This window comes from Acomys russatus, chromosome 4 (assembly GCF_903995435.1).
Source record: "Acomys russatus chromosome 4, mAcoRus1.1, whole genome shotgun sequence".
Taxonomy (NCBI): Eukaryota; Metazoa; Chordata; class Mammalia; order Rodentia; family Muridae; genus Acomys; species Acomys russatus.
Window position 1 is genome coordinate 3,976,213 of NC_067140.1, and position 121,128 is coordinate 4,097,340.

Below are 121,128 nucleotides of genomic sequence, written 5' to 3' on the forward strand. Positions count from 1 at the left end.
GAGTTTAATGAGAAAGGATGTCTCTAGAGACCGGCCTGAAGTAGGGCACAGTAGTCCCCGAGGCGAGTGGAGGGTGGAGTAAACAGCCAGAGTGGAAACTTGTGGGCAAGGACCGGCGGCAGAAAGCAGCACAGGCTTGCAGTTCGCCAGGTCTCAGCCACCCATCTTCTTGGAGGTCGAGTTCTCTTCATGGAATGATAGAGCGCCTTTTACAGTCTACAGCCGTCCAGTCTCGGCTGTCCTCATCCTCCCTCATTACTCCCACCCACCCCGCCGCCCAAAATTGTGGGAAAGAATAATAAAAGAAGGTAGTTATCACGCCTTTAATCCCAGCACTCTGGAGGCAGAGGCAGGCGGATCGCTGTGAGTTCGAGGCCAGCCTGGTCTACAAAGCAAGTCCAGGACAGCCAGGGATTCTGTTAAATAGGGAAACTATCTAAACAACAACAACAACAACAAAACAAACAAACAAAACACAAAACAAAGGAATCTCAGCCCCATGTGGCAGTGCATGCCCATAATCCCAGAGGTTGGAAAGTGGAGACACGCAGGAAAATCGGCAGTTTGTTAGGCTCAGCTACATATGGCTTTGAGCCTAGCTTTTGGCACTATGAGGCTTTTAAAAAGCGATTAGGAATATATTTGTATATACATATACTTAAATGCATACAATAACAATTTTTTTAAAGGTGATGAATTTGAAGGAAAGTGGAGAGGTTATATGGGAGAATTTAGAGGGACGGAAAGTGAACGGAGGAATGTTGTAATCAAATTATCATCTCAAGAATATAAAAAATAAGCCGGGCGTGGTGGCGCACGCCTTTAATCCCAGCACTCGGGAGGCAGAGGCAGGCGGATCGCTGTGAGTTCGAGGCCAGCCTGGTCTACAAAGTGAGTCCAGGATGGCCAAGGCTACACAGAGAAACCCTGTCTCGAAAAACCAATAAATAAATAAATAAATAAATAAATAAATAAAATATCATTCCACAGAAAACAAAACAAACCCATAAAACAACAAGGACCCAAAAAAGAACACTACAGTGAAAACCCAGGCTGTTACGTTCGGTGAAGAAAATAGCAGGGTTGCTGTGAATCTGAGCGGTCAGGGTCACGGCGTTCCCTTTTGGAGGAGAGTGGGGTATTGCGCTGCTGAAATGTTTACTACAAGCATGCATTTGTGTATTAGATATGTGTAGCTTCACTGGCCTTGGAAGGTCCCCAGCACCAAAATAAATAACATTTCTGAGGGAGGGAAGAACAGCAGGTGCGTGTCGATCCAACCCGAAGGACCAGGTGGTGGAAGGCGCATTTGCGAACCCTGGGGAGAAAAAGATTTCTCGTGATTCCGCAGTTCGGCGTAGGGGAGCAGCTAGAGAAAAGACCTCCGCTGATTTGATGAAACTGCTGAACTTTATCTTGGGATCAGCGTGGTGCTAAGGAAAGGTTTTCATCGGGGAGCCACAGCAGCTGATGTATGTTTTATAAAGTTCACCCTGGCTCCTGGGGAATGGATTGGAGGGGGTGAGCCTGCAGCAGGGAGGGGAGAGAGGGGCTGGGCTAGGCAACTGCGGAGATAGGAGGGGTGGATTTCAGAAACCCTTGAGAGGCAGAATAGGTTAGATTTGCCAAAAGTCTAGAAATGGCAGGAAAGAAGCTGTGGGGCGAGGGAAGAGTCAGGGTGCACCAGGGGCCCCAGCTGGAAGGACAGTGTATCGTCCTGATGCCCTGAAGCAGAACCAGCCAATTGGCGATGAAGCTATAATTATATAGATGAGGGTTGTTGGAAGTGGCGTGGGACGGGGAGAGGGGGGAACGCGTGTTGGGGGGCGGGGCAGGAGAGAGGGCAGGGAGGTAGGACAAGGGCAAGGACAACAAAGGGGACAAAAGGGCAAAAGGGCCCTGGACCGGAAAATGTCTGGTTTTATAGTGAGTCTCTGGGAGAGAAGCCCCGCCCCTAGGTAGAGGGCAGGGCGTGCCAGCCACACCCTGCAGCAGGATCTTACAGTACTTTTGGGTGTTACAGGAAGAGAAAGGGATGGGTTTTAGTACATTTAATTTGGGACTGTATCTTTTATTTTTTACTTTATTTATATGTATGGGTATGTGTGTGTGCATACTTAGGTCGCAACATGCATGTGGAGGTCAGAGGACAACTTGCAGGAGCCAGAAGGTCCTAGAAACTAACTCAGCTTGCGAGATACCTCTACCCACTGAGCCATCCCACAGGACTAAATATTTTATCTTCAAAAATAAAAGTTTTTTAAAAAAATTTTCTCCTCAAGTTCTAAGAAACTATACAGAGTGTTGCGAAGAACCCAATTTCCCCCAGAGATAAGAGTGTGCTCTGAGCCAGGCGGTGGTGCCTTTAATCCCAGCACTTGGGAGGCAGAGACAGGAGTGTCTCTGAGTTTGAGGCCAGCCTGGTTTACAAAGTGAGTCCAAGACGGTCAAGGCTACACAGAGAAACCCTGTCTTAGAAAAACAAAAACAAACAAACAAAACAATTGAATCTCACTTCCTGTCAATTCAGAAGGCTTCCATCACACCAGCTGTGGCCCTTTTCAAGCCGCTCTCTGTACTCCTCCCTCCTCCCACCGTCCCCGACTCCTCACCTACGAAACATTGTTATGGCAATTACTCTGTAAGTAAGTGTTCTATCAGAGCATCTTGTCTTCGCATCTAGGGTGTGTGTGTGTGTGTGTGTGTGTGTGTGTGTGTGTGTGTTGGTATCTGCTCTTCTTGTACAGATTCACGGCATGGATGCTTCATTTGCTTAACCTTTCACCCCCTGAGGACTCTCTAAACTGCTCCTTCTCTCTCTCTCTCTCTCTCTCTCTCTCTCTCTCTCTCTCTCTCTCTCCTTTTCCCCCTCCTCCTCTTTTTTGAAACAGGGTCTCATGTATCCCAGGCTAGCCTCGAACTCACTATATGGTGAAGAATGACTGTTAACTTCAGAGCCTCCAGCCTCCACTTCCTGAGCAGTGAAGTAAAAGGCATGCACGCCTAAGACCCATGTGTGTGGCACAGCAGGTCAAACCCAGGCCTTTGTTTATGCTGGGCAAGCTCAAGTGACTTACAGCCCCAGCTTCCACTCAGCTAGTTCTAGTTTTACAGTTACGAGTAAAACTTCTGGGGCTAAGCTGGGCGTGGTGCTGCACACCTTTAGTTCCAGCACTCGGGAAACAGAGGCAGGCAGATCGATGTGAGTTCGAGGCCAGCCTGGTCTACAGAGTGAGTCCAGGACAGCCAAAAGCCAAGGCTATATATACAGAGAAATCGTTTCTAGAGAAAAAAAAAAAAAATCTGGGGCTAGAGTCATGGCTCAGAGGTTTAGAGTACTTCCGGAGAGCCCTGGTTCACAGGCTCATAGCATCCTCATGGTGGCTGACCATTTTTTTTTTTTTTTTATAACACCAGTTCCAGGAGATCCCACACCCTCTTCTACTTATTACACATGCATTTATGCAAGCAAAATACTCATATATATAAAATAAAAATAAGTGAATCCTTTAAAAGGAATTCTATGAGCACTTGCACCGAGGCACAAAAACATAGGTTTACATAAGATCACGGTAAAAATGTAGTGTTAGAATGTAGCCAGTGGGGCTAGGGAGAAGAGGTCAGTAGTTAAGAGTGTGTGTTCTTTTGTTTTGTTTGGTTTTTCCTCTGGAGACGGGGTTTCTTTGTGTAGCCTTGGCTGTCCTAGACTCGCTTTATAGACCAGGCTGGCCTCGAACTCACAGAGATCCACCTGCTGGGATTAAAGGCGTGCGCCACCACGCCCTAGTATGTGTATTGTTTTTGCAAAGGACCTAAGTTTGATTCTCAGCACCTATATCAGGCAGCAACTACCTGTTGATAGGTCACAAAGGAGGCCCCAAAATGAAAGTGTTGATGACAGCATCATAAGATGATAGTCAGGGTTTTGGGTAAACAGAAAGATTCTTTTTAAATTAATAATTTATTTATTCACGTTACATCCCAGTTGTACCCCCCTCTCCTTCTCCCAGTCCCACCCTCTCTCCCCTCACTCCTACTCCTCAGAAAAGGGGAGCCTCCCTTCCCACCCACCCCAGCTCATCAAGTCACATCAGGACTGAGCTCATCTTCTTCCCTTATGGCACTTCCTGCCAGGGGGAGGGTCCACACGAAGCCTGAGCTGCCCATTGGCTACATCTATGTAGAGGACCTAGGTCCCGTCCATGCATGGCCCTTGGTGGTGCTTCAGACTCCACAAGCCCCTCTGGGCCCTGCGTGGCTCTATTGGTCTGCTTGTAGAGCTCTTGTCACCTCTAGGTCCTTTTACCCTTCCCCCCACTTTTCCACTAGACTCCCTATGCTTCGCCCCTCCCCCCACCCCTTTTTTTTTTTGAGACAGGGTTTCTCTATGTAGCCCTGGCTGTCCTGGACTGCCTATGTCGACCAGGCTGGCCTCGAACTCACAGCGATCCGCCCGCCTCTGCCTCCTGAGTGCTGGGATTACAGGCGTGCGCCACCACACCCAGCTACTTCACCCAAAGTTTAGCTGTGAGTCTCAGCATGTGTTTCCAACCGCTGCTGGGTGGAGCCTATCAGAGGACAACTCTGCTAGGCCCCTGTCTGCAAGCATAGCACAGTATCCTTAATAGTACCGGGGGCTGGCTCTCTTCCATGGGCTGGGTCTTGGGTTGAGCCAGGCACTAGTTGGACATTCCCTCAGTCTCTGTTCTGTGTGTTCTATCTTTATCCCTGCATATCTCGTAGGCAGGGTAAGTTTTGGATCGAAGTTTTTTGTGGATGGGTTGGCGCTCTGCTCCCTCCACTAGGAGTCTTGTCTAGTTAGAAGGCAGCCCCTTCAGTCTCTATGTCTCCTGCTAATAGGAGTCTCAGCTAGAGTCGCCTCATATCCTCCCGGAGGCCTATCCTGACTTAGGTCTCCAGCTTGTCACAGAGATGCCCCAGCCCTCAGTTTCTCTTGTCTCTGTCCTCCCGCCTGGCTCTCTCTCCCCAGGTCTAATCTCCACCCTTATTTCTCTCTGTACTCCTACTTTGTTCCCTCTAAAAGGGAGATTCTTTTTTTTTTTTTTTGGTTTTTCTTTTTTTTTTTTTTTTTTTTTTGGTTTTTTCGAGACAGGGTTCTCTGTGTAGCCTTGGCCATCCTGGACTCACTTTGTAGACCAGGCTGGCCTCGAACTCACAGCGATCCGCCTGCCTCTGCCTCCCGAGTGCTGGGATTAAAGGCGTGCGCCACCACGCCCGGCTTTTTTTTTGGTTTTCAAGACAGGGTTTCTCTGTGTAGCCTTGGCCATCCTGGACTCACTTTGTAGACCAGGCTGGCCTCGAACTCACAGCCACCCGCCTGCCTCTGCCTCCCGAGTGCTGGGATTAAAGGCGTGCGCCACCACACCCAGCTAAAAGGGAGATTCTTATTGGGGAAACAGAAATATAAGCTCAGCATTCCTTAGGTTTCTGTCAGGAAAGCCACTACTTCCTGTCTCTGCCTCTGATGGTCAACTGATGGGGCAAAGTGCATCTAGTTCCCATTTAACCCAAACAGCCTCCATCAGCTCAAGGACCCTCACCCTGTGGACTGTTACCTAATCCACTTGCTTCCCCACCAGGCTGCTGCTCTCTACTTTCTGACACAGCCCAGCAGAGTCTGCCTCCCGCCCCAATAAACTGCCTTCTACCTATGAAGTGGTCTAGTTTGGTGCTTTTGGGGACCTAGAAATCCAGCTTCCAGGAACTGACACTGCTCTCACCTCCTCAAGTACACACACACACACACACACGTTAAAAAAAATTAGCCAATGCTTTAGAGCAGCTCTCCCCTCACAGATGCTGATAGGCACTGTACTGGGACATTGCAGACAGGACTTCTCCGTTGGGAAGTGAGGTAAAATCAAAGGGTATTGATGTTAAGGTTTTGGCACTAGGCACATCCTAGTCCCCATCCTCTTCCCTGACTCCTACTTGGGAAGCAAAGAGCCTGGCTTGGGCGCTTGCTGTAAATCTCCTCCCCGTATCCTCAAAAGGCATGAGAACATACCCACTTCTGATCCATGTGATGCCTGCATGGGCTCTGCTTCTCTTCAGAAAGGACACTTGCTGTCTGTGCCTGGAGTCTCCTCAGAGCCCCCACTATCTAGTTGTCCCTCTGTCTGTCCATGGCTTTAATAACTCTTCTAATTGCTGGGCGATGGTGGCGCACGCCTTTAATCCCAGCACCTGGGAGGCAGAGGCAGGTGGATCTCTGTGAGTTTGAGGCCAGCCTGGTCTACAAAGCAAGTCTAGGACAGCCAGGGCTGTTACACAGAGAAACCCTGTTTTGAAAAACCTAAGATAGGGGCTGGAGAGATGGCTCAGCGGTTAAGAGCACTGATTGCTCTTCCAGAGGTCCTGAGTTCAATTCCCAGCAACCACATGGTGGCTCATAACCATCCACAATGAGATCTGGTTCCCTCTTCTGGCCTGCAGGTGTACATGCAGGCAGAATACTATATACATAATAAATAAATAAATATATATAAAAAAGAAAAGCCTAATATAGTAGTAGTAGTAGTAATAATAATAATAATAATAATAATAATAATAATAATAATAATAATAATAATAATAATAATACAACTACTTAGCTTTCATCTCAGTGTCCTCCTGAACTACCTGACTCCATACAAAACCTAACAGAAGCAGTTCAGGAAAGCGTGGACCTCAGGTCTGTGCCTCCTGAGCTAGAGAACTAGATCAGGGGGAATAAGTCCACTGTGGACATTGTAGGGGGCGAAATCCAAATAGAAGGACTCCCTCCAAATCCAGACGGAGAGAACTCAAAGCAGCTGCGTTTGCGGGCGGGTAGGAGGAGACTGTAAAGAAGGACCCCTAGCAAAGTGGAAGAGAACCATAAAGGGTGGGGCTGGAGCCAGGGATGGGGAGGGGCATGGTGTGTCTGACACTGTTAGGCGGTCTAAGTTTGGAAGATAAGCAAGAAGATGGTGGGCAAGGGCAGATACTTTGAAGATTCAACAGCAGATATTTGATGTTGAAGGGACAGAGATGAAGGCAAAGAATGCAAGGAGACTTGAGGGGTGTGGGGTGTGGGTGAGAGGACAAGTAATGGGCTTTCCAAAGGCTATGTGATTTGGGGTCCAGCAATGGCTCCAAGAACTACAGAATTGTTTGTTTATTAAAGAAAGTACAGAGGGACTGGAGAGATGGCCCAAAGGTTAAGGGCACTGACTGCTCCTCCAGAGGTCCTGAGTTCAATTCCCAGAAACCACAAGGTTGCTCATAACCATTTATAATATGACCTGATGCCCTCTTCTGGCCTGCAGGTATATACATAATAATAAATAAATAAATCTTAAGAAAGAAAGTACAGAAGAGGGTGGTCTGGGCTGTGATTTGACTGTGTGCAAACTTCACACAGACTCAAAAGAATTCTCACTTTTTTTTTTTTCAGGATAGGGTAGTGTAGGCTTTGATTTTTTTCAAACCTACTTTATTGGGAGGTTCTTTAATTGTTATAGCTCCCTTCCAACCCACCTGGCCTAGATAGGAGAGAAAGGTTAATGGGAACAGGAGAAATAGACCTTTCTAGACTCAGTTCCTTGGAGCGATTACACTGGCGTAGCCGGCAGGATTCCAGCAGACCCGTTAAACAGCAAACCAGCAATTCAGCAAAGGTGACCGCAACTGCAGCAGCTGGAACGCAGAGCAGCAGCCGGAGCCTCCAAGTGTTTTCTGGAGTGGTTCTCTCTAGGAGTCTCTTGAAGTGGAGTGATGAACAGCCAACAAAAGGAAATTATGCCAAGACCAAAAAGCCAAAAAAGCCAAACCTCTTGTTTTGGGGCTCATGAATATCTATCCCCTCTCAGAGTACATCCTCGGATGTCTATCAGTTGCCAAAGACCAAGCCCCCGAAAAAGGCAGTTCCTCTTCTAGTGGACAAGCACCATGTGTTCTCTCAAAAGTCTTATTTCCAGCGGAGAAACACAGCACACCCTCACACAAATCTGTTTCACATCCCATACTTGGGATCAAAACACAAACATGTGTACGTCCACTACAGGGTAGGTAGGCGTTGTACCTTTGTCCATGCTAAACATGTGCCCTGCCAGCGGGACATGCTCTTAGCTCCCTATTCCAACTCTTTTGTCCTAATCCTTAGAGCTTATGTTCAGGACCAGGAAAGGTGTGTGGACTTCCGGGCCCGTGCTCTAGGAAGCAGAGTAAGGACAGGTTAAGAAGGGCACTGTGGGGCTGGAGAGATAGCTCAGTGGTTAAGAGCGCTGCCTGCTCTTCCAGAAGTCCTGAGTTCAATTCCCAGCAACCACATGGTGACTCACAAACATCTATAATGAGATCTGGTGCCCTCTTCTATAGATAAAGCACTCATATACAATAAATAAAATAAATAAATCTTAATTAAAAAAAAAAAAAGAAGGGCACTGTGCATAAGGCAGCTCTTAAGACATCTTGGGGGCTAGCAAGACGCTCCGCGGGTAAAGGTCCTTGCCACCCTTAGGGTCTGAGCTGGATCTCTGGATCCCACATGAAGGTAAAAAGAGAACTAACTTCATAAGAGTTGTTCTCTGATCTCCACAGGAACTGGGGTGCAAATAAATCTCTTGCTTGGAGGATACAGCTCAGTTGGTAGAATGCCTGCCTAGCACGCACCAATCACCTGGGCTCAGTCACAGACACCACATAAAACTGGTTGTGGAGATGCCACGCCTCTAATTCCAATACTTGGAAGCTGAGGCAGGAGGATCATGATGATGAACTCAAGACCAATTTATCTGATCATAATGAGTTCAAAGCCAGCTTGAGCTATTAGGGTGAGGTCCTATTTATAAAAAAAAAAAAAAAAAGAGCAGGCAGGTGATCTCTCTAGAAGCTTCTTCTTTTCTCTTTTTGGTTTGGTTCGGTTTTTTAGTTTTCGAGCAGGGTTTCTCTGTGTAGCCCTGGCTGTTTTGGAGTCACTCTGTAGACCAGGCTGGCCTTGAACTCACAGAGATCTGCCTGCTTCTTCCTCCTGATTGCTGGGATTAATGACATTTGCTACCACTGCCCAGCAAAAAGCTTTCATTTTAAGATTTAAAAAAAAAAAAAAAAAAAGATTTATAGATGGTTGTGAGCCACCATGTGGCTGTTGAGAATTGAACTCAGGACCTCTGGAAGAGCAGCCAGTGCTCTTAGCCTCTGAGCCATCTCTCCAGCCCAAAGCGTTCATTTAAAAGCTTTTTCTTTTTTTTAAGACAGAATCTTTCTACCCCTTTGTCGGTCAACTGATCCTTTCACAAGGGTTGCCTAAGCCTATTGGAAAACATATTATGATTCATAACAGCAACAAAATTACAGTTATGAAGTAGCATTGAAAATAATTTTATGGTTGGGGGGGTCACGACAACATTAGGAACTGTATTAAAGGGTCACAGCATTAGAAAGGTTGAGAAGCACTGATTTAGCCCCACCTAGCTGTTCTAGTGCTGTCTAAACAATATGTAGTAGTTGGACTATGTATGGCCGCCAGGGACTCATGTGTATGAATGCTTGGCCCATAGGGAGAGACACTATTAGGAGGTATGGCCTTGTTGAAGGAAGTGTGTCACTGTCGGGGTGGGCTTTGAGGTCCCCCTATGCTCAAGCCATGCCCAGTGTCTGCTGACTCTCAGCTCCTTCCCCAGCACCATGTCTGCCTGCGTGCTGCCATGCTTCCCGCCATGATGAGAATGAACTAACCCTCTGAAACTGTGAGCCAGCCCCAGTTAAATGTGGTCCTTTATAAGAGCTGCCTTCATCATGGCGTTCCTTCACAGGCTCACGTCTTGGAATCTGTTGCAGTGAAGTAGAGAGAACCCATCCTGGGTTGTTTGTGGCAGATCTGGCTTGTGAAAGTGAAATTAGAGTGGAAGCTGGGCCCACTTCCTCACCGCCTGCATTTCCTGTTTCAGGAATGGACAATCAGACTGTTCTGGCCGTCCAATCATTGCTGGATGGCCAAGGGCCAGTGCCTGATCCCACCGGACAAAGTGTCAGTGCACCACCTGCCATCCAGCCACTAGGTGAGTATCTGCCCTGTCACTAGAGGCCAACTGCCTCTTCCTGCAGAGCGTGTGAGGTTTGTGGGGCATGGGAGGCAGCTGCCTTTGTGGCCCCAGACTGTCCTCTGGTGTCTGTATCCTCTCCCTTTCTCCTGCCTGCACCTTCCGGGTCATGCCTTTCCCTGTCCTGCTTAGAGAATGTTGCTCTCTGGCACCATCGTTTAGAGTGTCCAGGAGCCCTGATGCTTGCGCCCTGTGCTCTGGAAGACATGCCTCAGCTTCCCTTTTATAAAGAGAGAACATAGTTCTTTCCAGTTTATGTGTCAGACACCTAAAGAGGCAGGACTTCTCCAGAAGTCCTCATGTAAGTCTTTATTCATTTATTTGTAACTTAAAAAAATTTTTTTTCGAGAACAAGTTTCATAAAACCTAGGCTGTCTTCAAACCCGCTATTTAAAGATGATACCCTTAGAGCTCGAGAGATGGCTTAGCGGTTAAGAGCACTGTCTGCTCTTCCAGAGGTCCTGAGTTCAATTCCCAGCAAGCACATGGTGGCTCACAACCATCTATAATGTGATCTGATGCCCCTCTTCTGAACCTCAGGTGTACGTGTAGGCAGAGCACTTTACATAATAATAAATAAATAAATATTTAAAAAAAAGATGATGGCCTTAAATTCCTGGTCCACATACTGCTGCTTACAAACATTTCTGAGTATCTAGGAATCAGTCTAGGCACATAGAAATTATACCTGGGTGCAAATAATAATAAAATATCATTACAATAAATGATGATGATGATAACGGCAACACAGGTTCTCACCAGGTACTTGTGTCTGGCCTTGGTATGTAGATGAGGCTAGCCTTGAACTTACCTCTTGGTAAGGTTTAAGTTCTTTTTTTTTTTTTTTTTTTTTTTTTTTTTTTTTGGTTTTTTCGAGACAGGGTCTCTCTGTGTAGCCTTGGCTGCCCTGGACTCGCTTTGTAGTCCAGGCTGGCCTCGAACTCACAGTGATCCGCCTGCCTCTGCCTCCCGAGTGCTGGGATTAAAGGCGTGCGCCACCACGCCAGGCTAAGGTTTAAGTTCTTATTCCCATAGTTCTTAGTTTATCCTAGGTAGGCAGCTTAGCCTCAGTTTCTTTTTCTTTTTCTTTTTCTTTTTTTTAGTTTTTCGAAACAGGGTCTGGCTCACTTTGTAGACCAGGCTGGCCTCGAACTCACAGCGATCCTTCTGCCTCTGCCTCCCGAGTGCTAGGATTAAAGGTGTGCTTAGCCTCAGTTTCAACATTTGTAGGATGGGGATAATTATCCTACCTACCTCATAAGAAACTTGTGAGACAGGAGGCAGAGGCAGGCGGATCGCTGTGAGTTCAAGGCCAGCCTGGTCTACAAAGTGAATCCAGGATGGCCAAGGCTACACAGAGAAACCCTGTCTCGAAAAACCAAAAAAAAAAAAAAAAAAAAAGAAACTTGTGAGAGTACTCAGGACTTGGCCTTAGTTATTGCCGTATATAGGAAATGGAAGATTCCGAGGTCAGTAAGATGGCTCAGTGTGCTGGGCATGGTGGCACTGGAGAGGCAGAGGCAGGCGGATCTTTGTGAGTTCGAGGCCAGCCTGGTCTACAAAGCCAAGGCTACACAGAGAAACCCTGTCAAAACTAAGACAAAACAAAACAAAACAAAAAACCCCAAAATACAAATAAGTAAAGACGACTTTGAGCCTTGCAGAATAAGTTACTCTGAGACGCACCCAGGTGGGGGAATAGTGGATGCAGAGGCCTGAGGAAGTGGCTGGAGACTGATGGGTCAATTCTGTCAGAATAGAGTCTGTATTTCTCCACTTGGAAGTGAAGTCACTGCACTGTTTCCATATTTCAAATTATGTGATACCTGGCTGCACATGGCTGGCTCTTCCTGAACATTCCTAGGAAGCACATCGTTTCTGCTTGACCCCATATAGCAAGTCATCAGTGTCTTCGGACTTGAGGCTCTGAGGCCTGTTGTGATCTCCAGTTCTTTGCTGTGATTTCCCCCTGACTCATTCGTGCTGTTTTCATTACTCCATGCATGGCCTCTTCAACTCCTGGCCTGACCCCAGATGACGAGGACATCTTTCTCTGCGGGAAGTGTAAAAAGCAGTTCAACTCACTGCCGGCCTTTATGACCCATAAACGTGAACAGTGCCAGGGAAATGCCCCCGCCCTGGCCACAGTCTCACTGGCTGCCAACAGCATCTACACGCCCTCTGCAGCACCTGCCGCCGTCCAGCAGGTCCCGCCTCCTGCCAACCGCCAGGTAGTCATTCATTGCTTTGCTCGGTGATTCCTTCAGCAGCTCTTTCCACACACTGCACTGAGTCTTGGAGGGCAGAACAGGTGAAGTATCTACGGGTATCGTGTTGGACACAGTGCATGAAGACAGACATGTTTTGCTGGGCATAGTGGTGTATACCTGTAATCCTAACACGGGGAGTCTGGGGCAGGAGGGTCAAGAGTCCAAGGCCACCCTGGGCTACATCTTTCCAGGTGGCAGTAATGTATTTTCCTAAGTCTGGCCACTTTTGTAAATCATTCAGATTTTTATTTCATTCAAACTCTTTTCTAAGTGTGCTTTCCCTAACACCTGAGGCCCCAACACTTTGGGGGTTCCTTATTCTTGCTTGCTTCCCCACTGGGCGGCTGCTTGTTTGCCCTGTGTCGGATCTCTGTGCTGACTTAAGTAGTGTGTTTCCTTTGTTTTCCTCTTCTTTCCTCCAAAGAGGAAATGTATTCAATGGCTGAAATTTACACTTTGCTTGCCCTGAGTGTTTTTCTTTTAAACACTATTAAATTGTCCTTGAGCTTCCAAAATTAAATTTTTAAATAAATCAGTTATGCCTTTCTCTGTCTATTAAATGCTGAAATGGGTGGGAGATTTTGCCATATTGTGTTATATATGCTATTTAGGGTAGAACTTTGAAGAAATGGCATTTAAGAAGTGAGAGAAGCCGAGCACGGTGGCACACGCCTTTAATCCCAGCACTTGGGAGGTAGAGGCAGGCGGATCTCTGTGAGTTCGAGACCAACCTGGTCTACAAAGTCCAAGCCAGCCAGGACTACAAGAGAAACCCTGTCTTGAAAAAACAAACAAAAACAAACAAAAGTGAGAGAATGTCTGCAGAGCGAGTCCAGGACAGCCAAGGCTACGCAGAGAAGCCGTGTTCTCGAAACCACCACCACCACCCTGAAAAGTGAGAGGATACGGTGTACGTATATAGAAAGTATTCCAGTGCCAGCAGGTGCAAAGGCCCTGAGGTAGAAGTGTACCCAGGTGTCCCAGGGGCTACCAGGATGGTAGCGTGACTGGGCTGAGTCAGGGGAGGATCAGGTCGTGTGGTCCCTGCGGGCTTTTACGTAGATGTAGGAGCCGCTGGAGAGTCTTGAGGAGCGAGACCTAGACTGACAACCCTTTATCCCTGCGGGACGCTCCGTGGAGGCTGGGAGTGCTCCCCACAACGGATGCCAGGAGTGTGATTGCCAGAACAAAAGTCCGTGCCTTTCTGAGAGAGGCGACCCCTCCTCATTGGCAGATGGCTAATTGGAGGCTCAGAGATGTGGAATGGTCACCAAGAGTCAAGTGACAGGGAGCGACAGAATGGAATGACTCCAGAACCTGGCGCGCGCGCGCGCGCGTGTGTGTGTGTGTGTGTGTGTGTGTGTGTGTGTGTGTGTGTGTGTGTGTGTGTGTTTTAGATTTATTCATTTTATATGTGAGTGTTTTGCCTGCATGTATGTATGCATGCTTGATGCCCTTGGAGATCAGGACAGGGCATCAGACCCCCTGGAGCTGGAGTCACAGATATTTGGGAACCATCATGTGGGTGCTGAGAACTGAACCTGGGTCCTTTGCAAAAGCAGCCAGTGCCCTTAACTGTTGAGCCATCTCTACAGCCCCTTGCTTTTGTTTTTGTTTTTGTTTTTTTTTTTAAAATATTTATGTGTTTATTTTCTATGGTGTATACAGTATTCTGCTTGCCAGAAGAGGGTGCAGGATCTCATTATAGATGGCTGTGAGCCACCATGTGGTTGCTGGGAATTGAACTCAGGACCTCTGGAGGAGCAGTCTGTGCTCTTAACCTCTGAGCCGTCTCTCCAGCCCCTTGCTTTTGTTTTTGATACAGAAACTTCCTCTGTAGCACAGGCAGGTCAAAAACCTACTGTGTAACAAGTTGGCCTCAAACTCCCAGAAATCCTCAGGCCTCCCAAGTGTTAGAATTTTGGGTGTAGACCCCTATGTGTGGTTTGAACTTAGGTCTTTTTATTTTTATTTTTTATTTTTCCTGAGACAGTGTTTCTCTGTGTAGCCTTGGCTATCCTGGAACTCACTCTGTAGACCAGGCTGGTCTTGAACCCAGAGTTTGACCTGCCACTGCCTCCCCAGTGCTGGGCTTAAAGACGTGCGCCACCAGCGCCAGGTGAATTTAGGTCTTTCCCATCACCTCTCAGCTTCCTCATAGAGCCTCAGACATGCCTTCCTTCTCTTGCTCAGATCTCCACATACATCACAGTGCCCCCATCCCCACTGATCCAGACCCTGGTGCAAGGGAACATCTTGGTGAGCGATGATGTGCTCATGTCTGCCATGTCAGCCTTTACATCCCTGGACCAACCAATGCCTCAAGGGCCCCCACCTGTGCAGGTAAGGAGCTAGGGGCTTCTCATGGGGTCCAAGTTTTTCTTCTTGCAATGCTGGAGACTGATGCCAGGGCCTTGTACATTTCTCAAGACTTTAACTCCACACCCCAAAACTAACTCCGGTGAAATCAGAATATTGTAGAGGAAAATGGCCTTAGCCCCAGCTCCCCTACATGGAAGAGATGATCTGCCTTCTCTGGCCAGCACTGCTGAGCAATGGAGCCTTGACAACCACCTTCCAGTTATTTTGAGTCCTGCTTTTTTTATTGTTGTTGCTTTTTAAAGATTTGTTTATTTATTTTGTATACAGTGTTCTGCCTGCATGAACACATGCCTGCTAGAAGAGGACACCAGATCTCACTATAGATGGCTGTGAGCCACCATGTGGTTGCTGGGAATTGAACTCAGGACCTCTGGAAGAACAACCAATACTCTTAATCTCTGAGCCTTCTCTCCAGCCCTTGAGTCCTGTTTTTATTCTTGGCCCATTCGGAAAAAAAAAAAAACAAACCAGAAAATACAGTGGCTCCCTGAGGTTTTCCAGTGCATATAGGTGGCCAGCCACCAAGAGCAGATTTCAGGCTCCCAGAAGGGAAGAAGCAGCTGCTGTGTGGTCAGTGTCCTGGGAGACAATGAAGAAGCCAGCCCTGCTTTAAGATCTTTTTGTGCCAGGCTAATCCCAGCACTGGGGAGGCAGAGGCAGGGGGATCGCTGTGAGTTCGAGGCCAGCCTGGTCTACAAAGTGAGTCCAGGACAGCCAAGGCTACACAGAGAAACCCTGTCTCAAGAAAACCAAACCAAACCAAAAACCAAAAAAACAAAAAAAACAAAAAAAGTCTTTTTGTTTTGTTTGTTGGTTTGCAGTGGCCCTGTTTGGCCTCTGCTGTTGGCATGTGTGTGCCCAAGGCAGGCTAGCTTGGCCAACCTTCATAGAGAAAGGGGATCGTAGCTCCAAGCTGATGTCCCTTGAAGTCGTCTCAGGTCTTTGTTTCTTTCCCTGTCTCAGTCCTGTCTTCTGAGCTTCCCAGTGAGTTACTGTCCTCTCCACATGGTAGCCAAAGCCTTTCAGGCTGACGAATGGGGCACTACTTCAGTGCTGCCATTTTTCTCTTCTGATTGCAGAACAGCTTGAACATGCATCCTGTGCCCAACTACCTCACCCAGCCTCCACCCCCTCCTCCACCCCCTCCACCCCTACCCCCACCTCCCCAGCCTCCTCCTCCCCCACCCCAGACCCTGGGTCCTTCTGGGCGCTCCAACCCTGTTGGGAATGGTGTGGTGGAGGTGTACAGCGCTGCCGCTCCCATGGCGGGAAGCGGAACTGTGGAGATCCAGGCGCTGGGGATGCAGCCCTACCCACCCCTGGAGGTAAGCAGAGCCAGAGGTGTGGTGGGTGATCCGGGGAACTGTGCTAAGGGGAACAAAGGCAGACCCAAACCCTCTTCTCGTGAGTGCCTGTGTCGGGGAGAGGAGGGCTGTAATCAAAACGTGCAGCCCATGGATGGAACGTGCACTCTGCATGAGGGCCACTTAAGGCCAAGTAGCAAAACCTGGCTTTAAACCTGACACACACACCCTCCCCATCTTACTTAGTAGACCAGGGGTTAGGGTATATGTGGAAGTCAGAAGACGGCTTGTGAGAGACCATTCTCTCCTACCCTGTGGGTTCTGGAAGTTGAACTCCGGTCATGACTCTTGGCAGCAAAGGCCTTTATCCACTGGGACATCTTTCTGGATCACTCCCTGACGTTCTAAGGGGTCTTGGGAGTAACTGGCCTGAGTGAGCCAGCTGTAAGCTTCGGTAATAATGGATGGCAGTGGTTGAAAGCGGCGAGGGCCACAGTGAGGGTTCATGGCAGCAGAAGCGATCCTGTCCCTTCTAAGGCTCTCCCCCATCACAGTGCTGTCCTTCTAGGTGCCAAACCAGTGTGTGGAGGCTCCAGTGTACCCCACACCCCCGGTGTACAGCCCTGGCAAGCAGGAATTCAAACCAAAAGGACCCAGCTCCACCGCCCCCATGACCAGTGCAACTGGGAGCACAGTGGCCACTTTTGACTCTCCACCAACGCTGAAGACCAGACGTGCTAAAGGTGCCAGTGGACTTGCAGAAGGTTGGCCACTCGCCCTCCCCGGGCATCTCTCCTTGGCACTGGCCTCCCTACAGGCTGCTTGGTTCTGGGTTTTGCTGTTAAAATGGGTGGGGTTGAATTTGGTGGCATGTACTGGACATGTTGAAATGGCAGTGACTTCAGAACGGTAAGGCTTTCTTTCCTTAGGCCAGGAGCAGGAAATCTGGGATGTCTGTGGCACCGTCACCAAGCAGCCATGCTACTTCTGTTGTTCTGTTTCTCTGCCCCTCAAGCATGGTTTCATTTATCAGGGTGCCTTGTCACCTAAGGTGGTTGCTGAAATGCCAATCATCAGTTTCATATTCCAGACAGTAAGAGAGAGGAGGAAGAGAAGGGTAGAGGGGTAACTCCCAGCTTTCGGAAGTTCTGTGTGACACTTTCTGCAAATGTAGTCATGTAGCCATGCGTGGCCGTGACACTTGTCTCAGCCAGGAGCCCTGCTGATCCTTTGACTCCGGGGATATTTGAAGACAGAGGCAAACGTGGTGGTTTTGAACACAGGTTGTGGTCTCCCCCCTTTGTTTTTGTTTTTGTTTTGAGACAGGGTTTCTCTGTGTAGCCTTGGCTGTCCTCGAACTCACAGTGATCCGCCTGCCTCTGCCTCCCAAGTGCTGGGATTACAGGTGTGGGTCTTCCCTCTCTTAAGGATGCAAAGTGCGGAGTCAGGGCAGTGTCAGAACCAGGGGGTAGGTGTAGTGGGGAACGGAACTGGGAAACTTTTTAAGATCTTCTCTTTCAACCTCCTCCTTTTTCCTTTCTTTCCACAAATACACGCTAACATCTGCACATCACCCACTGGAGATTTAGGTCTTGGTCCAGGATCTCTTCTGCGGTCAGTCAGTTGCAGTGATTACTCGGTACTATGTTTGGGACAGACTAGTAAAGGCACACCCACCTTTCTGGAGGGAAGGAAGTGGCCACGCAGGTATCTGAGGGGCAAGCTGTCCAGGCAAGGGAACCAGCAGGTACAAAGTCCTCAGATGGCCAGGCGTGGTGGTGCACTCGGGAGGCAGAAGCAGGTGGATCTCTGTGAGTTCGAGACCAGCCTGGTCTAGAAAGTGAGTCTAGGATAGCCAAGGCTATACAGAGAAACCCTGTCTGGAAAAACAAAAACAACAACAAAAACCAAAGTCCTGAGGTGAGACCATGCTTGAGGGCATCAGGTTTAGCAAGGAGTCCATCGCAGGATGGAAGGAGTGTGGAATTTGGCAGAGCAGAGGGCATGGAGCGCTGAGGGTCATGGCAGAGAGGGTACATTTCATCATGAGGCAGCAGGGGAAGGCTTTGAGAGAGCTCTGTCTGGCTTCCCCTCCAGAGCAAGGCTTGGCCTTTCCCTCTTACATTGCCTACACATAGACGGGGATGTCCCAGGGTGTGTGCCGTCTGGCACCAGGTACAGGGGAGAAGTGGACAGAGCTGGGCCCTGGTCCCTCAGCTGGGCCGCAGCCTAATCATCCTTTCCCCGTTTGCCTTTCAGCTGCAGGGAAGCCAAAGGCTCAGAAGCTCAAATGCTCCTACTGTGGCAAGTCATTCACCAAAAACTTTGATCTCCAGCAACACATCCGAAGGTAGCATAGTGGGCAGGTAGCCCTGGGGACAGGTGGCCCCAGCACAGCCACCTAGGGGCCACCTGCATGGAAGGGAGGCTCCCTTCTCAGACCCTGTGCCCGTCTGCCAGCCTGCAGTGCGGAGGAGGAGGAGGGCTCCCTGCATTCTTCTCAGACCCAGGGGCCCAAGCACACTCACTTAGACAGGAAGATTGATCTGTTTGTGTGGATGGGTACTCTGGAACAGAGAAAGGCTTTACACACACACACACACACATGTGCATACACATACACACACGTGTGCGCACACACACATACAGTGCTGCTGCCCATCTTGAACAGAAGGCTTTACACACACACACACACACACACACACACACACACAGTGCAGGCTGCTGGCTTTGCCAAGATAGCTCACTCCTGGAACACACCTTTAATCCCAGCACTCGGGAGGTGGAGGCAGGCAGCTCTCTGTGAGTTCGAGGCCAGCCTGGTCTACACAGCGAGTCCAGGTAATAGTCCAGGGGCTATTACACAATAGAAGGATGCAGAGCCCCTCTGTGAACTGGTGAGCAGGCTCAGCCTCCTCACAATGGGATACACTGATATGTACGGGGACCTGGGGTCAGATGTTGGAAATTCTGAAGGACGTCGTGAGATGATTCCCTTTTCGGTGTCAGTTCCTAAAGAGCCGATGGAGGAAGTCTCAGTTTGAGGCTAATCTTGTCTTTAACCTCTGCTGTGGACTTGCTCATTTCTGAGAGGGCGAACCAAGGGCCAGTCCAAGGTTCCAGCCACACAGAGCACTGCTTCTGTCTAGAGCAGGGCCTCACAGCCTTGGTGCTATTGGGACCCAGGCTTGGGGCGGAGGAATGCTGACTATGCTTTGTGGAATATTCAAAACTCTTCTTAGCTTTTGATAGTAGATACACCACTCCTCCGATAGCTGTGCAGTCAGAAATGTTTCCAAAAGCCAGTGTGGTGGCGCAGGCCTTTAATCCCAGCACTCAGGAGGCAGAGGCAGGCAGATCTCTATGAGTTTGAGGCCAGCCTGGTCTATAGAGAGAGTTCCAGGACAGCCTGGGCTACATAGAGAATTCCTGACTCAAACACACGCGCGCGTGCAAACTGGACATCATTGAGAACATTCAGCAATGTTGGAAATGTCCAATTTGTTGTATTAACCTTGCATGGCTGTTAGAACATGGCTAAGAAACAGAATTTTTTTTTAAAGATTTTTTTTATTTATTAAGTATATAGTGATCTGCCTGCATGTACACCTGCAGGCCAGAAGAAGCCATTAGATCACATTATAGATGGTTGTGAGCCACCATGTGGTTGCTGGGATTTGAACTCAGGACCTCTGGAAGAGTAGTTAGTGCTCTTAACCTCTGAGCCATCTCTCCAGCCCGAGAAACAGAACTTTTAAATTTCACTGTAACGAAGCTAAATGTTATTGATCCCAAACAGCTGGTATCTACTTTACTGCATGGTGCCACTTTGGATCTTAAATGTCGTTGTTTTTATAATCACTGCATTTTTTATTACTGCATTTTCAGTACATAGGCATTCATAAAAAGTGGTATTCTATACTCAATGATAAACAATAGGGAATTTCACTTCAAAAGTATTTTGAGGGGCTGGAGAGATGGCTCAGTGGTTAAGGGCCATCGGCTGCTCTTCCAAAAGACCCAGGTTCAATTCCCAGCACCCACATTCAATCATCTGTGACTCTGCATCCAGATGATCCAGTGCCCTCTTCCGACCTCTGTAGGTACCAGGCACTTTGTGGTACACAGACATGCATGTAGTCAAAACAGCCATACACATAAAATAAAGTAAAAATAAATTTAAAGAAAGGATATTTCCTCCCAAAGCTGGAGGATATGGCTTAGTGTACAGTAGTAGTGTGCAGGGGCCTGTGGCTCCAGTTCCTGTAAGGGCAAAACAAACAAACAAACAAACAAACAAACAAACAAACAGCCCCAAAAGGACAAATGCCAATTAATTAATAACTAAAAACCAAATCCAGCAGCCACTGAGTTGAGGCGGCACTTGGGCCAGGGGATGGCTAAGTAGGTAAAGGGATTTGCTGCTAAGGCCAACGACCTGGCTTCAGTCTCTGGGGATCTACATGGTAGAAAGAGAGAACTCTCCTCACTAGATGTTCTTTGACCTCCATATATGTGCTGTGGCACTGTGGCACATGCATGCCTAAGCTGTGACACGTTCACGTGCATTGTGAACAAACACACTGCACTGTGGCACATGCATGCCTAAGCTGTGACACGTTCACGTGCATTGTGAACAAACACACTGCACTGTGGCACATGCATGCCTAAGCTGTGACACGTTCACGTGCATTGTGAACAAACACACTGCACTGTGGCACATGCATGCCTAAGCTGTGACACGTTCACGTGCATTGTGAACAAACACACTGCACTGTGGCACATGCATGCCTAAGCTGTGACACGTTCACGTGCATTGTGAACAAACACACTGCACTGTGGCACATGCATGCCTAAGCTGTGACACGTTCACGTGCATTGTGAACAAACACACTGCACTGTGGCACATGCATGCCTAAGCTGTGACATGTTCACGTGCATTGTGAACAAACACACTGCACTGTGGCACATGCATGCCTAAGCTGTGACACGTTCACGTGCATTGTGAACAAACACACTGCACTGTGGCACATGCATGCCTAAGCTGTGACACGTTCACGTGCATTGTGAACAAACACACTGCACTGTGGCACATGCATGCCTAAGCTGTGACACGTTCACGTGCATTGTGAACAAACACACTGCACTGTGGCACATGCATGCCTAAGCTGTGACACGTTCACGTGCATTGTGAACAAACACACTGCACTGTGGCACATGCATGCCTAAGCTGTGACACGTTCACGTGCATTGTGAACAAACACACTGCACTGTGGCACATGCATGCCTAAGCTGTGACACGTTCACGTGCATTGTGAACAAACACACTGCACTGTGGCACATGCATGCCTAAGCTGTGACACGTTCACGTGCATTGTGAACAAACACACTGCACTGTGGCACATGCATGCCTAAGCTGTGACACGTTCACGTGCATTGTGAACAAACACACTGCACTGTGGCACATGCATGCCTAAGCTGTGACACGTTCACGTGCATTGTGAACAAACACACTGCACTGTGGCACATGCATGCCTAAGCTGTGACACGTTCACGTGCATTGTGAACAAACACACTGCACTGTGGCACATGCATGCCTAAGCTGTGACACGTTCACGTGCATTGTGAACAAACACACTGCACTGTGGCACATGCATGCCTAAGCTGTGACACGTTCACGTGCATTGTGAACAAACACACTGCACTGTGGCACATGCATGCCTAAGCTGTGACACGTTCACGTGCATTGTGAACAAACACACTGCACTGTGGCACATGCATGCCTAAGCTGTGACACGTTCACGTGCATTGTGAACAAACACACTGCACTGTGGCACATGCATGCCTAAGCTGTGACACGTTCACGTGCATTGTGAACAAACACACACACTCACACACACACACACACACACACATACACACACACACACACACGTTTCCTGCTCTAATGCTTTAACAGTTGGGAAATCTGTCACCTCAGATGTGAGGTGGCCAAGGAGACGGTCTGATGACCGAGCAGCTCAGGAGCCCAGGTCTTTCTGCTTGTGGTCTATGTGCCACCGTGGGAGAACAGGTACTCTTGGTGTCAGAATGAGAGCCAGCGGCATCTCTGGGCCCTCCTGGTGGCCGTGGGTGCCTGGGTGGAGGCCATGTCCCTGTTTCTGCGCAGGGATGCTGACTGGCCTTGTCCCTGCAGCCACACAGGGGAGAAGCCGTTCCAGTGCATTGCATGTGGCCGCGCCTTCGCCCAGAAGTCTAATGTCAAGAAGCATATGCAGACTCATAAGGTGTGGCCTCCCGGGCGCAGTGGTGGCACCGTGTCCCGAAACTCTCTCACAGTACAGGTCATGGCTTTGAACCCCAGCAGGCAAGAAGAGGAAGACACAGGTGAGTGGGTGTGGGGGGAGCCGCTCTCCTCACTCATCCTCTCTGAAGCCTCGGATTGCTGTGGTACTGGGGACCAACCCTGGGGTCTCGTGCGTGCCGGAGGAGAGCTCACTCGGCACTGTCCTCGGTCCCAGCCTCATAGGTTTTGTTCCTAGCTGGGTGGCATCCTACTTTATCTATGAAGTGGGCCCTGGAGAGCTGGGTGTGGTGTGCATGTATTGTCCCAGCTTTGGTGACGCTAAGGTGAGAGCATCAGGAGTTGCCACAGGCCAGGGGACCACTTTCATCCTACCCGTTGGGGCTCTGCCGGAACCAGCCCTCTTTTGAGCCTGGGTTCTTTTTTTTTTTTTTTTTTAAGTATAACTCCCATTTTATTTGTCCAACGTATTTTTTCTTCTGTCCTGTCTTTACATGGGCTTTGGTGGAGGTCGTGGTGCAGCACCAGCAGGTCTAAAACGAGGTGGGGGTGTTCGGTCCTTCCGGGCCTCACAGGATCGGTTCCTGACCACCTTGCTGTGAATGGCACAGCTCACGCAGTAATGCAGCTTGACGGAGAGCTTGGGCAGCACATAAGCGTCAAAGACGCTGGCTTCGGAGATGTCCCTGACAGCAGCGTCCTCTACAATGTTCTGGATGACGAACTTCTTAATGGCCTTGTCCTTGGGCACGCACTGGGCTGAGCCTGGGTTCTTGCTTTGTGAACTCCTACAGGCCCAGCGCCAGAGGCCACCCGTTCAGCACATGTTGTAGAGCCTACTGTGTGCCAAGCCATGGGCTGCACAGGTGAAGGAGCAGGCTGCTGATGTCAGGGAGAATGAGGGATGGTGTAGTTAGCAAAGAGCGATGACGCAACAGTGAGTGTTATCGTTAGAAAGGCCTGGGAGGGGCTGGAGAGATGGCTCAGAGGTTAAGAGCACTGACTGGTCTTCCAGAGGTCCTGAGTTCAATTCCCAGCAACCACATGGTGACTCACAACCATCTATAATGTGATCTAATGTCCTCTTCTGGCCTGCAGGTGTACATGCAGAGCATTGTATACATAATAAATAAATAAATAAATAAATAAATAAATAAATAAAATATATAAAGAAAGAAAGGCCTGGGAGGCAACCTGAGCATTGGGAGTGTTCAGTCTCTAATTACCATGGGAGGTCACAGTGTCTGAGAGAGAAGGTAGGGAGAGCAACAGAGGCCACTAGCCGTCTCTCAATTAGAGTGTATTTCAAGGGCTGCGGATGCAGCTCAGGAGAGAGTGTTTGCCTCTACGCAGGACGCCCTGTGTTCAGTCCCCAGCACTATGTAAACTGACCGTGGTGGTACCAACCTGTGCTCCCAGCACTTGGAAGCTAGAGGGGGAGGATCAGAAGTTCAAGGTCATCCTCAGCTACACAGCATATTTGAGGCTGTTTTAGACTATATGAGACCTTGTCTGAAAAAAAAGATATAAACAATGTGTGTTGGTATTTTAGCATCTTTTTGTTTGTTTGTTTGTTTTTTGCTTTTTGAGACAGAGTTTTCCTGTGTAACAGAGCCCTGTCCTAGACTCACTTTTTTTGGTTTTTATTTTTCTTTCTTTCTTTTTTTTTTTTGGTTTTCGAGACAGGGTTTCTCTGTGTAACAGCTCTAGCTGCCCTGGAACTCTCTCTGTAGACCAGGCTGGCCTCAAACTCACAGAGATCCTCCTGCTCTGCCTCCTGAGTGCTGGGATTAAAGGCATGCGCCACCATCACCTGGCAGCGTTTTAGCATCTTGTCTGGCTGTACTAGAGCAAACACCATGCTGAGTGTGAGTGAGCCCTGACCAGTGTCAGCACGTCTGTAGTAGGTGTCCCAGGTGGTGTGACTCTTGCCTTGCCTCACTCAAAACCCTCTTGGTGACCTCTTTTCTCTCTCTGCATAGGATTGGGCCAGAGCCTGTCCAGCACCACACAACCCCAGGCCTTGCCCTCGCCAGGTGAGGAGGCAAGTGACAAGCCAGACGCCAAGCAGGTGGTCCTCATCGACAGCTCCTACCTGTGTCAGTTCTGCCCCAGCAAGTTCAGCACCTACTTCCAGCTCAAGTCTCACATGACCCAGCACAAGAAGGAGCAGGTGGGTGGGGGTGAAGGCAGGGGGTGCAGCGTGATGACACTGGTGTCACCCCTGCTGCCAGGACAGGGGTGGGGATTAGCCCAGCCTTTTTCATGGCTCTTTGCTGTGAGACTAGCTTCCCTGTGGAAGGGAGGAATGACATACACTTAGGTTAGGTAATAGAAGCCTTTGAGTTACTGGCTTAAACGATTAGGAAGTTTGTCATCTGACTTAGCAGGAGGCTGAGCGTGGGCAAGCACTCAGCTCAGCATCAAAGGCTTTGTGGCTTGTCGTGCCAGCTCTGGTGGCTGTCATCATAAGATACTGCCTTGTCCTCCCATTGTGGCTCACCTTGCACTTGCTGTCTTCCCCAGCCTCCCATATCCCTCGCCGCCACCACTGCCTTTTTCTTTTTTTTTTTTAAGAGACAGGGTCTTACTATGTAGCCCAGGCTGACTGGAACTGGCTGTGTAGACCAGGCCAGCCTCAGATTTGCAAAGGTCCGCTGCTTCTGCCTCCTGAGTACTGGGATTAAAGAGCACCACCATGTCCTCCGCTGTATCTCTGACCTTTGAGGTGTGCGTGTGTGTGTGTGTGTGTGTGTGTGTGTGTGTGTGTTCCCAGCACACATGCCATGGAGTATGTGGAGGTCAGAGGGCAACTTGTAGGAGTTTGTTCCCTCGTTTCACCATAGTGGTCCCCAAAACTGAAGTCAGGCTTTCATGGCTCAGTGAGTGGCAAGTGCCTTTCCCTGCTGAGCCATCTCGATGCTCCTATCAAGGTTACTCTGTGTAGAAAGTCCAGTCATAGTTTTTTTTTTGTTTTTGTTTTTGTTTTGTTTTTTTTTTAGCAATGGAAACCTTTTCTAGAAGAATTCTCTATATCGCTTATGGATCAAAAATGGTTTCGTTTTGTCTTTGATTAAAGACAGGGGCTCTGGAAACAAAGCAGTGACTCAGTGGTTAAGAGCACTAAGTTCACTCCCCAGCACCCACATCAGGTGGCTCACAGCTGCCTGTAACTCCAGCTCCAAGGGATGACACCTTCCTCTAGCCTCTGAGAGCTCCTGTGCTGACATGTGCATGCATGTGCTGAGGCTGACTTTGAACTGATCCTCTGAGCACCGAGACAATAGGTGTGTGCACCCATCTGTGAGGTGTTAGAGGGTGTCATGCATGCTAGGCAAGCCTGCTACCAACTGGGCCAATGAGCTGTGTCCCCAGGCTCAGAGCCTTTGCTCTCATCACTTTGGAGACTATTAGTAGGCATACAGTAGTAGAAGACTGGCCAATAGAGTTTTATTTCTCTCCTCTCAAGATAGGCCTGCGATTAGCAGTATTGGACTTGCATAGCAGGCTATGCATGTCATCGTGGCCCAGGCTGCTCACTCTCTCCTCTAGTACCCTTTGCTTGTGGTACTTGCCCTCAGAGCTGCAGAGTGGTTGCTGTGTCTCCATCTGTCACATACAGTAAAGGAAAAAAAAAAAAGAAAAGAAAGAAAGAAAGGAAGAAAAAAAAAAGGGATCCCTGCCAGCAGGCTTCTGCCATTTTGTTTTGGGAAGGCTGATGTCCCCAAAGATATCATGCCACGAAAGGAGCTATGTGGCTGGCATTAGCTGCAAGGCTCTCAAGAGAATCAAAGGGTTTTACCCAGTCTTGCAATCCTGGGCAAACTGGAGTTGACTTAGTTAAGAATAAAGTGGTTTTGACATTGTATAGGCACCTGAGGAACCTTGATGACTACTAGAATTTTCAAAATATTGAGGGCATGTTTCTTTTCTTTTCTTTCTTTATTTTTTTCTTGTTTTGGTTTTTTGAGACAGGGTCTCTCTGTGTAGCCTGGGCTGTCCAGGACTCACTTTGTAGACCAGGCTGGTCTCGAACTCACAGTGATCCGCCTGCCTCTGCCTCCTGAGTGCTGGGATTAAAGGTATGCACCGCCACGCCTGGCCCTAAGGGCATATTTCTTATAGACTTGAGATCAGACATATGTCAGAATGTCACATAGATCATCTGGAAATGATAATATAGTTCAGAGGCATCTCCTGCATTTGACTGTCCCGTATCAGATTGCTGATGTAGACACACATTTTATTAATGTCTCATCCAGAGCCTTTGGAGTTCTCTTTTTCTATCTGACAAAAGAGTCTCTCCCATTAGTGCAAGGGGCATGTGTAAGACCCAGAGTTACATTCAGAGCACCGCACACATACACACGGAAATCATTTATATTGTATTATAAATTTTTTACAAATTAACATTAAACTTGAGGGTCTGGGTCCTAAGTCAGTAACAGTCAAGACTAGCCATGTCCCCAAGGAGCAAGAGGACTCTAGGGATGTTTGTGGATCTAAAAGTGGCCCCCAGACCACTGAGAATTCCTCACTAAGAGCAATGTGCTACAGCCATTAACACCTGCCAAATCAGAGACCCTGGTGGTGGTGCCTCTGAAGTTTTTCTTTTCTTTGCTTTCTTTTTTTTGATATGGGTCTCATGTAGCTCAGGCTAGCTGTAAACGCACCAGGTGGCTGAGAAATATCTTTTTTTTTCCAAGACAGGGATTCTTGGTGTAGCCTTGACTGTCCTGGAATTCTCTTTGTAGACCAGGCTGGCCTTGAACTCACAGAGATCTGCCTATCTCTGCCTCTCAAGTGCTGGGATTAAAGGCATATGCCACCATGCCCAGCTCTTTTTTTATTTATTTATTTTATTATTTTTTTTTTTTTAGTTTTTCGAGACAGGTTTCTCTGTGTAGCCTTGGCTGTCCTGGACTCACTTTGTAGACCAGGCTGGCCTCGAACTCACAGCGATCCACCTGCCTCTGCCTCCTGAGTGCTGGGATTAAAGGCCTGCGCCACCATCGCCCGGCTCGTTTTTTAATTTTTAAAGACTTATTTTCTCTAGCCTATGCGTATAAGTGCTTGTCCTGTGTGTATGTATGTGTACCATGTGTGTGCCTGGTGCCCCAGAGGTCAGAAAAAGGTGTAGGATCCCCTGCAATTGGAGTTATGGATGGCTATGGACTACCGTGTGGGTGCTGGGACGTGAACCTGGCTCCTCTGCAAGAGCAGCAAGAGCTTCTAACGATCCTAATGGCTGAGATATCTCTCCAGCCTCCGCCAGTCCTGGTCTTGGGCTCCTGACCCTAACCTTAACACTGCCTTTTCTTCCCAAGTGCTAGGATTATAGGTGTGCACCACTGCCCCCAGCTAATGATGTCCACCCACTTGAGAGTCCTGACATGACTCTCATGTGACATTAAAAGGGCAAAGTGTCATACCTTCACTGTTATTTCCAGGTCTTAGGTAATTGTTATGGATACATTCAGGCTTCACAAAGCTTAAGGGGGCGGGGCCGGTAACTAGCCAAGAACAGAGAACCCTGTAGAGATGGTGAAGCCAGAACTGAGCCTGGTACCCACAGCCTGTGATCCTGAGGAGGCTCCTGCAGGATTATCTCAATTCAAGATCTGACTGAGCTATGAAGTGAGTTCACAGCCAGCCTGGGAAAACTTAGTGATCATCTGTATCAAAATAAAAGTTCAAAAGAGAGCTAAGAGATAAAACTCAATGGCAGGCTGCTTACCCAGCATTTAGGAGGCCCTGGTTTCACCTGTGAGGACCAGGGAAATGCTGGAAGTGTTTATAGCCTCACGCCAGCTCACAAGGTAGGAGAGGCGGCTGCCACATCTCTCACTTCCCAGTGTCTCCCCCCCTAGGTGTACAAGTGCGTGGTCAAAAGCTGTGCCCAGATGTTTCCCAAGCTGGACACCTTTCTGGAGCACATCAGAAGCCACCAGGAGGAGCTGAGCTACCGCTGCCATCTCTGTAGCAAGGACTTCCCCTCACTGTATGACCTGGGCGTGCACCAGTATTCCCACAGTCTCCTGCCGCAGCACAGCCCCAAGAAGGACAGCACCGTCTACAAGTATGTGCCCATGCTTTCAGCCAGGCTGGACGATTGGGCAGGGAGCCCTGGGCTCAGACTGCTCAGGATCAGTGACACATCTTGAAGTGAAACTGAGGCTGAAAGCTGGGGCCCAGCCTGGAGTGTTTCAGTGCTGGCATTAAGTAGGAAAAAACATACTGACTTCTTAGATCACTCTTTGTTGGCCATTTATCATAGCAACACCACCTTGAAAGGGTAACTAGGGGCCAGAAAGATGGCTCAGTGAGTAAAGGTGCTTGCTGTTAAGCTTCATGGTTTGGCTTTGGTCCACGGCTGAGACCGAATATGATGGAGGGAAAGAACTCACTTCCATGAAGTTGCCATCTCACCTCCACTCGCAGGTACGCACACAAGATAGATAAATACAAAGGAGAAGAAAAAACATGTTTAGGGCTGGAAAGAGGGTTCAGTGGATAAGAGTGTTTGCAGAGGACCTGGGTTCAGTTGCCAGTCCCTACATGGTGGGTCCGAACTGTCTGTAACAAAAGAGGGACTTGGTGCCCTCTTCTGGCCTCTGTGGGTTTCTGCAGGCACAAGGTGCATATAAACTCATGCAGGCTCACACACATAAACAGAACACAGTTTTTAAAACTGTTGTTCTGAAGCCAGGTGTGGTGGCACGTGCCTTTGATCCCAGCATTCGGGAGGCAGAGGCAGAGTTCGAGGCCAGCCTGATCCACAAAGCTAGTCCAGGACAGCCAGGGCTACACAGAGAAACCCTGTCTCAAAAAACAAACAAAAACCTAACAACTGGTGTTCTGGGTTCTCCTGTCAGAAATGAGATTACCACATAGATCTTCAGCTCTTTGTCCCTCTTGTCACCACTCTTCTACAGAGTGTCTCCCTGTGTTTTCCGGGCCTCCTTTATAGAGAGTGTGTTCTTCAGACACTACCATGCTTTTGCCATTTGGGTTTTCTCCTGCCCATTTGCTAGCTACTGGTTGGGAGCAGGTGTTCCACAACAGTCCTGAATCCATGGGGACAGGTATCTGTCTGGGACCCGGTCCACTAAATGTTTTCATGTTGGGATGACTTTTTTAAAAAAGATTTATTTATTTACTTATTTATTATGTATATTGTATAGTATTGTGCCTGCATGTGCACCTGCAGGCCAGAAGAGGGCACCAGCTCTCATTATAGATGGTTGTGAGCCACCATGCAGTTGTTGGAAATTGAACTCAGGACCTCTGGAAGAGCAGACAGTGTTCTTAACCTTTGAGCCATCTCTCCAGCCCTTGGGATGACTTTTGCATCTCTATGCAAACTAACACCTACAGGGTTCTGGCTGGTGGCCTCTCTCACCTCAGAAACTTCTGGGGGAGGCCCTGGAATGAGGATAAGTATATCTCTGAGCGTAAAATCTGTTCCTTGCTGAAGACAGGTGTGGGAACAAATGCGTTTTGTACACTGTACTAAAATGCTACCAGTGTGGCCTCAAACCGCTCAGGAGGCAGCTGCTTCAGTGTGGCCTGAGGGTAATGGTAAAGACTGTGGAGCCACCTGCCCGGGCTCAGAGCCCAGGCTGGCTTGGGTTGATGCATGACCTCGGGGAAAGTGTTGAACTGCCTCAGTTTCCTCACCTGTGATAAGGACCCTGACAGTGCCTGCCCCCCCCCCCCACTCAGTATCTCCTGGAGACCTGGCCGATGTAGCCAAGGATGATCCTTCTGTCATTACCTGCTGAGTGCTGGGATAATATGTCCCACCACACCTCAATTATTCACTGTTGGGGACCAAACTAAGAGCCTTGTGAATGCTAAACAAGCATGCTACCAATTCAGTTATACCCTTCTATCTTCCTCCTCTGACCTCCCCCCTTTTTGTTTGTTTGTTTATTTATTTATTTATTTGGGTTTTTGGTTTTTTTTTCAAGACAGGGTTTCTCTGTGTAGCCTTGGCGGTCCTGGACTCTCTTTGTAGACCAGGCTGGCCTCGAACTCACAGAGATCTGCCTGCCTCTGCCTCCCGAGTGCTGCGATTAAAGGCGTGCGCCACCACCACCTGCCTTACTTATTATTTATACAGTATTCTGCCTGTACGTGTGCCTCCTCCCCAGAAGAAGGCACCAGATCTCATTATAGATAGTTGTAAGCCACCATGTGGTTGCTGGGAATTGAACTCAGGACCTTTGGAAGAACGGCCAGTGTTCTTAACCTCTGCGCCATCTCTTCGGCCTTCTCTTCCCTTTCTGTTTCCAGTCAGGATCTCCATATATAGCCCAGGCTGACCTTGAACTCACTGTGTAGCTGAAGTGGATTTGAAGTGACCCTCTTGCCTTAGCTTCCTGCGAGCTGGTATTATAGGCCAGCGCCACTGTGCCTAGCCTCTCTCCTGGACTCTTTGTAAGGGTAAAATAGAAGAAGAATCTATCGAGCTTGTAAACACAGGCCTTGGAACACAGTAGGCACTCAATAAGAGACCGCTACTGTCCTTTTTGCTGTATTCTTCAGCTGTATGCAGAAATCCAAAGTGACAATGACTTAAAGGAAAGACTTACCTCTCTCCATGTGTGGTGGTCACATCAGTCTTAAAGGTCTAGACATTGACAGTTGGCTGCTGTCTGTCCTCATAGTTGAATAGACTTGGCCTGTAGAATGTCCCCCTAACCACTGATGTGACTCATGCCTGCCATTTGCTGTATTTTTCTTTCTTTCTTTCTTTCTTTCCTTTTTTGTTTTTGTTTGTTTGAGTCAGGGTATTGCTACCTAGCTCTGGCTGGCCTGAGCTTGGTCTGTAGACCAGGCTAGCCTCCATTCACAACAATCCTCCTACATGTTTCCAAGGTGCTGGGTTACAGGTATGCACCATCACACCTAGCTCTCCCTGCCCGCCATTGCCTGGTATCCCAGCACATGTAATCCCAGCACTTGGGAGTTGGAGGCAGGGGTTCAAGGCGATCCTCATCCACATAGATGTTTGAAGCCAGCTTAAGCTCTATGAAACCCTGTCTTAAAAAATAAAAAAAGATTTTTAAAAAATCGATGCTATTTATTTCTAATTACAAAAGGCAATCTTTTTTAAAAAAAATGTATTATTATGTATACAGTGCTCCATCTGCAGGTACACCTGTAGGCCAGAAGAGGGCATCAGATCACATTATAGATGGTTGTGAGCCACCATGTGGTTGCTGGGAATTGAACTCAGGACCTCTGAAAGAAGAGTCAGTGCTCTTGACCTCTGAGCCATCTCTCTAGCTCCCACAAAAGGCTTTCTTGTTAAATATAGAGAAAAGGATTTTGTTGTTTAGTGTTTGAGGATGTAGTCACGAGTCACCTTAAACTCTTGATCTTCCTGTCTCCACTTCCATCCTTTGGGATAATAAATATGGCTCAGCTGGGCGTGGTGGCGCACGCCTTTAATCCCAGCACTCGGGAGGCAGAGGCAGGCGGATCACTGTGAGTTCGAGGCCAGCCTGGTCTACAAAGTGAGTCAAGGACAGCCAAGGCTACACAGAGAAGCCCTCTCTCAAACAAAACAGAACATAAGATGTCATCTGGCTTCCCTGGGAGATAAGGGACTTCAGGGGTCAGGATGAGGCAAAGAAGCCTACACAGGTGTCTTGGCAGCTCAGCCGAGGATGGAGAATGTCAGAGGGGAGTAGACACATTTGAGAACGCGTTACATGTGGGATTTTGCCTCCTGAAGTTGTTTTGGAAGAAGACTTCATACTTGCTAGAGCTCGTCCCTCTCTTATTTCCCACTTAGGTGTGTCAAGTGTGTCAACAAATACTCCACTCCTGAGGCCTTGGAGCACCACGTACAGACGGCCACTCATAGCTTCCCCTGCCCACACTGCCAGAAGGTAGGGAGTACAGCATCTTCCTCAGAGGAGGCCTGTGAGGGACAGCGAGCTGCCTTAAGACTTTGGAGGATCATTCAAAGGATTTGAGTTGTCTAGCATGGCACCAGGAAGTAAAGAAGGCTTCACGGAGGCACTGTCGTGGGACTTGGGTCTTGAGGGATGAATAGGAGTTCATGGCCAAGAAAGAAAGCCCTCTGCGTAAGAAGAGCGACCTGGGTGACTCAGAGGGTGTGCTTTGGCTGGGCTCATGAATGCTCAGAGAGCTGGGTCTGGAAGGCTGGATTTGACACTCTGGCCTCCAGCCCCGATGGACAGATAAGGTGATGTCTCCAAGGAGCTAGAAATCAGGGTCCCTGAGCTCAGAGGTGGAAGGTGGTGAGGGAAGGGGTCCTGCAAGCTAACCTGCCACGCTCTTCCTCCAGGTCTTCCCCTGTGAACGCTACCTGCGGCGTCACTTACCCACCCACGGCAGTGGTGGCCGGTTCAGGTGCCAGATCTGTAAGAAGTTCTTCCGGAAGGAGCACTACCTCAAGCTGCATGCCCACATCCACTCAGGTGGGTGCTGGCCCACCCCCTCACCCATGGCCACAGGGCTCCCACCCCCTCACCCGTGGGCACGGGGCTCCCACCACCTCACCCAGCCCCACCTCACTCGTGGGCACGGGGCTCCCACCCCCTTACCCGTGGGCACGGGGCTCCCACCCCCTCACCCGTGGGCACGGGGCTCTTACCCCCTCACCTGTGGACACAGGGTTCCTAACACCTTGAGAGCAGAGGTAAGCCTCAGAGGCAGGCTCCTCCTCACGGAACCCATGTGGTGTGTCCATGTCCTCACAGGTGAGAAGCCCTACAAATGCTCAGTGTGCGAATCTGCATTCAACCGCAAGGACAAACTGAAGAGACACATGCTGATCCACGAACCCTTCAAGAAGTACAAATGTCCCTTCTCGTAAGTAGAGACTGCCTTATCTATGGGGTAAGGGTTAGGTTACCCTGGACGGGCCGATCTGGAGGCCTGGACCGAGGGCCTCTCCCCATCTGTCCTGTTCGGGTCCTGCCTACCTCACTCCCCATATTGCTTGCTCCCTTGCCTAGCCCTTTGACAAAGGCCGGGGCAAGGACCAGTAAGAGGATTCAGGCTCCCGTGCTTCCCTAACTGGTGATGGCTTTGGGTTCCAGGATGCACACAGGCTGCAGTAAGGAGTTCAACCGGCAGGACAAACTGAAAGCTCATATCCTCTCCCACGCTGGTAAGAGGCTTGGGGGCTTGCCAGGGACTGGTGAAGATAAGTTCCCTGAGATAGAGCTGAGGAGGAAAAGCAGACACCTGTATGAGACACAGTGTCCTGTTCCCCATCCTGTCCGTCTGCTCTGTGTTCCCCCCCCCCCCCCCCCCCCCCCCCCCCCCCCACCCTACCCTGTCTAATCCAGCCAATAGGTTTCTGCCCATCCCCTCATGGGAGCTAGAAGCCAGGTCTGTGTTGGGGACCTTGGGGCAACAGAGGGGAATTGGTTGCAACCCCAGTCTCAGGGAGTAGATGTGAGGCAGCTGAACTGGACTGTGTGTAGTGACACAGAGGTGTGTGTCAGTGCCATCCAAATCGGGCCAAGAGGTTGCCTGGGAAGGCAAGACAGAGGTCTCCAAGCCACTTTTCCTAAATGAAACAAGAATGCTTATCAGCATCTCATCCTCTGTCCATGCCCGACCCACATTCACGGTCCGTGCCCACCCCACATCCACTATCCATACCCACCCCACAGCCACTGCCCATGCCCGCCACCCCACAGCCACTGTCCATGCCCACCCCACATCCACTATCCATGCCCACCCCACAGCCACTGCCCATGCCCACCCCACATCCACTGTCCATGCCCACCCCACATCCACTGCCCATGCCCACCCCACATCCACTGCCCATGCCCACCCCACATCCACTGTCCATGCCCACCCCACATCTACTGCCCATGTCCACTCCGCATCCACTGTCCATGACTGCCCCATAGCCATGATTAGTCAGTGTGGTATCTTTCCCATAGTGTAACAACCAAAAATGTCTCCAAAAGTTTCCTTGGAGATAAGTTGCTCCAGTTAAAAGCTTAAAAACGGAAGAGAGTAACCTGGGAATGTAACTCAGTTGGTGGAGCACTTGCCTAGCATCTGTGAAGCCTGTGGTTTGATTCCCAACAGCACATAAGCATGGTTGCAAACAACTGTAGTTCCAGCACTTGGGAGGTAGAAGCAAGAGGACCAGGAGTTCGAGTTCAGAGCCAGCCTGAGGCTGGGTGGTGCACACCCTTTATCCCAGCACTCAGGAGGCAGAGGCAGGTGCATCGCTGTGAGTTCGAGGCCAGCCTGGTCTACAAAGCAAGTCCAGGACAGCCGAGGCTACACAGAGAGACCCTGTCTCGAAAGTCTGAGCTCCTTCCTCTTTTTAAAATGAGAAATGGGGGAGGAAAGTGGATTAAGGACTTTGACATCTTTGCTTTGAGCCTTGATGCTACCAGCGCCCTGCTGGGAGGTTTCAGGCAAGTAGCTGCCCCTTTTTGAGCCTTCAACCCAAGGAGGCTGAAGGGTAAAGGCACTTACAGACGTAGCCTGGCCCAGCAGGCTGAGTATTGGAATCTGGAAAGGATTTTCCAGTCCTCGATGGAGAGAGAAAGGAGCCAGGAAATTGGTTTCCTGGGAGTGAGAACAGCACGTGCAGGTCCCTAGGATAAGGAAAGACCAGAGGGAGGAGGCGCCGGAGCACAGGGCACAGAGTGGAGGAAGGGCTGGGCACCCTGCACCCTGCACCCTGCTTTGTAGGAAACAGGCCCTCAGAGCAGGGTTTGAGCAGCAAGCCTTCTATTAGTTTGATTTGGTTTGGGTTTTTTTTGGGGGGGGGGGGTGTCCGAGACAGGGTTTCTCTAGTGGCCTTGGCTGTCCTGGATTTGCTTTGTAGACAGGCTGGCCTTGAACTCAGAGATCCTCCTGCCTCTGCCTCCCTGCTGGGATCAAAGGCCTGCACCACCATGCCCTGAAAGCCTTCAACTTTTTTATGCTCACGCCTTTAATCCCAGCACTAAGGAAGCAGAGGCGGGCGGATCTCTGAGTTTCAGGCCAGCCTGGTCTACAAAGAGAGTTCCAGGATAGCCAGGGCTACACAAAGAAACCCTGTCTCAAAAAAAAAAAAAAAAAGGAACAAACAAAAAACAAAAACAAAAGCATCTCATCTCTTCCACTGGCAATGGTCTGAGGACCACAGGTGCGGCAGGCAACCCAGAGGAGGTAGCTGCCTCTGGTCATCCAGTTGAGAGATTATGTGACCTACAGAGTTCACCAAGGCATAAGGACCGAGCAGATTACCTTGGTCACGGAAACTCCAAGTGCAAAGGCCCAGGGCAGGAAGCTCACAGTGTAGTGAAGTAAGCGGCAGGGAAGAAGTGAGAGAAAACAATGGAGCCGACTGAGGCCTGACCACACAGATGCTTATAGGACCGGAGACTGCAGTTATTTCCCGGGTGGGTGCAGCGTGAGGGGCTGTGCTTCTCTCTAATGGCTCCTCACTCCCCAGGCCTGAAGCTCCACAAGTGTGGGCTGTGTAGCAAGTCCTTCAGCCGCAGAGCCCACCTGGCCGAGCACCAACGCGCGCATACGGGCAACTACAAGTTCCGCTGCGCAGGCTGTGCCAAGGGCTTCTCGCGACACAAATACCTCAAGGATCACCGCTGCCGCTTGGGCCCCACAAAGGACAAGGACCTGCAAGCCCGGCGGCCTCCCCGGAGGAGGGCAGCCCCGCGTGCTGGTAGCAGCATTATCGGCGTGCACAAGGAGGACAGCCCCATGTCCGACCCATTGGGGCTGGAGGAACTGAAGGCCGCAGGACCCGCGCCCGAGGCGGCCCCTGGCAAGCCTCCCTTCGAGCAGGATGCCGTGCTGTCTATCGTGGTGGGTGGGGACCCAGAGCTGGTGGTGCCGGGACACACGGAGGGTCTGGGTTCCAACCTGGCACTGGCCGAGCTGCAGGCTGGGACTGAGGGAGCCTGTGCCATGCTTGCCGTTCCTGTCTACATCCAGGCCTCAGAGTGACCATACCGAACTTTCCAGAGGGGCCATTGGCGCAAACCCTTTTGGAAGTTGCTGTATCAACCTTGTCCCAGGGCTGTCTTCCTATGCCCCCGCGGTCATCTAGGGAGCCCTGCAGCACTCAGGATGTGAGGCGGGCACCATAGCTCCAGGGCATAGCAGTAGTAAGAGAGAGAGAGAGCCAGAGCATCATGAGGTGATGGAGGCCGGTACTTGGGCCTCCTCCAAGAGAAGGCAGGGTAGTCCCGCCCACCCAGGCTACCTGGGGTGGCCTCTGGTCTGGCTGCTCTTTAGGATGCTAGCTGGATGTGGTTGGAATCCTTGCGTGTTGAACCATCACCAGAACACTCCCTGAAGGCGAGCCCGTGAGATGAGCGTGTAAGAAGCACTTAGCCTGGGGTTTAGACTAGAGCTACTAGCCAGACCTGGCTTCGGATCCACCAGTATGACCTCGAGCAAGGCACTAAAACCTCTTTTTGCTCCGTGTTCCTCGCCTGTGCAACAGGACTTCGTGTAGTACTACGTCCTAGATTGTCTTGAGGACATAGAATGTTGAAACGTGCAAAGGGCTGGGCGTAGTACCCACGGCCTGGAAAGCGCTCAATAAATCTCAATAAATGTTTTTAACCAATGACATATGTCCAAACCACACTGGCCTGAGCCTGAGTGGTTCTTTCCACCGGCTGAAGTGGCAGCACTCTAAAAGCTCAGTCAGGGTGAGATGTCCTGTAGCCCTCACACTGACCAGGAATCACAGAGGAGAAGGCTTTCCCGGATCAGGGAGGGGGGGTAACGCCAGCAGTCCACAGCACTCAGGAAGCCAATGCAGGGGGATTTCGAGTTTCAGGTCAGCTGGGTGCAGCAGGTGACTTATGACTTGCCTCAAGCTCTAGCGGAAGCGTGATTTTTTTTTTGCCAGCTGCGGATAGTTTCTGTGAGTGTGTGCCAATTGGAATTCTGCAGACTTATCAGAGGGTAGATAAACACTAGAGCCTCAAGAGGTGGGTTGTTGGTTGCTGTTTGTTAAGTAGTCACGAGCAAAGAAGAAACAAGAAAAAGAAATGAGATATCCTGATGGCGAAGATCAAACTTGCCCCAAAGGAGCTCGAGGACCCTAATGAGCAGGAAGTCGGCTAATGATAGCATCACCCCCTCTCCTCTCTACCCTTTCTTCTCTCATGTCTAGTGTAGGGGTTTGAGATGGGTGGAAGAAAAGGAGCCCACAAAGTAGTACATATCTGGTTACAGTGTGTGGAAAGTGACAGGCGCTGGTCCTTTAAGCCTTCGTGAGATGGACTCTGCTGAGCTGGTCGTGTTACGTTGTCTCAGTCTGTCAGGTGAGGGCTATTAACATTCCTGTGTGTACAGTGGAGGACGCAGAGGCTCAGAGAGGCAGAGCTCTTTGCCCAAGCTTACGTACAGCCAGTACGTGGCGGAGCTGCGAGTCGAGCCGGCGTGGCCTGCCTCCCCTTGCGCCTGGCCACTCTGCTCTACTGACGTATGAGCTGGTGCGAGAGTGAGAGCGAGCCTTGGCTTTTAAGGAATTTGTCTTTTATTCTCTGTGGCGAGGAGTCCCCGGGAGGCACTGGTACGCATGCACCGTCAAGGCTGCGTTCCCACCTGATGTGCACTCTCGAGTGTGCGCATAGTTGCTGGGAATCATGGAAAGTCACGTTCTTGCCCTGGGGTTGGCGTTGTTCCAAGCATCCAAGTTAGGAACGGCTTTTGACCCAGGTTTGCAGCTGAGATAGGGTTATCAGGCCAAAGCCATGTAGCAGGCAAGTGGCAGAGAAGGTCGCAGAAGAAGGCAGATTTGGAGTAGCACCGTGTGGGGGAAGCTGGGCAGTGTTGGAGTCTGATTGGCATGTGCACTCCTAGTTTAGCAGACGGGACACTGACCCCCAGAGAAAGGGAAAGCCCTTCATCAGGGGCCACAGAGAATTGGTGGCAGAGCACCAATTCCAAAGCAGCTTGAAGAGCTCCAGGTTGCCGGGCAACATAGTGTTAAGAGGCTGGCCATCCAGGTCCCACCCTCATCCAGAAAGAGCATGGACTGGCATCGGCCAAGACTGTGTTTGGATCCTGCCTCTGCCCCTGCCGGACTGTGGAGAATGCTTTTGAATCTCAGCTTCCCCAGTTACTGAAAAGAACAATGCCCTACCTGATGAGGGAAATAAAGTAAGGAGACTGGAGGGCCCAGATTGGCATTTGCTGGGTTGAATCCAGTTACCAGACAGGCAGCCAGCATCTGAGAAAAAAGGACAAAGCCAACATTCTAAAACAGTGATGCTTAGGCTGGAAGTATAGCTCAGTGGTAGAGCATTTGTCTCACATGCATAGAGTCCCGGGTTCAGTCCTCATCACTGTCAAAGACCCGGTGCAGGGAGCTGAGGGGTGGCTGAGGCAGAAGGATCACAAGTCTGAGGTCAACCTTGGCTGCTGAGTAAGTACAACTCTAGCCTGAGCTGCAAAGCAAGATGGTATTTCAAACAAGCTCGACACGAATGCTTTTTGTTTTGTTGGGTTTTGCCTTTCCACGGGATTTTTCTGTGTAGCCTTGGCTGTCCTGGAACTGGCTCTGTAGACCAGGCTGTCCTGAAACTCAAGTGATCTGCCTGCCTCTGCCTCCCGAGTGCTGGAATTAAAAGAGTGTCACCACCACACAACACTAGTGAATGCTTTAATCCTAGCACTCAGGAGGCAGAGGCAGTCATATCTCTGAGTTCAAGGCCAGCTAGGGCGATATATCAAGGCCCCGTTTCAAAGAGTATTACTAAAAACCTGATACGGTAGCTTGTACCTTGTTTTTCAAGACAAGATCTCTCTGTGTAGCCTTGGTTGTCCTGGACTTGCTTTGTAGACCAGGCTGGCCTCGAACTCAGAGAGATCTGCCTGCACTGCCTCCCAAGTGCTGGGATTAAAGGCGTGTGCCACCACCACCACCTGGTGGTGGCTCACATCTTTAATTTTAGCACTTCAGAGGCAGAGGCAAATGAGCACTGACTGCTCTCCAAGAGGACCCAGGTTCAATTCCCAGCACCCACACCACAATTGTCTGTAGTCCAACACCCTCACACAGACATACATGCAACACACATGAAATAAAGATAAAATTTAAAAAACAGGGCGTGGTGGCACATACTTAATCCCAGCACTGGGAAGGCAGAGGCAGGTGGATTGCAGTAAATTCGAGGCCAGCCTGGTCTACAAAGTGAGTCCAGGACAGCCAAGGCTAACACAAAGAGACCCTGTCTCAAAAAACAAAACAAAATTTAAAAAACGATGCAACTTTCAGTTTTGGACATTTCACTTAAAATCCAGATTTCTACTGTACTGGAAACTGGATTATCTGACACAGCAGCAATAGCAGCAGGCGCAGCTGAGCAAACCAGTCTCTTGCATTGTACATGACAAGTGACCCTTGACCCTGCTATTCCCTGCTGGGTCCCTGGCAGGCCAACTGAATGTTAGCTGTGATTTACTATAGAGAAATACTTCTAAGTTTCTATGTCTCAAAGTGACAGAATAAAAACCAAAACAAAGGGACCAGAAAGCCACAGGATTTTCGCCCACTGAGGCGGGGTCTCAGGTCGCCTTAGTTGGCTTCAAGCTCACCAGGTCGCTAAAGATAACTTTGACCTTTTGCGTCTTCTGCCTCCACCTTGAGTGTTAGAGGATGAGAGGAGGCCTAAAAGATTTGTAAACATTGTCTAAACCGTGCCTGCTTCGCAGCACATAGACTAAAATTGGAACTTTAACAGAGAAGATTAGCATCCCCCTGCGCAAGGATGACACGCAAATTCATGAAGCGTCCCATATTTTTAACCTATCAGAATTACATCCGACTTCTCAGCAGAGACCATAAAAGCCAGAAGGGCCTGGACAGAGGTCCTGCAAACCCCAAGAGGCCACAGATGCCAGGCCAGACTACTATACCCAGTGAAACATTAGCTAAGCACCCATATAGGCCGACCCAGAGAGTAGCCAGGAGTGCATTCCCTCCTGGGCTAACACCAGCTCCCTCCTGAGCCACCACAAATGGCCTGGGAGCCTATCAGAGGGTCACAGAGTTCTTTGAAGAAACAGACTTAAAAGGGAGGCAAAGGAGATTGGAAAAAGTAAGGAGATTCGAGCTCACAGCTTCAAGAAAGAAGTACCACCAGAGTTAGTGGTACCTGATTGCAATTGACCCATCCCACTGGAGATGGGCTTATTAAGAAAACAGACACTTCCCTGAGCAAAGTGTTGAGCCAAGAGAAAAAGTTAAGCCATGGGTGGTCTTGGCGCCCTTTTCTGTAGCCTGTCACCTTTTGGACATTAGACGCCCCTTATGTACGCAACCAATAGCTGATTGCCAGACTAGGATACCCCCTGCTTAGCGGGCATCTGGAGGAAAAGGACTTAAAAGGTCCCCAGATCAAGGCCAGTGTAGCTTCCTGATACTTTTGATTTGGTATCGGTCTTGATCCAGCTCGCGCTGAAATATTAAAGATTCCTCTTGTATTTACAGCGGTTTTGAGTCTTTCTGGTTCTTTTTGGGGCTCTCAAAATCTGGGTGCAGCAAGTGCTAGGACTGCAGTGGGAGCCACCACACCCAGCTGCACATGGTTTTTGATGTTGGGTGTTATTGTTTTATGTTACTGTGTGGATTTATAGGCTTGAAGGACCCAAAGCTTGCTCCCATCCTTTTTTAGCCGCCCATCAGCCTCCGCCTCTAAATTGGCCTCAGTTACTTTCTTAAAACATAAATATAGCCGGGCGTGGTGGCGCCCGCCTTTAATCCCAGCACTCGGGAGGCAGAGGCAGGCGGATCGCTGTGAGTTCGAGGCCAGCCTGGTCTACAAAGCGAGTCCAGGACAGCCAAGACTACACAGAGAAACCCTGTCTCAAAAAACCAAAAAAAAAAAAACCAAAAAAAAACAAAACAAAAAAAACATAAATATATATTAGTCTCGACATTTGAGAAGCAATGTGGATACTTATCCCTGTGAGTCTGATGTCTACAAAATGAGGTCCAGGACAGCAGGGCTACATACTAAGACTGTCTCAAAATATTTATTTATCTATATAATGATGCGCATATATGTATGATGTGTACATGTGAGCACAGTGTGTGTGTGTGTGCGCGCGCGCGCGCGCGTGTGTGTGCGCGCGTGCGTGTGTGTGCGCGCGCGCGCGTGTGTATGTGTGTGCGCGCGCGTGTGTGTGTGCGCGCGCGTGTGTGTGTGCGCGCGCATGTGTGTGTGTATGTGTGTGTGCGCGCGTGTGTATGTGTGCGCGCGCGCGCGTGTGTATGTGTGCGCGCGCGCGTGTGTATGTGTGCGCGCGCGCGTGTGTGTGTGTGTGTGTGTGTGCGCGCGCACATGCACGTGCGTGTATGCCAGGGATAGAAATTAAGACATCAGACCTAGCAGTAAGCACTTTTGTTTTGTTTTGTTTTGTTTTGAGACAGGATTTCTCTGTGTAGCCTTGGCTGTCCTGGACTCTGTAGATCAGGCTGGCCTTGAAACTCACAGTGATTCACCTCCCTCTGCCTCCCAGGTGCTGGGGTCAAAGGTGTGCGCCACCACACCTGGCCAGTAAGCACTTTTATCCAATGAGCAATCTTGATTGCTCCTTTTTTAAAAAAAGATTTTATTTATTTATTATTATATATACAGTGTTCTGCCTGCATGTACACCTGTGGGCTAGAAGAAGGCATCAGATCTCATTATAGATGGCTGTGAGCCACCATGTGGTTTCTAGGAATTGAACTCAGGACCTTTGGAAGAGCAGTCAGTGCTCTTAACCTCTGAGCCATCTCTCCAGCCCCAATTGTTCCTATTTTCTATTTATTTATTTATTTATTTTTATGTTTCATTTAACTTCTTTCCTTTTCTCTTTTCAACCCTCTCCTTTTATTCTCCCCATCCCTCCTCCTGCCAGGAACACCTGGAACTCACAGAGATGTTCAGGTCCCCTTAAACTGTCAGCAATCCCGCTGACTTGGCTTCCCCAGGGGTAGGATTATAGACAGGTAAGAGCTCTGCTAGCCTTTGGCCTCTTTAGCAGCAAACTCAGAGGGTGGCTTGAGCATCCACTTAGAGCCAAGTTTTGTGCTTCGTAGTACCTTATTTACATGGCGTTGAGGTTTTTTATTTTGGGGGCTGGAGAGATAGCTTAGTGGTTAAGAGCACTTGCTGTTTGTGTTAGTCAGGGTTGCTGTTGCTGCAATGAAAACATCATGATAAAGAGCAAGTTGGGGAGGAAGGGTTTATTCTGTTTCTGCTTCCGCATCACAGTCAGGACAGTGGTTTTTGTTTGGTTGGTTTTGTTTTTAAAGATTTATTTCCTTATTATGTATACAGTGTTCTGCCTGGATGTACACCTACACACCCAAAGAGGACCCTAGATCTCATTATAAATGGTTGTGAGCTACCCTGTGGTTGCTGGGACTTTTAGGAGAACAGCCAGTGCTCTTAACCGATGAGCCATCTCTCCAGGCCCACAGTGCTGTTTTAATTGAAAATCCCTGATTGCTCTGTTTTACCAATAAAGACTCAGGAGCCAGATGCTAGCCACCTGCTAGCCCAGAGAGGCAGAGAAAGCACCCAGCTGAACTTCCTACTTAGCTCATGTCCCAACGGAGAAGGCCCAAAAAGGCTCACTAGCTCAACTGACAGCCCAGGAGGAAAAGGCTAAAAACAAACCAAACCAACCAACCAACCAAACAAACAAACAAAAAAGAAACCCACAAAAACCCAAGGCCAAAGGCTTGCTGGCTCAAAGTTCAAAAAGCAAAAGGCCAGGAAACAGGAGCTCAAATGCTAGAGAGCTAAGAGCCAACCTAAAACCCTAAGCTGAAGAAGCTAAAGGGCCAAAGACTCCTTCTACTTCTACATGCAGGGTGTTTTGTTTTGTTTGTTTTTTGTTGTTTTTTGTTTTTTGTTTTTTCGAGACAGGGTTTCTCTGTGTTTGCTGTGTAGTCTCGAGGCTGCGTGGCCTCGAACTCACAGCGATTCGCCGGCCTCTGCCTCCTGAGTGCTGGGATTAAAGGCGTGTGCCACCACCGCCCGGCTTTGTTTTTCTTTTTAAACAAGACAGGGTTTTTCTGTGTAACAGCCTTGGCTGTCCTGGACTCACTTTGTAGACCAGGCTGGCCTCGAACTCACAAAGCTCCTCCTGCCTCTGTGTTATATATAAAAATTAAAGGCGGATGATAGACTACAAGGTACCAGGCAGATATTATGTTATGCAGAGTTTATTAAATGAGCATGGGGGGAGAGGGAAAGGAGGGAAGGGGTACCCCCGGGAGAGAAAGTAAAGAGGGGGTAGAGGGAGAGAAAGAGTGGAGAGAGAGAGACAGCATGGAAGGTCTGTCTTTTATATGGCCCTGGGCAGGGCCACGCCCCCATGGCAGGTAAGCAGTGACATCACAGGTTAGGCAGACTGAAGCAGAATACTAACACTCTGCCTCTGAGGACTGGGATTAAAGGCGCACACCCACCATACCCGGCTACACACTCAGCATCTTATATGGGTGCCAGGCTCTGAACTCGGGTCTTTGTGTTTGCACGGCAAGCATTCAGTCACCTGAACCATCTTGCACACCTTCTGTTTATTTGAGAAAGGGTCTCCTAGATGTAGCCTAGGTTGGCTTTGAACTTGCTATGTAGACTCAGAAAAGTTGAACCTGATATTACTGCCCCCACTTTCCAAGTGCTGTGTCACCACACCAGATGTTTCTTTATGATTTGTTGTCCTTGTTAGAAACAAAAGTCCTTGCCGGGCGTGGTGGCGCACACCTTTAATCCCAGCACTTGGGAGGCAGAGGCAGGAGGATCCATGTGAGTTCGAGGCCAACCTGGTCTACAAAGTGAGTCCAGGACAGCCAAGGCTACACAGAGAAACCCTGTCTCGAAACTCACCCCCGCCCAAAAAAAATAGAAACAAAAGTCCTTAAAGACTAATGGGTTAATGGCCTCAAAGCTTCAGTTGGGCTGAGAAACTCTGGATAGGAAGGTTGACTTGGCTGCTGACAGTCAGTAATTCTCCCTGCCCCCAAAACTTCTGAACAACACGGCAACCTTGGTGTTTACCGCACTGAGAATGCAGAGGGGCCCACCAGCAGATAGACGCTTCCATTTCCGAAGTCCCCTTTTCCACCTAATAAAAACCCCAGACCCAACTACTGCAGAGACTGGCGTCTGTCAGTGGGTCTGACTAAGGATTCTGTATAAAGGTGGGCCTCTGATTTTTTTATTTCCATGTTGTCTCCGTCAATCCCAATCTAACAAAGGCATAGACATAGCTACAGTGCCTGGAGCTGCCTGGGAATCCTGTGCAATGAACAATCAATATCTGTGCAGTGAGCAACACAGCTCAAAAGAACAGGAGGCGAGTGGCCTGTCTGCTTCTCTCACCACAGGGCAGCTAAGAGCCAGTGTCCTGGGTAGATGCTGCAATCCCAGCTTAGGCAGACTGAAGAAGGATTTTTCAGTTGTTTGAGGGAGGAACAGATACTATCTAGGAAAATGACTTGCAGTGCTTGCAAGGCTTGGTTGGCAGAGCAGGTCTCCGTGGCCCAGGAGAACGGGTTGGACCAGTTTTGCCCCTTCCTGGGAAGGAGTGGAGGCCTCCAGTGCCGGTGCTTCCAGCCCCCACAACTTCAAGCCCATTGTCCTTGTATTCAGGGCCTGAAGAGTGAGGACTATAGATGTTGGCAGAGTCTGCACTCAGGGTTAAGGGCCTGACACTCTCTTGGGGTGTTTGGGGTACACTTAAGACCCCAAACCCTGAGACAGGTAACCAAAGTCCTTGTTCTTTGTACTCTCAGAGGGAGTGCACTGTGCCTGGGAGGGGAAGGCCCTCTTCCAAGGTCTCACTGGGGCAAGGCTCCCAGATCATCACTACCTCTCACCTTTCATTAATTCACTTAACAAATATTTTCCTAGCTTTGAAGATATGTCATAAACACACTGATCTGTACGATCCTTTGTGGAGGTTATAAAAAAAAAAAAAAAGGACACAGTAAATACACCAATTATGTGGGTTGTTATAAAGTAGAAAAGAATTAAAAAGGGGAGTGTGTGGAGTGAGGTGCCTGGAGGAAGAGGGCAGAGGACTCGCTGTGTGTGTGTGTGTGTGTGTGTGTGTGTGTGTGTGTGTGTGTGTGAGAGAGAGAGAGAGAGAGATCTAGTGCAACCTAGAAATATATCACATACCATATATGTACATTTTTTATTATTCATATGCATCTGTGTGCCTGTGGAGGACAGAAAAAGGCCTCATATCCCTAGGAACTAGAATTACAGGTGGTTTTGAACCTCTGGACATGGGTATTGGGAACTGAACTCTGGCCCTTTGCAAGAACAGCAAATGCTCTAACCTCTGAGCCAACTCTCCAGCACTTTGTTTGTTTGTTTGTTTTTTGTTGTTGTTTTCCAAAACAGGGTTTCTCTGTGTAACAGTCCTGGCTGTCCTGGAACTCACGCTGTAGACCAGGTTGGCCTCGAACTCACAGAGATCCGCTTGCCTCTGCCTCCCGAGTGCTGAGATTACAGGCGTGTGTCACCACGCCCGGCCTCTCCAACACTTTTTAGGATTTATTGCTCTACTGGGGATTCAATCCAGGACCTTGTGCATGTTAAGCCGTCATTCTTCCACTGAGCCTCAAAAGTGGTTTGGGTTTGAGATGGGGTCTCTCATAGCTCAGGATAGCCTCGAACTGGACGTATAGACAAGACTCAAGCCTGGGTCAGAACTGATCCTTCTGCCTCTACCTCCTGAGTGCTGGGGTTGGAGATGTAAACCACTCTGCTTAGTTTTGTTTTGTTTCTCTTTTTAAGGCTCCTCCGGTTACCATGTACAGAACGGAAGGGGTAAGGATGAAGAGGGGACAGCCCATGAGCAGGGGGGTGAGGCTCTTGTTGCTATGGTATCAAATGACGATAAACATAGTGGCTTACAGCAATATAAAATTTTGTATAGTTTTGGAGGTCAGATGTCTGACAATGCCTCTTGCTAAAGTCAAGGGCTATGTTTTTTTAAAAAAAATATATATATATATTTTTAAAATATTTTATTTAATTTTTTTTAATCTACGTGCATTGGTGTGAAAGTGTCAGGTCTTGGAGTTACAGACAGTTGTGAGCTGCCATGTGGGGTGCTGAGAATTGAACCCGGGTCCTTTGGAAGAGCAGGCAGTGCTCTTAACCACTAAGCCATCTCTCTAGCCCTAAAAATATATTTTATTAATGTATTCATATTACATCTTAATTGTTATCCCATCCCTTGTATCCTCCCATTCCTCCCTCCCTCCCATTTTCCCCTTACTTCCCTTCCCTATGACTGTTCCTGAGGGGGACCTCCTCCCCCTGTATATGCTCATAGGGTATCAAGTCTGTTCTTGGTAGAAGGGCTATGTTTATACCAGGGACTGTAGGAGAAGGCAAAACTATCCCCTGCCTTTTTTGTATTAAAAACAAAAAGTGTGCCGGGTGTGCTGGCACATGCCTTTAATCCCAGCACTCGGGATGGAGGCAGAGGCAGGAGGATTGTTGTGAGTTCGAGGCCAGCCTGGTCTACAAAGCAAGTCCAGGACAGCCAAGGCTGCACAGAGAAACCCTGTCTCAAAAAACAAAAACAAAAAAAATTACATTTTATTTATGTGTATGTGTAGGAGCTTAGGCAGCAAGTGCCTTTACCTACTAAGTCATCTCACCAATCCCTTTTCTGGATTTTTTTTTTCTATCTATCTATCTATCTATCTATCTATCTATCTATTTGAGACAGGGTTTCTCTGTGTAATAGCCCTGGCTGTCCTGGAAAACTCCCTTTGTAAACCAGGCTGGCCTCGAACTCACAGAGATCCACCTGCCTCTGGGATTAAAGGCATGGGCCACCCCGCCAGGACCAAGCAAGAGCCTTTTATGGATGCTTAAAGTCTGTATTTCTTGGCTTGGCCTTTCTTCACCTTTAAAGCCAGGAGGAACAGATGGGCGGTGGTGGCGCATGCCTTTAATCCCAGCACTTGGGAGGCAGAGGCAGGCGAATCACTGTGAGTTTGAGGCCAAGCCTGGTCTACAAAGCGAGTCCAGGATGGCCAAGGCTACATAGAGAAATCCTGTCTCAGAAAAACAAAACAAAACAAAAAAAAGTCAGGAGGAACATCTTTCATTCTGATCCTCCTTCTAGTAATTACACTGTGTCCAACTGGACAATCTACTCTTTTCCTCTCAAAGCCCCCCCTCCTTTTTATTTTATTTGTTTATTTATTTTCCTGTATAGCCTTGGCTGTCCTGGACTCACTCTGTAGACCAGGCTGGCCTCGAACTCACAACAATCCTCCTGCCTCTGCCTCCCGAGTGCTGGGATTAAAGGCGTGTGCCACCACACTCAGCCCCTCTCAAAGCCCTTTAAGGGACACTCTGGGCATAGCTACTGTGGGGCACACTTCAGGAGGCAACTGCAATAGGCCAAGCAAGAGATGATGACGGCCTCGAGCGGAGTGACAGCAGTGAGACTCTGGATTGCTTTGAGGGGTGAGCCTACAGAATGTTCTAAGGGTTTGATAAGGACCTTTCCTTCCATGGACCTGTCTTTGTGTAAAAGTCACCTGCTGGAGCCTGTGTGCCCCCTCCAAATGTGTTGTCATTTGGTTTACAGACTCAGCTGAACTCACCATTGTCTCAGAAGAGGCCCCCCTCCAACACACAACTCCCCGTCACCCGCCTCAGGTTCTGCAGGGTGGGGTCTGTCTTACCCCCATAGCTAAGTTTGTCCAGCTCTCCAGGGAGCTCATTTCCACACACAGCCCTTTGAGATAGGGTCTTACTGTGTAGCCCTGTGAGACCCAGAACTCTCATGTAGACCAGGCTGGCCTCAAACTCAGAGCTCCACCTGCCTCTGCCTCCTGAGTGCTGGGATTAAAGGTGTAAACCAGCACACCTGGCATAAATACTTTTATATTTAAGAGGAAAAGATTTGTAGGGTCTGTGGATTTAGCTGAGTGGGAGACTGCTTCCCAGGCACATGCAAGTCCCTGGTTCAGTCCTTAGCACTGAAAATACTGAAGGGGAAAAAAAAAAAAAAAAAGGCATCCAGCTGGACATGATGGTTCATGCCTACAACGGCAGCGCTTGAGAGGTGAAGGCAGAAAGAGTGCCGTGAGGTTTTGTGCCTGCTTCTTTCATCCAGGTCAACCCATATTGTACTCATTGTTTTCACATGGCTTTAAATTAAAAAACAAACAATTTTTTTTGTATGGGTGTTTTCCATGCATGTATGTGTTTGTACTCCCTGTGTCTCAGGAGGTCAGGAGAGGGCACTGGATCTCTTGGCACTGGCACTACAGTTGTAAGCCAGCACTTGGGTGTTGGTAACTGAGCCTGAGACCTCTGGCCCTTTTTTCACATAGCTTTTACCGAGGTGACAGTAATTGATTTAAAAAAAAAAAAAAAAAATTCAAAAGGACCTTCACTTGCCCCAGAGGTCAGAACAATGAAGCCCAGGCTCTCCAGAATTTGACCAGGGTACTCTGTGTCTTGCCATGGTGGTTAAATCCTCAGGCAGGTGGGAGCTACCCATGTGTCAGAACATGGGCAGACACGACTGATCTCAGCTCTCCTCCTCCTTCTCCTTGAGAGGGAGACAGGATTTTGCTATGACGGGTGAGGTCGCCTGGACCTCCCGGTCTTCTGCGTCAGACACCACACCTGGCTTCCAGCACCCTTTCCGTGTCCCAGTTCAAACTTCTTTCCCAGAGACTTATGCCAATTGCGTGGGAAGTTAAACTTGAGTTTCCTGCTATAATCCGCCCCGCTCCCAACACTCCCCCCCGCCCCCCCCCCCCCCCCCCCCCCCGCCGGTCCTCCAACATGACTTTCTGAACTCCCAGAGTGTCTTACTCGGGGTCACTATTGCTGTGATGAAACACCATGACCAAAAGCAACTTTGGGAGCATAGAGCACACTTCCACATCACCGTTCATCACGGAACCGGCTCACGTAGGAAAACTTACGAATTTACGCAGAAGCCATGGAGGGGCGCTGCTCAGCCCAGGGGTGGCCCCGCCCACAGTGGGCTGGGCCCTCCCACATCACTCACTGATTAAGAAAATGGTCTCCAGGCCTGCCTACCGCGGGGGTCTTATGGAAGCGTTTTGTCACTTGAGGTTCCCTCCTTCCCAATGACCCCAGTAGCGTCAAGATGACATAAACTTCTGCTAGGTTAGCTCAGCAGCAGTGTGAGGCTGGCAGCGAGGCCTGTAGAATGTGCCTGTTCATAGGTTTTGAGGGCCTAGGCTCAAAACTGGCGACTGCATTTGCTCTGAGTGCCAAGACAGCAACATGACTCAGGTACGTGGAGAAGGGGCGGGCTGCTTAGATCCGCACGGGTTGTGCCATCCGGAGGCCTGAACGTGGATAAAACATTGCAGATTCTCTATTAATAGAGAACAGACACAAATGTGGTGTATGTTTCACAGTTCACGCCCCCCCCCCCCCCCCCCCCCGCCAAAGTTTAGGTTTCGTGTACCACAGCTGAGCTTTGAACTTGCCAAGTGACGGAGTATGAACTTGGACTCCGGACCTCCTGCCTCTACTTCAAAGTTGTGAGACCACAGGCATGTGTGCCCCCACGCCCGGCCCTCTGCTAACTTTGGACGTGCTAGGGCCTCCTGGTTCAGTCACAGCTGACCATCAGAATGCCTGGATATGCAGAACAGGAGGCTCTACAGGCTGAGGCAGGAGGATCGCGTTTGAGGCCTGCCAAGGGCTACATAAGCAGACCCTGTCTCACAACAAAATCAAAATTGTCATAGGTCATCCAAAAAGTGTTTGTGAGTGATATATACATATACATTTGTTATTATTATCATGACTATTACTATTATTTATTCTAGTGCTTAAAGTCTGGCCCAAGCTGATCCGGTACTTACTCTGTAGCCCAAGTTCGACTTGAATTCATGGTGGTCTTCTTATCTCACCCTTCCAAGATGAATCGCCATGCCCTGTTTAAAACACACATTTATTTATTTATTTATTTATTTATTTATTTTTGTTTGACTGCCTGTGGCCTGCTGTGTGCCGGCCCTTTTTATTTCCTATGTCACTCACAAACACTTTTAGGAGGACCTGTGATGATGTCAAACGTACAGCTGTGGAAAATAAGAGGACGTTAACTGGGCAAAGTGAGTATTCAAGGCTGATTTTTGAAGCTTTGCCATTGAATTCCACTGGCAAGGTGGTTAGTTTCTCTTTCGTTTCAGAAAGCCTTTTAGGTGAGCGAATAAAGAGTAGAAAGACAGTTCATCCAAGTGGTGAGAACCACCTGGGATGGTAAATTAGACTAGTTAGGCAGTCAGTTTTCTGAGCTTGATTCACTTACCTCTAAAATAGGAACAGCACAGACCCCAGTACTAAAGAAGCAGAGACAGGATCAAGAGTTCAAGGCCAGCCTCTGCTACATAGGAAGTTCAGGCCACTTCTAGGATACATGAAAGCCTAGCTCCGAAGCAGAAACACAAAATAGACACCGTAGTATCTGTCATAAACTGCTTATGAGACTCAAGTGTGCTCATGTACGTAAAGCCCTGTGTTCCGGAGATGATAGAATATGAGCGATGTTATTACCATTGTTGCTTTGAGTGCTGTGAATTAGACTCAGGGCTCTATCACGGAGCGACACAACGAATCCCTCTCTTTCTAATAGTTATTTCTCTTCCTTTTCTTCCGCGTCTACAGTACACATTCCAAAGAGACTACGTTTTCCAGCATGCCATACCGCCCTTTGACCTCGGCGAGACCAAAAAGGTGCGCCGCCGTACGCCACGAGCCGGAAAACTCAGACTCCCGGCGTGCAGCGCGCGGTCCTCCCTTAGACTCGAAGGACTGCGGGCGCGTGGTGCTCTGGGAGCTGTAGTCAGCGGCGCGTTGCCCTGACGCCGGCCGGGCCCGGGCGTGGGGGCCTGTGGGAGGTGGTGCGGCCGGGCCCAGCTGCGGGGCGGAGGTGGAGGCGAGGCCTGCGGCTGCGGGGAGCGGCGGGGCCGGGGAGCAGGCGCCGTAGCCGAGCCGAGCCGAGCCGGAGCGCGCGCCGGAGGCGGCGCGGCGAGCAGCAACCATGTCGGTGTTCGGGAAGCTGTTCGGGGCTGGAGGGGGTAAGGCGGGCAAGGGCGGCCCGACCCCCCAGGAGGCCATCCAGCGGCTTCGGGACACAGAGGAGATGCTAAGCAAGAAGCAGGAGTTCCTGGAGAAGAAGATCGAACAGGAGCTGACGGCTGCCAAGAAGCACGGCACCAAAAACAAGCGCGGTGAGGCGGCCCGGGCCCCTTCAGACTCTTCCCTGGCTCTCCTAAGGCTTCCCAGGCCCGGACTCCACTTTGTCTAACTCGTTTCGGGGTCTCTTTGGAGCCTGGGCCACTCCGGGCAGACTTCTCTCGGTGCCTTATCCGTCTGACTCCCTTCTGTGTCTCCTTGAGCTGGCTCTCCGCTACCATCAGACTGCCCTCAAACTCCCTCCCCCGTCAGACCTCTTCTGACCCAGATCTCACAGCACTTTTTAACTCTGTGCTCGGTCTGTTCCACTGCATTCCACTGTATTCTTTCCCCTTTGGCCTCCCCCACCTTCCCAGCCACTGCCTCTACCCACACCTTGGTTCATTTCTTTGCCTCACCCTATTATTTATGTGCTTCCTGCCCCACCTCTGCCCTCTCCCGAGCCCTTGGTGGAGTCTGAGCTACCCGTCTGCCTCTGACTCAGGAGTCTTCTTGAAAAGCCTCCTTTATGGAGAGAAAAGAGGAGTGGGGCGTGGGGAGACCCTCTGGTACCCACTCTGTTCACTTGTTGAGTGAACTTGAGCAAGTTTGAGCCCTCGGTTTCCACATCCACCAGCTAGGCTCCGGCCTCTGTGAAACCTAACATGTAGGTAGCCCTGTGATTCCTCTGGTTTCCTCATAGCCAGACTTCTTAGAGCTTCCGTGTTGTAAGCCTTCCCCCTTGTGACTCACCACTTCCTGGTTATTCTAAACCAGAAACGATGTGGACTCTGTGCCTCCATTGGCCCAGTTCAGTCCCGTTGTTGATTGGTACTTGAAGGTATCTTCTTCCTGTTTTGAAGCTGTCTAGGAAGTGCCTTGTAGTTTTCTAATTGAATGAGGGTGAAAGTGCTTTAATGACTGGAAAGAATGTCAGAACGTGCAGTTTTGTTTTGTGGTTTTGTCACAGCAATGTGAGCATGAGTCATAGCAGGACAGCTCTTCTCTTGAGACTGGGCCAAAGGTGAGAGGGGTTTACCAGTCATACAAACAAGTATTCAACCCAGAAGGTTACCAGGGAAGTGCCTTCTGGGATTGTGAACTAGTGGATTTGCCCTTTGGAAGGATTTAGACTATCCAGCGAATAGTATGGTTGGGGCTTTACTACTATTGTAAACATTTGCTTGATACTGCCTCATAATGAGATAACCTATCTTGTGGATGCTCCTCCTCTGTTACAGCAAACAGCCTGGAAATTCTCAGCACCCCGTATATCCTGACCTACTCCTAGAGGGGAGCCAAGCAGCCTCCACTTTAAAGAGAAAATACTAGTTGTCCACATCCCTCTAGACCCATATGCTCAGCACCTGGGAGGCTGAGGGAGGAGGGTCAAGGTCATGCTTGTTTACAGAGCAATTTAAAGGCTGCCAACAGGAGAGACTTTGTCTCAAAAAGAGAGATGGTGGTCACAGGCAAGACACTAACTAACCATTTTGGAGATGTCAGTGATGAGCACTAACTAAGAAAAGTTGGTTCATAGTGAGTAGAGGGGGTGCTGTTTTGGTAGGGTGGTTAGGGGTAACCTCTTTGAAAAGTTAAAGTTTGAACTGAGGCCTTTCAAAGGAACCAGCTTTGGGGGGGGGGGGCTTTTCCTAGCTGGGAGAATAGCATAGGCATGGGTGGAAAGTTGTGAAGATCTAAGAAGTTTAAAAATGTAGTGACTGAGGGGACAGTGCAGTAAGTAGGGGGGATGGGCTGTGAATTGCCAGCAGAGCATGGATGCCAAGTGGTGGAAAGCCTTTGAAGGGTGTTACTCTGAAGCAAGTCCTAATCATTGGTAAGAGCTTTAAGCATCTGGCTGCTGGCTGGGGAGTGGGCGGGGCATTCAGGGAAGTTGCAGGCATCCATCTGTGGACTGGACACCGGTTGTAGCTCTGGAGATAGAGAACAGGCCTGTGTTCGGCTAATCAGCTCTCTTCTCTGACAGCTCTCCCTTAATCAGGATCCTCTTTGCAGCCATGGTAATTAGAGTCATGGTTTTTGCCAGTCTGCATGTTGGAAAGCTTGCCTCTTCACAGCGGAGTGGAGGAGGGTGTCACTGTTCATCCCCTCCCATCCCTCAGGGCTCCAAGGAGAGCATCTGCTGAACAGTAAGATACGCATAACTCCGGTCTCCGTCTAGGGCTAGCTTGGTTTCTGCAGTTGTAGAGGTGACTGAATTGGCTTTCCAGATGCCTGGAGAGAGAGCCGACACACTGGAGAACTGCCTCAGTTCTAATAACTTTGTTCAGAGTGGTCTGTCTTTTTGGGTTGGGCTGTGAGGACAGGAGCTGCTGCAGGCTTCCCTTCTTTTTATCGTCCTGAGGTCTAATAGTTGTGTTGCTCTTGTCCTGGGGCCTAACCCGCTTCTCCAGATGGTGCTGTGGGGTTTTACCACCACCATGTGGACACCATTCATTCCCTGACCCACTGCTATGCTGCGACTCTCAGCACCAGATACGAGAAAACACTGCCTGTCTTCCTGGGAGAAGTCAGGACTGGAAATATGGGAGTCAGGAGTAATTTTAGAAGTCAGTGATGAGGTGTGTTTAGATGGTTGAGGTTACAGGCGGGGAAGGTTCTTGTCTGGAGGGAAGGGAGGGAGGGAGGCTTTGCAGAGAAAGAAGAATGAGGTGGCCCATGGGGGTTCAGTGTACTTGGGAGCAGCTAGAGTGCCTCTCAGCTGAGCCTGGGACAGGACAGGCTCTAGGTTACCCTGGAGAGTGGCTGCTAGCCTTCGGGCCTCGCCCTGCATATGTTGAAGAGTCACTGGTGCTTCTTTTATAGTAGAAGGTCTTATCTATTTTGGTTTTTGAAAGAACATTCTAGCAGCAGTGTAAACAAAGGTGTGTAAACTGGTCAGGGAGGGGCTGGGGCAGGAATCCAGATACATGTAAGGGTAGAATTGTACAGACCGGGGTTTGGACCATCGCTTTCTTACTGACCAGCTCTGTGCCTGGGCAGGTTACTCTGTGCCTCTGCTTCTCTGTAAATCAGAGTCCTAGCTTCAGCGGTACAGGATGAGGTGTGCTGCGCACGCAGAGTTCTTAGCACAGAGCATGCCATATGCTAAAAGATCAGTAACTGCTTCATGTCATCATCACACGGGCACTAGCCGTTACTCAGGTGGCAATCAAGGGCCTAGCACAGACACATGGAAAACGGCCAAGGAAATACATGCCCGGAACTTCTAAAGGAGTCAGAAGAGACTTGGTGGTTTCTTGGGACTATTGGAGTGAGCAGAGTGGAGACATTGCCAGGCTGTGTCAGTTGGGGCAGCTGGGTGTGTGTGGCGATGCACCGACCACGTCTGGAAACAGTGGCATGCTGTACTGGTGAGGCTGAGACAGGCAGATCCCTTAGCTCAGGAGGCAGGCAGCTTCCCTGGATTACGGAGCTCCAGCTTCAGTGAGCGGTCCTGTCTCCAAAAATAAGGTGGAGAGTAACAGAAGGTGTTCAGCCTTCGCCTTCCAACCCTGTCGCTGGCCCTCATACACATGTGTGCACAAGTATTCACACAGCCGCACACAGGCACACACAGCAAGCACCTGCCAGGCGTGCTCCTTATTCCCAGGGTAGAGGAAGGAGAAGGAGGCTGAGGAAGTGACGTACCTCAAGAGGCTTGGCCGTCAACTGACCAGAGGCATCGGGTGCTCTGCTTGCTTCCCTGATTGCCAGGGGCACCACGGTTGGCACTGTCCCACTACCCAGTACACACCCCATTGTTTATGCAGGGTGTGGGGCTGAGAAGGGGAAACAGAGTCAGCACCATTCTGCCCATCGGAATATGTATCCAAATTCAGAAGCTATCTTGGTACTATACACATTACAAGATGGTTCGCTGCCCTTTGAAAGAAAGCGTGGAACCACCCAGATTGGCTTATTTGCAGTGTGTCCCAGGTAGTAACTCCAGTTAGATGTCACATGCTCTTTCCCAAGTCCCTTTACCTTTCCTTTAAGTCATATATTCATTCTCACATTCTCTGGTCCCAGTCCTGCTGCCGAGTGCTTCAGTGCTGGGGACACAGACCTTGCCGCCCAGGAGACTGCAGTGAATCCTCTCCTGTGAGATGATAGCTTTACCTGGCCGAGGGAAGGCTTACCAAAGACCTGTTTGTATGAAAGAACAAGACACATGCACTTGTCTGGTAAAGTTACCACTGGTCACATTTATAGTGGATTATTGTGAATGGGAACCAGCCTGCCGACGAGGACCGCCCACACTTATGAGCACCTGCATAGATAGTACTCTGGCAGTTCCTAAAGAAAGGGGATCATGTCTGACGTTCTCTTCTCCTGTTCCCTCCCTCTCTCCCAACCCTCGTAAAAAAAGAAAAAAAAAAGATTTATTTATTTTTATGTGTATGTGTGTGTGCCTCTGTGTGTTTATGTGTACCCCATGTGTGCATGTGTTCTGGATGCTGTGGGAGGGCACTGGATCACTTGGAAGTGGAGTTAGAGGCAGTTGTGAGCTGCCTAATGTGGGTGTTAGAAACCATACTCAGATCCTCTGTAAGAGCGGCAAGCACCCTTAACCACCTAGTTCACTCTCCAGCCTCTTCATTTACAAATTAAATTGTTGCCAGGCACAGTGGCACACGCTTGAAATCCTAGCACTCAAGGAGGCAGAGGCAGGTGGATCTCTGAGTTTGAGGCCAGCCTGGTCTGCAAAGTGAGACCAGGACAGCCAGGGCTGCACAGAGAAACCCTGTCTCGAAAAACCAGAAAAAAATTACATTGTTACTATTTATTATTATTATTGCTGTTATTATTGTGCAGGCACACGTGGCACAGCGTAGTGTGAGAGGTCAGAAGACAACTTTCAGCAGTTGGTTCTCTGCCTCTACTTTTTATTTGCACCATGATATTGGCATTTAAGCAGCTTTGCTTGGCGTTTGGGATGCTCAACTCTTTTTCTTTTAATATTTTATTTAATTTTAATTTGTGTGCATTGGTATGGGGGTATCAGACTGTTACAGACGGTTGTGAGCTGCCATGTGGGTCCTGGGAATTGAACCTGGGTCCTTTGGAAGAGCAAGTAGTGCTCTTAACCACTGAGCCATCTCTGCAGCCCCTCTGCCTCTACTTTTTTTTGTGGGCTTTGGGGCACGAACTCAGGTCCTCAGGCTTGTATAACAACCTTATGTGCTGAGCCATCTTGCCAGCTGCTTGTTTTATTTTTTTCAAGGGTGAATATGAGCAGTGAAGGGGCGGAACTTGCTATATATAGTCCAGGCTACCCTTGAACTTGTGATCTCTTGCCTCAGGCTCCTGAGTGCAGGGATTCTGTGTTACAGATGTACACCACCACATATTTATTAATTTGGTGTCTGTGGGTGTGTGCGTGTGCATGCACACAGATAAAGGACAGCCTAATAGACTTGGTTATCCCCTTCCACCATGGGAGGTGGGGGATGAAACTTAGGCAAATGCTCTTTTACCTGTTGAGCAGTCTTACTGTCCCAGTTTCTTAGCATGATAGCTAATCAAGGAAGCATTTACCTTAGGTAGCTCAGATTTTTTTTCTTTTTGTTTTTTCAAGACAGGGTTTCTCTTGTTTGTTTTTTAATTTTTTGTTTGTTGGGTTTTTGTTTGTTTGTTTGTTTGTTTTGGAGCTTTGTAGACCAGGCTGGCCTTGAGCTCACAGAGATCCACCTGCTTCTGCCTCCCAAGTGCTTCTTGTTTGCTTTTTCTCTTTTCTTTCTTTTTCTTTTCTTTTTCTCTTTCTTTCTTTCTTTCTTTTTCTTTTTTTTTTTTGAGACAAGGTTTCTCTGTGTAGTGTGGCTGTTCTAGACTCACTTTGTAGACCAGGCTGGCCTGGAAGTCACAGAGATCAGCCTACCTGTGCTTCCAGAGTGCTGGGATTAAAGGTGTGTGCCACTATGTCCAGCTACTTGTTTGCTTTTTCAAGACAGAGTTTCTCTATATGTAGCGCTGGCTGTTCTGGCTGTCCTTTGTAGACCAGGCTGGCCTGGAACTCACAGAGATCCGTCTGCCTTTGCTTCCCAAGTGCTGGGATTAAAGGTGTGCTCCACCACAGCCTGGGCTCTTTTTTATTTTAATAAAGAGGAAAGAGTTTGTGGGAAGGGCTTCATTTTAGTTACATACAATTGTGTTAGATCCAGCAATGGAGACTGGTGATTACATCCTGTATTTGTACATTTCTGTAGATTCATGGAAGCAAATCATTTGCTCTTAGGTTCTGCTGAGAATGTCTGATGAATGCAGAAGCCAGGGGCTAATGGGAAATTTATCTTTGTTAAATTCAGCCTGTTATAGCCAGGCCTAGGAGTACGCGTCTTTAATCCCAGCACTCTGGAGACAGAGGCAGGCGGATCACTGTGAGTTTGAGGCCAGCCTGGTCTGCAAAGCAAGTCCAGGACAGCCAAGGCTACACAGAGAGACCCTGTCTGGAAAAAAAAAAAAAAACCAAAATAAAACAATTCTGCTCATTGCTGAGACAAGGGAAGCATCCTCCTGTTTAGATTATTAGCATATGGAAAGGTGGCTTACTCGATTAAAGGAATAGTGAATGTGGCTTTTTGATCATTGATATCAAGATACCAGGTTGAAAACCACAGTATCTTAACAGTGTGTGTGCCAACTGGACTGTCTGTCCCAGAGGCTCTTGAGTGGAAAACTTGAACTGCACCCAGGGAACTGAGCAGTGGGAAATTGCTTTGGTGACACTTCGGCTTCTTGTTTGAAGACAGTTTTACCTATGTCTTAAGACAGATGGAGTGTCAGAGAGGCCCTGTGAGCTGACTGCACAAACGTATTGATGTCTTTGATTCAAATGACAAAAAGCTCTTTTTGGTATGAAGATTATGTGCATATGTGTGCATGTTTGTATATGTAGAGGTCAGAGGTCAGCCTTGAGAGTCATTCTCCTGAGACATTTGCTTTGTTTTATGAGACAGGGTCTTTCACTTGGACCTGGCCTTGGCTGGCCTGTAAGCCTCAAGGTTACTTTCCACCTCTCCAGCGATGGAATTACAAATAGGCTTCACCACTCCCAGCTTTGCCTGTGGTGGGTGCTGGGAATCTACCTCAGGTCCTCCTGTGATCTTTCAAGCCTGGGGGGAGGGTGGCAAACTCACTAGATACTCATCTACCTCTGCCTCCCAAGTTTGAGTTCTAAATGGGTATGCCACCACGTACTGTTTTAAGAGTGAAAGAGAGCGGAATATAATGGTCTCCACCTGTAATCCCCGCACTTGGAGGTGAAGGCAGAGTATCCAGCGAGACTCTACCTTAAAAAAAAAAAAAAAGAAAGAAAACAGAGAGAGAATATTAAAATTTTTTTTAGAGCTGAGTGTGTGTATGTGTATGTACTTTGATCCCAGCACTCAGGAAGCTGAAACAGGAGGATTTCCATGAGTTTGAAGCTAGTCTGGGCTATATAAGCCAATTCCAACCTGGACTACATAGTGAAGCCCTACCCTCAAAAACAAAAACCACCAGCTGCTTTAGGTTAGTCACTGGGGATGGTGGTTATATAGGTCAGTCACTGGGGATGGTGGTTATATAGGTTAGTCACTGGGGATGGTGGTTATATAGGTTAGTCATCACTGGAGGGGTGGTTATATAGGTTAGTCACTGGAGATGGGTGCTTATATTTGGAAGGGACGTCTGAGCATAGCAACAGGAAGCAGCAGTCTTAGCTAGATTCAGTACTGGCCAACTTCTAAGATAGTGAGTGGGCTCAAGTCAGCGGGCATTTGTTGCACTCCTAGGAGGAAGTCAGCATACTGGTATAGGTGGACAGTTCCTCCTTTGCATGCAGCTTTCCTCTTAACCAGCAGTGCCTTGATGCTTACTCACCTCGGGTCTCATTCTCCTTTGTAAAAGGGAATGCTGTGACTTCCTTCACAGGGTTCTTCAGTACAAGTCAGCGTGAATGCAGTTCCTAGCAGAAGGGCGAGCACGTGGAAGGGATGTGCTTCCTTCCTTGTTTTCCACTCTCAGTCTTCAGCTCAGTAAGGCTATAAAGACAAAGGGCTCTGCTTTCTCCCTCATAACCCAACAAGGACAGCACACCCAGATAAAAGTAACCATGACAAAAGGCAAAGCACAGTAAGTGTACCAATGAAGTGGTAGAGGAGAACGGCAGGAAGAGATGTCCATCCATCTGTCTGTCCATCCGTCCAGGGCCCAGATTCCCTTTGCAGTATTCCTGCCAGGTGGTTAACCTCCTGTTGACCCCCCTCCCTCTGCTGACAGGAGCTCTGGCTTGTAGTATGGATAACTGTCCTATCTAGTCTGTCTTGGATAACTGCCTGTGAGATTATGTTTCCAAAGTGGGCTGAGAGCTGCCTTCCTGCAGGGCCTGCACTGGGCCCTGTTGGGAAGCAGCCTGGCCTCAAGTTAGAGATCTGGGAGTCTGACACTAGACAGCTGTGCACTGGAGACCAGGCACAGGTTTGGCATCCTCGGGCCCCAGAGGACGGGTCTGATCTGTCTTTACCATGTCTGATGGAGAACATTGGAGTTTATGCTTCAAGTTTGCACTTTTCAAGGACAGACAGATATTTCTCTTCTTTCCTTGTTACCCTCTGTGGATGTGCACCTATGCATGTATGGTGAGTGCCACTGAATATTCAGAATATTCCAGTCGAGGTCTGGGCAGCAAAGCCCAGAGCTTGTAGGGTCACACCATTTGTTTAGAAATTTAGTGCAAACTCTTGGGCCAGATCACAAAATCAGATCTTCCTCCTCTCAATAAACAATTGTATTTATTTATCTGTGTTGGTGTGTTGTGCTCACGTGTGTGTGTACTTGTGCACTGGGACTAGAACCCAGGACCTTGTGTGCTGTATGTTGGGCTAAATCCCTAGACCTCTTTAAGGAGTCTAACTGAAGGATTGTATGATTGAAACTAACATGAACACTTGCCTGGCTTGAGTCTCCCTTAGCTGGTATTTCCAGCTCTACTTCCTCCCTCTTCCTTATAGGGCAAAGGAAAGCTGTACATCTCTTTGGTTGTGATGTTTCCATCTAAAGATTAGTGATATGGGTTAGTGGCAAAGGTGCTGGGTTTGTGATCAGAAAACCTGAGTTCACAGTCTGCCTCTGTCTCTTGGTAGTCTGGAATCTTGCCGAAGTTTTCTCATCTTCAACCTCCCCCCACCCCCACCTTCCTCCCTCCCTCTCTTTCTTTCTTTTGTTTGTTTTTTCTTTTTTGGGTTTTTCAAGCCGGATTTGTTGTTGTTGTTGTTGTTGTTGTTTGGTTGGTTTTGGTTTTTTGTGACAGGGTTTTTCTGTGTAGCCCTGGCTGTCCTGGACTCACTTTGTAGAGCAGGCTGGCCTCGAACTTACAGAGATCCGCCTGCCTCTGCCTTCCGAGTGCTGGGATTAAAGGTGTGCACCACCACTGCCCAGCTTTTTTTTTTTTTTTTTTTTTTTTTTTTTTTTGTCTGTCTGTTTCTCTGTCTGTAGCCTTGGCTGTCCTGGAACTCATTTCGTAGACCAGTCTGGCCTCAAACTCACAAAGATCCACCTGCCTCTGCCTCCTAAGTGCAGGGATTAAAGGCATGCACTACCATCGCCTGGCTAGAATACAGTATTTCTGTACACTCTTGGTATTCGATGTGGTCTATGGGAACATTGGGAGATTCTTAGAAATGCAGACACGGAGGCCATCTGTAGTTTGTATGCTCCTTGAGGTTTGTGGGGCATGTGTGCGCGCGAGTGTGTAAGCATGCTGTGTGTGGAGGTTAGAGGAGGACAGCTTTTGGGAGTCATTTCTCCCTCGCCACATTGAGTCTTACCTGTTTCTGTGCTGCACTTGTGCTGTGCTTGGATGCTGCAGGCTTGTGGGTCTCCGGCCACTGTGTTGTCTCCACCTGCTCTGAGATTACAGATGTTTACCACCACATCTGGCTTTTTATATGAGTCCTAGGGATTGGAACTGACGTTGCTGGAGTTTCATGGCAAGTGCTTTTACTCGTGAACTATCTTGCCTGCTTTGTGTGTTGTTTGTTGTTGTTGTGTTTTGAGACAGGGTCTCATTTTGTAGTGTAGGCTGACCTCAAATTGGTGAATCTTCTGCCTTAGCCTTCCAAGTGCTGGGATTGCTGATTTGTGCCACCATGTCTAGAAAGTTCGAGGGATTTCAAAAATAATTTGGATATCATGCTTCTTGGAGGGCTCTGATGTTGCCTTGTTTGAGGCTGCGCTCTTGTAGCTCAGCTGGCTTTGAGCTCCTCGCCTTTGTTTCTACCTCCCAGATGCTGAAATTACAGGCATGGACCACCATGGATGGCCCAGTGACATGTCAAATCTTTTTGGTTTGAAAATTTCGTAGACAGACATATGTGTTTAATCTCAAGGACTCTGTTTAAGTAATAACAACTGAACCTCATACCTGATGCATGTTAGCCATGTACCCCACCAATGAACTATACCCTTAGCCCTGTTTGTTCGAACTCCTGGTCCTTCTGCCTCTGCCTCAGGGTTGCTGAGATGGCATAGACCTGGCTTATGGGTGATGAGCATCAAACCCAGGGCCTTGTGCACTAGGAAAGCACTCCACCAACTTGAGTGCATGCCTAACTGGAAAGGTCTTTTTTCCTTTCTTTTCTTTTCCCCCTTTGGTGCTAGGTGTTAAGCTCAGTGTCTCACATGCTAGGCAGCTCTGTCTTATCGGCTCTGTGAGATAGGGTTTCACTAAATTGTCTAGGCTGACCTTGATGTTGTGATGATCCTTCTGCCTCAGGTTGCCAAAGGCCTGGGGTTACAAGTCTGCATCCCCAGGTTCTGCTCAGGTGTTGCCCCCTCAACCCCCAACAGGGTTTCTCTGTAGCTTTGGCTGTCCTGGACTCACTTTATAGCAATCCTCCTGCCTCTGCCTCCCAGGGCTGGGATTAAAGGAGTGTGCCACTGCACCTGGTGTGAGTATTCATTTAAAAAAGCAGGCAGCCTGGAACTGGCTCCATGTCTATACCTGATGAGTGAGTATGTTTTAGTCAAAGAGAGTGCCAGATACTGTCCTAGTTCTTAGGTAGATTGCAGGCAATAGTCAGGCCACTGCTTCTGAGGAGCTTGCAATCAACTTGAAGTGATAAACATAGTCTTGGTGCAGCATGCTCTGTTCTGGAAGCATCTTCAGAAGTACTTGGTGTACAGAGGCCGGAGCCTGAAGGGAGGGAGGAGCCTTCTAGTTTATGTTTTATTGAATAGTTACTATGGAGACTGATGATGGGATTTTAGGCAGAAATAAACATGTAAGTCTTTGAATTAACTTTGAATTAATAGAATTTTAGTATATATATGCACACTTTTTTTTAATTTAAAGGCTTATTCTTATTTTATACCGATGGATGTTTTGCCTGCATGTTTATCTGCGCATGTGTACAGTGCCCATGGAGGCTAGAAGAGGGTTTTAGATCCCATAGTACAGGAGTTTCACATGCTTGTGAGCCGTTATGTGAGCACTGGGAACTGAACCTAGGTCCTCTGCAACAAGTGAACTCAATTACTGGGCCATCTCCAGCCCCAGTAAACATTTTAGAAAGGAAAGCACGTGCATGCTGTGCTTTTACAAGCTGTGTCAAAATCAGAAGCTCCAGTGATGGATGATGTAACAAGGGATCAATGTTACTCTGTTTAGTAATAAAATAACATTGGGATCAATTTTAAGGCGTTTGTTCTAGTGATTAATTTGCTTCATTAATTCAGTTAGATCAATTAATAACAATTGTTTTGCTTCCTGTAAAAGGAAGCAAGAACTAAGAACCCTAGGAACAGGGTCTTTGCTGTCTGCATAAGCAAGACTGTGGGTTCCTGGTAATCTTAATAAGATCCAGTTGTTGTAAACACAAAAACAGGGCTTCTCGGCATGGCCTTCTGCTCTTCCTTTTCAAGCCCAGAGAGAAAGAGCTCTTTAGACAAGGCTGCCTGAGAGATGTTTGTTTAAGACTTCCCCACTAAAGTGAGAAATTTCATCATCTTGGAGTCTCAGAATTCGTAGGACTTGAAGATGATGACTGACAAAGCTGACATAAAATTTGTTTGTTTGTTTTGTTTTTCGAGACAGGGTGTCTCTGTGTAGCCTTGGCTGTCCTGGACTCATGTTGTAGACCAGGCTGGCCTCGAACTCACAGCAATCAACCTGCTCTGCCTCCCGAGTGCTGGGATTAAAGGAGTGCGCCACCATGCCCAGCTAAAAAATATATTTTTTTTTTAATTAAAATTGTTCTGTGTATGTGTGCATGCGCTCATCCCTGCCTGTTTGCCTCATGTATGGGGGTGCCTCTAGAGGCCAGAAGAGGGAGTCAGATACCCTGGATCAGGAATTACAGTAATTGTGATCTGCCTGCTGTGAGTACTGGGCACCGAACTTGGGTCCTCTGGTAGAGCAGAAAGTGCTTTTAACCACAGAGCATCTCTTTAGTCACAAGGCCGACATTATTGCTAAATTCTTTTCTTTTCTTTTCTCTCTGTCTCTCTCTCTCAGTGTTTCTTTACATAACCCTGGCTTTCCTGGAACTTATGTAAGTTCCCCTGCCTTTTTTTTTTTTCTCGAGACAAGGTCTCTCTGTGTAGCCTTGGCTGTCCTGGACTTGTTTTACAGACCAGGCTGGCCTTGAACTCACAGCAATCCGCCTGCCTCTGCCTCCTAAGTGCTGGGATTAAAGGCGTACACCGTCATGCCTGGCATGGATTCTTAATTCTTAAGTTCTTTTCAGGTGGACCCACCCATTGCTTTTAACTCTCTGGAACATTTTCTCCCATTAGAATTTGCATACAGATGCACATTTTCACTGGTCAGTTGACAAGTCTGGAGTTAGATGGGCTGCGTATTAGGTCCTAGGAGGGAGTTGGTGTCAGTATGCTTGTGTTCAGCCTGTTGCTCCTAGGGAAAACACCATACAATTTATGGGTTTGGTTACTTCTTGGCCTTTTCAACAACCACATGCACTGCATAGTGTCGCGCATTTTAGAGCTGAGGAGCTGAGGAGCTGAGGAGCTGAGGCTTGGATTACATCAGCTGCTGGGCTGACTCAGGCCTGCCTTGGGCGTTCTGAGGTGGACTGCATCACAGGGGCAACACTCATAAATAATCAGTATAATTGAGAATGAATCTTTTTATAATATTCCCTTCACGGTGTGAGCACCTACAAACAACTACAGAGTTTTATGGCATCTGATGCACTGTAATATATATAAGGTAAATAAAGCAGATCAAAACCAGGGTCTTGAGCCCAGGGCCTTGCACATGCTAAGCAAATGCTGTACTGATGACCATTAGGTTGTGATTTTTATTTTTTCTGTCTATATGTATTTATTTATTTATTTATTTATTTATTTTGTTTTTCGAGACAGGGTTTCTCTGTGTAGCCTTGGCCATCCTGGACTCACTTTGTAGACCAGGCTGGCCTCAAACTCACAGCGATCCGCCTGCCTCTGCCTCCCGAGCGCTGGGATTAAAGGTGTGCGCCACCACGCCCGGCTTTATATGTATTTATTGAGACAGGCTCTCACTGTATAATATCACTGGGGTGGCTTGAAATTACTATGTAGACCAGGCTAGCCTTGAACTTGCAGAGATCTGTTTGCCTCTGCTTTCTGAGTACTGGGATTAAAGGTACACACCTAGGCCCAATTTAGGTTGTGAATTTTAGATTGATTATGCAGAAGACGAAGAAACTGTCTCAAGCGGTGCTCATAATCACTGAGTCATCCCTCCAGCTCCAGCTGGGAACCTTTTTAAAAAATTTGATGACTTGTTTCTAAATTAAAATGATCAGGGACAGTCAAGGGATAATAATTGTACTTTTAGTACCAATAGATACTAAACAAATGCAGGTACAAAATTTCCCAGCCAGTATCTACTAAGCACCCATGGACTGTATCTGACGTGACAGTGGGGAATGGTCAGGCAGAAGAGGTTTGTGTTAAGGTTTGATTCAGTCATCAGTTAGTGTGTAGGCAGTGCTCGTGGCCAGAGCACTGGAGTGCCAACTGCACCAACCCTGTGGCTTCAGGGATGAGCTCTAACAGGAGCCTGGAGAGCACAGCGGACCTGAAACCGTGAACTGTGTCCACACTTGACATGGAAGGCCCTATACTCAGGAAGCACAAAGGCAACAGGCTGCCCAAGAGTCCTCAGTGCAGCTCTCAATTGCTATACACTAGGCTGTTTGTGATGAGAGAAGAGGCGTTTGGCTGGACACAGGCTTGACGTTTCTAGCATTAGTTGGTACATGGTGCAGGAGTCTAAAGGGAGTTTGGAGTAATGGCCTTGAGCTTGAGAATCTGCTCAGCTTCTCTGCTCAAAACACCCAGCTTCTCTGACCAGAACCGTAACTCTTAGTTCAGAGGGAAGAAGGAGAGAGACCAGGTCAGACCATGCGAGTCAGCCGGAAAAAGAGCCAGCCATTCCCCAAACTGGGAGCTGGGGCTCCTGATGGCATCCCAGGGTGGGCTGTTTGTTTTGTTAGCGGTGATGGCAAAGAAAAGAGGCTGGTAGTTTAAAGTTCCACCCAGTTCTGCAAACATTTTGAGCACACTGTGAAACTGTCTGCATGGGGCCATCTGGGACGCAGTTGTTACTCGCTAGAAGCGTCCAGCTATCTCTCCAGGAAGGCACACTGCCATTGGCATCCAGTCAGTATGGCAAGAGAAAGAAGACTTCAAATTGGCAGAGTCAGACAGTGCAGGGAGCATGCATTTGTGGGGTGTCTCTGAGCTGGGTCTTGGTAGCTGAGTGGGGTGTAGAAGAAACTAAAGAGAAGGACCACTCTGGGTAGAGATTGTGGAAGCCAGAGCGCAGAGGTTAGCATATGCCATGTGCTGTGTGGAAGATGTCCGGGAGGGTGACGAGGGTTAGGGCCTGGAAAGAGCCCATGGTCCGCCTCAGAGAGCCCAGCTGCTAAGTCAGAGAGCTTGAATTGTGTTGTACTCAGGCCCGTGCTGAGGAGAGTGTGTGGGGACCGGCATTCCTCTCTGCAGCACTCTGCAGGGCTTTGTATTCATCATTGCTGTGAGGACAGGGTGCGCAGAGGAGCTGCCTGCCTTCCTGTAAGGGAGCCCCAGCCATCAGCACTCTCTCTGGTTCCTGCCCCCCCCCCCCTTTCCTTGTGCCCAGACTTCTTGGGCAGCTGAACAGAGGCAGACTAGCATTTCCCCCACTCTGAGGCTCTTTCAGGCCACATGCCAATCCTTGCTGCTTAACTGCCTTGACCCTCCCTGATTTACCTAGCCGGCCCAGACCTTCCTGGTAGTTATTATGTGGCTCGCTTTCAGCTGCCTGGCGGATTGATCCGGTTAGCTGTGGTCCTCAGAATTACTTAATCCAGGGCTCGGGAGATCACTTAGTGCTTTTTGTTTGTTTGCTTGGCTGGCTGGTTTTTTGCTTTTGGGGGGATCTTTTGGTCTTTTTTTCCTCCCCAAGATGGTTTCTCTGTGTAGCCCTGGAACTCTGTAGACCAAGCTAGCCACCACATGTAAAAATAAGGTGTGCCTTTAATCTCAGTACTTAAGGAAACAGAGGCAGGCAGATTTCTGTGAGTTTGAGTTTACATAGCAAGTTCTAGGACAGCCAAGGTACATGGAGAAACTCTGTCTCAATGAATGATGAACGAACGAACGAACAAACCTGGCATGGTGCCCAGTGAATCTCTGAGTTTGAATTGGGGATAGCCTGGCCTATAGAGCGAGTCCAGGAGAGCCAGGGATATATGGAGAAACTCTGTCTCAAAGAAACAAAAAATTTAAGCATCTTACTTTGCATATGTGTTTTTGCCTACATGTATGTATACATGTAACTGTGCTACTGTGTTTGCTCCGTGTACTTATGGAGGCCAACAGAGGCTGCTGCATCCCCTGGAATTGGTGTTACAGGTGGGTGTGAGCTGCTGTGTGGGTGCTGGGAACTGAATCTCGGTCCTCTGCAGAAGCAGCAAGTGCTCTTAACCATTAAGCCATTCTTTGTTTTTTGTTTTGTTTTGTTTTTTCGAGACAGGGTTTCTCCGTGTAGCCTTGGCTGCCCTGGACTCACTCTGTAGACCAGGCTGGCCATGAACTTACAGCGATCTGCCTGCCACTGCCTCCCGAGTGCTGGGATTAAAGGCGTGCGCCACCACAGCCTGGCAATTAAGCCATCTTTTCAACCCTTTAAAAGGTATCTAATTTTTCTTATAAGTTTATTTTTGATCCATGACAGAGGTAGTTGTTTCTCTTGGATGACAATGACCTCTGTTTTTGAAACCATACATTTCCAATTCAGTCCAGACTTTTATCTTGTTTTGAAAAGGTCTGGGTTCCTAGCCTCCTAGGTTTCCTGCCCCTGAGGACTCCATGTGTTGCCCACAAGTGTTAGTCTTGGCGTCTCAAGACACTGTGGCTCAGGTTCTGGTTCTAATACTGTGTGCCTTTGGCAAGGGCCTTCTCTCCTTTGGGCCTCTGTTTTCTCAGTGGTAAAGGAAGGTAGACTCAAGGAGTGCTGAGACTCCTTTAGTGCTCTGAGTCCTCAGGCTGTTAGGGCGGCCTCACTGTACCCTGCAGAGAGAGGTGTGTCTCCAAGCAGTTTGGCTTCCTAAAAAGATGAAGTGGCTCCCCTTTATTTTGTTGGCTACAGCTGGGTCACAGCCCTCTCTGCCCACTGTAAGTGCAGGGCAGCCACAGGCTGTTTTGTAGCAGCAGGTGCTGAGGCGTCTCCATTTTGATTGCCTAGTTCAGAGGCTGCAGCTGGATGACAGCTTTCGGCTGCTCCCCTGAGCCTGGGTCAGGCAGCAGCACAGATTTCAGGACAGCATGTCTCCTGGCTCCCAAGCTGTCTTTGGATCCATAGCAGGCTAGCCATTTGGCAAATCAAACACTGACTTCTTTTTGGTCTGAGCAGCCTCAGGTTTTACTGAACAAGATCCAACAGTTAAGTGCTAGGGATGCATCCCTGACAGGCTTTCCCTTCCTCGCCGAGCCACCTAGTGGGTCATCAGTGTGAAGATGATGGAGAAAGGGACCTGTTGTCACGGGCTGCCCTGCCTTGAGTGTTCTTAATTAAATATACTCTTTTTTTTTTCCCCTTATTGAGACAGGGTCTCTCTGTGTAGCCTTGGCCATCCTAGACTCACTTTGTAGACCAGGCTGGCCTCGAACTCACAACGATCTGCCTGCCTCTGCCTCCCGAGTGCTGGGATTAAAGGCGTGCGCCACCACACCAGCTCTAAATATACTCTTAATATAAGCTGGCCATTGAGACAGCTTCTCTATTGGGGTACTGGGAGTGTCAGGAAGAGCCCCAGGCTTTTCTTAAGAGGCCTCAGTGTTCAGGGTAAGTCCTGGCCCCACCATGAGCAGCTAAGCCTCTTAAGATGGAAAACATTTACCCTCTGCTTCTAAATTAGGGCCTCTAAAACCTCGGGTCCCAAGGAGTGCCCGTTCTCGCAGCTCTCTCCTTTTTACTCACTTGCACAGCACATTCTTGTCTTCTAAGAAGCTTTGGAAAGTCAGAGAACTCCAAGGTCATTTTGTCATACAGAAGGCTATTCCATGGAGGCTCGGTGACTTGTTTTCTGTTGTTGTTTTTTCTCGGTGACTTGTTAACAGTGACAGAGCTCACAGCAGATAAAATAGGAATGGAACCCATGGTGTCTGTCTTCTTGTTCCAGTGAGTTCTGCCTTGATGCTTTCTGACAGACAGACTAACACTGTGGCACAGCATTCCTAATCCTGCCAGGATGGTTTTGAAAATAAAGTTGCTGTACAGAAAGCCAGCCGACAGAAGAGATGGAATGAACAGTTGCTATTTGAGGGTTTGTTTTCTTTCGAGTTCTAAGTGGCTGTAGGTGGTTTGTTGAGCTGGCACAGCCTGGGTGGAGGATGATCATAAACCTAGGGGCTGCTGCTCCATTTCTACACAGTGGCAATGTCCTAAGTCATAGCTCCCTCCCATGCAAAGGATCAGGCTAAGTCTCCCTTTTAGCCCACTTGGGATTTGGAAGGATTCAGAGACCTAAGAAAAAGTTGGCATAGCAGTATATTGTGGCTTTCTTTTTTCTTTTTGGTTTTTTTGAGACAAAGTTTCTCTGCATAACCTTGCCTGTCTGGGCTCACTTTGTAGACCAGGCTGGCTTCGAACTCACAGAGATCTGCCTGCTTCTGCCTCCCAAGTCTGGAATTAAAGGAGTGCGCTACCACGCCCAGCTTTTCTTTTTTAATTTTTTAAAAAAGAATTTACTTTTATTTCCTGTGCATTGGTGTTTTGCCTGCATGTATGTCTGTATGAAGGTCCCGAATCCCCAGGAACTGGAGTTACAGACAGTTGTTAGCTGCCATGTGGGTGCTGGGAATTGATCCCAGATCCTCTGGAGCAGCCTGTGCTGAGCCTCCAGCCTCCAGCCTCCACCCTCGTGTGTGTGTGTGTGTGTGTGTGTGTGTGTGTGTGTGTGTGTGTGTGTGATAATTGAAATGTAACTTACAGTAAAGCAGATGAGTCTGAAAAGTATAGCTCAGGGAAGTTTATCAATATATTCCTGTGTAAACTCCCTCCCCCCTTTAAGCTAAGACTCCACCTTTGGCAGTCTTGACCTCATCGTAGCCTCAGTACTTGGGAGGAGACAGTGTTTATATCAACAGATGTTTCTCAAACTCCTGCAGAGCAGGGTGCTAGGTAGTGTAGGGGCTCAGAGGTGATCAGTGGCTGGCTGTTGTCTTATACTTCTACCTGTGAGTTGTGGCTCTAGTCCAAGGGAGAAGTCCAGAAGGGCTGAGCGTTTGCTCTCGCTGGGGAGGAGTAAATATAGGACTCTATATAGACATGGGTGCTGCCCCCAGCCTCTCCCCATCCTTTCAGTATTTGTAGACACTTTCACACTTCAGCCTCTTCCAGACAGTTCCTTTTTCCCCCCCCTTAAATAAAAAAATATTAATTTTGTTTTACGTGTATAGGTCTTTTGCATGCATGCACGTCTGTGCCCCGACGCGTGTAGTGCCTGTGGAGGGCAGAAGAAGGCCTCACGTTCACAAGTCAGGCCTCCTAACCCCTGAGCCATTTCTTCAGCTTCCCGGCTGGTTCTTTGCACTCTGGGGCTCTGAGAGGTACAGGCTCCGCCTTTGAGCTGAGCAGTGCTGTTTCTCAGCCTTACCTCCCTGGCAAGCAGGCGGGGACAAGGACATGCAGCCCAGAAGCCTACTTCTCTCTGGGTCTCGAGACTCAGAGACTGCACATCTGAGACAATTTTGGCCTGGATGTCTCTGCTTTCTTTGGTTGGATAATTTAAAACACGAAGTTTTCTTTTTTTTTCTTAAGTGAAAACAGGCCTAAGAGCAACTTTTCTGATCCATCTTCCTGTAGTACAGTGGCAGTTCTAACTGTTGACAGGATATATGGCGCTGTGGCCAATGGGAGTAAAGAAGGCCATGCCCAAACTAGGTTCCTGGTGACCCGCTTCTTTAAATGTTCCTGAGGTGGAGCCCGTGTGGAGAGGCAACACCCTGCAGTGTCCGAACGCTGCAGCCCTATCTTGGTGCGTGTGTAGGTGGTAGATAGGGAAGAAGGGCCATGGCTCAGTCTGGTTGAGTGCTGCTCAGCTCCGCATGAGTCCCGACTCTTAGAAAGGGGGGGACAGAGCAGGGATTACCTCAGTGTATCCCCGCTCCCCTTTTACAGATAGGGGAACTAAGACTTGTAACCAGAGCCAGATGTGGAGTCATGGATGGAAGAGGGGGGATAGCATGGCCGGTGTACCCCCTCGGCTCCCAGAATTTGGAGCTAGGAATAGCCAAGTGCTAAGGAGGTAGGCCAGGCAAGGAAGACACCAAGACCATCAGTTACCTGAGGGGCAGGCCCAGGGAGCCATGGGCATACCGTACCATGTGACATTAAAGATTGTGGATGGCTGGAGGGTTTTCATGGCTCTCTGCCATGTTGGTTAGCTCTGCCTTAGCAAGCTACCGTGTGCCAGATAGCTTAGCAGAAAGTGTCGTTCTGGAGATTGGAAGTCCAAGATCAGACTGTTAGGTGTTGGCTTTCATCTAGCCATGCCCCCTCTCCGTCGTCACATGGCCTTTCCTTTACCATTGCCCACACTGGGTGTGTGTGTGTGTCTATGTGTGTGCGTGCATGTGTGTATTCATGTTTGCATATGTGGGCATGCGGATGTGGAGGCCTGCTGTTGACATTGGGTATCTTCCAGGATCACTTCTCACCTTATATTTTGAGGCAGGGTGTCTTTGCTAAAGTTGGAAACCACCATTTTGGCCAACCCTGGCTGCTCAGCTTACTTCAGGGAATTCCTTTTTCTGACTCTCTCTGGGATTACGAATGTGTTGTCACCTTCATCTGCTTTTTATTTTATTTTATTTTTTGATTTTTCAAGACAAGGTTTCTCTGTGTAGCCTTGGCTGTCCTAGACTCACTTTGTAGACCAGGCAGGCCTCGAACTCACAGCGATCCACCTGCCTCTGCCTCCTGAGTGCTGGGACTAAAGGCGTGCACCACCACGCCAGCCATCTGCTTTTTAAAATTGGTTCTGGGGGTCTAAACTCACATCTTCAGGCTGTGGCAAGTCCCGAGCCATCTCCCTAGTACCTCTCTCCCTTCTAAATATCTTTATTCTGTCCCCTAATCTTTTGACAGTTCTGTTTATTTTATGTATGTCTGTACGTAGCCATTTGCCATATTGCATGTGTGGAGATTAGAGGGCAACTGTGGGGTCAGTTCTGTCTTCTGTTGTATAGGTCCTGGGGATTGAACTCAGATCATTAACCTCTAGTCCTACCTCTTGTTTTTTGAGACAGTGCTCAAGTTTTGTAGTCCAGGAGCCAGAACCCAGCACTTCATGTGTGCTAAACGAGCACTCTAACTACTAGACTATATCCTCAGCACTCTTGTGTTTTGAGACAAGTCTTGCCTAGCTCAGGCTGGCCTAGAACCCATGGCCATCTTACTGTTTTTGCCTCCTAAGAGGTGACATTATAGCAGCAGTGCATTATGCTCAGTCAGGAAGCCTATTTTCTGATTACTTCCTACTCTGCATTCTTTTCTATACTCCTGGGGTATGATCTAGCACTGTTGTGATGTATTCACGGGAGCATAGATTATTTTCATCCAATATTTCCATTTCTGATAATTCAGTGCACTTTGGAGTTTTGTTATTCTCACATACTTGACGTGACGTGTCTTGTCTGCTGTGTTTCCAGGGACATCAGGTGGTGCTCATGACCAGTCTGCTATTGGGCTTAGTGATGGAGGTTGAACCCAGGGCTTTGCTCATGCCAATCAAGTGCTTTCCAGCCTCAGACTTGGAGCCCGGGCTTCTGGTCCTCCTGCCTCCGCTTCCCAAGGGCTGGATTATTAGCATGTGCTGCCATGTCTGAGCTTGTAGTGCTGGGGATGGAACCTAGAGCTTTGCAAATGCTAGACAGATACTTTGTCACAGCCTCCAGCTCTGTTTTAATTGTGGCAAAACCTTTTTGGTTTGTGTCTTTGTTTTGAGACAGGGTTTCTCTGTGTAACAGCTCTGGCTGTCCTGGAAGTCACTCTGTAGACCAGGCCATGCTGGCCTCAAACTCACTACGATTCCCTGCTTCTGCTGGGGTTAAAGGTGTGGGCCATCACCATGTAGCTACTCCTGTGCTTAATTAAAAGAAATTTTTTTGTGTGTTTTTGTTTTTCAAGACAGGATCTCTCTTGGCTGTCCTGGACTCACTTTGTAGACCAGGCTGGCCTCAAACTCACAGCGACCCACCTGTCTCTGCCTCCTGAGTGCTGGTATTAAAGGCATGTGCCACCATGCCCAGCTTTAAATTTTTAAAAATATATTCATTTATTATATATACAGTGTTCTGCCTGCATGTAATGGCTGCAGGCCAGAAGAGGGCACCAGATGTCATTGTAGATGGTTGTGAGCCACCATGTGGTTGCTGGAACTGAACTCAGGGCCTTTGAAGAACATCCAGTGCTCTTAACCGCCGAGCCATCCCTTCAGCCCCAGTGTTTGTGTTTACTCTTAATTAAAACTGTTCTTATGCTTGGTTCCTTTCTGCCATAAGATGAGCTGTTTCTCAAAACAAGATGCAATAGTGGAAGAGTTCTGGAGTCAGAGGAACTAAGCTGGAATTCAAGCTCCAGCTCTTCCCAGCTGCAGTTGATTTCCTTTGAGACAGGAACTCATTACTTCGGGCCAACTTGGCACTTCCTGAGGACCACCTTGAGTCAGGAGGTCTCCTGCCTCCAAGTCCTAAGAGCTGGAATTACAAGCAGACCCACTGCTACTCTTGTTAACAGGTGTTGGCATTAAGTTACTCTGCAGCAAGGGTTTATCAACTCACCTGACTGCGGGAAAGGGCAGGGTGGGGCTGGACTCTGCGCTGCCAGTCACTTCCATTCTCTCAACTCCCCTGTAAGCTCGTCATTGTCTAGCTGGCCACTTTGGTTTATTGTTTTGTTCCTGGAAATTCATCCTACCTCTTTTTGCCTCCCATGGCGGTTAGAAAGCTCAAAAGAAGATTCTGATTGGCTGCTGGGGTCATGTGTTCATGACTAGCCAATCACTACAAGCCAGAGACTGTCAAGTCTGTGGATGACAGGCCTACCCCACCCTTGTGATGGGGAAGCCATCTGTTTGCAAAGGCTTGGGCTTTAAGGGGTTGGTCCTTTGGAAAGATGTTCATTTTCTCTCTCCTGTTTCCTGACCTGGCACATTGCTCTGCTGAGGTGTACTCTGCTCGTTGTTCAGGCTGGAGACCTGAGTTCTGCTCCTACGCCCTTTCCTTCACTGGCTGCCTGTCAGGATCTGCTGAGCACCCTGCCCAGGGTTTGGACTTCCCTGTGCATGGACTTGTCTCTGAGCACTTGCTGTGTGCCAGGGACCCCGAGGGAGTGGGGCACAGCCTGCTCTTCAGGGCCCACAGACATGCATCAGGGCTCCAGGACGCTGAGGTTCTGTGCCTAGTTTTGTATGGACCAAGCACAGGCTGCCTTTTCCCAAAAGGAAGTCTTTTTTTTTTTTTTTTTTTTTTTGGTCCTGCTTTGCCTGCTGCCGTTTGGACAGGGCACTGATGTGTCTGTCTCTGCAGCCCTCTCTCTGTGACTGACTGAAAGGAAGGGAGCTTTGGTCTCTTGCTCCCCTCTTCTAACAGTCTTACACACCGGAAGCCTTTTCTGCTGACATTCCTCTCTCTCCATTTCCACACAGCCGTCCTTGGCCCCCAGCTCTCTGTTGTCACCTCAGTTGCCAGGGCACTCTGATGCTTGCTGAGGCAGAAGGGGGCTTTGTTAGCATGGATTCAGCTGGAAAAGAAACAGTGCATCCCAGCCTGGGAACGGAAACTGAGGGCAGGCGGCTCTCCTCTGTCCCAGAGCAGGCAGCTCACCCAGGCTAAGGGCGCCAGCCCAGGCCGGGCTTGTAAGGGGAAGCACGTCACGCTTGTTTTCTTGCTTCCGTTCTTCCAGTTTTTCGGTTTTGGTCTGCCCCACCTCCCACCCCCCACCCCCGAGACAGGAACTCTCCGTGTAGCCTTGGTTGTCCCAAAACTCCATCTGTAGAGCAGGCTGGCTTTGAATTCACAGAGATCCGTCGGCTTCTGCCCCCCAAGTCTTGGGATCAAAAGGAACGTGCTACCAGGCCCAGCCACCACACTTTCAGAAAACATTTTCTTAGGATATTATTTTATAACCTCTTACCTGTAACTTGGTTTCTGTGAGGAATCTGTATCATAATTATGTTTGCTTTTCTAGCTGCTTTAAAGATTTTCTTATCTCTATTTTGAGCACTTTTGTTGTACTCTGGGATAGGTGTGTGTGTGTGTATTTAGGGTTCATTTTGCTCACATCATTATTTTTTGAAACTTTTTCTACCTAGTATTATTTCTTTTTCTTTTTCTTATTTTTGTTTTTGTTTTTGTTTTTGAAGACAGGGTCTCTCTGTGTTAGCCTTAGACCAGGCTGGCTTCGAACTCACAGCGATCTACCTGCCTCTGCCTCCCAAGTGCTGGGATTAAAGGCATGTGCCACCACGCCTGGCTTCAGGTTTATTTATTTATTTTTTTTGGGGGGGGGTAGTTTTTGCTGTTGTGAATTCACATTTACCAGTCTCTTCCCTGCATTATAAATCCCCAGGTAGTCCTATCTTTAAGTCTTCTATAATTTAATTAATAATCTCCTATAATATAATTAAAAGTCTTATCCTTTAAATCTCTAGTAACTCAGTTTAGTTAAAAAATAGCTTCTGCTACTGAAATATTTTGAACATAGAGCATAGTTAAACCTGTCTTTGTTGTTATTGAGTCAGTCTTGCTGTGTAACCCTGGCTGCTAGCCTATTACTTATGATATAGCCCAGTCTACTTAAACTTGAAGCAATCCTCCTGTCTCAGCTGTCCAAGTGCTAGGATTACAGGTATGCCTGGTTTGTAGCAGTTATAACTACCTCAGCGTCCTGGCTGGGGCTATGGATATAGCTCAGTTGTCAAAGTGATTGCCTCGAGTGCAGGAAGGCGGGGTTATTTCCTCAGAATTATATAAACTGGTTATAGCAGTTCTGCTTATAATCCACCTGTAACCCCAGTACACAGGAGACAGATGCAGGAAGAGCGGAAATTCAAGGTCATCCTTGCCTACATGGTGACTTTAAGGCTAGCCTGGGCTATCTAAAACCCAGAGGCTGGAGAGATAGCTCAGCAATCAAGAACACTTTGGCATAGGACCCAGGTTCAATTCTCAGCACCCATATGGCAGCTCACATCTGTCTGTAACTCTGATTCTAGGGGATCTGATGCCCTTTTCCGACCTTTGCAGACTCCTGTATATGCATGGTGTGTGCGCGCCCCACACACTCCCCACAACCCCGCACAGAGACACATAGAGATGCATAAATATATAAAAAATAAAACAAATAAATATTTTAAAAATACTCAATCTCTTGGGAGGTTGAGGCAGGTAGATCTTTGTAAATTCAAGGCCAGCCTGGTCTATACAGCAAGTCCAGGACAGCCAAGGCTATGTAGAGGTCTCACAAAACCAAACCAAACCAAAACCCAATCTCAAAGCAAAACTCTCTTCTAATTCTGATGTCTGTGCTCATGCAGTGTTACTTTGTAGCTTTTTGAGTTTTTTCTTTACTTTAGGATCATTACTCCCTCCTTATTGTACATGATCAGAAACTTGTGGCTGAATCTCAAATGTGAGCTTTTGTTTCATAATATATTTCTGTACTCCTATAGATTTTTCCCCCTTGGAAACTGTTTTGTCTTTTTTTCTCTGTGCAGCCTTGGCTGTCCTGGACTCACTTTGTAGACCAGGCTGGCCTCGAACTCACAGTGATCCACCTGCCTCTGCCTCCCAAGTGCTGGGATTAAAGGCGTGCACCACCATGCCCAGCTTCTGTTTGTCCTTTTAAGATCTGTTATGTATGACTAACCATGATGGTACAGATGAGCAATGCCAGTACTCAGGAATCTGAGGCGAAGGGCTGTGAATTTGAGCCAGCCTGGACTCCGTGTTGAGGGCTTATCTTAAAACCCCCACAGTGGGGGAGGGGTGGGAGGTGGCCTTGGAGAGTTGGCTCAGAGGTTAAGAGCACTGCCTTTTCTTCCAAAGGTCCTGAGTTCAATTCTCAGCAACCACATGGTGCCTCACAACCATCTATAAGATCTGGTGCCCTCTTCTGGCCTGCTGGCTCACATGCAGGCAGAATACTGTATAATAAATAAATAAATCTTTAAAAAAACAACAACAACAGCTGAGAAGGTAGTCACCCACACCTTTAATCTCAGCACTTGAGAGGCAGAGGCAGGCAGATCTCTGGGAGTTCAAGTCCAGCCTGGTCTACAAAGTGAGTCCAGGACAACCAGGACTATTATACAGAGAAACCTGTACTGCACTCCCATGCCTTTCCTGGAGAGGCTGAGGCCATGAGACATGAGGGGGTCTTACTTGATACATAATTTGGAGTTAGACACCAGTGCAGGAGCCCAGGGTGTGTGGTGGAGGTGCTGTTGGGTCCCAAGTGTCCTTCAGAGAGCAGAGGGAGTGCTGTCGTTCAGAACGCCCCATCTAGGTTCTTGTCTGCTCCTTTAGTGCTGTGACCTCATGCCAGCTGTCCAGCGTCCTCCCAAGGGACGCTAAACGTCCAGAACCGTCGATGGGCGGTAGCAGGCTCTGTGGTGTACCGGAGGGTATGTGCCTCTTCTAAAGCTGGCCAAGGGTGGGCTGCATGGTGAAGCCCTGTCTCAAAACAACCAGAGACAGATGCATGGAAAGGCTGCTCTTAGCTCTACAGGTGTGTACCAGGCTACAGAGTGGGCTCAGTGTTGCCAGACAGCATTTGCAGAGGAAGACCCAAATGTGGGTTAGGGATAAAATACATAAATATAAATTTACCCATTGAGACCTTTTGTCTGTTTTTTATTTTATTTTATTTTATTTTGAGACAGGGTCTCATATAACCTAGGCTCATGTTAAGCCTACTGTGTAGCTAAGGATGGCCTTGAACTTCTGGTCATCCCGCCTCCACCTCCAAGTGCTGGAATTACAGATGAATGCTGCCATTTGAATTTGTTTTCCTTCCTTGAGACTGACTGGTTCTGACTTTTGAAGTCCATGCTGCCTCAGCCTCATGAGTGCTGACTGACAGCCTTGTGTCACCACGTCTGGCTAGGACACATTTTAATAAGACAAGTTTTAATGAAGACACAGAATAGCAAAGACCTATGTGTGGGCTATACAGATTCTCAGTTTGAGTTTCTGAGAGCTGTTTTAGTGGAATTCAGCATGGCTGGTAAACAGGAAAGGGCCTTGGCTTTGGTTAGATCTCAATAGCCAGGGCTAGGCCACTTTCTCTGCTAAGGTCTTACGTTCCCTGGCCTGCCCTGAGTTGTCACCAAGGCTACTTCCTGGTTGCCTGCCACGTCTGGGAAGTGAATCCCCTTAGGATCAGGGGTGGGCTGAGTGGAGAGCACTTGTCTAGCACACACATGGCCCTAAACACAGAAACAACAACAAAAGTCCCACTGCTTCCTTCCCAGCCAGGACCCTCATGTAGCAGAGCCATGGGAAGCCGTTAGCTACCGTCTTGGGAGTAGGAGGTGTCTGCCACATTGACCTCTGAACTCTTTGCTTTCGTGGGTGAATTACCTTCGCCTCTCTCTCCTTCCTTCCTTCCTTCCTTCCTTCCTTCCTTCCTTCCTTCCTTCCTTCCGGTTTTTCGAAACAGGGTTTCTCGGTGTAGCCTTGGCTTTCCTGGACTCATTTTGTAAGCCAGACTGGCTTTGAACTCATAGCAATCTACCTGCCTCTGCCTCTCTAGTGCTGGGATTAAGGCGTGCGCCACCACACCCAGCTCGCCTCTCCTTTCTTGTGTCTCAGGCCATTCCTTACGACAGTCTAAAACAGTCTCCTTTTACTAAGGTCTCTGCTGCCTCTCTCCAGGTATAGTCACAGATGCCTCACTGCCCCTTAATAATAAACCACGGAGCCCCGTGCTTTCAGAGTTGAAGGAATCCCAGCGGGAATTGGCACGGAGAGAAGAAAAGTGTGTGGGCAAGTGGCAGTTTGAGAAGCAAAGTTCTTTACAAGAGCTCTTGCCCTTCCAGAGCAAAGGTCATTTTAGCCCCTGAGAGGAGTCTGGAGGCCATTATGGGGTAAGAGGATGAGGGCACTAACAGCCGAGCGGGGGACCCACTGCCTCTGTGCTTTCACACATTCAGGGGTGTGTTGTGCCTGTGAGGACTCTAGGAGACGCAGACCCAGCACTAGGGAGGACACCTTTCTTTCCTTGGCAGCTCACAAAGCTGCCCCTTGTTAGCTTGGTTCAGGGTCACTAACCTATACAGAGAGATGCTAAGGTGGTGGGTTTTTAAACCAATTTAAAATCTATTGGGAAGTAATTTTTTATCCAGTCAGAGAATTTACTGCCTGCTATCTTGGATTGCTAGCTGGTAGTTTCTGGGCAGACTGAGCCTCCCCGATGCCTTGGTGCCAGACTACTAGCTAGAGTCTGAGGTGCAAAAAGCAAAGTGATGGCTCAAGCAGAAGCAGGCCAGCTGCCTGCTGTTCTCCACCGTGAAAGAGTGGGTCCTCTGCAGACAGGCAGCCTGATTTTGATCCTCTGCCTGCTGCCTTTCTTTCTTTCTTTCTTTCTTTCTTTCTTTCTTTCTTTCTTTCTTTCTTCCTCTCTCTCTCTCTCTTTCTCTGTCTTTCTTTTACACTGATTTGTGTGTGTATGTATGTGCGCTCTCACATGTCATAGTGTGCTGGTAGAGGTCAGAGGACAGCTTATAGGAATTCTCCTTTTACCATGATGGTCTCAGAGATTGAACTCCTATCATCAAGCTTGGCAGCAAGATGACCACTTGAGTCATCTTACCAGCCCCCCAACCCCCACTTTGAGACTAAGTGTCATCTGTTCCAAGAGGCCTCAAAACTAGCTCTGTAGCCAGGGATGGCTTTGAACTTCTGACCTTCCTGACTGTGCCTCAGTGCTGGGAATGTAGGTCTGCACCACCACACCTGGTTGCTGTGGTGGGCTCTGAGCTGTATCCCTGCCTCTGTGTGTGACTTGGACAGGTGACGAACTCTTTGTGCCTCAACATCCTTATCTGTTGAGTAAGACAATAATAATACCTACCTATGCGGTTGCTGGGAGGATGGTAGATGACCAATAACCCCCCCTCCAAAAGAAGGGCCAGTGAATGTGTAAAGTGCCGACTGTGACACCTGTCGTGCTGGAGAGTACGCTGGCCAAGGCAAGGAAAGAGGCAGAGGGGGAAGAAGCAGGCAGAATGGAGTGGGTGCCCCAGTCAGCAGCATCCTCTGACTATGAAGGTGTTAGTACCACTCTTACTGTGCATCCGACAAAACACAGTCAGAGAGGTCTAAGAACTTAACCTGTCTCTTGCTCAGCATAGGGCCAAAATTCTTCTGATAACAAAACCCCATGATCCTTTCCTTTATGCCCTAGTGCTAATTGGCTTCAGCCAACTCTTGGGAATGACTAGGCTGGCATTGGCTTGAGGATAAGATGCTTTTGTAGGGGCTGGAGAGACGGCTCAGTGGTTAAGAGCACTGACTGTTCTTCCAGAGGTCCCGAGTTCAATTCCCAGCACCCACATGGTGGCTCCCAACCATCTGTAGTACGATCTGGTGCCCTCTTGTGGTGTGCATGAAGACAGCATACTCATATACATAATAAATAAATAGGCCTTTTTAAAAAGCTGCTTTTGCATGTGATACATGTCTGGATGCGGATGTGTGCTGGTATGTGTGCACAGGTATGTGGAGGCAGAGATCAGTGTCAGGCATCTTCTTTAGTTATCATCTACATTGTTTTTGTGGCAGGGTCCTCACTGAGCCTAGCACTCACTGATTCTGCAGCCTGTCTGACCATGAGCTCCAAAGATCCTCCTGCCTTCAGCTCCCCAGCTCCGGGCACTGGTGCACCTACCTGGCTTTGTACATGCTTGCTGGTGTCAGAGCCCACATCCTTGTGCTTATGATGCAGAAAGTACTTGTTTTCCCCAAGCTGTGGGGTTTGTTTGCTTTTTGTTTTTCTTTTCTCCCCCCCCCCCAAGACAGGGTTTCTCTGTGTAGCCTTGGCCATCCTGGACTCACTTTGTAGACCAGGCTGGCCTCGAGCTCACAGCGATCCGCCTGCCTCTGCCTCCCAAGTGCTGGGATTAAAGGCGTGCGCCACCACGCCTGGCTTGCTTTTTGTTTTTCAAGACAGGCTTCTCTGTATGTCTGTTATTGCCCTGGAGCTTGCTGTGTAGACCAGGCTGGCCTCATTAAACACACAGAGCTCTGCCTGCCTCTGCCTCCTGTGTGCTGGGATTAAAGGAGTGCACCACTACTGCCCAGGCCCAAGCTGTGCTTTCCAAGTATTGACATGTATATGTCTGTGTGTGCACATGTACACTTTTTTTTATTTTTTGGGAGGTCTGTTGAGAAGTTCTACGTTTATATATACCAGTGACAGACTTTTCAGAGCATGTATTACGTATCAGGCTGTGTGCTCAGCGTGTCATATATACACACCTCTTTCTAACCAGCCCAGCAGCCTCATGAGATTGGTGCTGTCACAGTGAGGATTAGTGGGGCTAAGAAGTTGGCTCAGGCTGGGTGGTGGTGGCGGCGGCGCACATCTTTAATCCCAGCATTTGGGAGGCAGAGGCAGGAGGATCACTGTGAGTTCGATGCCAGCCTGGTCTACAAAGTGAGTCCAGGACAGCCAGGGCTACACAGAGAAACCCTGTCTCAAAAACAAAAACAAACAAACAAAATAAAAACCAAAAAGAAAAAAGAAAGAAAGAAAAAAGAAGAAGAAGAAAAAGAAAAGAAATTGGCCCAGGGCAATAATGGCAGCGCTGGACTTGGAAGCTGCCCCTGGACTCCTGAGCCACTGTTAGAACATGCTTTAACCAGCAGACCTGAAGTTTGCTAGGCCATGTGGTTGTCCACAGAACACATTATATGCTATTTCAGTACCTCTGGGTGGTTCAGCATTCTGTGAGATTGTTAATTGTGGGACTTGTTTCTTTCCTCTTTGTCTGTGCTAAACAGATAAGAAGCCTCTTTTTTTCTAGAATCTTCCTTTGCAGAGAGGACTGTACTCCCTGTGTGTTTGCTGATGAAGTCAGCAGGGTCTCAGGCTCCCATTTCCTGGTCATACACAAGTACTTATTTTACCATCTCTAAATGGAGTGCATTAGCTCCGGGCCACGGAGAGCAAATTAGGGGAGCAGGGAGATATATCACGAGAATGAGGCTGCTTGGAAAAATGTGTCTGTGCTTCGGGCCTGAACTCCCAGCTGTGTGGGAGTTAATGCACTGATGTCGGGACACCATCCCACGGCTGGTGCAGAATGCAGCTGGCTGGTCCACAGGTAAGTCTGAAACAAAGCAGCCCATCTGGGCTTTAAAGGTGCATTTTGGCTTCTTTTTGTTTATGTTTTTGTTGTTTTGTTTTTCTAGACAGGGTTTCTCTGTGTAGCCTTGGCTGTCCTAGACCCACTTTGTAGACCAGGCTGGCCTCAAACTCCAGTGTCTACCTTCCTCTGCCTCCCGCATTTTGACTTCTTAAACTTAAAAAAAAAATGTTGTTACGTTTATTTAAGAGGTGTGTCTGCCTGTCTGCCTGTCTCTGTCTCTCTCTCTCTCTCTCTCTCTCTCTCTCTCTCTCTCTTTCTCTCTCTCTCTCTCTCTCTCACTCAGATCATCAGGCTTGCTGGCAAGTGCCCTTGCCTACTGGTCCATCTCACTCTCAGTGGACCTGGTTTCTGAGGAATTCTGTTGTTCATTCTACAGCCCAAGTTGATCCTGCTGCCTTCACACAGGGTAGGAAAGTGAGAACTGCACCTGGCATAGGCAAGATATGCAGTGCCTACTCAGAGAAAACGTTCTCGACCTGGGGCAATGCTTTGTTTTTTCCCCCCCTGTTTTCTTTTTCTTTTTTGTTTTTCAAGACAGCCCTGGCTGTCCTGGAACTCTCTTTGTAGACCAGGATGGCCTTCACCTCACAGAGTTTGGCCTGCCTCTGCCTCCCCGAGTGCTGGGATTAAAGGTGTGTGCCACCACTCCCAGCTGTCTTCTTAAGATAGGGCCTTATGCTATTGCCCAGGCTGGCCTTGGACTGCGGATATAAGCCACTATGCCTGACCTCTTCTAACTGAGGATTTAGAGCAAATGGAATTGTTTTTTAGTTCTTCCACAGGTCAGCACAAATCTTAAACAAGATTTACAAAGGACAGAATTTAGGAATGAGATGGGAGCTCAGTTCCCAGCTCACACTGGGCAGCCCACACCACTTAACTCTAGCTCCAGGGATCCAATGGCCTCTCCCAGCTGCCAGCTGCTTCTACAGAAGGACTGGCCTCTTTGGCTTTGGATAACTTTGTGGTTTTGATGTTGTGTATTTTCTTGCTCTTATACAAAGGACAGATGAGCCCCAGCCCTGCTTTCAGCAAAACGATCAGTGGCTTGATATCTAGTTGTGGTCTCCTAGATCAGCGGTCTCCAAAAATATTCATTCCCAGCAGAATGAGGCAAGAGCCCTTGAAGGGAGCCAGAGGAGGTGAGGTATGCCCTCACTGCCCGCCCAAGTCCTGGAGTGCACGCCAAGCTGCTTAGGGTTCTTCATCGTCTCATGCTAACACTGGCGGCCCACGGTTGTGGTTTTGGGGAAAATATCCTCTGTTTCCTGTGTGGTTTATGCTGGTTGGGAAGAAGTGCACACACCCCCCACCCCCACCCCATTCTTCTGCTGGTGCCTTCAGTTTTAATCATGGCTTTAGGAAGGACTGCAGACACAGCCGTCCACTTAGGAGAGAGCTGGTTTCCAGAGGGAGTGTATAGACATGCTCTCTTCACACCTGGTGAGAGGCTGTTTTCACCTATACTGAATTTGGGCCAGATCACAGCAGGGGGACCTCTCTTCTGTCAGAAGAGTCTAGGTGACCTTGGCCTAGAGGAAGGAAGTCTTCTCGGGTTGTACTGAACTACTGTCACTTCCAGGTGCCTTGGAGAAGGGGTTTCTAGTCCTGGGTGAGTGTTTCCCCACCACTTTCTGTGCTTCTTACCGTGCGTCTTGTATGCTGTCTTTTAAATCGCTGCTAGGAAGGTCTAATGAAGCAACTGTCTGGAGACCAATGTTTATTTCAACATGGTTGCAGTTGCTTTTGATTCAGCTTTCAGAGCCAATAAAGCTGGTTATTAGATTTTGTAATTGCTGCTGTAATTACTGTCTTGGAATTGGCAAAGGCATAATTAAATATGGTGATTTCAGACTTTTTTTTCTCATCTAAAAGCAACCTCTTAAACTCCTGTTAGGGTTAAATTTGGGCTATTAAAGACAGTGTGTTTACAAATGACACTGAGTCCGTGGCAGAGGATGGATTTCTTTGGATGCCTCCTCCTTGAAGATTTGGCTTTGATGAACAGCTGTTCCTTAGCCTCCAAATTGTTTCTCTAATCCAACCATCCAGAATTTGGGAAGGTTGGCAAGCCATTACTAGCCAGTTTGCATTTATTTATGTAAATACTGGGTTTTGGCTGTGTGGACTTTGCCTACTTAGGAAAGCAAGTTTGGTTGCAAATCAGGTTAAAGTTGTGTATTTTGGTTCAGACCTATAATCCTAGCGCCTAGGAGGCTGAGACAGGGTGAGTGCTGAGAGTTCAGGACCAACCTGGGTTATACAGTGACTTCCAAGCCAACCCGAACCATAGTATAAGAACTTGTCTTGCTGGGTGTAGTGGCGCGCACCTTTAATCCCAGCACTCGGGAGGCAGAGGCAGGTGGATCACTGTGAGTTCAAGGCCAGCCTGGTCTACAAAGTGAGTCCAGGACAGCCAGGGCTGTTACATAGAGAAACCTGTCTTAAAAAACAAAACAACAGGGCTGGAGAGATGGCTCAGAGGTTGAGAGCACTGGCTGCTCTTCCAGGGATCTTGAGTTCAATTCCCAGCAACCACATGGTGGCTCACAGCCATCTGTAGTGAGACCAGGTGCCCTTCTCTGCCATGCAGGCACACACGCAAGCAAAACATTGTATAATAAATAAATAAATCTTTAAAAAAAAATTAAAACAAAACAAACAACAACAAAAAGGAACTTGTCTCCAACTCCCCGCCCCAAATAGATATCCAGGTGGGATGAAGGGAGTTTTACTTGGGACAGTGTTCAGTGATCAGAAAGAAGTGTGTCACCCGCCCTGTGGAGCATCAGTTACCCTCCACTGCAGCTCCCCACACTTGTAAGGTGCAGGAAGTGAAGTGATTGATACTTGTGTCCACACATGTTCTTGTGGGCCAGATGCTGACCAAATGGCACTTTTCAGGCTTACTTTGCTTGCAAAACATATTTGGGGGGTTTCTCAAGAGGGTGCCCTTTTTCTTTTGACTTGTCAGATAATTGAAAAATACAGAAGTTAGATGGGGTAGGAGGAAAAAAAAAAACCCACAGTCTCTGCCACACACTGGCCTGGGAAATCCACTGCCTTCTGGGATGAGCTTTTATAAGTCCGCAAAAGGAGGTGACTCTGGAAGCTAGGGTGCTTGCTGGGACCTTTTTCTAGTTTTTGCACACTTACCTTACAGTGAGTGGTTTGCAAAAGATTTTGTTGTATGAACTAAGAAGGCAGAGAGAGGTGTGCCCCACCTGAAGACTCCTACATAGAGTATATGCTCTCCAGTTACGCTTCTAAGTGGACGGTATCATTAAATACAAAATGAATTCAGTACACCTTACATAGCTGCCCTAAGTGCTAGGATGGGACCATTTGTATATGAAAAGACAATAAAACATGAAATTAAAGACTCAGCTTGGTATATAGTAACTAACTGCATCCCAGTTGGTCTGCAAAGATGGATAGAACCATCTAGGAGTCACTTGCAGTCACTTTTGAGTTTGTGGTGTCAAGAGCTAGGAGTAGCTCAGCTGTCCCTTCCACACACTGGGATGCAGTACAGTTATTTATAAAGCTCTCAGTGGAGAAGTGCACAATTGAGTTACCAAATCATCAGCATCTTAAAGTGTTTTAAGTAACTTTACAGTTCTCTGTTGGGTGTTCATAGCTATCCTGTAAAGTATGTGTCCTACAGGCTGTTGAGTACACACTTGGAAGTGGAAGGAATGTGTTAACCTGTGTGACATACAAAGAAACACCTCTGTAGAGCAGGTGGTTGTGACGGCAGCCTGTGGGGGTGGCACTGGTGCACACGCCCCAGATGAGGGAGAAGGAGTGCAACAGTGCGTGTAGGTGTGTGTGGGTACGTGCAGCTTCCCTCACTCAGCCCAGCCCAGGCCAGCTGGTGTTCCTGAGACTATAAGGGGAAGGAAGGGACCTGAGTTTGAGCAGGGAGATGTGGTTTGGTTCTAGCTTTGCCACAGATTTGCCTTGTTGAATTACTTGTCTTGACTGGACCTCAGACAAAATGATCTTTTCCTACAGACTGGGAGTTTAGAGAGCAGACACCGTTGATCTGACCAAATGGCCAAACTCCAGAAGCCCACCTTCAGTTTGTGGATGTGTTTTCCGCTATGGAGAATGCTGCACTAACCATCTCTAGGATGGGGCTCTCTGGTTTTGTTCATTTAATTTTCAGACAGAACTTACTGACTCAGAGAGCCAGAAACATCTTTATGCTGTGCTCTGTTGCCATCTTACCCTTAGAAGCATAACAACTGACAGGATTGTTGGCTTTGAGTGACAGCATTGTAACCCAAACGGATTTAGTGTTTGCTTCAGTCATTTAGTTGGTGTGAAATGTTACCTTAACGGTGCTTTGTAATAATCAGAGCCATCAGGGTTTTGGCTGTGATACCTGCCTTACTAATGTGCTCTGCCCATTTGTTTATTCTTCAAGGTGAACCTAGCAGGGAAGCTAAGCCACTCGCCCACCCATGTCTGTGAGCTACAGTTTGACCCCAGAACGTGTCTTTACTCTGAGGGCCTGTCCATACTTTGATTTTTGCAGCAGGTGTGGTGCCAGAGAATTTAAACTTGTATTTACATCTTCTCTGCCGTCTGCATGGTGAGGTGTGTGAACTTGTGTGTTTTCTGAGAGAACTGAATATGCTCCTGGGTAGAAGATGTTATTAGCGCATTTACAGCGGGAGCAACCGCTGAGGTGCGTGTGGTCCACTTGAGAAGGGCTCAGCATCTTCTCTCCCATCTTGGTGCACCAGGCATTCTCAGATCTGCTTTCTCCCCTCCAGCTGCGCTGCAGGCTCTGAAGCGCAAGAAGAGGTATGAGAAGCAGCTGGCACAGATCGATGGCACCTTGTCAACCATCGAGTTCCAGCGGGAGGCCCTGGAGAATGCCAACACCAACACGGAGGTGCTCAAGAACATGGGCTATGCCGCTAAGGCCATGAAGGCTGCCCATGACAACATGTACGTGCCATGCTGGGGAGGGGACAGCTGGAGGGAAAAAGTTGCTTAGGTGTGGCCTGCTAGGCTTGGCTCCCTCTTGGGAGCTTGAGTGGATTGTGTCTGCCTCCTTTGTTTCCACACAGAGCTCAGAAGCTGGGGGGAAATGTCTTGTTTTGCCTGGTTCTAGGTTATTGTGATAGGTGTAATTTCAAGTTGGGAACGTCCTCTCGGCCACCCCTATTCACACTGGAGAACCCCTCCTCCCCCTCCCCCTCCCCCACCCCAGTGCTGAGTGCATAGATGGTCCTGGGCCCTGCCGTGTGTGCTTCCCCTGACCTCTGAATCTGTTCTCACGTTTGCTTTGAGGGACATTTTTGCCTCTCCCTAGGATGGTTGCATCTCATGCTAGTGGCCCGAGGACTAAATACCATCATGGTTCCAGTTGTAAAGGGTGGAGTCTTTCCATGAAAACCTCTGCACTTATTTTGGTTTGATGAAACTTGAGCAGGCACAGAGCACTTGCCTCTTTGGCTGCTCAGCCCGTGCTCTAGCACAGGGGTCTGCAGAGTGCAGCTTCTGACGTGCCATATAGAGCAGACGTGCCCCCCTTCACACACTGCCTGGAGCTGGTCTCCTAGCCGTCTCCATAGACCACATTAAAGTATCTGTTCATGCTGTGAAACTGCTGCTCTTTGCTCTAGAAACAGGAGGTGCCAGAACAGCGTCTTCACAGAAGTGAGGTGTGGGCTGTGCTGCTTGGGCTAAGGCCTCATCCCTTGATTTCTGTTTCCCTGGATAGTAAGCAGTGTGTATGTTTTGAAGTACACAAACCATTGTGATAACTGTGTGCATGGCGCAGTGTGTAAACCCCACACGCTTGCCTTGCCTTTGGGACCTAATAGAGGTGCTACAGGTGTTGGAGTAGGGAAGGGCCTTTCTGGAATGACTCATGTTCAGAGTTGCCTTGGGGCTTGAAGACAAGGTCTCGGTGCAGGAGTTAAAGTCCTGTGGTCTCATTCTGATGTGTCTCTGATCTAGGCTGAGGGGGTGGTCCTTGATTCTCCCTGCTGCAAAGCCTGCTCTCCTAGGGTGGGGACTAAGTAACGGCTAAGGACATGTCCATCTGCTTGATTCTGAGTCTCGATTCTGCATCTATTTTGAGTGTGTATGCCCATACCTGTGTGTATGTTGGGGGTCAGAGGACAACTTTGTGGAGTCAGTTCTTTCCTTCCACGCTTATGTGGGTTTTGGGGCGAGAACTCTGGTCACCAGGCTTGCAGTGCAAACACATAATTGGTTGAGCTGTCTTGCTGGCTCATGATGCTCAGTTTTGTTTTGTTTTTGTTTTGTTTTGTTTTTTGTTTTGTTTTTCGAGACAGGGTTTCTCTGTATAGCCTTGGCCATCCTGGACTCACTTTGTAGACCAGGCTGGCCTCGAACTCACAGCGATCCACCTGCCTCTGCCTCCCGAGCATTGGGATTAAAGGCGTGCGCCACCACGCCCGGCTATGATGCTCAGTTTTAAAGGGAAGAAGTGAGGTGGTAATAAGAGGCCATTTCCTAAAGCAGGGTTACTGCTGTGTACTGAGAAGCAGGCCGTATGCAGCAGGGCTCTGCTCTGGGCTCAGGCCAGTCCTAGCTAATAGATAACCTGTTCATTTAATTTCAAGGGACATTGATAAAGTGGACGAATTAATGCAGGACATTGCTGACCAGCAAGAACTTGCAGAAGAGATTTCCACAGCTATCTCCAAACCTGTAGGCTTTGGAGAAGAGTTTGACGAGGTGAGTGGCGTCATGAAAATCACCTGAGTCTCTCAGGCGACAAACTTCAGGCTCGGATATCAACAGGGTACAGTGTTTACCCCTGGAGTCTGGATGTGCTTACTTATTTACTCATTCATTTGTCTGTTGGTTTGGTTGTTTTTGTTTTGATTTTTCTTTTGAATTAAGGTTTTTCTGTATAGCCCTGGCTGTCCTGGAACTCACTCTGTAAACCAGGCTGTCCTCAAATTCACAGAGATCCAACTACCTCTGCCCCTGAGTGCTGGGATTGAAGGTGTGCGCCACCACCACCTGGCTGGATTCTGGGGCTTTTTTTTTTTTTTTTTTTAATGTATTTTATGCTTGGTATAGTGGCACATGCCTTTAATCTCAGCACTCAAGAGGCCAACCTGATCTACATAGAAAGTTCCAGGACACCCAGAATGACAAGGAGACCTTGTCCCAAAAAAGAAAAGAAAAGAAAAGAGGTAATTTTTATTTTATGTTTATGGATATTTTGCCTGCATGTATATCTATGCACCATTTGCTTGCCCCGTTCTCCTGGAGGCCAGAAGAGGGTGTGAGCACCCGGCTGGTGGCTAGCAACTATCTGTAACTCCAGTCCTAGGGGATCTAATGCCTTCTGGGGACACTGCATGTACACGGTGCACAGACATACATGCAGGCAAAACACCCATATATTTAAAATAAAATCTTAAAAAACAAAAACCAAAAAGGAATGGTGATAAGTTGATGGTTCAGGCTTGTAATTTAGCAACTCAGGAGTCTGGGGCAGGGGAACATCAAGGCTGGACCGCAGGGGTAGTTAAGGCTGGCTTGGGCAACTTAGAACCAGTGTCAAAAATGTATAAGGTGAAAAGGAGGCTGGGCACATGGCTCAGTGGTAGAGCCCTTGCCTAGCATATATGTGGTCCTGGGTTCCGTTCCCAGTGTTTCTGGGAATGAAAGAAAAGCTAGAGTCCTTCTTCCCACGGAGCTCATGATAGGACTGCAGCCGCATGCATACACCAGTGACCTCCTCAGAAGGCTCACGGAGGCCTAGCTGCAGGGAGAGGCTCACCACACTTCCTTTTGCAGGATGAGCTCATGGCAGAGTTGGAGGAGCTTGAACAAGAAGAGCTAGACAAGAATTTGCTGGAGATCAGTGGGCCGGAAACAGTCCCCCTACCAAATGTCCCCTCTGTAGCCCTACCGTCCAAACCCAGTGAGTATGCCCAGAGCTGGGGCACATCCTGGCACCATGAGAAGGGGTGATCTCATGGTCAGCTGACTTCCATTTGGGTTCCAAGCCAAAGAGCATGTGTTGCGATGCCCACGGTGCCAGTGCCATGTGCATGCCCTTCCCAGTGTTCTCCAGAACAGGGTTTCCTAACCTCCGCCCAGCTGCCATGGCAGGTACTTCTGTGGGTAGCAGTGGGGCTGACTTCCCACCAGATGCCGCGGCTACACAGTCGTCTCAACTACAGTGTCTCCAGGCATTGCTGCGTGTCCCGGCGGGGGTTGGGAGTGGGAAATAAGAGCTTCTGTTCTAGAATGAATTTTCTTATCACCAAATAAGGGAAAGTTCTGGACTCTGTGCAGAGGTGAGAACTTAAGCCTTGCCCGTCTGGGACCCCATGCTGTGTGCTCTTGGGGAAGAAAATGGCTCTGGCTGTTTTGGAGACCTGCGTCTGTAAACCATCATTTCCTTGACTGCATTTTCTCCTCCTTCCGCTCCTGGAGTGGTCATCCCTCACAGCCGCGCTCCACGCAGAGCCTGTAGAAAGTGAAACCTGCCTATCCAAAGTGGACACCAGGGCCTTCCAGCAGAGTGTAGCAGGCTGTGCCCGCTCTGTCTGCCATGGCAGAGAGCAAAGGCCCTGGCTCTGCGGCGGCTCTCGGAGGCAGCCTAGCAGGCACGGCTCCTGCAGCTCCAAGTGGAGTTGGCTTGGCAAGGAATGCATCTCTTGGGAGGGAAGCTCTTGCCTTTGTCCCCACCCCTGGGTGCTCTAGGACCGAGGGACCTTCAGTGTGAACAGTCCCTCCTGGTGTGGAAGGTCTGTCTGATTTCCTGAACACAGGGGACAGCTTGTAGGCCTGGGAAGCAGCTGTCGGCTTCAGCTGTGTGTGTACACAGTGGAGCACGGCCCAGCTCCCGGCTAGCCTTCATCTTTTCTGTCTCCACAGCCAAGAAGAAGGAAGAGGAAGACGAAGACATGAAGGAATTGGAGAACTGGGCCGGATCCATGTAACTGGTCCAGCATAGGCTGGGCCCAGACGGACTCTGGTGGCCTGTGCGTCGGGCAGGCATGTGCGTGCGCAGGGCTGGCAGGACGCGGCGCAGGCAGCCTCCATCGCTCCACTCTCACCCAAAGCAGTAGGCCGCATCACTGCTCACTCTCGCATAGCATGGTCTGTGCCTGGGGGCGGGTGGGGGGGGGGGGGCGGGTGGGAGGTGCCTGCTGTTTATAATGTTGAATTTCTGTAAAATAAACTGTATTTGCAAATCCAACATTGAGCTTCTGGACTACGCTAACTCTGTGGAAAGGGTCAGCTGTTTGCAGTTGAAATGATCCAGAAATGTAGCCTGTGTCCTTTAAGTCAGCCGACTTGTCGCACATCTTTCTGTAAGACGTGTATGGTACTGGGAGAAAAGTCGTTTTTTAAAAGCCATAGATAGGCTTTTTCCTTGTCCTTAGCTGTAATAACACATCTGGTTTTGGTTTCCTCAAGAGCTGTGTTTCTGTCTGTCACCTGTATACTGGCCCCATGTTTACCACTCTGGCCCCAGTCACTCCTGCTCCCCTGGTCTTTTGGAGTTTGTGACACGGATCTGAAATGGATGTGTTTTCTTGTGAGCAAATAAGATTGTTAGGATTAAATTCCAGCTATTCAGTTTTCTAACATAGCTCTAAGGTCCTCATTGCTGTTTGTGATAATTGATAGATAACTCATTGGAAACGTGCATACATTTATATTCAGATGAAATTATGGTTTGCACTGTCTATTAAATATCTCGATTTAATTTTCATACTTGCTGTTGTGTTCAATCTCTTACTTCCCTTTGGAGCCAACCCTTTGCAGGCCAGCCCTGGTCTGGGGTCATCTGGGGACACATGAAGGACTTGTGACAAGTGGATTCCTTCTTCCTAGAAACCTCAAGATTCTGGAGGCCACAGAGCTGTTGCCTCACTTAGCCCGGGACTCTCCAGGACCACTTTCAAAGCGGTGCCTGTGGGAGCCTCAGTCTGGTGGGAACCATGGTGCCACAGTGAGACACAGCCCAGCCGGGTGGTGCAACCCCATAGCAGGGATATGCACTAGGTAATGGCTGAGGATTGAGGGCACACATGCCCCTTCTGGGCCTGCGGAGTCCTGTGTGTTTTGGCCTAGTGTGGCTCGGCCCTTCCACTCTGCATCTTTGTTTTGTTTTGTTTTGTTTTAAATCTTGTACTCTCTTGAGAGACTGATGGATGCTGAGTCTCAGGATTGAGAAGTCACTCCCCTAACTTCTCAGCTTCCTAAGATTAAAACCAGTCTGAGGGCTGGAGAGATGACTCGGAGGATAAGAGCACTGACTGCTCTTCCAGAGGTCTTGAGTTCAATTCCCAGTAAGCACATGGTGGCTCAAAACCATCTATAATGAGATCTGGTGTCCTTTTCTACTGTATACATAATAAACAAATCTCTTTTTTTGTTGTTTTTTGTTTTTTGAGACAGGGTTTATTTGTGTAGCCTTGGCTGTCCTAGACTCGCTTTGATCCCCCTACCTTTGCCTCCTGAGTGCTGGGATTAAAGGCATGCACCACCACACCGGGCAAATAAACAAATCTTTAAAAAAAAAAAAAAAAAGAGTTCACAGTGGGATACTGTCATGCTCAATTTGCCCAGAGCAAGCTACCTCTGCCCCGCTTAGTCACTGTTCTGTTTGCTGTGAGGAAACACTTGGCAGTTTTTGTTTTTGGTTTTTGGAGACAGGGTTTCTCTGTGTAGCCTTGGCTGTCCAGGACTCACTTTGTAGACCAGGCTGGCCTCAAACTCACAGAGATCCTCCTGCCTCTGCCTCCCGAGTGCTGGGATTAAATGCGTGCGCTACCATGCCCGGCCACATGAAAGCTTTTAAACATTTGCTTATAGTTTGAGAGGGTGAGTCCATGCCCATCGTGGCAGCAGCAGGCGTTCATGGAGCAGTAGCTGAGAGCTCAGATCTTAGCCACAAGCTCCAGGCAGAGAGAGACTGGGCCTGGCATGGGCTTCTGAAACCTCAGAGCCTGCCCCCAGTGGCACCCCTCCTCCGGTAAGGCTCCTGTTTCCTCCCTCAACAGTTCTACCAGCTAGGGACAGAGCATTCAAACATGTGAGCTGGTTGGGGCTCTTCTCAACCAAAGCCTGTAGCGCCCTGGGTCTCCTCTGCTCTGCTTGTGTGAAGTGGTTTGTGCCTTCCTCCTTGGTTTCATGGCTGCCACACTCAAAACTGGGATTTGATAACTGGGTTGAAAATTCCTGGCTTGGAGAAGATTGGGTGTGGCTAATGTCACAAGTTCTGTATACCTTGTGAAGAACCGTGTGGTAGCATGCGGCAGGGCCCCTCTGCCAACAGCACTGTGGCTCCCGAGCATCCTTTGGTGTGGGAATGCCAGAGTAGCTCTTCTTGAATCTCACCAGCTGCTTTGAACTTCTCTCCCGAGGTGAAGAGAGCTTCGAGACCCTGCTCCACCCTGAGGGACAGAGGTCAGTCCAGGGCGATGTCTGGGTCCCTCCAAGAAATAGGTGTTTATTTCTATGAGACATACCCCTAGTGCCGGGGTCTGTGTGGCACAGTGGTCACCAGTGGTTTTTTGTCCTTAGGAAGTCCTCAGGCCTGGAGGGACATTACCATGCCAGATGCTTTGGGTACAAGCAACAGAAGACGGCCCATACATACAGAGATGGCACTCACATAATCTAAGTGTATTCAAGTAGTTTTTGAGCACCTACTCTGTACAGGCATTTGGGATTCGTGCAGCAGAGCGCATGTGATGTGAGGGAGTCTCAAGCCAGTGTTGGGGTTCTGGATCCTAATCAGTGGCTGTGCACAACCAATTCCAGCAGTGAGGGGGCTAATCAGAAGGACCACGAGTTTGAGGCTAGCTTGTTGTATGTGCTAGTCAGACTCAAAATACAACCAGAACAGCCAGGTGTAACACACAGCTTTAATCCTAGCACTCAGAAGGCAGAGGCAGGAGGATCTCTGAGTTCAAGGCCAACCTGATCTATATAGGTAGTTCCAAGAATGCCAGGGCTGCATAGAGAGACAAATAAAACAAAAGTGCCTTGCCTCCTGTTCTCCCCAGGCACACGGGCCTTTTCTTTAGACTGCTACCTCTGGTCCATGAGCTGTCCGGGGTCACACTCCACTCCCAGAGCAATGGGAGGTTCTACATCTGGCCTTGCTTTCACCTTTGCCTGTGTTAACAGATCTCATAAAATTATACACGGACTATTTCTATGTCTCATGGGCCATGACTGTTAGTTACATGGCTGATTTCCTACTGCAAGGGAGTCTGGGAGATGGGATGTGTAGAAAAGGGTCTACTAAGATTCCCCACTAAGGGCTGGGCGTGGTGAGTTCAAGGTCAGTCTACAAAATGAGTCCAGGACAGCCAAGGCCACACAGGGGAACCCTGTCTCGAAAATAAAAAACAATAATAGAAAATAAGTCAATAAAATAAATGATTGGGGGATCATCACAACATGAGAAATTGTGTTAAAGAATTGCAGCGTTGCCGAGCATGGTGGCGCACGCCTTTAATCCCAGCACTCGGGAGGCAGCGGCAGGTGGATCGATGTGAGTTCAAGGCCAGCCTGGTCTACAAAGTGAGTTCAGGACAGCCAAGGCTGTACAGAGAACACAGAATGTTTCCAAACTAAGGTTATTCCAAGGAGCATGGAGCGTGAGGGCAGCAATGCTCCTGGTGGCCTCCAGGTGGCGCCATCTTCCAGGCAGTGAAGGGACTCCTGGGCTGGCCGCTGGCCGCAGATCGCTGAGTGTCAGGAGGAGCTGGGTGGGAGGAGAGTGTCACCGAGAGACTCCTTTCCTCTAACCTCCTCACTTTCACACATTCACATTCGCGGCGGCCTGCTGAGATGTCCCAACAGTCGAGGGAAGGATGTGTGCTGTGCTCTCCCGACAGAGGCTGGCCATTGCAACAGTAGCAGGGGTGATCACAGGACTTGCCTTCCCTCGCCCAGGAACTCTCTAGAAAGTTTTGCCAATTGGGCTACATACAATGTGAGACCCTGCCTCAAAAAACCAAAACAAGGTGGGTGGTGCCTCATGCTTTGGCAGGAAGGTCAGGAGATCAATACCGTCCTCCGTTACATAGCAAGTTTGAGACCAGCTTGGGTTACATGGGATCCTGTCTCAGAAAGCAAAGCAAATCAAACAAAGGAAAACCAATGCACACACAAAAGAAAGGATTGGGAAAGTGAATGCCCAGACATGGGTTCATTCTGGCACTGCATGAAGCTGCCCATGGTGGCACACGTTTATAAACTCAGCACTTGGAAGGTGGAGGCAAGAATATCAGAAGTTCAAGGCTATCTTCAGAATCCTAACAAGTTCAAGTTCTGGGCAGGTCTGGGATACAGAAGACGTTGTGTCTCAAAACAAAATGCAAGAACAACCAAACCAAGATTAAAAAAAAAAAAAAAATCTCAGCCAGGTCACACGAGCACTTAATCCCAGCATTTGAGAGGCAGAGGCAGAGGCAGGTGGATTGCTATGAGTTCAAGAATAGCCTGATCTACAAAGTAAGTCCAGGACAGTCAAAGCTACACAGAGAAACCATGTCTCAAAAACAGCAACAACAAACAAATAAATGAATAAAACCAGCTGGACCTGAACGGGAGGTTTTGGTAACAGGGTCATTTAGACAATAGAATGTCTCCGTGACATAAAACAGTGTATCGGTTTAGCCTGCCACAATGTCAAGGGAGGGACAGGGGACCTCAGCTCTGACTCTGGATTCCACACAGTGACTCTGAGAACTTTGAAAGGTTGGGTGGCATTACTGTCACCAAGACATTTGACCTTAGCCCCCAGCCCCTGGCTTGCTTTAACCATCTGGTTTATGTCCCTGTAAGGCAGGTTCTTACTATACTTTTGTGTGGGTTGCAAATCCAGATGGCTTTCCTAGTCCCTCACCCTCCACCTGTGCGTGTGTGCAGATCACCCTTGGCCACCCTGGACTCTGAGGGCAGCGGCCAGACTGAGTCAAGCAGAGGATTTGGTGTCCTGTGGAGAGTCCAGGACAGGGCTCAGTCCCATATGTCAGAGAGCCTCCCGTCACACCGCTGTTGTGTGTACAACCCCCGTTGCTGGCCTCTAGACTCTAACAGCAGCCAACATGTGCTAGGCACTACGTGGGTACCCAGTGTGATGTGAGGGGCATTCTCACATGATCCTTAGGGGCTGGTGTTGTGTTTATCATTGTTAAGATGGAAAAAAACAAAAAAACAGAGTCTCCCTGAGGAGTGATTGGGTCAAGATTAACAATGTGTGGTTCAGACTTACCACTCCTCTGACCTGACCACAGTGGGGCCAAGCGCCATAGCCCAGCTCTTATGACTAAGGGAAGTGGGGTCGGCATCTGAGCCGATGCTCTGGCCTGTGTCTTCCACTTGGGAGTAGCCCTATTTCTTCTGGGAGGCAAGAAGGCTAAGCAGGTCAGACTCAGGTAGTCTGGAGCTGGGGTCTCAGCAGAAGGATGGCTTTCTGACCTCACTTTCCAGCTAAGCCTCGGGAGGACAGATGCCAGCACCCACCTATCTGGGAGGAGGTGGGTGTGTGAGGAGAAGGTGACTCTGCTCTTGAGTCCATCTGACAGTAGAAAACTGTTTGATACAGGACTCTTTCCTGGCCTCCCCCAGGGGGCTCCAGAGCCGACCCTTGGTGGTGCCCGTGCTGGGGCCGCATACGCCACCACTCAGCTCCTCATGAGGAAGTGACCAGGTGAGTGCGGCTGGTTCAGGTTTTCACCAGGCTGTAGCTTCAGGGTACAGGGCACAGGCAATTTCTGGCTGGCTAGATGCCATCAGCCCCCCTTTCTGTATAGGGGGCTGGGTCTGATTCCTCAGACTGCCCTCACATCACCACACACTGGCGTAATGCAGGAGTGAGTCGACTCACTGACTCACAGTTCAAACTGGCTTTAATAGTAGTGATGTAGTCCCTCATGTTTCAAGAGGCCACATGTCATCTGAGGTGGAGGCGGTGACACCTAGGTTGTAGGAGAGTCCCTCCTAGGAACTCTGGGTGGCAGCATGTTCTCATATCAGGGCCACCACTATCTTCTTGTGGCTTTTCAGAGATGAGACGCTTGTCATTGGCATCAGAGGTGACAATGATGTCACTTTAAAACCCTCAAACCTGATGCGGGTGTGGTGGCGCCCGCCTTTAATCCCAACACTCAGGGAGGCAGAGGCAGGCGGATCTCTGTGAGTTCGAGGCCAGCCTGGTCTGCAAAGTGAGTCGAGGACAGCCAAGGCTACACAGAGAAACTCTGTCTTGAAAAACCAAAACCAAAACCAAAACCAAAACAAAACAAAACAAAACAAAAAACCCCAACCAACCAACAAACCAACCAACCAAATAAACAAAAAACCCTCAAACCCATCTTACAAAGAGCCTTTATCCAGGAATGTCACATTCATGGGGTCTGGTGGGGACACATGTCCTGAGGTATCGCCTTTCGCCTACCCAAGGCTATTACAAAAGTGAGTCCAGAGGACCCTTCGGGGACTGCTCTGGCACTGAGACACCCCCTCTGCTGACACTCAAGGGCATAGGCGAGGCCAGGCCTTGGATAAGGAAGGCTGTGTCCTGTGCAGCAGCCCAGGGTCCAGTGGCCCTCTTTGGCAAAGGACTATCCCAAAACATATTTTACTTATAAACGGGCCAATTAAGAAGGCAAATGTTTTCAAACAGGAGGATTTATTGGCACAGAGTGTGCCATCCCTCTAGCGCAAGGAGTGGGCGTGTGTGTGGAACCATCTGGAAGGGCTGTTTATCATTTTTATTTAGTTGCAGGTTGTTGGATTGATACTGGAAGGGTTTCAGGAGATCTGAATCAGGTTTTGGGGATCTCTAGAGGTGAGGACCACAGACTGTGTGCACATGTGTGTCAGTCAGTCTGTCAGTCATGTGACCCTAATGTCTGTGGCCATGCGCACATGTTATGTATGTATCCACTTATGTTTGCACACCTCTGTATTTCCTTCTTCTCTGAGTGTGCACATAGATACCTCCATGTATGAAAGACCATGTGTGTCTAGGATCATACGTTGGCTGAATATATGTGCATGCCTATGTACACATGTCGACACACCCCTGTGTACACTCTTCTGTGACTGTGCACACGTGTACTTCTGTGTATGAAAGGGCATAGATATAGAGGGTCATATGTGGGCTTGCGTATACGCCTGTGGATGTGCATATACATGTCAGCACTCTTCTGTGTAGATTCATGCAGGGCATGGAGTGTGCTTCCATGGACCTCCGTCTGCCCCCACACTTACCCAACTTAACTTCCTGCCAGCAGTGGTCAACTCCTTTCTGCTCCCTCCCTGGCCACCTCCCCCGTCACGGTCCTGTCATCTCTGTGTGCCCTTCTCTTGTGTTTGAGTGAGAACGACCCTGTTGTTGTTCATCTAAAGGTAGGGCCTAAAAATGTTTATTATTAGCCCTATAATTATTACGGCAGTATTTTTAACGCCTGATAAATATATATATATATATTTGAGACAGGATTTCTCTGTGTAGCCTTGGCTGTCCTGGACTCTCTCTGTAGACCAGGCTGGCCTCGAACTCACAGCGATCTGCCTGCCTCTGCCTTCCGAGTGCTAGGATTAAAGGCGTGTGCCACAACGCCACGGCAGTATTTTCTAACCCGCTAGCTATCTATCAATAAAAACACAGACACCTGCTATATTTTTAATTAGCCTTGGTTCACCTGGGGCAGGGCAAATATTAATCCCCCAAACTATCTCCCATACCTTCCTGCCCCAATCCTATGCCGTCTGCTTCCAATAACTTCTATCAAGCTATCTCCCATCCATAATCCCAAACACTGCTAATGCTCTTCATCTGGGTCAAATCCTCCTTCCACACCCGCCATGTGCTTCTTTCTCCACCTAACCCATGGTGGCCTCCTTCCTTCTCCTTCTCCCTTGTCTCCTTCCCAAGATCCTCTCTGTTCCAGAAAGCCTGGGAACCTTGGCCACACCTGTCCCATTTGCCCTGTTGGGTATGTTGGCTTTTTATTGGTCAAACAGGAATAAGTTTTAGGCAAGGTTACAAACATTTTGGGGTACGTGAGTCTGCCCATTTTGGCAGTAACCAGATCAACCCCCAACAGACCCCTATAGGGTCATATATTTGAATACTTGGTCGCCAGTTGGTGGAACTGTCTGGGAAGGCTGAGGAGGTGTGGCCTTGTTGGAGGAGGTGTGTCACAGGGACAGCTTTGAAAAGCCTGCGACATTTCCCAATTAGCTCTCTCTGCCTCACCGTTGTGGATGAAGATGCGAACCCTGTTGTTCCATGCTAATGTGAACTGCCTCAGTGCTGTGCCTGCCTGCCTCCTGCCATGCCCCCGCCATACAGTCATAGACTCGAACCCTTTGCAACCATGAGCCCCAAAACAAATGCTTTCTTTCATAAGTTGCCTTGGTCATAGTGTTCGATCACAGCAATGCAAAAGTAAGTAAGCCATCATGTCTTTGTTTAGAGCAGGAGTCCCCAGCAGCAGGTCTCATGAATTACAGTAGAGGGCCCGGCCTCGCCCAGGCTTTGGATCCCATCTTAGTCTTGTTGTGCCTATTTTTTAAAGCTTTTTAAAAATATATTTTATTAATTTATTCATATTACATCTCAATTGTTATCCCATCCCTTGTATCCTCCCATTCCTTCCTCCCTCCCATTTTCCCCTTAGTCTCTTCCCCTATGACTGTGACTGAGGGGGACCTCCTCCCCCTGTATATGCTCATAGGGTATCAAGTCTCTTCTTGGTAGCCTGCTATCCTTCCTCTGAGTGCCACCAGGCCTCCCCATCCAGGGGACATGGTCAAACAAGGGGCACCAGAGTTCATGTGAAAGTCAGTCCTCACTCTCCACTCAACTGTGGAGAATGTCCTGTCCATTGGCTAGATCTGGGTAGGGGTTCGAAGTTTACTGCACATATTGTCCTTGGTTGGTGCCATAGTTTGAGCAGGACCCCTGAGCCCAGATCCATCCTTGTTGTGCCTATTACAAGGACTTGTCTTGGCAAAGAGCTATACTGTCCTGTTTTGATTGAAACAGCGATGGCATCTCTCTGAGGCCACTCTTTATTTCCCAGAAGCTGACAGAGGTGTAGCCATAGAGATCTTGGCACGTGCAGCATGCCCCCCACATGCAGCCTCTGTCTGCAAGGGCGGTGAGGACGGATGCAGGATCATGTGTTCCATCCAAGCGGCAACCAGCCAGAGATGGATATTCTGGGGTTTTCTGCTCTGTGTTTCCCAAGACAAGCCAGAGAGCTCAAAATTTTTTTCCTTTATTTTTCTCTTTTATAATACATCCTGATGTCACCCTCTCCCCCACCTCTACTCTTCCCCAGATCCACTCTGTTTCCCCGCAGAAGAGGAGCTCAAAGAATTTTGTACAGGCCAAATTGAATTGTGTGTAGGGAGGGGCCTAGGGCCACCCACGGCCCGCCACACCCACTGTCCTGGTGCGTCTTCAGCTCTGTGACTTAGGAGTGATTGGCAGGCCGGTGTCGTACCTCCTGTGGGTCCCACCATCAGCCCTGGAGGCTGGACTTGGAGCATCATCTTCTCTCAGTCTGGGAGATCTAGTCAGCCACCGGGTCCTGTTAACTTTGGCTCCCAAACCGAGGTCCATAAAGACTCTGTGACTGTCCTCTGTCAACCTCATCCTCACCTCCCCCTGTTGGCATTGAGAGCTGCAGCCGCGCCAAACTACTTTTACTTTATTTATTGTCTCAGCTTTGCATATGCAGCAGCTCCTGTTTCAGGTCACGCTTTTCCAGGCTCTTCCATTTTCCCATCTCTCCCCTCCATCCTTTAAAGCCCCATGGGAAGCACCTCCCTGCCTAAAAAAGGGTGGCAACACCTTATTCTTAGAGTTCTTTAGCTGCTAAGGAGGAAGGGCCCTGGGTGCTCACTCCTCAGAGAGACTGGACAGACTGACTTCCTAGCCAGGGACCCACCCCACGACTCTCAAGTGATAGCAGCTTCTAACCTCACTAGGCTGTTTCTCATTAAATAGGCATTTTGCTGTTTTCTCTCTGACTTGTATTAGTCATGGGAGATTCTGATTTTTACAGCCCCCCCATTATAGAGTGTGACAGTCTGGGCTGTAAAGATATAATCAGCTCTCTTAAGAGATGGTTTCCTCAGTGCTCAGGTGGCGGGAGGTTGGGTGGCGAGTCCCCCGAGCCACAATTCAATCAGCCTTTCCGAACACGAGATTCAACAGAGAGTGTTAAAAAGATGGCAGAGGATGGAAATGAGAAGAGAAAAACACTCAGGCTGGAATTGAATTCTGATGTCACTTGATGGAAGTTGAAATGAGCAGCGCCCCCTCCCCCACCCCTCCCCCAGCCCCTCCTCAACCCCTCCCTGTGTGCATCTTCAGCTCTGCTGAATGGAAACAGGTTTGCTTCCTGCTTTTCTGGAAGAACCAATAGAAGTGTTGTTGTTGTTGTTTTCCCCTCCCTCTTCTTCCTCACCTCCCATTCTTCCTTTCACAATGTCCCTTGAATAGCCACTGTGTGCCAGGCACCACCTTGGGGACTGGGGCTATAACACTGAACAGTCAGATGTGGTCCTGATTTTTTTTGGAGGGGGTCATTTTTTAGAGGGAGGGGCGGGGGATGACAGGGTCTCACTATGCAGTCCTGTCTGTCCTGGAACTCACTCTGTAGACCAGGCTATCAATCCTCGATCTCCCAGAGATTTGCCTGCCTCTCCCTCCCCGGGTGCTAGGATTACAGGTGCGTGTCACCATGCCTACTCTCCTTCGGCTTCAAGCCCTCCTTCACTGTTAGGCACCAGGGCTGCCTCCAGTTTTTGCGATCAGACAATGAGCTTTTTATTTATTGTGTACCTACCAGCACGAAGTGCCACGATGTCCCAGAAACGGTGACTGAGGACCGGCAAATGCATCGGAACCCAGTTCGAAAGAGCACAGTTAAATTGGAGCCGGACACACCCTCCAAAACTTACAAAAGGCAGAGCCACACTTTCTGCTCTCGTAATCAGTCTCCTGGCTGCTGGTCCATCAGCGTGAGAGGCAGTGAGTGAGAATTGTTGAATCATAACTTGCTGGCCTGGGAGGGCGCCGTTTACTATCCATCCCCTTACAAAAGGAGAGGGCAGTCTTCGGAGGGAGCACTTACAGAGATAGGCGTGTCTAGAAGGGCGCTTGCCTGGCCTCTGCCCTGTGAGGCTGGACAGGAAGATATGGGTGGGCAGCAGGCAGGTGTTCTCAACAGCCCCTGGAGAAGACCGCTGGGTGCCATCAGAGGGCTGTGAGAGCTTAGTGAGTCCGTGTATGTGTGTGTGTGTGTGTGTGTTCATGTGGGTACTCATGTGCAGGTGGAGGCCAGAGGACAACCTCAGGTGTCTCCCTCAGGGCTTAGGAGGCAAACTCTGCAGCATACTGTGTATGTTCCAGGCCAGCAGGGCTACCGATTGGCTGAATTAAGGCGGAGAGGACAGACCTTGGACAGCAGGGGGCAGACCTGAGCAAGGTGCGGGCGGGGAGGGGCGGGGCGGGTGGGGCACCGCTTCACAGAGTGCAGGATGGCTGCAGGGATCTAGAGAAAGACTGGGGTGCTGAAGTACAGGAGCAATCTGGAAAGGAACCACCGTGGTTGTGTCAGCGGACAGAATCCCGGGAGGAGAGAAGCAAGAGGACATTGGAGCTGTAAGTGGACAGAAGTCATGGGGGAATGGAACTTTACTCCAGTGTAGGCCCTCTGACAAGTTCATTGTCATCATAATTAAAATTATCCATGTTTAATTTGAAAAATACATAGAATTTGGAGATGGAGAGATGGCACAGTGGATACGTGAACAAACATTGGGACCTGAATTCTCTCTCCAGAATCCACTTAAAGGCAGCAGGAGAAAATGACACCACAAAGTTGTCCTCTGACAGCCACATGCATGCTGTAGCATTTGCAGTCCCCCAAAAGTAATAATAATAATAAATTTAAAAAATAGAATTAAACACTTAAGACTTGGAAACATGTTTTAGGAAAAAGCATAGACAAGAATGTAATAGTGACAGCCAAGGGTACACAGAGAAACCCTGTCTCGAAAAATAAAATAGTGGAGTCAGAACTGCTGCCATCTTCCCAATGGTTGCATATTACAAAGCCTCCTGTGTTCCCTGCAGCTCCCACTTCCCAGAGAGGGTTTTAGCATTGGCTTCAAAGCCGGCTCTAGCTGGGTGTGGTGGAGCGAGCCTTTAACCCCAGCACTCGGGAGGCAGCGGCAGGTGGCTCACTGTGAGTTCGAGGCCAGCCTGGTCTACAAAGTGAGTCCAGAACAGCCAAGGCTACAACAGAGAAATCTGTCTCTAAAACAAACAAACAAACAAAAACAAAAAACCAAAGTGGGCTGTGATGGCTGGCTGGGGGTGATAAACCCTCTCTCACCTTCCCGTGGTCCACGGAGGATTTGGTACCATACTCATGGCTCCCCACTCAGTTGAAAATGGAATCATCTGTAGAGGAAAAAAAAGTAGGGCTTAGGTGTGTGTATCCTGGAGTTCACCCAGAGGTCTCAGCCAGAAAAAAAGCTGGGATGTACCAATGTCTGTTTCAAATAGTCACCACCCTGAAAGGGCTGTGCAACTGTCCTTATCTTACGGAGGTGGGAATTGAGGGTCGGGAGACCGGAAGTTGGTATGGGACTGAGCAGGCATTCAAGGGCAGGCCAGGCCAGCTCCACAGCCCAAGGTCTCGGTCACATTCGCAACTGAGAACAATGACCAAGTTTGTTTGATAGTGGGGTCCTGAGAGCGTTCAGATCTCTTGTTCCAGGTTGCAGAACCAGGAGCTGGTCCCAGGGCTCCTGGCCCAGCCAGAAGCCAGCACTACCAGCCATGACCCCAGGGAAAAGATGTGTAAGGAAGGTGTTACCTCAGTGGGGGGCCAAGGCTATGCTCCCCTCACCCCAAAGCTACACACAGCTGTCCCCTGGGTCTTCTCTCCAGGCTCCTGTACCCTACCCGCCAGCTGGGAGCCTGAGACTCTTGCTCAGAGCAGGTGGCCAAACCCAGACGCAAGCAAGGGGCTGAGCTCCGCACCGAAGAATCATGCCCTTCATTTCGTCCCCTGCATTTTACACCGCCATGTAAAAATTTCCATTAATTCCTTGGAATAAAATGTAGTGGCTGTTAATTTTTGACGCCTGGGAAATAGCCAGCCGAATGCCTTTTTTTTTATGCCCGAAACTATTTTCCACTATTAGGGAAGTGTAATAAAAAGTTGTCTTTTCTTGATTTTAGTTTTTAATTAAGTGGGAAGTTCTGGGCAGCCTTGCTGCTGGAGCTGTGGCCTGCAGCTCGCAGGCTGATGAGCTAACAAAGCAAGACACAAAGCACTTCACCTCCCGAATGCCGTTTCCACGGCCAGACCTCAACCCTCAGAAGCATCTGGCAGCACCTGTCTGGCCCAAATCACAAAGAACCCCGAATCCACTTTGTTTTTCAAGGCTGTGAGAGGCAGCGTGGCCTCTGACTTCACACAGACCTGGGCTGAAATCTTGGTGTCTCAACTCTTTAAACATATTTGTGTGAGTATGAGTGTGCATGTGTGTGCACGTGTGTGCTTGCGTGTGCACATGGAGGTCAGAGGTGTCCTTTCTCAGGATACCATTTGTAATGGCTAGAGGAATTCCATTTTGTGCTGTGCATCCATCTTGTACCTGATAGCCACTTGTGTCTGACTGAAGTTCCTGGAGATAAATGCCTGGTAACCCTGACTCCTTGACTCCAACCCAGGAGTGTATAGCTGTGCCCATTGCCTATTATGATATGTCTGATTTTTGGCTTCTGTGACTTGTTTATGCAGACATTCAAGGACGTTTTTGTTTTTGTTGTTGTTGTTGTTGTTGTTTAGAGACAGAGTTTCTTTGTGTAGCCCCAGCTGTCCTGGCCTCACTTTGTAGGCCAAGCTGGCCTCGAACTCAGATCCACCTGCCTCTGCCTCCCAAGTGCTGGGATTACAGGTGTGTGCCACCATGCCTGGACTATTTTGAGGTCACCTTGACTGTCTAATCTTGGCAGAGCAGAACAGCTCTTGAGATTTCTCCTTTAAAAGCCCTTTTCTGCACCTGCTTCTGCGCAGTGAGTCTCTGGTTTGGGCTAGGAACTCTGGCCCTGCTAGCAATGTTAATAAGCCTGGCTAATTATAACCTGAATTGTACAGTGACATTTTTGAGAATTCTGGAATTTTGGTGTGCTTTCTTTTTAATCCCAGGTGTGGGGATATGGGGCTGCTTTGGGGTGTCTGTAGCAGCTGACTATGATTTGCCTCGTGCTCTAGCAGAGGCGTTGTTTTGCCAGCTGCAGCTAGTTTTCTGTGATTGTGAGATGGTTGGAATTCTGGGAACTTTTCAGAGGGTACATAAATGCTAGAGCTTTGATAGGCAGAGTTGGTGGTTGTTGGTCATTGCGGCAGGTGGGGGTGGGGTTGGTTGCAGTTTGTTAGTAGTGGGGCTCAAAGAAAACTCAAGAAGAAAGAAATTAGATTCAAGGATCTCCCCACCCCCCCCGTCTCCTTTTTCTCCTATCTAGTGACAGGGATTGAAACAGGGGTGGCCAAAATGAGGGGTCAAGGGAGGAAAAAGGAAGAACCCACAGCTAACAAAGTTTGGCTACAAACTTGAGTCTGGTGATCTTTCCCTGATGGTCTCAAACTCTAATACGCTCACAGGGTTCACAATCACCTCTAACCCAGCTCTCGGGAGATTCAATGCCTCTGATCTCTATGGGGGCCCCTGATCTGTGTCTACACACACACACACACACACACACACACACACAACCTTAAAACAATAAAAATCAATCTTTAGAAAATACCACAGATTTGCTGGTTGTGGTGAGTTCAAGGCCAGCCTGGCCTACATAGTGAGTTCCATGACAGCCTGGGCTATGTAGAGAGACACTGTCTCACAAAACAAACAAACAAACAAAAAACAAAGCCAACCTCCCCTTCTCCCCAAAACAAAACAAAAATAATAGAGGGCTGGAGAGGTGACTCAGCAGTTAAAAGCCCTGGTTGCTCTTCCGGAGGACCTGGGTTCAATTTCCAGCACCCACATGGTGACTCACAGCCCTCTGTAGCTCCAGTCCCAGGGGACTCCATCATCCTCTTGTGGCATCTACAAGCACTGCACACAGTTGGTACACAGATGTACATGCAGACAAAACACCCATACATATAAAATAAAAATAAAGGTTAAAAATTTCAAAATAAAATAACATAATAATTAAAACAAGCAAGCAAACAAACAAAAAGCTGACAACAAAAAAGAAAAAAAAAAGCTGACAACAGTAACAAGATAAGCATATGACACGATACTCAGTTTTTGTTTTTGTTTTTGTTGTTGGTTTTTTGGGTTTTTGGGTTTTTTTTGGGGGTGGGGTGGGGGTTGTTTTCTTGTTTGTTTTTTTTTTTTAAGATTTATTTTTTTATTATGCATACAGTGCTCTGCCTGCATGTACACCTGCAGGCCAGAAGAGGGTATCAGATCACATTACAGATGGTTGTGAGCCACCATGTGGTTGCTGGGAATTGAACTCAGGACCTCTGGAAGAGCAGTCAGTGCTCTTAACCTCTGGGCCATCTCTCCAGCCCTTGTTTCGTTTTTTTTTTTGAGACAGGGTTTCTCTGTGTAGCCCTGGCTGTCCTGGACACACCCCCCCCCCACACACACACACTGTCTCTTTGTCTCTCTCTCATTTATTTTTATTTTTTATAATTGACTTATATTACATCCTGATTGCTACTCCCTTGATCGTCCTGGACTCTCTTTGTGGACCAGGTTGGCCTTGAACTCACAGAGAGCCTCCTGCCTCTACTTCCCTAGTGTTGGGATTAAAGGCATGTGCCACCACTAACTGGCCTATACTCAGTTTTTTAAAGTGGGTTTGGGGCATAAGACTCATGTTTTAGAGCCGGGCGTGGTGGTGCATGCCTTTAATCCCAGCACTCGGGAGGCAGAGGCAGGTGGATCGCTGTGAGTTCGAGGCCAGCCTGGTCTACAAAGTGAGTCCAGGATGGGCAAGGCTACACAGAGAAACTCTGTCTCGAAAAACCAAAAAAAAAAAAGACTCATGTTTTATTGCTTGTATAGAAAACATTTTTGCCAGACAGGCATGGTGGTGCACACTTTTAATCTCAGCACTTGGGAGGCAGAGGCAGGCAGATCTCTGAGTTCAAGGCCAGCCTCGGCTACAGAGCAAGTTCCAGGGTAGCCACAGCCACACAGAAAAAAACCTGTCTCAAAAACCAAACCAAACCAACCAACCAACCAAAAAACCCAAACCATACCAAACAGGCAAACATTTCACCAGCTGCACATTGAATGGCTAAAGGAGAATGGGGTCAAGTATCTGCCCCCCCTGCCCCCCCACTCCCCTGCCCCCCTGGGCACCCCCCCCACTCCCCTGCCCCCCTAGCCCCCCTACTCCCCTGCCCCCCCTGGGCACCTCCCCTCTACTCCCCTGCCCCCCCCCGGGCACCTCCCCCCTACTCCCCTGCCCCCCGCCCCCCCCACTCCCCTGCCCCCCCCATCCTCCCCAGGAACAATGAAGATGAAGACCGTTGGTTTAAAGGGGTGGTGAGCCTTTTCCAGGTTGCCTGCTGTTGGCACTGTGGCTCCAGGCTGACAAGTTGACAGGCAGGAATGTGCCAGGGGAAGGCTGCATGTGGTTCCCCGCCTGCAGGATACCTGTGAGGGCCTTCTCACGGAAGGAAGACAGAAGAGCAGCGTCTGGTGCTGGCCAATCACAGTGCCCAGTGACCCAACAAACTGCAGCCTGGTGTGGCCGTGATGAGGTTAGTGTCCACAGTGGATGGCACTAAAGGAGGACATCCTTGGTGACGTGGGGTGATGGCATGCTCTCCTTTGGAGTCTGTCTCATACAGAGAAGGAAGAGGGAAGTCAGGGGACGTCTGTGCTCTCTTGTCCTGACGCATTTCTGTGTGGTGGACTGGCCACGTTCACTTGCCTTGGGTCGTGCACCCAGGTGGAGATTTGATTTGCCTGTGGTTTCCTCTAGTGTCTCCCCCTAACCAGAGGAGTTTCCACCTAGTGGCAGTTCTCAGAGCTCAGGGCTTCTTCCGACTCCCTCACATCTGCGTTCAGTCGGGACCTTGCTCAGCCATCTCTTTCATTAAATGGATGAGCTATTCTTGTCAGGGCATGTGTGTGTTAAGGGTTATGAGATCCACATCTGTGCTGACGTGGCTTATTCTCCTGAAAATCACGGGGCCAGGATCCAGGATGCAACGTACTGCTAAGTGCCACATAGTGTCAGCCAGCCCTGCAAGATGCTTGAGTGGGCTTTATGGCCGTCATTAACCTCATAGCTGTGACACAACCCCGCCGTGTTCTGAAACAGCCTCGGAGCCCACATCCCATCCTCCACTCTGCTACCCTTCCCTCCAACGAGTTATATAATTCTAGGTTTCTACAGTCAAATCCAAGAGTCTGGAGCCACAGGTGAGTGGTAGGTATGTTGCCTATCACACACGAGGCCCTGGGTGCTATCCCCAGGAAACTGCAGAAACAGCAACAAAACCAAAAACTTTAAACCAATAGGTGCACAGTGAAGCAAGCCTGACGCCTTCACTCCCTCATCCCCAGCTCCCTCCCATCATTAAGGTGGTTGATCCTCACTGCCATGTAAACTACGTGTGGTAGCACATGCCTGTAATCCAAGCACCGAGTAGGTGGCGGCCGAGGTTTCAAAGTTCAAAGTTCAAGGGTATCCTCAACTACATAGTGAGTTTGAAGACAGCCTGAGCCATTTTTTTTTTTTTTTTTTTTTTTCTTGCTGGGAGTTTCTCAGTGTAGCTTTGGCTATTCTGGAATTAGCTCTGTAAACCAGGCTGGCCTTGACTTCACAGAGATCCACCTGCTTCTACTTCCTGGGTGCTGAAATGAAAGGTGTGAGCCATCATCTCCCAGCTGGAGACCCTGTTTCAATGGAAGCCCTTTGAATTGCAAAAGAAGCCTTGCCTCATGTTTGCCTGTCAACCGGTCCTCTCGCCTCTTCCAGACTCTCGCTGCTCCCTCCAAGGTGCCACAGCCCTTTGGTGACCACCTGGTTAAGGCTGGTCTCATGACTTTCCTACCTTTCTCTTTACCTTTCAGGTCTCACCTTAGGGCCACTCCCTCCAGAAGGGCTCTCTTCCTCCCTCTGTCTTCTCCAGGTTCACACCCATCCTCTGTCACCTGTCCTCTCTCACAACCTTCACCTATGTGTGTTGTGGTTGCTCCCCTGGGAGACAGTGAGCCTGGAAAGCAGAAACTTAGGGGGCCATCTTTGACCTGTGCCCTCAGACTCTACCACTGTGCAGAACCCAGAGAGCAACTTAAAGGGTGTACAAAGCGATCTACAGTGGTGGGCATGGTGCTAAGTGATGATTCAAGCCAGTAGTTGTTTGCATCCTATTTGCATGTATCCTAGGTCCTCAGAGCTTGTGTGTCAGGAATTCCATCCAGGTACTATGGGCATGGCTGGCCTCTGTAACTTTACTCTATTTTTCTGTCTCCCTCTCTCCCTGCTCCCCCACTGTCTCTATAGCTCGAACTGGCTCCAAACTTATTACATTGCAAAATGCAGCCTTGAATGCCTAATCCTTCTGTCTCCACTTCCTAAGTACAGGGATCACTAATTCAAAAGACTGATGGAGCATTTACAGCATTTGAGGTTCCAGGCCTGGTGTTGGCGGTCAAGGACAGTTACTGGGACTCCCAAGCAGAGAAGTCGTTGAACCTGGCACAAAATGGGTACAGCAAAAGTGAGCTTCATCCATTAGGCTTACCACCTCCACACTCAGCCCTGTCTCTTGCTGGCGGCCTTCAGCTAGCTTACAGCGCAGGGACAGAAGAAAATGTCCAGGGCGCATGAATGGGCTTCTTCCTGTTGCCCCAGAGTTGGTGTTTAGGACGCAGAGCAGAGGATGAGAGAATATCAAAGCCCTTCTCAAACAGTACCAAGCTGAGCCCGGTGGGGCAGGCCTGAGATCCCAGTGGTCCCAGCTCCTCAGGAGGCTGAGGCAGGAGGATGGTGAGTTAAAAACTGTCTGAGCTAGAGAGTAAGTTAGCACGACCCTGCCTCACAGCAAATGAGCAAATAATTCTCACTAGATCTGGGGGTGTGGCACAGTGGTCTCATCTGAACTAAACCCTGGGATCTAACCCCAGCACCTTCACCCCACAACAGGAAAGAAAAACAGTCACCAAAATGGGAGAGAGGGGCTTAAAGGTCAGCTGGAGTAGACCTTCAGACCCTCAGCCTCTGAGCAGAAAACACTGCGTGTTTCTGTCTTCTGAGCAGGCTCAAGGGTTCCACACCTCAGCTCAAGGCAAATGGATGCAGGACCCTCCAATAAGTGGGGTGCTTTTCAGAGAGGCCAACACCATGGCCCTCTGTCAGTGAACCACAGAGGACCGGCAAGCAGAGACCACAATGGGATCAGTCTGCACAGCAAGGGTGGGGTGGGGCGGGGCGGGGCGGGGCAGGTCAGGATGTGCCAGCCCAGTGCTACAGCTATTGAGTCGCATTTATCCCGAATCAGATACTGTTGCTGTATTTTACCAAGTTTGCCATGGACCAAAAAGCATCGTTGTTTAATTACTGGCAAGAAAGAAAAAAAATTATTGATTAAAAATAAAGTATGTTATGATAGGCAGAATTGGGCCCAGGGGTCCCGCTCAAACTAAAGCACCAGCCAAGGACAATACAGGCGGTAAACTTTAAACCCCTACCCAACTCTAGCCAATGGTCAGAACATTCTCCACAGTTGAGTGGAGAGTGGGATATGACTTTCTCACGTACTCTGGTGCCTCACATTTGACCATGTCCCCTGGAGGGGGAGACCTGGTGGCACTCAGAGGAAGGACAGCAGGTTACCAAGAAGAGACTTGATACCCTATGAGCATATACAGGGGGAGGTAATCCCCCTCAGGAACAGTCATAGGGGAGGAGAATAAGGGGAAAATGGGAGGGAGGGAAAAATGGGAGGGTACAAGGGATGGGATAACCATTGAGATGTAACAAGAATAAATTAATTTTAAAAAATTAAAAAAAAAAATAAATAAAGTATGCCAGCTGGAGAGATAGCTCAGTGATTAAGAGCCCCGTCTGCTCTTCCAGAGGTCCTGAGTTCAACTCCCAGCAACCACATGGTGGCTCACAACCATCTACAATGAGATCTGGTGCCCTCTTCTGGCATGCAAGCTCACATGTAGGCAGAACACTGTATAAATGATAAATAAATAAATCTTTAAAAAATATGGTAAGCCCAGATCCAAAGAAACTAAGTAACAAGGAGGGCCCAAAGGGGGTGCACTTGAATCTCACTGAGAAGAGGAGATAGGTTAGACTTTGCGGGTGCATAGAGACAGGAGACTGGGTCGGGGATAGGAACAGGAGGGATCCGGCTGCGGGAAGATGACGGGAGAGAGTACTGGGAGGTAGCTAAGACTCCTAGCAATGGGGGATGTGGAGCCTGAACTGGCCATCTCCTGTGACCAGGCAGGACTTCCAATGGAGGGACTGGGACACCAACCCAGACACAAAACCTTAGAACCACAATTTGTCCTGTCTACAAGATGTGCAGGGGTAAAGATGGAACAGAATTTGAGGGCAGCTTGAGACCCGTGCTGTGTGATGGAGCCCGCCCTGACAGTATTAATGACACTCTGCTATCCTTGCAGGCAGGAGCCCAGCGTAACTGTCATCACAGAGGCTTCACCCAGCAGCAGATGGAAGCATACGCAGAGACCCACAGGCAAACATTAGGCGGAGCTTGCGGGGGGGGGGGTCCTGCAAAAGAGGAGGAGGAAGAATCGAAGGAGCCTGAGGGACCAAGGACACCAGAAGATAGCCTACAGAAGCTGAGGGACCAAGGACACCAGAAGATAGCCTACAGAAGCTGAGGGACCAAGGACACCAGAAGATAGCCTACAGAAGCTGAGGGATCAAGGACACCAGAAGATAGCCTACAGAAGCTGAGGGACCAAGGACACCAGAAGATAGCCTACAGAAGCTGAGGGATCAAGGACACCAGAAGATAGCCTACAGAAGCTGAGGGACCAAGGACACCAGAAGATAGCCTACAGAAGCTGAGGGACCAAGGACACCAGAAGATAGCCTACAGAAGCAACTAACCTGGGCCCATAGGGGCTCACAGAGACTGACAGAGTAGGTGGGCAAGACGTCTGGGAAACCTGCTCAACCGCTAAGTTTTCTAGGGTCCTGGTTGGCAGAGACTGGGTGCCAGGTTACTGGTCAGGTGCCCCATGCCTGGCCCTGCCAATCCATCTGGAGGCTCCTCTTATAGTCTGCATGAGGGGAGACTCCAACTGCTGATGATGATCTGGGTGTCCACAAAGATGCTGACATCCAATCCATGCTCCGCCCACGTTTCTTTTTCACTTGCTGCTTCCCAGTGTTGTTGGTGGGTTTCATGCTATGTAAGAATCGAACACTTATCCAAACCCATCATCTCGGAATAATTGTTGCCTAGAGGGTTTGTTGGAACAGTGCCTGGGAAGGACACCATAGCACTGTGATCAACTTCTGATCTAATCTTTATGTATTTATGTATTTATTTATTTATGTATTTATTTATTTATTTATTTGGTTTTTCAAGACAGGGTCTCTCTGTGTAGCCTTGGCTGTCCTGGACTCACATTGTAGACCAAGCTGGCCTCGAATGTACAGGGATCCACCTACTTCTGCCTCTGGGTGCTGGGATTAAAGGTGTGTGCCACCACTGCCCGGCGATAACTTCTGATCTAATTTAAATCTACTAAAAGAAAAAAAGAAAGAAAGAAAGAAAGAAACTGTGAAGAGACCTTGTAGACAGAGGACCAATGACTGGTAAAAGATCCCAGGATTTCCCTCAAGTCTCAGGCTTTTCCTCCCATCCCACAAAGACCCCCTCACGTTTGTCAGATAGTCTGTCAAGAGCTGCTTAGTGATTGCTTCATACAGTTGACGGCCTGGTGACAGCTGCGCCCCACAGAGCCATCTGGTACATTTCTGGTCTTCCCTGTCCCCAGCCCTGGCTGTTTGGGAAATAAGTAAAGCTGTGCTCTCCGTTTGCTCAGGTGCCTTCCCTCCGAGGGGCCCTGGCTGTGTTGGAAGAAACTTCCTTTATTTTTCTAGAATGGCAATTCACATCTCTGAATGTCTCTGCTATTATTTTTATTAATCTCTCTGGATTTCTTTATGGCCAGAACTAAGGAATCCAATTTGATTAGGGTCTGATTTGGCCTCCAAGGCAAGAAACATCAATACAACAGCCGAGAATCAAGCAGACACCGATTTGGTTAGAGTTGATCAGGCAGGGTTAGAGTGGTGCCGTGGCCCACCCTTGCCTTTCAACTGCCCTGTCCAGCTGTCAGCAGATGCTGTCCCTTCCCTGCTCACTGTCAGGTGAGATGGGGGTGTAAACAAAAAAATAGAAGGTTCTGCCACAGCTGGGAGCTGTTTACCTGTGAATGCCGAGACCCCCATCCTCTCAGGAGTGTGAAGAGATGCTATGTACTAATTTTGGAGTCATACTACCTTGAGTTCATGTCTTCTTTTTCATGCCACAGGGCCCCCAGGAAAAGTCACTGACCTCCCAGCACTTCCATTCCCTCATCTGTAAAGTGTGCGTGTTAACTGGAAACCCTTGGGCTGGAGGATGCACCTCAGTTGGTAGAATGCTTGTCTAGCTCACCAGGGGTTGGGGCAGGGGTGGGGCAGCGGCAGGGGTGGGGCAGCGGTGGGGCAGGGGTGGGGCAGTGGCAGGGGTGGGGCAGCGGCAGGGGTGGGGCAGCACGGGGAGGGGCTTTAGTAAAAATGGGCAGGGATGGTGCACACCTTTACTCCCAGCACTTGGAAAACAGAGGCGGGTGGATCTCTGAATTCGAGGCTAGCTTAGTCTGCAGAGTGAATCCAGGAAAACCAGGGCTACACAGAGACACCCTGTCTTGAACCGCCCCTGCCCCCCCCAAAAACCAGCTCTGCTTTCCAGAATTCTGAAACCAATGTCCTGCATCTTTCAACAGCTTGCTGCTTCCTTGTGGCTCAGCCATTTCATGGAGTCCCCATGGTCCCTAAATCCCTAATTCTCATAACTGCAGAGGACAGAAACATATTTAGGACTGCTGGTCTCTAGCATTTTACAACTCACTCATAACCTTAAAAAAAAAAGCTACTACTTTTTAATTGCTAATTGGTTATTGATTAACCAATGAATTTGCTGGCTTTGGTCAGGTGGTCGTTTCTGGTCTTGCACTTCCAGCCTCATTCCCACCTCAGCACTTTGGCTGCAACCACATGTACATCTTACCCTGATCTCCTGGGCCACATGACAAAGGGGCTGGGGGGTATGGGGGCATGGAGGCATGGAGGCATGGAGGCATGGGGGACATGGGGGCATGGGGGCATGGGGGCATGGAGGCATGGAGGCATGGGGGCATGGGGGCATGGGGGCATGGGGCATGGGGGCATGGAGGCATGGAGGCATGGGGGCATGGGGGCATGGGGGCATGGGAGCATGGGGCATGGGGGCATGAAAGCATGGGGGCATGGAGGCATGGGGACATGGGGCATGGGGGGCATGGGGGCATGGGGGCATGGGGACATGGGGCATGGGGGCATGGAGGGCATGGGGGCATGGGGGCATGGGGACATGGGGCATGGGGGCATGGAGGGCATGGGGGCATGGGGGCATGGGGCATGGGGGCATGGAGGCATGGGGACATGGGGCATGGGGGCATGGGGGCATGGGGCATGGGGACATGGGCATGGGGGCATGGAGGGCATGGGGGCATGGGGGCATGGGACATGGGGCATGGGGGCATGGAGGCATGGGGGCATGGGGACATGGGGCATGGGGGCATGGAGGCATGGGGACATGGGGCATGGGGGCATGGGGCATGGGAGCATGGGGGCATGGGGCATGGAAGGCATGGAGGCATGGGCGCATGGGGCATGGAAGCATAGGGGCATGGAGGGCATGGGGGCATGGGGGCATGGAGGGCATGGAGGCATGGGGGCATGGGGCATGGGGGCATGGGGCATGGAAGCATGGGGCATGGAAGCATGGGGGCATGGGGACATGGGGTATGGGGGCATGGGGGCCTGGGGACATGGGACATGGGGCATGGGGGCATGGAGGGCATGGGGGCATAAAAGGCATGGAGGGTATGGGGCATGGGGGCATGGAGGCATGGGGGCATGGGGCATGGGGGCATGGAGGCATGGAGGGCATGGAGGCATGGAGGGCATGGAGGCATGGAGGGCATGGGAGCATGGGGGCATGGAGGGCATGGGGGCATGGAGGGCATGGGGGCATGGAAGCATGGGGGCATGGGGGCATGGAGGACATGGAGGCATGGAGGGCATGGGAGCATGGGGGCATGGAGGGCATGGGGGCATGGAGGGCATGGGGGCATGGAGGGTATGGAGGCATGGGGGCATGGAGGGCATGGGGGCATGGAAGCATGGGGGCATGGGGGCATGGAGGACATGGAGGCATGGAGGGCATGGGAGCATGGGGGCATGGAGGGCATGGGGCATGGAGGGTATGGGGCATGGGGCATGGAGGGCATGGGGGCATGGAAGCATGGGGGCATGGGGGCATGGAGGACATGGAGGCATGGAGGGTATGGGGCATGGGGGCATGGAGGCATGGGGGCATGGGGGCATGGGGGCATGGAGGACATGGAGGCATGGAGGGCATGGAGGCATGGAGGGCATGGGAGCATGGGGGCATGGAGGGCATGGGGGCATGGAAGCATGGGGGCATGGGGGCATGGAGGACATGGAGGCATGGAGGGCATGGGAGCATGGGGGCATGGAGGGCATGGGGGTATGGAGGGTATGGAGGCATGGAAGCATGGGGGCATGGGGGCATGAAAGCATGGGGGCATGGGGGCATGGGGGCATGGGGCATGGGGGCATGGAGGGCATGGGGGCATGGGAGCATGGGGCATGGGGGCATGAAAGCATGGGGGCATGGGGGCATGGGGACATGGGGCATGGGGACATGGGGCATGGGGGCATGGAGGCATGGGAGCATGGGGGCATGGGGCAGGGGGACATGGGGCATGGGGACATGGGAGCATGGGGGGCATAGAGGGCATGGAGGCATGGAGGCATGGGGGCAAGGGGGCATGGGGGCATGGAGGCATGGGGGCATGGAGGCATGGGGGCATGGAGGCATGGGGCATGGAAGCATGGGGCATGGGAGCATGGGAGCATGGGGACATGGGGCATGGGGTATGGGGGCATGGGGGCCTGGGGACATGGGGCATGGAAGCATAGGGGCATGGAGGGCATGGGGGCATGGAGGGCATGGAGGCATGGGGGCATGGAGGCATGGGGCATGGAGGCATGGGGCATGGGGACATGGAGGCATGGGCGCATGGGGCATGGAAGCATAGGGGCATGGAGGGCATGGGGGCATGGGGGCATGGAGGGCATGGAAGCATGGGGGCATGGAGGGCATGGGGGCATGGGGTATGGGGGCATGGGGGCCTGGGGACATGGGACATGGGGCATGGGGGCATGGAGGGCATGGGGGCATAAAGGGCATGGAGGGCATGGAAGCATGGGGGCCTGGGGACATGGGGCATGGGGGCATGGAGGCATGGAGGGTATGGGGCATGGGGGCATGGAGGCATGGGGGCATGGAAGCATGGGGGCATGGGGGCATGGAGGACATGGAGGCATGGAGGGCATGGAGGCATGGAGGGTATGGGGCATGGGGGCATGGAGGCATGGGGGCATGGAAGCATGGGGGCATGGGGGCATGGAGGGCATGGAGGGCATGGAGGCATGGAGGGCATGGAGCATGGGGGCATGGAGGGCATGGGGGCATGGAGGGCATGGGGGCATGGAAGCATGGGGGCATGGGGGCATGGAGGACATGGAGGCATGGAGGGCATGGGAGCATGGGGGCATGGAGGGCATGGGGGTATGGAGGGTATGGAGGCATGGAAGCATGGGGGCATGGGGGCATGGGGGTATGGGGGGCATGGAGGACGGAAGCATGGGGGCATGGGGGCATGGAAGCATGGAGGCATGGGGCATGGGGGGCAGTGTCTGTCTGTCCCAGCCACCTAGGTTTGATCTGTTTTGGCACAGGGAACAATGATTGGTAGATGTGATTTAGGCTTTTAAAGATTTGTTTGCCTGGTGTTTTTCCTGCATGTATGTCTATGTGAGGGTGTCCCTGGAACTGGAGATACAGATGGCGATGTGGGTGCTTGGAACAGAACCTGGGTCCTCTGGAAGAACAGCGAATCCTCTTAACCGCTGAACCATCTCTCCAGCTCCCAGTTTAGATTTTTAAAGATTTGCGTGCGCACGTGTGCATGTGTTGCAGGTAGTGTCTCATTTTGTACTCATAGCTGGCCTGGGACTTCCTATGTAGCCCAAGCTAGCCTTGAACTCACAGAGATCTGACTGGACTGTCTCTGACTCTTGAATGCTAGGATTAAGGGCATTCACCAACACTCTGGGCTTATTTTTTATTTTTAACTATGTGTATTTGGATGGGGATGGGGAGCATGCAAGTGCCTAGAGAGACCAGAAGAGGGCATCAGAGCACCTGGAGCTGGAGTTACAGTCAATTGTGAGCAGTGGTGGGTCCTAGAGACCAAACTCTGGGCCCTGAAGAGCTGCAAGCACTTTCATCTGCTGCCCCTGTTGGTCACTCCTTTTGGATGCATGTCTGCGAACGGAGCGCTAGCGTGTGAGGTAGGTGTGCATTCATCAGCTGTTTACTCCTTTACCTCTTTATAGTACTGGTGTGCAGGACTAGCCTCTGTCCTAAACTTCCACCATCTTCAGGGGTTCTGCTGCGCTGGCTCAAGAAACCCACCACAGCTAGACCTGTAGACTGTTTGCCTTCCTCAGAGGAGGGGGTGGGGCATATCCCCTCCCAGCCAGTCAAATGCAATTTGCACTAACGGTTCTGGGTCTTCAGAGAGAGAGGGTAGAGGATTTAGGTGAGGCAGGAGGAAGAGAGGTGGTTTGATCCCTACTGTGTGCTGGCCTCCCAGGATGGCCACTCTGAGTCACCTACAGTGCTCCACGTAAGCAAGCCTAATAATCTCACTGGTCCCCCCAGGGTGACTTTTGGTGGGATCATAGCTCAGTTTGTCCTTGGGACCTTCGGAGAAAGGCAGACAGTGTTTATATCTCCTCAGAGAAGGTGTTTTAGCAACAAGTATTTTTCTCTCACTAGACTACGTTCACTGAAGGTGTGAACAAACCTACTTTGCTCATGACTGAGTCCCTGCACGCTCCTAGCATGGTACCTGGAACAAAGTAGGTGCTCAGTAAATACTTATCGGGGTGATGGGACTGTAGCTCAGTGGTAGACCACTTGTTTTGTGTGCACAAGGCCCCAGGTTCTGTGCTCTATTCCACATGCACGTGTGTGCATGCGTGTGTGTGTGTGTGTGTTCAAGAGAGAGAGCAATGTCTGTGTGTGTGTGTGTGTGTGTGTGTGTGTGTGTGTGTGTGTGTGTTTGAGAGAGAGAGCAATGTCTGTGTGTGTGTGTGTGTGTGTTTGAGAGAGAGAGAGCGAGAGAGAGAGCAATGTCTCTGTGTGTGTGTATGTTTGAGAGAGAGAGAGAGAGCATGTGTGTGTGTGTGTGTGTGTGTGTGTGTATCGAAGAAGAAGTGCAGGAGCAAACTCAAGCTGCTTTCAGTTCAAAGAGAGTTGTGACAAAGCCAGGGCAAGACCCAGGCCCTCCCACAACCCCCCTCCCATCTGCCCAGACAGAGCCTAGATGCCTCAGAAGGGGCTAGAGTTTCAAGGGCTGGTTGATTTTCAACATTCCTTGTTCTTTGGGGGAAAAAAAAAAAGGCACCTTCCCCTCTCCCTCTCTCGGCCGGCATTGTCACAGCTTGAAATATTCTTTTGATTATGAGAACATTTTCCATTAAGTGTGCAATTCCAGCTCCTCCTCCCAGCCCCCATCCACACCCCCAATATTTATGACCCTATAACTTCGGGGTCTGTCACAACCAGTGCTGCAAAAGTGTATCTGAGCATAATGAAATAATTCTGTGAAAATTGTGGCGAGAAGCTGTCAGGTTTCCTCTGCCTTACCAGCCATCCCCAGGGGACGGGGTATATAAATCAGAACCTCCCTTAATTAAGTAAAACATTTTAAGGAGAAAAAAAAAAAAAAAAACAAATTAATTACCATTTCATGGCACCACCCCAGCCGATTACCCAAATGGTTCGCATTCCATAAACCTCGCCTGAATTTAGAACTAATTGTTGCTCTTCGGGTTAGTTTATGCTTTTTCACACGCAGGAGATCTGCTCTGAAGTGGGTAGTGTGGGAAGGCTCCTCCATCCAAAATGACGTAAGTTGTCATCAAATCAAGAATCATTTTTTTATTTTATTTTATTTTTTTTTTGCTTGTTTGTTTTTCAAGCTGAAAACCCAGGCTGTGTAAGATTGAAATAGAAGGTATCAACAGCATCAGTGTGGGGCCTTGGCGTGGCCGAGTTCCTGATTTGCTGTGAGAATCTGAGTTTCTCTTCCAGTCACTGGCAGCACACCAGCCATCCAGGGGGTCGCCTCTAGGCTGGCCCCTCATCTCCCAGGACATAGTGCCAATGGGAGGTGCAAGCCACACGTGGTCCTCCCTACTATCTGATCCTGATGTCCTGATTTTTTTTTTTTTTTTTAACATGATGCTAGGAATTGAACTCAGGGCTTCCTGCATTCCAGGCAAGCACTGTAGCAATAATTCTAGAACTCCTTTTTTTCAGACTAAAAATTTAAAAATAGATGACTCTCAGTGACCCATGGATGTTGGTATCCCGTTTAGCAGTGTGACGTTCTGAGAAATAGTCAAATGCCAAGATATCTGTGAGTCTAATAGTGTCATTAGAATTTGTATGAAAAAAAAATTTTTGTATGAAGGAGAGGGATTGTTTAGAGCGGAGTTAGAAAGGGCCTAGCCACATCCCTCCCTCCTGTGGGCCCTCCAGGGCCTCACATGCTGTTTCATCTGCCTCCTGGTTCCCGGAGGCTGAGTGCATCCTCAGGATCAGCTTCCATCTGTTTCCCTCGGCTCCTGCCAAGACTCTCTGAAGGCCAGGAAGAAGGCAAGAGCCCGTGGGCTGCTCCCTCCAGGTCGTGTGAAAGCAGGTGCGATGGCCGTTCTTGGGTGTCCACCTGACTACATCTGGAATGAACTAAAACCCAAGGGCCTGGGGACAGCTGTGGGGGATTTATTTTCTCAATTAGATCATTTGGAGTGGGAAGACCCACTTCAAATCCAGATCTCTTGAAGTGGAAAGACACCTTTCATCTGGGCCACACAGTCTGCTGGCAGCATATACGAAGGACACGGAGGAAGGGAGCCTGCTGTGTTTGCCTGCTTGCTGGTGCTCTCGCTGGCAAGTCCATCCCTACACCAGCCTTAGAGCCTAATTCTGGCGTAGACCGAAGATCAGCTGAAACGTCCAGCCTCGTGGACTAAACAACTACTGGATTCTTGGACCTCTGCTGGTAGACAACCATTATCAGACTAGCTGGACCACAGCCTGTATGCCATTTTAAATATATATATATATATATATATATATATATATATATATATATATATATATATTAGAATGAGTGCCCTAGTGCTAGG

At 49.3% G+C, this 121,128-nt stretch overlaps 2 protein-coding genes and 1 non-coding gene across 3 annotated transcripts; all 3 read left to right on the forward strand.

Moving 5' to 3' along the window:
• Positions 1–1,027: 1,027 nt before the first annotated feature.
• Znf341 (zinc finger protein 341) lies at positions 1,028–36,401 on the forward strand. Its single transcript, XM_051143561.1, has 15 exons — positions 1,028–1,472; positions 9,933–10,043; positions 12,120–12,316; positions 14,549–14,698; positions 15,817–16,062; positions 16,610–16,805; positions 18,301–18,391; positions 22,238–22,428; positions 24,328–24,518; positions 28,216–28,424; positions 32,151–32,247; positions 32,670–32,802; positions 33,085–33,196; positions 33,427–33,497; positions 35,802–36,401. The coding sequence occupies exons 2-15, from the start codon at positions 9,935–9,937 to the stop codon at positions 36,314–36,316; spliced, it is 2,508 nt and encodes an 835-aa protein (XP_050999518.1). The 5' UTR covers positions 1,028–1,472; positions 9,933–9,934; the 3' UTR covers positions 36,317–36,401.
• Positions 36,402–40,030: 3,629 nt separating this feature from the next.
• On the forward strand, positions 40,031–40,136 carry LOC127188751 (U6 spliceosomal RNA). Its single transcript, XR_007830596.1, has one exon. It is a non-coding gene; the product is annotated as a U6 spliceosomal RNA (small nuclear RNA).
• Positions 40,137–51,337: 11,201 nt separating this feature from the next.
• On the forward strand, positions 51,338–91,593 carry Chmp4b (charged multivesicular body protein 4B). The gene is made up of 5 exons (XM_051143563.1): positions 51,338–51,602; positions 87,242–87,419; positions 89,069–89,183; positions 90,261–90,387; positions 91,350–91,593. Exons 1-5 carry the CDS (start codon positions 51,413–51,415, stop codon positions 91,412–91,414), a joined length of 675 nt encoding a protein of 224 aa, XP_050999520.1. The 5' UTR covers positions 51,338–51,412; the 3' UTR covers positions 91,415–91,593.
• Positions 91,594–121,128: the final 29,535 nt, after the last annotated feature.

Bases quoted from the DNA above. Each gene is read 5' to 3' on its own strand.
- Znf341 (XM_051143561.1), top strand. From the start codon at position 9,935: ATGGACAATCAGACTGTTCTGGCCGTCCAATCATTGCTGGATGGCCAA. The intron at 22,429-24,327 runs GTGAGTGGGTGT...CTCTCTGCATAG, and splicing joins GCAAGAAGAGGAAGACACAG to GATTGGGCCAGAGCCTGTCC. The intron at 33,498-35,801 runs GTAAGAGGCTTG...CTCACTCCCCAG, and splicing joins TCATATCCTCTCCCACGCTG to GCCTGAAGCTCCACAAGTGT.
- Chmp4b (XM_051143563.1), top strand. From the start codon at position 51,413: ATGTCGGTGTTCGGGAAGCTGTTCGGGGCTGGAGGGGGTAAGGCGGGC. The intron at 87,420-89,068 runs GTACGTGCCATG...TTTAATTTCAAG, and splicing joins AAGGCTGCCCATGACAACAT to GGACATTGATAAAGTGGACG. The intron at 90,388-91,349 runs GTGAGTATGCCC...CTGTCTCCACAG, and splicing joins AGCCCTACCGTCCAAACCCA to CCAAGAAGAAGGAAGAGGAA.